The sequence below is a fragment of the Xenopus laevis genome, chromosome 5L (assembly GCF_017654675.1).
Source record: "Xenopus laevis strain J_2021 chromosome 5L, Xenopus_laevis_v10.1, whole genome shotgun sequence".
Classification (NCBI taxonomy): Eukaryota; Metazoa; Chordata; class Amphibia; order Anura; family Pipidae; genus Xenopus; species Xenopus laevis.
Window position 1 is genome coordinate 135,047,228 of NC_054379.1, and position 123,136 is coordinate 135,170,363.

The 123,136-nt window shown below is 39.7% G+C and overlaps 2 protein-coding genes across 9 annotated transcripts; both read right to left on the reverse strand.

Annotated features, from left to right (window-relative positions):
• Nucleotides 1–223: 223 nt before the first annotated feature.
• On the reverse strand, nt 224–77,217 carry farp2.L (FERM, ARH/RhoGEF and pleckstrin domain protein 2 L homeolog). The gene is made up of 29 exons (XM_041563795.1): nt 76,334–77,217; nt 70,717–70,924; nt 46,526–46,630; nt 37,201–37,243; nt 34,079–34,157; nt 33,905–34,002; nt 32,846–32,960; nt 30,557–30,704; nt 30,083–30,178; nt 29,614–29,777; nt 27,789–27,857; nt 23,570–23,627; nt 22,043–23,008; nt 16,511–16,628; nt 16,006–16,142; nt 14,791–14,874; nt 13,623–13,765; nt 13,190–13,265; nt 11,954–12,191; nt 10,882–11,012; nt 10,680–10,748; nt 9,551–9,640; nt 9,353–9,373; nt 8,987–9,063; nt 7,433–7,527; nt 5,918–6,027; nt 3,763–3,870; nt 2,247–2,398; nt 224–657 (listed from the first exon to the last, which is right to left on the reverse strand). Exons 1-29 carry the CDS (start codon nt 76,393–76,395, stop codon nt 576–578), a joined length of 3,942 nt encoding a protein of 1,313 aa, XP_041419729.1. The 5' UTR covers nt 76,396–77,217; the 3' UTR covers nt 224–575.
• An 8,885-nt stretch (nt 77,218–86,102) lies between these two features.
• On the reverse strand, nt 86,103–110,108 carry septin2.L (septin 2 L homeolog). 8 transcript variants are annotated; one of them, XM_018261729.2, is made up of 13 exons: nt 109,977–110,108; nt 101,150–101,180; nt 100,846–100,963; nt 97,956–98,042; nt 96,407–96,530; nt 96,113–96,247; nt 93,188–93,305; nt 92,111–92,212; nt 91,217–91,362; nt 89,997–90,083; nt 89,593–89,650; nt 89,230–89,315; nt 86,103–87,448 (listed from the first exon to the last, which is right to left on the reverse strand). In XM_018261729.2, the coding sequence occupies exons 2-12, from the start codon at nt 101,156–101,158 to the stop codon at nt 89,232–89,234; spliced, it is 1,068 nt and encodes a 355-aa protein (XP_018117218.1). In that variant the 5' UTR covers nt 101,159–101,180; nt 109,977–110,108; the 3' UTR covers nt 86,103–87,448; nt 89,230–89,231.
• Nucleotides 110,109–123,136: the final 13,028 nt, after the last annotated feature.

Sequence of the window (123,136 nt, forward strand, 5' to 3'; positions counted from 1 at the left end):
CGGCTTCTGGCAGATATTATTTGACTTGTGCTGTTTTGATAATTTACCTTAACTTCCCAACTGAAGCCTAAGCCACACTGAGCATGTGCACAGTCTTGGTCTTGCAAAGATTGTTAACAAAGTTACAAGATGGTGACGCCCTGTGGCCAACTTTGAAAGCATACATTATTTGTTTGATTCGGCTTGTGGTGCAGTAAAGTTTATGTTTAGTATACAAGATACAGATATTTTATTTTAGACTTTCCCCTTTAAGCACTAAAACAATTGGTGTTACTATTCCTTTAACAAAACACACAGTCAGTGTATTTCAATGAGAAGGAAAAGTCTCTCTGACACTCAGATTATGTTGGATGCAGAGTTCCTTCCAATATGCTTTTCCTATAATTTGTTTTGAGCAGTGCAACTACTTCCAACTTGTAGTGTGCAATCTGTCAGTCTGACAGCATCCTACCCAATCTGCATGTAGTTCAGCTCTAACACTTAGTTTAACTTCTTGTGTTCAGCCCAGTGGTTTCTGTACATTCACATGAACACGGAGCAGCACTAGAAAGAAAACAACATAGACGTGTTATTGGCTACACCGCACAGCTCCCGTCCTCAGTCAAATATCCTATCTTCCCCGGAGAACTGACCCCGCGTCTAATCACCTCCATCCACCTGAAAAGACAAAGAGAATTCCCATGTAACCTACAGTCAAATACACTCGCTTGTTGGAATGAGGAAGATGCACATTAGTCGTTATACTCGCACAAGCATATTATATGAATAGAATCAAAATACTTACATTTGGGTTCTATTTTCAAGTGTTATACATTTTCTTGTGATGTTGGTGCATAATTCACATGATTTATTTATTTTCAATTAAAAGGTAGAAAAAGCTGGGGGAGGGGGCATCAAGTTTTTAGGCATTGTCAGTAGGGATGCACTATTTTGGATTCTGCCGAACCCCCAAATCCAGAGCGAAAAATTCGACCGAATACCGAACTGAATCCAAAGGGGAAAATTTTTTTACTTCCTTGTTTTGTGACAAAAAGTAACGCAATTTCCCTTCCCGTCCCTACTTTGCATATGCAAATTATGGTTTGGCCGGGCAGAAGGATTCAGCCAAATCTGAATCCTGCAGAAAAAGACTGAATCCCTAATTGTCAGACAGTGATTCTAGTTGCCAACCTCCTACCATGGGTTTGTGTTCTATTTCATAAAGAAAATGCACCTGCTCAGGTACTTTTTTCTTGAGTATCCCAGGCATTTCTTGGGTGAGCACATGGATGGAAGAGACCGTCTTTGGAAATTTGTGTAATAGGCATGTGCCCAGGTTGAGTTGCTGCAGGGGAAGCATGTGATGCCAGAAGAGAATGGTCACAAGGAGCTCACAGGAGAAGGACTTTTAAAGAGGAGGAGTATGGGGCACAAGGTGACTAGAATCAGTAGAGCTTTCCAAACAGCTTGGCACTTCCCATTGACTCTACCTTTCATTCTCCTTTTAGTCCTGACTGGGATTCCAGTAGAAACCTATTTTAAAAAGTCAGCAGGACCATCCAACACTGAAACCATCGGCCATATGGGAAGAGCAGCGCAGTGGCTTAAATGTGGCAGAGAATACGCTCTCTGTAGCTGAAACTGCCAATGAAGATGGCCAGTGAGTCTCACTAACAGAAGAGATTATATAGAGATTATATACACACATACACACACACACGGAAACAAGGTATTTTCCAATATTATATTATATATTTAAAGGGGTGGTTCACCTTTAGTATGTTATAAAATGGCCAATTTTAAGCAACTTTTCACTTGGTCTTCATTTTTTCTTTTTTATAGTTTTTTGATTTATTTGCCTTCTTCTTCTGACTCTTTCCAACTTTTACAAAGGGGTCGCTGACCCCATCTAGAATCCAAATGCTCTGTAAGGCTATACTTCAGCTGTTATTGCTACTAGTTTTTTTACTCATCTTTATATTTAGGGACTCTCCTATTCATATTCCAATCTCTTACGATCATTTGGCCTTGTGCAAATATTACCAGCCAATTTAAATGACAATAAAAGGATTAATCACTGGGGGTGTCAATTTTTTAGAACCCCTCCCCCAGTGATAATTGCTAACGTTTGACCCTAGACTTTGCCTAAAAAGCGCACCCGCCTGGGGATACTATTTTACGGAGTAAAGCACTGCCATCTTGTCTCGTGTGTCAGAGACACGTGCAGCTGCTTCAGCAGGAGAGTAAGATGCGACTTTTCTACAAACCTTCTCCACGTATACTCGCTGTCTGTTCTGAAGAAGTACACGTGTGATTTGAAGTGGAGTTTGAATACGTTCTGGCAGCTGACAGGATCTGAGGTGGATGGGACGCTCACGGTGTATCCCAGGAGAGGCAGAGAGGCGAGAGGTGCATCCTCCTGTTAGTCCAATAGATACAGTATATTAGATATATATTAGCAGTTTCCCAGCTGGAAGGATATGAGCACAAAAGTATTCACATGATGTTCCAGCACAGGACGTGATTCAGCACAACATGGCGGCTCCCAACTCAGCCGTCCAACTCTGCACTTGGCACGCGGGTGATTGGGAGTCTGTATGAAGTGTATGTATGACAGGCAAAATTGCTTGGGAGGGTTCCCTCCTGGTTCCCTCCCCTATAATGGGCTTTTCATTTACTGTTTCTAAGCCAGTAGCTATACTAAAAATGGTCTTAATTTTAGGTCCATCGGTTTGAACTCCTCATGTGCATTCAAACAAGTTTGGGGTACATTAGCTAAATGTTCTATTTCTAGGGATGCTAATTGTACATGAATGAATTCTTGCTTCATTAATGCCTGTCCATTAAAAATACTGAGGGAATGAATGCATTAAAGGAGATCTAAACTCAAAAAAATACATTTCAAATTTATTTAAGGTACCAGTGCATTATACTCATTTAGATATAGAAGAATTGTGCTTAAAAAAGTAGTGTTTCAGGCTGATTTATTGAATATTTCTGCAAAAACCCCTAATAATCCCTCCCTTCTTTTCCACTTCCTGATCCCTAAATTCCCAGGCTGTGCAGGGGAGCCGGCGGCTCTCAGCTCACTTCACTGTAAAGACAGGAACCAATCAGCAGCTAGCAGGACCTGATAGGGAACTGAAGCCTGTCTGTACTTGTGTGACTGCAGGGCTGTGATTGGCTGTCCCCCTCCTACTGTGCTTCTGGCAAAGACTGTTAGGACACGCCCACCCCTCATTGAAACATAGACAGGGACCAGAGAATATCTATAGGGAGCTCCAACAAAGAGGTGATTTTTAAAGATAATATTAATTTTTTGCACCATGTAAAAGTAACACCATATATTACCTATAATTGCCTACAAAATTAGGGTTTTATCATTTATCCTATATGTCTCCTTTAATACTGTTAGGCAGGCTTCAGCTGAACAGGTTTTTATGAAGGTCCAGCGTGTCAGCGACCCTGTTGATGCATTTTCTGGGTTGAGTTCACTCTTGGGTTTGCAGATTCTCAGTTGAGCCAAAAGCCTGACATTAGCAGTCTAATAATTCAAATATCTGCTTAGAAAAGCACCCTGGGCAAGTTTACCTTAATTAATGTTTTGGCTTTAGATTGGTTCTTAAAATGGATAGAATTAATTTCATGCAGCCAAAAAGAAGTGTTGAGCCAAGGATACAGTATATGAAGATAATGGGCACAGGAAGGAATAGGTGCTTATTAAGCAGGATACCCCCACCTGCAATTCACTGCAAAATAACACACACTTTTTTTAAAATGTACCTGATGAGTTTTGTAGAAGAAAAGGCAAAAGTTGGTAAAGACCACCCACAGGCGCTGCCACCCATTGCTGTTCTTAAATTTGCGAAGAAGATAGCCGGAGAGCTGGTTCTGCAGACACACAAACCTCATTTTAATCTTTTAATATTCCCTCCCAAATAGCAATGCACAGAGATATATATATACCGGGAATAATGGACCCCCTATTGTAAAATATCAGGATATTACAAGTCACAATGGGGTTCCAGGACCATATAAACTTATTACTATTATAATACAATAAAATATAAAGTGTCAGTGAGTCACATGGAAACATGACATCACAAATGAATGGCTCTTGTGTATTTTATATTGAAACATGTAACCCCTGTTGTAAAACATAATGATATTCCAAGTCACTGAGAAGTTTCATGGCCATGTCATTGAACTCCAAGATGACTTCTAATATCCTTATATTTTACAACAGGAGCAGGGGGGTATTTATCATATAGGCACTCAAGGGCCAGTGCCTAGGTTAGCAGCATTAAAGGAGCAGTAACATCAAAAAATAAAAATGTTTTAAAGTAATAAAAATATAATGCAGTGTTGTCCTGCACCAGTAAAACTGCTGTGTTTGCTTCAGAAACACTACTATTGTTTATATAAATAAGCTGCTGTGTAGCAATGGGGGCAGCCATTCAAATGAGAAAAGGCTCAGTTTAGGGCAGAGACACGCTTCTATTTTGGGAGATTAGTCACCCAGCGACCAATCGATTCTTCTTCTAGGAAACTTCAGGCGACTTTAGAAAGCTGAAGAGATCCGAGTGCCATCCCGCCGGCGATTTACATTCTAACCAACAGGAAGGCAGTTCAGGGAGATTAGTCACCCGAAGAAGCGATTTGTCACTGGACGACTAATCTCCCGAAATAGCAGCGTGTCCCTTATACGGCAGATATCAGATAAGCTCTGTAGAACATAATGGTGTTATCTGTTATCCACTATTTAACCTGTGCCATATAGACTTTTTTTCAATTTCTGCCATTGCTACTCAGCAGCTTGTTTATATGAACTATAGTAGTGTTTCTGAAGCAAACACATCAGTTTTACCAGTGCAGGGTAACATGATATTAAAACATTTTAATTTTTTGGTGTTACTGTTCTTTTAAGGGGGCAGCCCTCGGATGCTTATATGGTAAGAACTTTTTTTGAAAAAGAAACACTTCCCCTGCTGCCAGATGCTTTCCTATCAAATCTGGAGTGGTAGGGGGTGGGGTAGGGTGGTCCCTCTAGCAACGCACCTCAAGAGTGATGTCACGCAGAGGGCGCTCACAGGTATTGACGCTATTGAACAGGAGATCACATTATTGTATTATAATACACAAAAGCCATGAATATCCTGTAAGTTATATCTTTATAAATGGTGCTTAGTGATGTCATCAGTTATAATTTGAGCTTAGTCGATCTGTCACATGACTCGCTGAAACGTGTGTATTATAATAAATACAACAAACGCTCCCACTCACTGCAATTCAACGTGATGTAGCTGGCAGGGTCCGAAAATGAGTTGGCTGGGCGCAGGAATCCCTTGGTGTCCCACACAGCACAGAATATGGAGGAAGAAGACAGAGTTACCTGGAACTCTGTCTTCTTCCTCCATATTGTAATAAAATACCCCCTGTTTCAAAATATGAGGATATTAGAAGTCAACTCAGAGTTCCATGACTCTGCCTTCAGCCTCGTGCTTTTATATAATCATGGAACTCCTCGGTAATTTATAACATCCTTATATTTGACAATAGGGGTACTTTATTCACTATATATACTGTATATGGATGGCTTATCAGATGAGAGCTATGTCACAAGATTGTATCTTGAAAATCAATTCGCCAATGAAGATGCAAATTTGTGACTCACACTCTACATAGAAAAATAGTCACAAGATAGTCTTGTCTTGGTCACTAGAGACTAGAGTCCGTTCTGTGTCTAAGGCTAAGGGGACCCTGGAATTGACAACAGCCTAAGGCAGATATATCCAGGGGTTCTATCTACACGCTGCTCATCACTGTATGAAATCAAATGTCACACATGAGACCCTCAATGGTCTAATCTGGAACATTTCTACATGTACAAGACAGACACTCTTTTGTATGACTGATAACCATGACTGCAGATTGTTACCTCCATCATAGTAAGGTGATCAGCGAGGGAGACACTCTGGTTCCGATACCAGCAAACGTGGCTCAGTGTGTTAGGATGATGGCTTTCTCCAGAGGATATGATAACTGGCTCTGTTGATAATATACACATATTAACACATTCAGCTTCCACTAAAGTCTGTACACAATACAATTTTACAGGGCAACCCTTCTGAAATAAAAACATAACATAAGTTGTATAAAGGTGATACCTTTATTGGCTAACTAATATAATCATAGCAAGCTTTCAGAACAGTTCCTTTTTCAAGCTGATTAAAAAAAAATAAAAGCTTGCTATGATTATATTAGTTAGCCAATAACCTTTATACCACTTTTGTTAGGTTGCCCTGTAACATTTTAACTGGCTAATACAGTACAGCAACTTTACCTGCACCCAATACTACATTCAACATTTGTTCCTAAACTTCCAGTCTTCATTCCTCAATCCTACAAGCTCCAATACTCTTCCTCTACTCTATCACTATACAACTCCATTCTCAATTCTCCACTCCTACAGCCCCAAAATCTATTTTCACTGCTGTTGCAGCGTCAATCTCTATTCCTACAGCAACATAAACCCTTCTTCACACACTTGCCATGCAGCTCCAATTTCAACTACTCACTCCTTCATCTCCAGTCTCTTTTTCTCCACTCCTACAGCTCCAACCCCATTTCTCCAGTCTCTTGCCATGCAGCTCCAATCTTAATTCTCCACCTACAGCCCCAAACTCCATTCTTAACTCCTAGAGCTTCAGTCTGTGTACTCTGATGTTATAGCTCCAAGCTCCATTCCTACAGTTCCAAACCCCCTTCTCACTGTCCATGCAGCTCTAATTCTCTACTCATTTGCCATTGCATCTCCAATCTCATTTCCATGGCTCTGCCATTTTCCAATCTAAAAGCTTCATCTGTGTTGCCTGCTAAAATGTCTATACTCCAATCTCTGGTCCTGGAACTATACACTAGCCTAGATACACGGTGCTATGTATTTCCTGGGCTGCTATCAGCTGAATTTGCAGAAATACATAGGCAACTAAATTGCATGTCAATGTGGGCACTTTTTGGGATGCTTAAATACATGACACCCTGCATCTGAAAGCGTGCCTTGAGCATCACCCTTGAAGTGATTAATTCTTGTATGTGACACTTTTTCAACATTTATTAATCATGTCATTGTGACCCAAGTGTTTGCTGTGTTAGTAGCACTAACTGTCATTTCTTTCTTTCTAAATGGCACCTTCCTCTGTTATAGTGACCAAACATTGGGCTATAACTGTAATATATATATATATATATATATATATATATATATATATATATATATATATATATATATATATATATATATATATATATATATATATACTGAAAGAAAAGGGAAAGATTATAATGTTGTTTATTATAGAAAGTGTTTTTGTCATTTAAGTCAATGCTAAGGACTGAAAAGATCCAGTGGTTTAGTAATGGATTGTTTAAAAGTAGAATTAGGAAGACTTACGCTGAAGGGATTGGGCAGAGAGTTCACTGTATCTGGGGGCACGGCTTATTGCAGCGTTCAGATCATCCAACCAGCGCCTCATATCCTGCTGTGAACTGCAAGTGAGAGACAATGGGCACAAAGAGAGTAAGAATGAGGCGAGAAGAAACATACAGAAGAAAAAAGGACAATTATAAAAGGGACATCAATATTAAAGAGATGGAAATTGATCCAAACCAACACATTTCATGCAAACAAGCTGACACTTAGGTTAGTTAAACAGTCACATAACAATATAGGCATGGATTTGCATGAGTTGTACATGTGATAAACTTTGTTACACAAGAGGCAAAGCATTAGAAAGTTCACCACAAAAGTGTGAATGATACAAAAAGAAAGACAAGATAAATGTGCAAAAAGGTCTCCACCTGCTGAACTGCACCTGTCAGTAATGAAATTTGGGGAAATGGTTTGTTCTGTTGGGGGAGTGGGTTACTGCAAAGGGGTGGCTTAAATTCATCTATGGAGAGCAAACCACCCAAGTCTGTTGACGCTTTGTATCCACCTGAATGGGAAACATATTATGGAGTATGTGTGTCAGTAACACTGGGATTTCCTCAGAAATACTGGCATGTATTCCCAAACACTCCCTGCTTCCCTAATAGCACTGTCTAGAGAGGGTTTAGAGAGGGTTACCCTTTATATATTTTGGGGTATGTACCAGCTTTTGTTGCAGGCAGATTTGCTCTTGGCTGTTCAGTGATAGTTGGACAATCCTGCTGCAACTCACTCTTCTGTTTTTGTAGAGACAGAAACAGGCTCTTTTGCAGCATTTCCCTACACTTGGCACCATTCATTCTTCCTTTGCTATAACAAGAGGCCAGGGACAATGCCTCTGAAAAGAACAATTCCAGAATAACATACAATGCAGTTACAGGGTTTTTGAGGTGTGAACATCATCACACACATTGCTTTGGACTTTGGCTAAAAAGCTCTGTCTCATCTGCGTCATTCTCATTCACAAGTGCATTTTCTTGGTTTCTTTGGAGAAATTGTTTTTTTTGTGCGCCCCCCCCCCCCCATACAGGCCAGTGGCATGCAGAGCCCTTGATATGGTTGACTGGTAGCTTATGCACTCTTTAGCTCCTTCAGAGTAATGGTTGGCTTCTCTCCTGAGGCTCCCTCTTGTTTGAAGCACAACCTGGGTGGTGCTTCCTTTTCCTGTTAACTGAACCAACCGTGCCCATTGGGGCATCCAAACACTTCCATTTTGGTACTCTTTCCTTGGTACTTTTTATGCATCAGTATTTCTTTCTCTGTCTTTTATTACTATTCACTGCAAACTAGGCCTTCTATGGAGGCTCAGTGACCTCACTTAACACTACTCTAGGTTAAAAATGGCGCCAAACATGTAACGCTTATATATTTGGTCCTGGGAAAGCCCCTGAAAACTTACACAGGCATTTGTAAAGATTATTTGTGGGTCTTTATATATGAAGCCATTTGTAGTTTAGGTTGTGTACCTTTAACTGGCCTTTGGAATCTCTATTGTCAAACTACAGTGGTTGGACTCACCTGGCTGCCACTCCTATAGTTGTCTGTGCTGAGTAGATAGTGAAGCAGTGAGGGACAGAACTGTAGCTATCCTCAGCCTGTGCACATGATTAGAAATGGATGGTGAAACAGACACTAACAATCGGGGTTCAGCAACAGTCACAAGGATAGGAAACCCACATGACACTAATATCCATAAGGGGAAGTACAACTATACTAGTGGTCCCTCTTTGCCTGGGCCCTAAGAAGCGATAACTCGTACTGCTCTATAAGCCACAGAGATCCAACACATACAGCAAATGGGTTTTTAGGATGACACACCATATATAGCAAGGTGGCTGCAACCAATCACACATGCTGCACATTAAGAATCCCAAATATACTCACAGGGGGATCCAAGACCATCAGCTGCAGGGGCAGTTAGAGAGACAGGGGGTGCACAAAGAAAAGACAAATGAAAGAAGAACACGTGTTAGTGACATTGGGAGGTGTCTGTCCATGTATACATTGCTGTGTGCCAAAGGGCAGAAGCATTTCTGCCCTTGGTGGTTTCCCAGCATGCATTACACTCTAGTTCCTACTTACCAGCATGCCATGCAATGGAAGGCGTCCATGCACCCGGAATTGATTGGTACAGCTCAGGCCCTTTCGAGTGTACAGCAGCATATCTGAAAACTGAACAGAAAGTATATGAGCAGCCTGTTCACACTGCATTCTAAATGATTCCACAAATTAGTAGGTATTGTTTGTAGTTAATCATTACCATACATTAAAAAAAAAGGTAACTATTTATACTGGGGAAGAAAATCCCCTAGTTAAAAAAACCCAACCCAAAAATTAGCCAACTGAATTCTCTAGCCAACTCAAGAACTCTAACTATATATAACAATGGGATGCATAACTCTGGGAAAGGGGCAAAGCAGAAGAGTTGCTCAAGCTGCCACCCCTAGAAACGATCGCTATGTGCCCAATTGGTTAATGCAGTTTTCTTTCTTTCTTTTTATATGTAAACTTGGAATTGTATACGGATATTATTCCATGTATATTGCACAATAACCGGATGAAGCTGATGTAACTACAAATGACAATGTGTAATTGCTAAACATTTGAACTCATTTTTCTTTATTCTTTTTGTTTATTATGGAAAAAAAATTTCAAAATCTCAATAAAAAGAAAGTTATAAAAAAAAGGTAACTATTACAGAACCAAGCATTACATAAAGCCAGTAAATGTGGATGAATTCTGGGAGCTGCACGACACAGGTTTCATATCCTTGAAATATGCAAGTTACAGAACACGAGAAGAACATTTCAACATTTTATGTGTAATTAGTTGTTGAATCCTAGACTCAGACTGCTCACTCAGTGGTAATTAGAGGGTTTCTCTCATGTATCTGCACTACATTTAGAACTACAGGTATGGGAGCTGTTATTCAGAATGCTTGGGACCTGGGGTTTGCCAGTTAATTGGATCTCCATACCATAAGTCTCCCTAAGAAATCATGTAAACATCAAATAAACCCAAAAGGATTGTTTTGCCTCCAGTAAGGACTGATTATATCTTAGTTGGGATCAAGTACTTGTAAGAAAAAGGAAATCATTTTAAAAAAAGGATAAAACAGAGTCTATAGGAGATGGCCTTGTTGTAATTTAAAGCTTTCTGTATAAAAGATCTTATACCTGTACTGGGGTTCTCCTGCCATGGCCATACCTACCAGGTAGAACATGCGCTGCTGCAGGCCACTCTTGGTCAGTTTGTACAGACAGCCCTCACGGATAAACTCCTGCAAGAAAAACAAAAACATTACAGAATTTTCCTGTCTCCAGCAGTATAGGAATATGTATAAGTAGAATCAGCAAGTGGACATCTAGTTTGGTTACAGCAATGCAAAGCTTTGTGTTGTTATATGCACACACCCGCCCTGGAGATGACAAGTGGTCTCCTCCCAGCAGATCCCTCTGCAACTGATCCAGTCTCTGCAGATTCTGTAGGTGTAACAGGCGGTGGCGTAGTCTGGAACTAACTGCACTGGCCTCAACCAATGCCCCTGCAAAATAAATAGTCATTTCAAGAGAAAAGCCCAGAGATCTTGGATGGTATTGAGAGACCTTTACCAGATCGAGAAAGCATTGGAACAACAATAGCAAGTACTGATTTCCAGTGCTATATGCCTGCAATCATCTACTCAAGTAGAGGAAAAAGTAACTGCCTAACCCTCACCTTCAGCTGCCTTTGCACCAGAGGTCCTCAATCTTTTTTACCCGTGAGCCATAGTTAAATGCAAAAAGAGTTGGGGAGCAACATAAGCATGAAAAAAAGTTCCTGAGGGTTTCAAATAAGGACTGTGGTTGGCTATTGTGTAGGCGCTTTGTGGACTGTCAGCCTACAGGAGACTCTGTTTGGCAGTACATATGGATTTTATTTAACCAAAACTTGCTTCCAAACCAGGAATTCAAAAATAAGCTCCTGTTTTGTTGCTCTGGTTGAGGATCCCTGCTCCACACCTTCATTAACACTTGAGTAAAATGGTGAAAATGATGTGCTTGTTTTATTTACCTCAATGAGCTGAAAATAATCATGTCTGGGTACTGAAATGTTACTGGGTGTGCTTTCGGATAGGACTTATAGGCATGTTCCCACATACAGAAAAAGTATGTCATTCAGCACTTTTTAATATAAATTATACGACCTATTTACCTAAATTACTGGGAATAAATATAGGGTGTGCCCTAATTTCCTAAGGCATGGGAACTGTAATAGAAAAAATGCATTGCCAATAGTGATGTTACTAATTGTTGCAAAGTTTCAAAGCTGGAACTACGGTTCTCTTTTCTCAGACACCTACATCCTAAACCTCTAACAATAGTTAAGGAGCATAAATAATTAAGGGCCCTTTCTCACCATTGCACCGCCCTCTAAAGCACAAAGTCATTCTGGTAACTATAGTGTAGATCAGAACCCTGATTCAATTCAATTCTAATGACTTACGCTGGCAGTTGTTGTAGTCATGGTGCGAAGGAGGGTAATGGCGGCAAAGTCTCTCTAGCAATTTCTCATACTGCAGTGGGCGCTGCAAGGGTTTTAGCAGGAGACAGCTGAGGGGTAAGTAACAGACCCTCTGCTGCTCAAACTCCTGCAGAAAAACGTCCACCTCCTGCTGCCCTGGGGATTTTCTCTGCAGTTCCAGGAACACATCTTCCAACTTGTGTAGGTGAGGCAGCAGAGCCTGAAAAGGAAAAAAAGAATTAGTACTGAAAAAGAGAAAATGAACTTTCATACATACAGAAGGATGCATAATGTGAACTAAGCATATCATCAGCATATTAGGGCCCCTTCTTGAAAAAGGTAGAATTGGATCAATGAAAACAAAAGAGGATAAATTGCCCAGATGTGAATAATGTATCATCTCTGTTAAGCGCTGTCAAATATGTCAACACTTTATATAAGTGAACTATAAAAATGGCTTATATTAACAGTGGACAGAAAATGACTAGCTAAACTGGCACCAATCACACAAGACACGGTACAACAATTATTAAAGATGGCTGATTGGCCCAGTAGGTAGGTTCTATTCCTGCATGAGCCCAATGTGACTATAGGTAAAAATCTCCCTGTGTCTGGGTCACAACTAATATATTGTACAACCTATAGGGGTACTCGTGAGAACTAAAGCTTAATTAAAGAAATAGCTAGAAATTGTGTACATTATCTTTTGGGCTTCTGTACCAGCCCAAGGCAACCACAGCCCTTTAGCAGTAAAGATCTGTGTCTCCAAAGATGCCCCAGTAGCTCCCCATCTTCTTTTCTGCTGATTCACTGCACATGCTCTGTGCTGCTGTCACTTACTAAGCTTAGGGAACCACTCACAATATACAGTACACATAGAATAGAAATGTCACAATATAAGGCTGATTAGTAATTAATACAGATAATTACTACATGACAGTACAGAAACCAGTGCAACTAGCATCAGAATTTAATAATCAGTCCTGTAACATCAGCTTATATTACAGGCCAACCTCATTTTCTGCTTGATAATTTGTGATACAAGACATGGCATTTTTAGCCATAATCATTTGTAGTGTTTATTTCTCCTTTAACCATACCATTACTAGTGCTATAAAATAAGTGGTAAAGAAGATAATTCTAGCAGGTATTACATGGTAACATATTGCATTCTGACTTTACACTCAGAAACAGACATAAAGGAATGAATAGTCTCACCCGTAGAGCTGTCATATTCCTTAGCACAAGGTCCCCAATGATCTGGGTATCCTTGGCATGTACAAATCTCCCCTCCCTGGCAAAATACAAGAGAGAAAAGAGAAATACATATCAAAAGCAAAAGTCAATTCATTTTAATGTATACAATGGTCAGTGTATAATAAGCCTAGTGATAAAAAATGGAGAGTAAGAAAGCAAGGGTTCTTTGGTGTGACCAGTGAATTGCAATGGAAAGCCTTTGTATAGCACCATAGTTCACCATTGTATCGGCTATTATCTCTGTGCAATACTATGGTGAACCAACAGCCCCTTGCACCGTTAGCATTATAAAGAATCAACAGGCACATAAAAAACACTAATTCTATTGGACTAATACAAATAGGAAAGGCTGAAAGGCTCTCTAAGTCTATTGGTTAGAATGCATTATGGTTACCAGAGAAGAACAACATCCTCAAGCTGCTGCAGAAAGTCCTTGTGAAACTGCTGCATGGGTGCCATGTTTGAAAACAGAGGTTTCATCAGCTGCTCAACTGGCCCCAGAAGAAGACCGCCTTTACTGAGAACTTTGTGCAGCCACTGCCAAGAAACAAAGTCAGGATTATGGGGCCCATTTACTTAGCTCGAGTGAAGGAATAGAATAAAAAAAAAACTTCAAATTTCAAATGGTTTTTTTGGCTACTTTGACCTTCGACTACGACTTCGACTCGAACGATTCGAAATAAAAATCATTGAATATTCGACCTTTCGATAGTCGAAGTACTGTCTCTTTAAAAAAAACTTTGACCCCCTACTTCGCCACCTAAAACCTACCGAACCTCAATGTTAGCCTATGTGGAAGGTCCCCATAGGCTTTCTAAGGTTTTTTTGGTCGTAGAAAAATCGTTCGATCGATTAATTAAAATCCTTCAATCGTTCGTTTCGAAGGATTTAATTTGTTCGATCGAACTCATTGCGGTAAATCTTTCGACTTCGATATTCCCAAGGGGCTGCATAAATTACGAGAAAACATTACATTCGGGAAATAAAAAACAAAGCATGTCTGTATGGGACCACAAAAAAATGGCATACATTTTGGGAAAACATATTCCAGGGACATAAAATTGCGGATGTACACTATGAAGGATTTTCTACATCCCTTATAATGCAGATAATTGTTTAACAGGCCCTATTGAGCAAGATGTAGATTTAACACTCAGAACACTTCCAATTGGTTCACATAAGGGCTTCATTATATGTTATATCCAGTGGTATAGGTTCAATGCTGTACAATAAAGTCTATACAATATTTGGAAAGGCTGGGGTCAATGGAATCCAGGGGTGTAAATAGATGTTACTGGGTCCCACAGCAAATTAATTTTAGGGGCCCCAATATATCAAGAGGTTGTTATGCTTTACCAATATATGTTGAAATTGCTCATTAATTAGGGCTTCATGGGGCCCCCTATACCTCCTGGAGGTCCCCTGCAGCCACAGGGTCTGCTTCCTCTGTAGCTACGCCCCTATGAAATCACTTGGATGGTTGTATCTATTTCCCAGGCTGCAGTACAACAGCCCTAGTGTAAACACCCTATATTTACATACCTGCCATTCTACAAACTTACCACACTAATAACCTCTATGTCCTTTAGATGAGATGTCTCGGTGCTTAAAATTTCCTTGGTAATGTAATATGCTTCATCCATTGGCTGAAGGACAACAGAAAATAGTCACCAGGTTACTTTTGCACCTCAGATAACAGAAACAGTAACAATAAATTTGTGCACCTGACAAACAATGGAAAGCATCCCTGGGATTTGTGTACTTTGTACACCAGAGAATGTTACTTGCAGACTTGTGCACCTCATATCATAAGGATGGCCACATGGTGATTTATGTACTTCATATTCCACTAATAATCACTAGGGTGACTACAAATCTCAGTAACCTATCCTCAACATTTTAAAAACTGCAACGTTGTCTAAGTTTGTTTTAATCAGTAGTCAAAAGCCTTGGGCTGGTGTTCTGAAATGAGAGTATTGCCCTGCACAGACCCAGTGTGTCCAACTGCAACACTGACTACCAGTCTAGTAAAATATTTCATGCACTGAAACCTTTAGGCAAAGAGCCCACACAGTGGATCATCCACTTTCTTCCACCAGCAAATTCACTGTAATGTGCTTCTTCCTATAGCGCTATATACAGGCACTTCATGCAGCACTGGGTTCTAGGTTTGATTCCCGCCAGGGCACAATCTGCATGGAGCTTTTATGCACTCCCTGTGTCTGAGTGACTTTTTTCCCACTTCAACATCTTCATTTGTTGTAGTTTGAGAAAAGAAAAATGATGGCTTCAGTGCAACCCCAGCTAGCGGTATGTGTTGATGTATTTACCCAACCATTGCTTATGAACCCTAAAACACAAATGGCAGCATAACTGTATAGGTATGATCTAGTTTTCCTCCATGTAGGTTTTCCACTTCTATGTTGAATTAGAGCAGTGATCCCCCAACCAGTGGCTTGTGAGCAACATGTTGCTCCCCGAAACCCTTGGAAGTTGCTCCCACTGGCCTCAAAGCAGGTGCTTATTTTTGAATTCCAGGCTTGGAGGCAAGTTTTGGTTGCATAAAAATCAGGTGCCCTGCCAAACAGAGTCTCTTGTAGGCTGACAATCCATACTGAGGCTACCAAATGGCTAATAACAGCACTTATATTGCACCACCCAGGAACATTCTTCATGCTTGTGTTGAACATAACTCTTTTTACATCTAAATGTTGCTCATGGGTAAAAAAAGGTTGGGGACCCCTGGCTTAGAGACTGTGAGCAGCATAGATTCTCACCTTTCTCTCGGTACAGTATTCTGCATCATAAGTTCTGGTACTACCAGTGTCACTAAGAGCTGGGCTCAACAGAGGTGAGCTACCAATTGGCATATTGGAATCAGGCAACCTCAGAGTGACAGGTGATAAGCGACGGCCTGAAGAAATAGAAAAAATATAAAAGAATTAGCATGTGCATGGGGACAGGACATTGCATGTTGCATATATTACATTTAATTATGTCAATGCATTTATAAATACTTTCCTTGGAGTAATCATGGAGGAAAGGTAGGTGTTAGTAATAAGTAAAAGCAGCCAGTAGAACAAATAGAAAGGAATATAACAAGAACTGGAAAGCCATAAATAAGCAATAGAGATCTTTCAGAAAACCTTAGATTCGGGGAAACAGAAATTCCCTAGAGAAAGCAGCAGAAGACGAGTCAGAATTGACAAAGAAAGGCAGAGAGAGTCTGAAAGCAGCAGCCATTGGTTGGTTAGATTGTTAGGGTTCCGGAGGCAGTCATACCGCATATGTAGAGGTGCATCCTCAGATGTCTGTTCCCCATGAAAATGTTTATTAACCAACAATGATGGATTCCTGGAGTATTCAGATAAAGAAACATATGTTCTTGCTCATTCCCCATTCAAAGGCATTGCATGTATGTGACAGATACCAACTGCTTCAATGTGTTTCACACTTTCACTTGTAGACTGTCCTCTTGTCATGCTGCTCCAGTATATATTCCAAGGTGTTCCGCAGATGCAGGCATTAGCACCCATGGGTGCAGATTTTCCAAAGACCTCAAGGTGCTCTGTATGCTTGTTGTCCTCACACAGTCAGGCTTTCTCAAATGTGCAGCTTACCAACACTTATAAAGAAGCCAAAGCTGAATGTTTAACATACGGCTTATTTTGAACCCAAAATAAGTCAGGTTTGGGTTAGAACGTATTGTGCTTCTATTGTAAGAAAACGTTCCATTTTAGGATCATGGAGACCAACCCTTAATAGCAAGGTCCTTGGGTCCTGAGCAATAGGTTGAGAATCCCATATTTGCAGTCTCAGGGGTAAGGTACAAAGCATAACTAATCTGTTATCAGGAATTTGTGATACTGGGAGATAAACAGCTTAATGCTATTAGCTCTATCAATAAACACTGGCAACGGGAAAGATGAAATGTGTCTATGCTGCTTTAGAATAGTGTTGCTAAAACCAATTTTAATATTCTTAGGTACAATAAACACAAGGCTGCTTTTGGCTTTGGCAGTAAAACGTTATTGAAGGTGTCATGGGGCCCTTTCATAGAAAAACAACTGTCCTCTATTGAAAAAGGTGAGGGTAGTCAAATAAATGGACAGTAATCTTGAATAATTAATTTCCTCACACAGGTCTTTTTAATCTATTTTTAAGATCCGTCTGTAAGAATCCTCTACTGGCAGTGGCCCTGTAACACCATTTCAACTGCACTAATGTTCTTCAGGTAGAATCCCCTCGCTTTCTGTGCTTTTCAATGAGTCCTTCAGTGAAGGATAAATGGCAACCACTTAACATGTGTGTGTGAAGCTCCATCATCCCCCTATGTATATGCCAATTTATTTCCTATGTGGCGGAGCTATGAAAATGGGCCACAATGAGTACGCAAAGGAATATTACATTAGAAAAACACACACAATCCTATTATGACATATAGTTTAAGGGAGAGTACATTTAAATGTGACTAATAGCACTCTATGTAGCCAGACACACAAGCAAAAACGGTCACATTCACTTGTGACCCTAGTGTGCTGGATATACCCATTGATGCACTATTTTTGGTCGTAACTTCCAGCTACTGATCCATTCACTTCATTTAGTGAACAGACAACCTAGAGAGCCAGTCCAAATACTAGTTATGTCTTAAGGGCACACCTGCCAATCCAACGTGAATAAAAGAACTGTCCTATAACTTTAATTATCCTACCCTGAAAGAAAATAACTGGCAGTTGGGATATGATATGACAGAGGGAAGTTGTTACCATTGTCCTTCTTTATTTCCAGTAAATCAACTATGAAAGTTGTTTATGCCTGAGAAATGCCATACTGCTTAACACATGAAATAAATGGAAGTAAATAACAACACCTGTCTCAGAACACTATGGCGCACTGATTCTTATTCGGACTGCTATAAAAATCAGCTTCTTCAGCTTGTACTTCGGGGTGGCGTTAAGGAATTCAGCCTGTCTCAGCATAAAGACAACCCCTCCATTAAAAGAAAAAAAAAAAAAGAAAAATAACGAAACGGCAAAACGGAAAAAAAGTGTAATAGAGGAGAGAATCAACACTCCTCGTTTTATTTCATATACAATCAGGAATAAACATTATGTCAATGTTATAAAACAAAAAGAATTGAAAACACTCCCTTTCCTGCAGAGATATTGGCACCAAAAAAAGTTACAGAATACAGGCCCAGTATGTAATTCCGCAATCAGGCTGATAATATTAACGGCATAAACGTGCAAGAACCAAAATACATTCCCCAAGGCACATAATATTTACTATATGTTAGTGGGGCATTTGAGACAATCAGGCACCCCAGTCAACATATTTTCTAGTGAAGCCAGCACCGTAACCTGGCACCATGCGACCCTGGGTGCTTTTGTTTTTACTATTCTACTATAGGTATGGGTTCTGTTATTCAGAATGCTCTGGACCTGGCTAATGGATATTTCCGTAATTTCAGTTCTTCATACCTTAAAGGCTACCAGAAAATCATGTTAAACATTAAATAAACCCAATAGTCTGGTTTTGCTTCCAATAAAGATTAATTAAATCACAGTTTGGACCAAGTATAAAGTACTGTTTATTATTACAAAGAAAAAGGAAATTTTTAAATATTTGGATTATTTGGCAATAACAGAGTCTATGGGAGATGGCCTTCCCGTAGTTCAGAGCTTTCTGGATAATGGGTTTCAGGATAACGGATCACACACCTGTACTGCACGGAGCTGTAACTAGGCTTTGCATCCTCAGTGTCAGTAGATATTAGGCAATCTGTAGCTCAGAAGCAGAAAGCATAAAATACAGCATGGAACTACCTGATGTACATAGTACTGGCAATTAGATCTGGACTGGCAATCTGTGGATTCTGGCAAATGCCAGAGGGGCTGCTGTAAGATGTCATAGACACACACTATTTAGTGGGCCTGTGGGGGTCTGTTTGGGCCTCCGTGTAATTGAAATGTCAGGGCCTATTTTCAGTCTCACTTTAGAAGCATCTCTATAGTGCCCTGAACTCCATAGTGGCCACAGACATGACCTAGTGCCTCAGAGAGTGGCTTATAAACAAACTGTGAGCAGTAGTCCTATATGAAGGTAGGCCCATGAGAGCGAACTAGCATCTAGCTGGATGGAGAAAAACAGACAGTGGAAGGCTGAGTGCAGCTGCCAGACCTGCAAAAAGCTTTACTGTTTTTACTGTAAGTAATTCTTCTATAGAGCTGTAACAACAAAGCATTCGTTTTGCATTCAATGATGCGTTTCATTCTACTCTACATTAGGCTAATGTATCTTTCCCAACCCCCCCGTCTAATTGTAATTCTGACGGTGCTTCAGTGCCATAAGTATTTGGCGGTGAAGTCTTCACAAGTCTGCATTTGGGTAATAAAGCAACACTATCATGGTATTTTCTTGATAGAAAACAGTCTCTGGAACTTGAGGAGACTTTATCTGCACAAAAGTCTTGATGGCCACTGTGTATTTTTACAGCCTACACTAATGTTACTATGTAATATAAGTAGCAGGAAAGGAGTTCCTTCTTGCAAACAGAAAACATAATTATAACTTATTTAAAATAAAAATAAGGGTATCCCTTTCTGAATAAAAACAACACTATGAGCATAAAACTCATAAAAGACAGTCATGCCCCCAGAGTATGGGACACCATTGGTACCCAACATACTGTTGTGCCACCAAATCCCAAATGATTTTGTTCTACTGAAGTTTTTTTGGAAAGTCCTGCCTGTCACTGGCTCTATCTAGCTCCACATCCACCTCTAGCCAGGAGGCTTTAGTTTCATGACATTTCATTATTAGAAGTATGTTAATTGTACTTTACATCTTTGAGGGACTTTAGGTGCACATGTGCAATAGTGTCTTTTCAATATCCTAATTTATTAAGGACATACAGGAGCACAAATGACAATCGTGTGTTTTGTTCTTGGGCTCTAGATCTGCATACAATCCTCAGCATGACCCGACAGGATAACAGGAGTTGTAGTCCAGAAATGGCTGGAAGGCCACATCTAAGCAGGGGTGATCCTGGCCCCTCCGCCGCCTGAGGCAGCAGCAGTTGCTGCTGCCCCCCCTCCCCCGAAAATTCGCTCTTAAAGTACCAGGAGCAGCATTTTTGCTGTCCCTGGTAACTAGTGGGGCGCTGCCGCCTGAGGCGACAGCCTCAACTTGCCTCATTGGCGAAGCACCCCTGCATCTAAGAAATCCCTAGACTGCACATTCTCTTACAGGAAAACCAGGTTACGATGTCAGTAAACTAAGCAATCACCTAATAAAAACCCAGATCGAAAAGGGATACTATTACTTGGAACTGAATGACTGATACACCAATGGTTTCCTATATCTTCAATTTTACTGGTGATATTAAGTTTAAAAGAAGCAGAAATTAAAGTCTTAGAATTTTTTGTGACCAAGAGGAAATCGGGAGAAAGAAATTAATGGATTGTGGCTGAGGTGATATTAGTGATATATAAAATAAAAGTAGGATTTATTAAGGTTTCACTTAATAGTAGTGTTTTGCAACTAATCTGATTATCAAAAAGTCTTTTGATAACTTTCTTTTCAAGCAGGATCATTCATTTCTTAACCCTGTATAAAAGGAAGAGCACGAGGGCACAAGCCACTGACTGCACAGAACATTCATTGTATTTGTATTTACAAGTGGGAGCTGGCATATTGTTGGGCTAACTCTGCATTGCCATAAATAGAACAGCACCATCTGTTGGTCACCACCAGTGGTGCTGTCAATGTGTGTAGCATCAGAAACAGAGCAGCGACCTATAAAGTAATATTGCAAATACTTGCTACTGGATACCATAAGCTATTTGTCATGCTTCACAACCTAAAGATGAATGGAAATAAGCTTGGTTTATGAAAAGGGCAGACACATAAAGGATTTTAAGAAGCAAAGCCAAGGCAATACTTTGCAAAGCAAGGGCAAGGGAGCCATTGAGAACTTAACATAATTTAGAACTGCAATTAAAAACAATAATAAAACATAAACTGAATGCAGGTAGTGTAAACACTGCTTTGTGCAGCAGCTCAAAGGCACCTGATACTTAACTACAGCCAGTTATCAATTCCAAGCAATGCCATGACAAAGTAAACAGATCCCCTATGTAAGCACTGAGAATTGCCTACAATGTTGGGAGATTGAAAGAATCAAGCATGTGTTAGGAATCAAGTTGGGGAAAAGGAAAGAAAGTTGGCAAATCTCTCACATGTCCTATTGGAGGATGCTGGGATATTAACTCACAACAGCTGAAGACTTGAGAGCAACAGACTGGTCTAAAGTGGAACATAAGTGCAGGATTAGTGATTTAGTTTTTGTGTAGTGGTACAGTGATGCAAGTGGAAGTCGTGATTGTGCAGGAAGCAGTATGTAATAGTAAAGTCTATGTGATTAAGGGTATACAGGCTACATTAGAAAATAATCAACAAAAAAAGGCAATTGTGCGGTGCAAGACAAGTAGGTAAGTGAAAGACCGTGAAGGCAAGCATTTGTATAGCAGTAATGATGTATAAATGAGGACATGTTCAGCCTGCCATATTGTGACACTGCTGCGCAAACAAGTTATGCTTCATGATTTACAAAGTACCATGTTGATGTACACAGTAAATTACACTGAAAGAAATCATCTCATTGTTGTACCGTTGTACAGCACCAATACAAATTTTCCACAAAAAGAGATTCCTGTGATTTTATGGAAAACTATTTAGTTAAGGTTTAATTTGTAGAATTCGTATTAGAACCTAAGTAAATGATATTTTGGAAAGCTCTTTTTCATTTTAGGGATCGGTTTCTCCCTTCTTATCTGGCACCCCAAGCTGGTTTAAATTGGCATGATAATTTATCAGAGGATTGCTGAAGAATAAGTTTATGTCAAGGGGTGGCTCCCCATCAGAGTCCCACGAGTCTTCGTTGGAGCTGCTGGAGTCCTCCGTTGTTGTTGGGGGGTAACTCAGCTGCTCCAGCTGGTCCAAGATGTCACCAAACTGGAATGCAGAGCTAGATTCAGATCTTACAGAGCAGGCTGGGAAGTTGATCATGGAACTAGCAGTGGAGTGGTTGGCAGAGCGGGAGAAAGGAGGCATCCCATTGAGATTGGAAAGAGAGCTGCTTTCAGAGCGATGGTGGAGCAATGAGCTGCTCTCTGAACGATGTTGAAGAAGGGAGCTGCTCTCTGAAGGGCTCAACAGACTTTGCATCAAACTAGCCTGAGCTTTCACTTGAAATAACTCACTAGCATCTGTGAGCCTTGAGTTGCCATTGAAGTCACTTTCATCTTCCTCCTTAAGGTAATACTCTTGTGGTGAATGGTCCTCATCAATAGATGGTAACATATCCCCACCATAATCATACAGCTCTGCCCCTCCACCAAAGGATATGTCAGCTGGATCATCATCTATGTATTCTTCTGTTGGGAGGAAAGGATCAGAGACTCCTGACACCCATAACCTAACATTCTCATTCTGAGGGTCATTATCTGTATCTCTGATTCCTTCTGAATCCTGCTCGCTACTCAAGGAAGGGATAGGGTGGGGGCTAAGACCTGGTAATGGTGAGTGCACTGGTAGTATGGAATCCTCTGCAGCTTTCCTGACAGGTTCTTCCTGCGTTCGAGATAACACAACATCATCATTTCTGGGCATGTTCTTCTGAGGTGATGGCACAGTTATGCTGGAAAATGAATGAAGGGGCTGGTTGGTTGGGAAAGATGACAGAGGCGTCTTCAAACTCTCAGTGAAAGTGAGGATCTGCAAGGAAATAAAAAAAAAAACCAAAGTGTAAGAAAGACTTGGAACACAAAGCCATGAATAGGAAATTGCATATGAGTGCGTGAAGCTGGAAAATATTCAGCACAAAGCAAAGTGCAATACAGCCATTGAGAAGCAGAACTAAGACACAGCACGGCTACAGTATAAGCTTGAAATGAGAACTTGTCTAAAGGAAAGCTTAGTTTTAAGCACCAAAATTCACAACAATGATTTAGAAAAGGGACATCCAACTTATGGACTACCCATTGTTGGGGAAGAAAGGGAGTAGGAAGCATCAACAAAGGGAGGACATGAAGCTGGACACCCCTGATTAGTTTAAACAGTAAATCATGAAAGGCCATAGAAAAAGCTTAGTCAGAGGTTGGTTAAACATGAGACACTAGAACCAAATTCAACAAGTTTGAGCCAGAAAATTAGCGAAGCAAATAGGAATGAGTCTAAGCACTACTGCACAAGCTCGACAGGATTAACTAAGCACAGAGACCCAAGCGAGAAGGGCAGCAAAGCGAGAGGCACCTAATGCTTTAAAGCTACACGCACCTGCTTTGGAGGGTCAGGGGTCGCAGTGCAAGGGGAAACTCTGGCTTTGCTGTGTCTCCTGTGGAACAAGACAGCAATGCAGTCAGGAGAGTCCCACTGACACACCGAAGCCCAGAATTAATCCAGCATTAGGTATTACATAGCACTTTTAGAAATACAAGCAGTGCTAAGGCAAGCTAACACAAATGAAATAATGCACAGCTCACAATGGGACTGATCTCACACTGCGGATCATGTCATTCTCATGCTGCAAACTGTTTACCCATCATATTATTGGGTGTAATCAGTGACTCTTAAAAATGCACTGATTAGATTAGGTAGACTGTAATACAGTTGCACACAGTATTGGAAAAGAGTCTGCGTGTGTCTCCAAGCCAATGAAGAAGGCAGCATTATTTCACAAATCCAGCTGAACAAGCAGTTCTTGACTGGGAGTCAGTCAGCCTGACCCCTAGTAACAGGGGCTACATTAAAGCGGCACTTTCAAGGTTTAGTGGCCTGCAAGAATGAAACATTCAGCTTAACTGAAATTAAACAAAAAGCTCAGGTCCATGGGCTATAATTAGTAAAGCACACACGATTAAAACAAATGCAGGGAGTGCATCACTATGTACTTTTAACAGAGAACACTGTATACTGTATGTAAAATATGATGTACAAGATCATTAAGGAAACCATAACACAAGGACTCATTTATTAAAGATATGCAAGACCTCCTCCAACTCTTATTCTTTGCCAAGAAACTCATTCTCCTCCACTGGAAGGACACTCAGGCCCCCCGGATCGGGGAGTGGAAGCAGCTTGTCAATTCTAATTTGCCACATATAAAGGCAGTATATATCTCTAGAAATTGTCCGACTAAATTTGATCTGATTTGGGGCACATGGATGGCGTTAGATAATTTGGTATATACTTGAGCTAGATAATGGTGATTAGTAGGTCCGAGGCTGGACTGATAGTCTAACTGTGATGTTTGAGGTTCTGGCGTGGGTTCTAAAGGGCTGATAGCAATGTCACCTTGCACTTGTTTCTCCTACCTCCTCTATACTACTGACTGACATCGACCATGAGTAATCCTACCTAGGTAATCAGTGGAAGCGTAAATATGGCAATTTTGTTTATGTATTTTCCTTTTATGTATGTAATTAAACTTTATTTTCTTGTTTGTTGGAAATAAATAAACAGAACTTGGAAGAAAGATATGCAAGACACTGGCGAAATTTCTGCATTGCTGTGTCTGTTTAAAATTCAAGGCAAATCTTTGTGCCTGATGCTAGAAGTGCAAATAACTGTCCACACAGCATGTATTTGGGTGCAAGTTGTACCCACTATGAAAAGGCCAGGATGTGGTCATCTATTCACATCCCCTTCAAATACATGTTGTTAACTATGTGCAATTGCAGAGGCCTATATGCACAACACGGTATGGAAATAACCCTGTATTAATAGGTTCTCCTGTAAGGTACACTGGGCATGGAGAGGTCCTACTGCAAAGTAGGGATTCACTGAATCCGAACGAATCCCTGAATCCTTAGTGAAAGATTCAGCCGAATACCGAATCCTAATTTAGACTGGGCATGGAGTGGTCCTACTGCAAAGTAAGGATGCACTGAATCCGGATGAATCCCAGAATCCTTCGTGAAAGATTCAGCCGAATACCGAATCCTAATTTACACTGGGCATGGAGTGGTCCTACTGCAAAGTAGGGATTCACTGAATCCGGATGAATCCCAGAATCCTTCGTGAAAGATTCAGCCGAATACCTAATCCTAATTTGCATATACATATGGTCTGGGAAAGGAAAAATATGTTTTACTTTCTTGTTTTGTGACGAAAAGTCACATGATTTCCCTTCCCACTCCTAATTTGCATATGCAAATTGTCATATGCAAATTAGGATTCGGTTCGGCCAGGCACAAGGATTCGACAGAATCTGAATCCTGCTGAAAAAGGCGGATTCCTGGATTCAGTGCATCCCTACGGCAAAGCTCAGACAGTGCAAAGTGCAATTTTGCAGCCATTATTGGACCTACCAAATGAGCTATACAACTAAAGGCTCTAAATAGGATATAAAAGTGTAAGTGCACTGCTTCATGTGGCCACAGAACACATACTTCAGAAAACAGAACATCTACTGTTTGGGACAGCGTTATGTATCCTATTGAAGTCATAGAAGACTTTAGCAGGGCAGCAATATTACAGCTCTGACTCATTTGTCTTAATAGAAATGTATAAATATCCAGAGTGTGTATATAAAAAGTGAGGGTATATTTCTTGTTTTTTTATTGATTTTTATTAACATACATGGGAAACCATATGAAATAGAATGTGTAGAAAGTCTATTACATTTACTTTTTCTTGTAATGTTCATCATACTGGCTCAAGTCGCTCTCCATAAGACTCCTTGATTATTTTTATAAGAAGGCGCTACCATCAGTTTCTCAGCTTTGCCCATTCTATCGATGACTGTTCATTCATGCTCATTTACAATTAACTGACAAAAGTACTGGATTTGATGGCTTAACAGCCTGGCAAAATGACTGTGTTGTGCTCACCATAATGGCATCAGATGATAAAATGCCATCTTGCTTGGAATGTTGCTCAGAAATGCTGACATCATCAAAAGGGGAGGATTTCAGGTTTTGTTTCCCAACTTTGAAGCCACAAAGTCAGGCAGCAAACTGCCCAAAATTGTGTTATGTGCCATACTCCTTAGTTTGCCTACACTTTTTCATCAACTGTCTATAAGCAACTTTCTTTATAGCCCCTCAATAACACTCCTGCTGTGATCGAATTCTCTTTAGAAGGAGCCAACAGCCAGGCCCAAGGTTGTATGGTTTGACATCAATGGGGTTCTGCTAGGTCACAGATAAAAATGTAAATATCCAGGCCTAGGTAAAGCAGGAACAGCACCTCCAGTTTTTAGCAGTGCAGTATCCCATACAATGTTTTAAGCACAGGAACCCTGCCCCATGGAGCTTACAATCTAATTCTAATCCATAAAACACAGAAAAATATTATAATTTTCTGTGGAAATCACTATAATCACCATCTCCAGCAAATAAGCAGCCATGGTTGATTTTACCTCCATGTTAAGACTCAGGTGCTCTTCTAGTAGGTTCCAGGAAGTCCACGTGTAATAACATCATAGAGGAAAGGTAATTAAAAAATGAAAAATACAAACGGAGGTATAACACTGGGTGCATAGGATAATCCAGCACCATTTGGTGCACGGAGGCAAGAAGGCTATTTCCATAGCCAATGAGATAAGCCAGATACTAATTAGTCATTAGCCATAGAGTGTTTGACATTATTACATATGTATAAACATTGTTGAATGGCATTTCAGTTTAGTTCTACCCATGAATGCGCCACTTTATTAACTATATCATGTTTAGCAAGTACAGCAATATGGAGAATTTGGGAACCAAACAAAGACAGTATTTTGTGCACAACACATAAAAAAAATGTGTATGTCATTGAGCAGAAATTAGACAGGTATAAAGAACAGCTATCAATGTAGCCAGGGATCAAGAGAAATAGGATTTAGCAGTAGTATAACTGAACTGACAGTAAATATATATATATATATGGTAATCATTTAAGCATTAAATAAATGTCTGGTTATGCTTCCAATAAGGATTAATTATATTTTAGTTTGATCAAGTACAAGGTACTGTTTAATTTTTATGGAGAAAAGAAATCATTTTTTAAAATTTGGATGATTTGCATTAAATGGAGTCTCTGATCTTTTTGGATAACGGGTTTCTTGATAACAAATCCCACACCTGTACAATGTACTGTTTTATTATTACAGAAAAAAAGAAAATTATTTTGAAAAATTTGGATTAAATGGCGGGCATCCCATAATTCCGAGCTTTCTGGATATTGGGATTGGGTTTCCGGATAATGGATCCCATACCTGTGTGATATATATATATATATAGATAGATAGATAGATAGATAGATAGAGAGAGAGAGAGAGAGAGAGAGAGAGAGAGAGAGAGAGAGAGAGAGAGAGAGAGAGAGAGAGAGAGAGAGAGAGATACACACACTTCTCTTAAGAGTATGTACAGCTCTTAAAAAAAATAAAATAAACATCTTTAAATACTATACTAGAATAACTGAAAACCTTGGAATGAAGCATACTGTCTGTGGAGCTGTTATGCATACTGTACATGAGAGTGTGTTATTATATTTATCACAGTGTAGAACTAACCTCTCATATGATGGTCTCTTTACACCCGTGTCTCGCATATAATCAATCAGCTGCTTCTGTGTTCGGCCGCTGGAAGGAAACACACTGTTCATGAAAATACTTACTGCACATATTTCGTAGTGATGCCCATGAATAGATGCTCTGCTTTCCCGGGCCGTATTTTTTCCCCAGATTGATTATTGTACAGAATTTTGAGATAACATTCCTTTTTTTTTCTACATGAACAAACATATGAAGAAGTGCTGCCATGTCATTTACTTTGATAACTTGTTTACAGTGAGATATAGCAAGAGTTTGGATTCTGGTTTGAGCCTGTGTGATTTTTATTAAAAAGGGGTGGGTCGACTTTAAAGGGATACTATCATGGAAAAAAAAATTTATTTTTTCAAAATGAATCAGTTAATAGTGCTGCTCCAGCAGAATTCTGCACTGAAATCCATTTCTCAAAAGAGCAAACAGATTTTTTATATTCAATTTTGAAATCTGACATGGGGCTAGACATATTGTCAATTTCCCAGCTGCCCCAAGTCATGTGACTTGTGCTCTGATAAACTTCAATCACTCTTTACTGCTGTACGGCAAATTGGAGTGATATCACCCCCCTCCCTCCCCCCCCCAGCAGCCAAACAAAAGAACAATGGGAAGGTAACCAGATAACAGCTCCCTAACACAAGATAACAGCTGCCTGGTAGATCTAAGAACAACACTCAATAGTAAAAACCCCATGTCCCACTGAGACACATTCAGTTACATTGAGAAGAAAAAACAGCAGCCTGCCAGAAAGCATTTCTCTCCTAAAGTGCAGGCACAAGTCACATGACCTGGGGCAGCTGGGAAATTGACAAAATGTCTAGCCCCATGTCAGATTTTAATATTGAATATAAAAAAATCTGTTTGCTCTTTTGAGAAATGGATTCCAGTGCAGAATTCTGCTGGAGTAGCACTATTAACTGATGCGTTTTGAAAAAAACATGTTTTCCGATGACAGGATCCCTTTAAGTTAACCTTTAGAATTGTCAGTTCTAAGCAACTTTTCATTTGGTCTTCATTGTTAATTTTTTTAAATAGTTTTTGAATTATTTGCCTTCTTCTGATTCTTTTCAACATTCAAATGGCTGCAGCTGGAAAAAAATGAGGGGGCTTTTAGTTTGTTCCACAAACACATTTAGGATAAAAAGCCAATAGGCATTACCTAAATTTAAAGTCCTGCTCAATGCAACATTGTAAATTACTAATATGTATCCACCTCTTAACAAGAAACCTGACAATTATATGACTTTATCATGACCTCACAAAGAAAATAATTCACCCCCCCCCCCCATGCTGCCTTTATGGGACATATTACAGACTTTGTTCTTATTCTGCTAGGGATTAAAAACCCAGAATACTATGAATAGGAATGTGGTTACATCTATTTAAAACTTGAGGTTAAAAACACATGGAAACAGTTTCAAATCCATTCATATGTAATAAATGCCTTCACTGTTTTTTTTATGTAGATCCAAGGCACAGTTCTTTCTGCTATGTGGCATTAGGAATATAGCATACTGCAAATTCTGTTTAACTGAAAGCAGAAATGTAGTCTTACTTTTTATATAATATTTACACCCTCTTCCAAATCCTCCTTAAATAGCAGGTACAATCCAAAAATGCAACTTAGGATAATGATTCTATTCATTAGCATTTAATGAAGCCATAATGCCTGGCTTCTGAAAGCTGCACCTTGAAAAACGGTGTGTGTTCCATCTATGCCCTCTGTCCCACCTCCCCTGGACTGCATGTTATGTGGATCTAAATTTTGCATGGCTAACTTCAGCTTTCCTACCTATATCGGAAAGAGGAACCCCGGCTTAACAGGACTGGTCTGGATTTCGGTTTGGGCTGATCTTGAAGGCGGAAGAAGCTGTGATACTCCACACAAATCTTCCAGAATCTCTTGCATGTGTCCCGACTCGGCAGCAGAAACTCAAGAGCATCTTGATATGGACCCTACAACGTGCAAGGAAACTCAAACAAGTTCAGCATTTAGCAGAATTCCATATACAATCAAGCCATGATAATTATTTAAAGGAGGGAGTATGATTAAAAGGGGAAGTAGTATTAAAGTCTTCCATTGGAGCATGCAGTAGAACTACATACTGTAAATCATACTAAAACCCCATAAAGCATTTTGATACCAAAGGAAAATGCCATTATATATATAGTCTTTCCCTTTTTATTATTAAATTTTTGAATGTCACCACAGTTGAACGGGAACTGTGGAGCGGACTGAGAAGAGCCTTCTTATTACTTACATGAACCTCTGGGTGCAGCTTTATTAGGAAGCGTCTCCTTTTGAAGCTCAGTTTTCGAATCTTTGACCAGTTGAAAGTGTTTATCTTTGTATTGCCCTGCAGGAGGGAAAGAGCAGAAGTGCAATTCATACAATAGAATCCTTTAGTTAAATGACAAATTGCCTAATGAGAAGGTAGGAAATATACTTTATATTTATAATGTACCAGTTGGGAAGAGAAAAGTGGCAAGGGCAACAGATATAAATCAGTGCAATCCACTACTCTCCAGAACCTGCTAAAGACAACTGCAAGCATGCCTTTGATAGTGTTGGGAGTTTATAACTCCTTTAAGAGTTGCAGCACAGCATGCTACATCTGTAAGCACAATAAAGCAGGGCATGGTGAGTTGTAGTAAATATGAACATCTTTCAGAGTACTGAGAAAGCTAATCTTGGTCTGAGATACCCAGAATCCATTGAGTTTGTAGTTATGTACCTGGAAAACCAGCACACCCATGTGTGACACAGACAGGTTAATTTTGGCACCTTCTCGGTCAGAAGCCAGATGAAAACGGGTCCCATACAGATCCAGCCTCCTAGCAATCTCAAGGATTTGAAAGTCTGCATCTCCAGGAGACATGCCACTGCAACAAGAAAGACCTTGTTTTCTATGTGTAGCAGGCAGAATAAGGATAATTGCACTGCACAGCAAGATGAGACCAGGATTCAGTACTTGATACATTCATAAAGGAAACAATAGACAACACAGAAACAACACATGTAAATACAAAAATCTATAAATGGTTAAATCTGTGCAATTAAAAGGGATGATTTTTATGATGTAGTTTTCATTTCTAAATTACACTGTTTACACCGCAAATGATTCACTCTACAATATAAAATTTAATTCCTGAACCAGCAAATGTATTTTTTCTAGTTTTAATATTAGTGTGTAGGCGCCATCTCAGGTCATTTTGACTGGCCATGTGCTTTCAGAAAGATTTCACTGGTCATGTGTTTTCAGAGACAGCACTTTAGGATGGAACCGCTTTCTGGCAGGCTGTTGTTTCTCCTACTCATTGTAACTGAATGTGTAGCAGTGGGACCTGGATTTTACTAATGAGTGCTGTTATATCTAACAGGCAGCTGTTATCTTGTGTTATGGAGCTGTTATCTGGTTATCTGGTAGAAAGAGGGAGGTGGTGATATCACTCCAACTTGCATTATAGCAGTAAAGAGTGACAGCAGGGAAACTGACAATATGTCTAGCCCCATGTCAGATTTCAAAATTAAATATAAAAAAATATGTCTACTCTTTTGAGAAACTGATTTCAGTGCAGAATTCTGCTGGAGCAGCACTATTAACTGATGCATTTTGGAAAAAAAAAAAACATTTTTTTTTGGGCATCTTGTAGCAATGAGAAAATGCTCAAAATTTGCCCTCTGTTGAGTGGCAATTCTAAAATGTATTACTGTCATTCTGTGAAGCCTTGATTCAACAGAGGCTGTATCTAATGTACTCAAGCACAAAGCTGACATACACTTAATAAACAAGTTAGGCAGCATTAACACTATGGCACTTGGTCATGGTGGTTAGCTTTCATAGGTAAGTAGAGAAAAGAAAAAAACTATTTTTGAGCATGACTATTCTGTCACACCCTTACACAGAAAAGAAAAGTAAAATTTCAGTGGGGCAGAAGGAATTCTGCTGAATTCACCTGAACACAGGTAATAACACAGTGAGTGCATTTGTGACAAAGGTTACCAGGTGGGGATTGGGGAGCTTTCCTAAGAAGGGCCATGTACACTTAGAGGCACATTTATGAAAGGTTGAATTTTAAATTCATGTGTGTTTTTAAAAACTCCCCCAAACTAACATAAATTCGACCAATCAAAATTTATTTAGAAAATAGAAGTTTTTAAACTTAAATGAATGGAATTGACCCGAAAACTCAAATCGAATTTGAATCAAATTCGATTCGGGTTTTTTCTCCGAAAAAAAACTCGAATGTCAGGAAGGCTGCAAACAAATTAAAATTGATCCCTGGACCTCTCCCATTGCCTTAAACATCAATTTGGCAAGTTTTAGGAGGCGAATAGTCGAATTGGCGTTCTTAAAGGACCAGAGTATGATAAATCTTGAAAATCTAATTTGAATTTTTTTAAAAAACTGGAATCTAATTTGAATAACTCCCTAGTCAAATTTGACATTTCTGACCATAAAAATATGGAAAAATTAGAATTTCTATTTTTCAGTTTGACACTTGATAAATTTGCCCCTAAAACATGTTTAGGATTCAAACATACTGAGGGTCATTTATCAACACTGGGCAAATTTGCCAATGGGCAGTAACCCATGGCAAACTGTCCAAGAAAACACTGGCACTCAAAGGCTAGCAAAAGCAGGGTTATACCCGTGCACGTTTGCAGAATAAATACGCAAGGGTATACCCCGCTTTTGTTAACCTTTAAGTGCCAGTGTTTTCTTGGACAGTTTGCTGAGGAGGGTGCCGATCCCTCCAACACCGTGCACCAGGCGCTGAACTGCCGAAGCCCAGGGTTTGCGAGCGGGCTACAACACATTGCAGTAACCCATGGCAACCAATCAGATTGCTGCATTCATTGTTCTACTTGCAGATGGTTTTAACAAGCTAATCACTGATTGGTTGCTATAGGTAACTACCCATGGGCAAATTTGCCCAGTGTTGATAAATGAGCCCCACTGTTGCTTGTGACAGCTGCATGCCATAGTTGAGAAATGGGGTTAGGTGGGGAAACCACTCACATGTGCTGCTGATGGTACTGCATTATCCGATCTTCTAGGCTGTGCTGGCGCTGCACATAGTAAATATCCTGCAAATGCTCTTGATCTACTTTCTGATCATAATCCCCGATCTCCGCTATGATAAAGGAAAAGTGATAAATGAAGGTAAATAGGAACTATTGGCTCTGAGATGCACACACTGGTTGCACTATGTATACTGAAATATACCTGGCAGGTTCATGCTTCTCTGCAATCATTAGGGTGATGGCAGTTGGGGAGATTTGTCACCCACAGTTAAAGTGATACTGACACTAAAAAACTACTTTTTAAAATATGAATGTACATTAAAATTTAACAATAGGTCATGCCGAGAAGTTTGTTTTTGTAAGAAATTGTTACTTGAAGTTCCTGAAACCTGACTGTTTTGCCAACCTGACTGTCCCATCTCAGCCAGTCAAAGTTTCTAATGCTAACGGACTCCTGCTGCACAAATATGGCAGCCCCCTCATATAGGTAATATAAAAACATTGGGCAAATACTTTATGGCAAAATTATAAGAAGCATGCAAAGTTTATTTTATGATAGAGGTAAAAAAAAAGGTTCAATTTCTGGTGTCAGTATCTCTTTAAATCTGTGCTACCGCAGGCCACAAGTCTCCTGAAAATGCTTTCCCACCGCCAATATGTAAATCAGAGCTGGAAAGAAATTACATGCTGCTTTTTTTTCCCTGTTGCTGTAAATTTCCTTGTGAGGCAACTACAGGCGACTTTGGAAACCAAAGCACCGTGTATGTTTTCCCACCAGCTAGTTACTTTTTTTGCCAGTGGGAAAGCATTTTCGGGAGATTTGTTGTCCACGGTAGCACAGGTTTAACTGCGGGGGACAAATCTCACCGTCTCCCTTAGGAAAGCATCAAGGAAGAACTTTGGCACAGTTATGGGTTTGGTGCAAGTTGAACATAAACAAGGCTATAAGATCTGTATGGAAACCAGTTAGAACAACCAATTTATTACTGGCATCTCACTTAATAAAACACATACACAGTGAACCACTCACAGCACTACACTGCTCATTACTTACACTGCAGGAGCAGGGAAATCAGCAGCGATGTTGTATTGTCCAAGCAGACCAGTTTCTCCTCCTCAAGATCCCTCTTGATCTGCAGAGCAAACAGGTACCTAAAAAAGAACAATATCATGTATATATTGGCCATTGCTGGTATCCAAACTAAATATAGACAAATCTAACTCTTACCTTGTATATTCCTCTTGCAGTTGACCAGGATCTGGAGGGAAAAACTTCACAGCCAGGCGCAGTTTAGAATTTTTTGGTTCTGCACAAATATAAATAAACATGAATTTAAATAACCACATTGAGAAGCCTACTAAATGAGTGCAATGAGCGTTGTACAGTAAGACCCCCACAATTAATCTCCTCTAGTACAGGCAACTAATCTTTCCCAAATTCTTTCCCAACGCCAATAAAGTGAATAGCTGGTGGGAGTCACTTCTGCTTTCCGAAGTCGCCTTGTGACTTGTCCAGGGTCACAAGAAGTTGCCACAGGTAATACAACCAGGGTCTACCACATCAAAGGCTGACTATTTAAAGGGGATCTGAACCCAAAAGTTGAATGGATGTAAGCTTACATATTTGCATTTGCAAACTTCTAATACCGAGCTTTTGGCACAAGTAAGAGTTAACAAACCAAGGGTTAATGGAATGCAGGACGTGGATATGCAGGGTGGCCCTTCAAAAAGTTAAGCCTGCTTTAGCAGTCTAAGGCTAAAACTGCTAACATCGCCACCAATTTATTTTTTGTTGGGGTTTAGAACCCCTTTAACCTCTAGGCCACTTAAAACACAACTCATATAACATAAAATCAGGGTCAAGTCACAGAAAGAAGGAGCAGGCACTAGAGAACAGGCTTATTAGAGGCTTATTATGAGGTAAGGACAGCTGATAGCACTAGCACAGGAAGAGAACTAGGAGATTTAGTAGAAGCAAAGCTGGACAATATTAGGATATGTATTAGGATTTTTGAAGAACTGCAAAATAGAAAGTGATGGTTTGGACAATGTACTGAATAAAAGACGCATGGTTTGGACAATGTACTGAATAAAAGACGCATGGTTTGGACAATGTACTGAATAAAAGACGCATGGTTTGGACAATGTACTGAATAAAAGACGCATGGTTTGGACAATGTACTGAAAGAAGACACATGCTTTTGGCAATAACAAAAGAAAAAAAGGAAACAAATGTTTAACTGCACAAAGTCAGCTGAATTTCCATCTGCTCCATCAGTGATAACAGGACAACACTGGGAAATGGAGATGTTCCAGCTGTCGAGACATCTCCTCCACACTTAATTAAAGAGCAGCCGGATTCAGCGAGGATTGGCAAAGGAAAGCTTGAGATCAGTACCCAAATATGAGAAGCTGAATCAGCAGGGGAAACATATATATTAAAAGGGACACAACAAGCGAAAGAGAGTCTTACTGGGCCTGAAATCACACATTGGCTTAAATGGAAAGGTGTCTGATCTTGCTGAGGGCATTGTCAGCTGAATCATGCTATCCATAAAAGAATTGTAACAGTAGTAGCGTGAAACCCACCTCAGTCTGATACCCCTATACTAAGCACAATTCATAACATAGTGGAATTTTCACCTGAAGACATGTCTAGTGGAAGATGATACCTTTACACAAGATGTTTGTTTGGGGTAAATCAGCCATCTCGTCAAATCGGCCATCTCCAGGAAGCAAAGTAGCTTGGTTGGTACTGTTAGGGTCAGGGCACACAGGCAGATTTAGCGAGATTAGTCGCCCGGTGACAAATCTCCTCTTCTTCGGGGCGACTAATCTCCCTGAACTGCCTTCCTCTGGCTATAATAAAAATCGCAGACGGGAAGGCACTCGGAGCGATTCATTTTCCGAAGTCGCCCGAAGTTTCCACCCCGAAGAAGAGGAGATTTGTCGGCGGGTAACTAATCTCCCTGAATCTGCCTGTGTGCCCTAACCCTTAGCAACTGCATGATAATTAAGTATTGGAAATAATAAACAGTACACATGGGGACAGGATGCTAATAACATTGAATATAATTGCTAAATTAGACTATCTTTCTGAACTTGTTCAGCCCTTTTCCTATCAGTTATGTACTGCAGGGGAAACATGCTGACCTACCTTACCAAAATATTGTATGCCATGGATTTCTGAGAAATCCATAAGAAATAGGCAAATTGAAATACTTGGGCTCAGATTTGAAAATGTCCCAATACTACACTGGGAATGCTGGTATACGTGTTACTGGGTTTTCATTTGCAAAGAACCACACACACAATGCATATATATATGACTGTATAAGAACTATATAACTGTGAGACACATGAAAAGATACATTTAAACTGGCAGAGGGCTCCTGTACCCCCATACTAGTACCATAGCCCTGTGCATAGAGTAGATCACTTCAAGCCTAAACCTTGGTCTTTAAATATTAACATCAGCCTTTTCAGAAAAATGTTGACATTGGCTATGATACCCATCATTATGGCTAGACTGGCACGGTAAGTAATTGAACCCTAATAATGAGTATCGCATAAGTACATGTATATAAAAAATACAACTGATGCAAGAGTCTGAAAAAAAGGAGCCTGGATAGAAAAGAAAAAGCAATATTTAAGTAAAGAGGTAAAAAATGAAGGTTGTGGAGGGAGGAAGCTTTGTACATTAGAGTAATATAGCAGCGAAGTACTGTGGAGCAGTATTCTACATAAACTGCATACACGATAAGTTAATATGATGCAAAAGAGAAATTGGAAAGATTTATTAAGGATTGAATTATATTTTCCACAAAAAAATTCAAGCTTTCAAGGTGATTTTTTTGGGACTAAAAACAATTTTTTTGGGTTAAAAAATTTATTTTTTTGAGTTTTTTCGACATACCTCGAAGGAAATAGCATGAATCTAAACCTCGAACCTGTCGGGGTCGTGTAGGAGTCAATGCCAGAGGTCCCTCAAACCATTTGAAGATGTAAATAGTCTTCATGACGTATGAGTTTTTTTCGGTGGGTTTTGCCTGAAAACTCAAATAATTCAAGCGATTTGAGTTTTTTGTACCTGAAAACTCCATTAATTTGAGTTTTTGGGTTGCTAACACTGAACTCACTGAATTAAGTATTTCGAACCTTCCTCATTGGAGCAGCGCCCCTGCATCTGAGATCTTGGGAAGGCTAGGGCCATACAAATCCCTTGGAGAATAACACTGGAACAGCACTGGCAGCCCTTTTACTAGTATAGTTCATACTAGTAGCGTGGGCCCTCAGCCACATTAATAGTGGCAATATTCTTTCTCTCAAAAAAAATGGTGAGTTACTTACTGCGCAGCTGCTTGTTAACAGATTTCAGAGGTTCCAACCAGACCTGAAAGAACAACAAGAATACCCAAGATTGGCAAAGTATTTGGACAGAAATAATATCATATTAATGATACATTGTATGGATCTTTGCTTTATACAGCCATATAGACATCTACACTTTTGATTGTTTGATGCAAATATGGAGATATGTATTTAACAGTGAAATAAAGGGTGAATAATAAATTAAAGAGGCAGTAAATCCCTTCTTCAATGTGTGTTCAATTAAAGGGGTTGTTTACTTTTAAATTAACTTTAAGTATGATGTAGAGAGTGATATTCTTCGACTATTTGCAATTGGTTTTCATTTTGTATTATTTGTGATTTTTGAGTTATTTAGCAGCTCTCCAATTTGCAATTTCAGCAGTCTGGTTGCTAGGGCCCAGATTACCATGCATTGATTTAAATAAAAGACAGGGATATGAATTGGAGAGGCCTGAATAGAAAGATGAGTAATAAAAAGAAGCAACAATAATACATTTGTTTTTGCTTTTGTTTTTCGATGGGGTCAGTGACCCCCTATTTGAAAGCTGGAAAGAGAAGAAGGCGGCAAATAATGCAAAAACTATAAAAACAGAAAAATGAAAATTAATTGAAAAATTAGCCATACTATAACATACTAAAAGTTAACTTACAGGTGAATCACCCCTTTAATAGGGCTTGGGCTGAACTTGTTTTTTGCCCAATGTTTTAATTAATCTTAATAATGAATATTGTTTTTTGTTAATCTTGAAGGACAAGAACTCAGATTAAATATACTATACAAACTGCCTGTTGCTTATTAGCTGCCAAATAACAAGGCCTAACAAAGGCTACAGCTGGGGAGATGAGTTTGTTTAAACGGAGGGCTTCTCAGTGGACTGGTAAATTGTATTCATCGGCGCATACAAATAATCAAGTTGGAATGGGACTTTCCTAAATAAAGCCCCCACCTGATGTAAAGAAGCTCCACGGAGCCAGGCAACTATCGTAAAAAGCATAAAACTAACGAAGTGCAGCTCTGTTTGTGTGCATTACCATAAATCGATAAATGTGATTTATTTGGAAATATGTTAACTCATCATCATAGCATTCAGCCTGAGGCCTGATCTTGTATCTTCAATCATGCCTATACACAGCAATACACAATTTATCACCCAGCAGGCTGCTTATGCCATTACTGTTCTACATAAAGGGCTTTACTGCTTTGGTAGCCCTGTCTTTATGGTTCTAGCAACATGCTTGTTATGCCATACAGGTATGGGACCTGTTATCCAGAATGTTCAGGACCTGGCGGTTTTCCCACATAAGTCATCTTTCCGTTATTTGGATCTTCATACTATATGTATTACTAATGTATAAACATTAAATAACATTCAATAAGGATTCATTAAATCTTAGTTTGGAACAAGTACAAGGTACTGTTTTATTATTATAGATAAAATGGAAATTATTTTTAAAAATCTGGATTATTTGGATAAAATGGAGTCTATAGGAGATGCCTATTCTGTAATTCAGAGCTTTCTGGATAACGGGTTTCCAGATAACTGATCCTATACCTGTGATTCAAGAACTATAAAATATAAAAAATCAGGGCCAGTTGAAACATTGTTTAGAATTAGCCATTCTATAATGTACTTAAAGGTGAATCAGCACTTTAAAACCTCGTGTGTTGGTTTACTATTGTTGTATTTAATGTTATTATAGTGTTTGTGACAAGCTAGGGGACACCAGTGGGAAATTTAGTCTTGTTTAAGGGTGCAGCTTACTGAAAGACTGGCTGGTGCATGTAGTTAAGAAATCAAGAGAGATTTATGAACATGTAGTTTGGATTAAGACAAGAGTTGCTTTGGCAGCTCACTTCCAATATTACCCAGAGAGGGGATGGCAAGCTACAACAGCGATCAGACAGGGTCGGACTGGGGAACCCGGGGCCCACCCCCCCTCCGATTGACCGTGACGCGCCCCCCTACTGTGATGCCGAGCGCACATGCATCCTACGAAAAACTTTTTTTTTGTAGATCGGGAGAGGGGACTGGCCGCTCACCGGGGTTTTTCCCGGTATCCCGCCGGGCCAGTCTGACACTGCGATAAGAGCTGTGTCATGGATAAATGGAGAGAACACCATACAATTAGATATTTGGCAAAAATAAGCGTTAGAGGTGCAAAAAACCAAGGTCACCCACATATAGAGTGGCCATATAATCAATATACCATACAATAGGTTATGCACTCTTAAAAATAAAATTCAATCATAAAATCAGGTGGTATCAAAAAATCTTTTACTGTTTAAAAACAATTTGGCAAACAAAAATTCACTTTATATAGCAATGATATAAATAGCAATAGTATACATACTACCCAAAGGTTTGTGTGAAGCAACAAGGAGAGGATATACTTGCCACAGATGAGAATAACCCCAGCGTTTCGGCACAAATGCCTTTGTCAAGGGGATTCTGATGTGCCACGAGATCGCCAAACGAATAAATACCCTATTCAATTAAGCGTCAATCAATTTCTTTCGCAAGCCACTCGAACTTCCGGGTCTGTGACGTCACAGGCGCCTGCGTCATTTCCGCGGATGACTCATCCAGCCAGGTTTTAGATTTAGATCTTATTAATAATGAATCCCTGATTTACAGCATGCGTTTGCCAGCTACTCTTGTTGCTCTTGTTTTCATAGGAAGAAATATAAAGCATGTATTGCTTTCTACATCAGTAACTAGCTGGTATAACTCATGTTGATGAGAAGCCTCATTTTCTAAAATACTGTATATTTTACTAAACGGATTTGAATATAGTAAACTAGAATACTTTTCCCATGAAACATACGTATACTGTATATGAAAAACATAGCAAACTCCGAAAAGGAAATACAGGTTGTCCAGGTGATATACTAAAATAAGAAACAAGAGTGGGAGACTTCCTTACACTGCTGTATTTGCCTCATCTATCCAACAAGTCCTTTCATAAATGCAGAAAGGGCTGCCAGGCCCAGCTTTCAATACATCACTGAGTGACCTTGGTGTAGATGTGTTTTCTGTTATTTTCAGGCACATCACACTGACATTGAGACAGTAGAAGAGAATAAATAGGCCTTTATGATAGCTGTTAAGAACTCTCTATAACCGAATGATATCCTACACACTCTTGCAGAGATTTGCTTTTAGTGTAACTGGGAGACTCGGGCAATACCAAGCACAGGCTCCAAGCAAGAAAAGAACTCCTAAAAGGGAAGGAATCACCATCATGATGTATTTAATTGTGCTGTGTGTGCAATGGGATCTATATTTCATCCTAACGAACAGTAAAAAGTAGGCAAATGGGACAGTAAAAAAAAGTACAAACAGAAAAGGAGCGTGACAACATGCATCATTGCACTTGTTTCTCAGAACTGCCCATTCACTTTATAACTTTGCCTTTAAAATAGCTATTTACAGCTTAAGCTATTCTAAGAAAGGGCCAGTGGTCTTTATTTTATATATTTGAGAGAATCTTACTTTTCCTAGTCATTCTAATCTACCTTTTTCCATCCAGCAACAGAAAATGCTGTTTGGTTGCAAAAATAAAAACAGTAGACATCCGATATATGACCACATGTATAGTAGAGTAGTCTGTTTGGGTTTGTGCCATTTGGTCAAATACAAAGAGAATCAGCCAGTGTTTGACCATGTTTAACCTATAAAAACTGTGGGCCCGCCTTAAGGTGTAGAAGAAAAGTAAATCACCGGCACAACTTGGGAAATGCTAGCAGGGAGATCCCCTTGCTAGCAAGGGCGTTTGGTGCATAACCCCTTTGTCAAGCATACCAGATATTGGTGCACATAGAATTTAAAAGTATACCAATTACACATAATTAGTGGGTGTGAAAGTAGACAGTGTAAAAATTGATTATATAAATAAAAATTCATATTAAATAGTCCGAGGAATAGTTAGGAAAGATTACCTTCTCCATACATGTTGGGTAAGATAGAAGCACAAGTATTTTGTGACTGTTAAATACTGACATATAGCACTTTCCATTTTCATTTTTTATCTTTTGAACCTTGATACTTTGACATCGATTTATGTATTTGTAAAATTTGTTACTTTATGATGTTTCTCTACATTCGGCACTACTAAAGGAAACAATGTATTTTTATTCTTTCACTGTTTTTACATTGCACAGGACACTTTAGCGCATTTTGTATTATTAAATACTTTTACTACTTAAATGAATTATTCACAAGGTCCGCCACTGGAATGATATATTCGGAAAGTAAATCCTTTATTTGCAATTACATTGCACGGGACACTGAATCGGTTTTACAATTTATATAAATTTTTCTTACATCAAATATTTCGACTCTCACTCGATGGACATATGGACTTTTTTGGTCTTTCCTCTTTGACTATTTAATATGAATTTTTATTGGCCTTTTTTTTGCACTGTTTATATAATCAATTTTTACACGGTCTACTTTTTAATTATGATCATGTGCTATCACGCCCACTTATGTGTAATTGGTAAACTTTTAAATGCTATGTGCACCAATATCCGGTATGCTTGACAAAGGGGTTACACCCCGAAACGTTGCATCCGCAATAAACGAGAAAGGGAGATCTCCCTGCTAGCATTTCCCAAGTTGTGCTGGTGATTTACTTTTCTGCTATACTGAATTTGAGGTTGCCAATTCCTCCATCATTGAGCACCGGAAATTCGGATTGATTGGACAGCCAGGGTGTGCGAAGGTAATTCCTTTTTTCCTGCTCTAAGATGGTCATATTCCTACAATGGGTGTATGATGGAAGATGAACGGACCATTATCTGCAAAATACTTGGATAATGGTCGGCTTGTCGATTGGCAAAGACAGAAAATTTTGAACATTGGCCAGGGTTTACTGCTGAATCATCAGATAGAGGTAGAATTTTATTTTTCTACCTGTATATCTGACAATTCAGCTCTTAAAGGGGTTGTTCACCTTCAACACTGTTTTCAGTTCAGTTGGTTTCAGACTTTTCCCAATTACTTTCTATTTTCTGTTTCTGACAGTTTTTCAAGTATTGAAGTTTCATTTTTCACTATTTTATGTCTTTCTGAAGCAAGTCTGGGAGGTGGGTCGCGACTCTATAACGGTTTTAAATTGATACATTTAGTTGATACATTTCTAATATTTCCCTTCTGAGCATAATCCCTGAATCCCTAAAGGCTGCTGTTATAATTGATATAATAGTTGCTCATATAAAATATATCAGTATATAATAATACCAGTTGTGCACCTGAATTACTGAGCTGCCAGACTGAAACACCAGACAGGAACATTAAACTTAAACGATGGAAAGCAATTAAAAAAAGTCTTTATTTCTTGGGAGAACAAATCAACTGAAAAATTGTTTTAACGCCTTTAACGTTTATCGGAATTGTTACGTATCTGTCACCTTTAGAAACACTACTACAGCTTATATAAATAAGCCCTTGTGTAGCCATTGGGACAGCCATTGAAGCTGAAATAGTGCAAACATTTACACAGCAGACAAGGTATGCAGAACACAATGGTTTTACGTCGTACACAAGGAGATAAACTAAATGACATTCATGGCTCTCTCTAGAATTACAGAATGAAAATCCCATAATAAAATGGGGCGACAGGATATTTACATAGTAAGTTAGGTTGAAAAATGACACACACCCATCAAGTTCAACTCTATTTTAACCTTCCTAACTGCTAGTTGATCCAGAGGAAGGCAAAAGCTCCATTTGAAGCCTCTCCAATTTACCTCAAATGGGGAAAAATTCCTTCCTGACTTTAAATGGCCTTCAAATCAGACCAGTCCCTGGATCAACTTGTACTATGAGCTATCTTCCATAACCCTGTATTCCCTCGCTTGCTAAAAAGCCCTCCAACCCCTTCTTAAAGCTATCTAATGTATCTTTTTTGCCAAGAGTTTATTTGTAGGTGCTGGATGAAGATACAAATGTAATATTAATAAAATGATATAAATATTTTGACTTTATAACATTAAAAGTTCATTTAAATACATTAAAATAAACAAGAATCAAGGAATAAAATACAATAAACTGTTTTGGTTGATGCTGCAATAATAAAATATTATATATGACTGCCAATTTTAATCATCTTCATAACAAAAACCTGGGTGTGTTTATTTTCCAATCTGTTCCAACATAACTGCAAGCCGACACACCCTTCTCAGTAATAAGCTCTTTTTTTTATCTTTTACCGAGGCACCTACAGAACACACTGAACAATAACTGCACTGTTACACACATTTTTTCTTTACTTTTCCATCAGGCCTTGAGCGGTTTTCCCAAATCTGCTGAGTTTGCACTGGAAGCTTACACGGGACCTTTCTAAGAACTACTTTTCCTGCTCTGCACTTATCTCAGCATTCCTCGTGAAGCACTATTTCACAGAGCAATTCAGCGGAGCAGACATGTCAAAATCCAACAAAATGGATTATTAACCAAGTTAAAAATGCTACAACTGAAAAGCTGTACTGCACGGTCCAAAGGGACATAATTTGTGAAGGTGGAAAATGCTTATGATTGTCTCTAAATTCTCTGGGGCAGATTCCCTAAAGGGCGAAGTGACTAACGCTATCAAAAATTCGCCAGCATGATGTCATTTCTTAACTATGCCGATTCCCTAACGGGCGCGGGCATCACTTCGCTAGCGAAGGAGATTGATGCTACCATTGCTTTGCACTCTAACACCAGGCAAATTTTCGGCAAACGGACGTAACTTAGTAAATTCAGTAAGATATGGATTTTACTGGACGTTACCTCTTGCGCCAGACTTGCCTTCGTCAGCTCAGACCAGGCGAAGTGCAATGGAGTGCATAGGACTTCCTCAATTTTTTATTGAAAAATGTTCTACGTCCCAAAAAACACTGGCGTCTTACTTTTTCAGGGTGATAGCCTGCAAAAGACCGGAACATTTTTTTGGGTAACCGGGTTCCCCCCTACATTTCCTAACATATGGAACCTAATCTATACACTGGGCTCATGTGTAGGGCATTATAACAACTTTATTTTATTTTATTAGATTCCCTGGGCTTGTGTAATGTAATGTATTTGCTGCAACATATAAGTCCATTCAACTTTCACTTCCCGCAGCATGCAAATTAGCCAACGTTAGCGCAACTTCACTTTGCTTGCCGAAGTAACGGTAGTGCAACTTCATCAGGGTTAGTCGCCCTGGACGTAACTTTGAATTTTAGGAAATTAGCGTTGTCCTGGTGAAGTGGGGGAAGCAGTTGCTAGGGAATTTGCGCCGCTTAGGGAAATTGCCCCTTTCTTGGTTATTGAACCAAACTACAACTATGAAATTGTATAGCCAATATATTGACAGACCAGAAGTAATGGTAAGACAACTTGCTGAAAGTGCCTATGGGAGCCCCGACACAGTGATGGTTAGGGAACCAAATACTATACTAATTGGTCAAACCACCAAACCATATTGCTCTGTGTATGGCCTTTATACTGACTGTGAGAAAGGCTTGTCCTATAGTCAGATGTAACTAGACTGAAGGCTTAATGCCAGATGTGCCTGGATTTTATTTTGATAGAAATAGATAAATATAAGTAACATAAGAAATCCTATTTAATATTACATAATTTATACAGCCAGATAAGCACAAATGCAATCTCTGTATTGACATATACTTCATGTGCATTAGCAGAGTTAGAAATGGGTTTTTGTAATAAATTACAATAGAACCCCCATTTTACATTTTTCAGGGGACCAGAAAAAAATGATGTAAAATCCAGGGAAATGTATTATGCATAATATATAGGTGGGACCATAAAACAACAATGTAAAATGAGGGAAAACTTAAAATCAGGGGATGTAAAATGGGGGTTCTACTGTATAATTAAGTACAGTTACCTAGAAATAAGACATTGCTTCCTTTAAAGGGGTTCTTCACCTTCGAAAACTTTTTCAACTCAATTGATGTCAGATAGTTCACCGGAAATAAAGAAGTTTTTTCAATTACGTCCTATTTTCTATTTGTGACAGTCAGGGCCAGATTTAAAAACGTATGTGTGTGTGTATATATATATATATATATATATATATATAAGTTCAGAAAGTACCTGCACTTTAACCCTCTCAATTCGTAGTGGGTGCTCGGTCAAACGGTATTATGCAACTTTTCAAAATGGACCAGCACTCCAGTTTGTTCAATCAAACGTGAATATTTATTTAAATAGTCACTCTCGTGTCCAACGTTTCGGCCCACATCTGGGCCTTTATCAAGGATAAAGGCCCAGATGTGGGCCGAAACGTTGGACACGAGAGTGACTATTTAAATAAATATTCACGTTTGATTGAACAAACTGGAGTGCTGGTCCATTTTGAAAAGTTATATATATATATATATATATATATATATATATATATATATATATACGGGTACATTACTTGTTACATTTCTTTACTTTTGGCCCCCTGAGCAGAATCATTAAAGGCAGCTGTTGATATAATAGTTGCTAATACTCCACAGACGCTGCTGAGAAATGTATCAACTAATGTTGCAAATTGTAACAGTTCAGAATCTGCAGCTGAATTACTGAGCTTCCAGACTGAAACACCAGCGACGGGAACATTCAACTTTAAACTTCCATTTTGGAAAAAGGTCAAAAGTAAAACACCAAAACAAGAAAAAAAGTCTATATTTCCAGTGAGCAATCTGAAAACAACTAAACAGGAAAAAAGTGCTTGGAAGGTGAACAACCTCTGTAAAGGACTTCAATGATACAGCATCACTACTGGCCATATAAAATGCAATGTTTTATCTGTTAAGGAATCTTCTGCCAATGCATTTATAAAAATACAAATATAGAGAAAAGGGTTGTTTTGTGCACACAGATCAAGTCACAATTTAATAACATGCTATAGCCAGGTTATATTTTAACTGCTCTAGGTCATAAATTGCTCACGAGATGGTAACATTCCTCTACATGTACATTTGTATGAAAAATAGATAAGACTTTTGAGCTGCTAATATTACGTGGAAGTGATTTATATTAATTTAATAAACGGTTTTTACACCGTGTTAGCCCGTTGAGAAAGTTATAGGGAAGATCTTTTGATATGGAGCATAACAAAAGTGGTGTAAAGGTGATACCTTTATTGGCTAACTAAGATGATAATCACAGCAAGCTTTCTCAAGCCAATAAAGGTATCACCTTTACACCACTTTTGTTATGCTTCATATTAAAAGCTCTTCCCAATAACTTTATTAATTTAATAGAAAGAGCAGGACAGGGTTAGAAGAAAGCTCAGAAACCAGTATGTTTGTACCTACCCACTGTGACTGCGTAGACTCAAACTCAATGCCAAAGTAGTCTGTCTCCACCACATTCAGATGAGTGAACAGCTGTCTCAGCAGGGCTTGTCCTGTGGTCTTGGGCTAAAAGCACATACAAATTCAAGTTTAAAAAAAGTGCAAACTGAAAATGGGCACATTCTCATCTTACCAATAATTTAAAATACAGGCGGTCTCCGGGTTACGTACGAGTTAGGGTCTGTAGGTTTGTTCTTAAAGGAGAACTAAACCATAAAAATGAATATGGCTAAAAATATTTTATATACTGAACGTATTGCTCTAGCCTAAAGTTTCAGCTTGTCAATAGCCGCAATGATCCAGGATTATAAACCTGTCACAGGGGGTCACCATCTTGGAAAGTGTCTGTGACACTCACATGCTCAGTGGGCTCTGAGCAGCTGTTGAGAAGCTAAGCTTAGTTGTCACAAATTAACAAACAGAAAATTAGGTTTACCTGTAATATATAAACGGATGCTACAGGGCAGATTATTATTCAGATGATAGTTGCACTGGTTTCTGTACTGCCATGTAGTAATTATCTGTATTAATTACTAATAAAAGTCAAACAAACCATAGTGTGTTAGTGTAATAGCCCCAGTCTGTAAACTAAAACTGTTTACTTCAGCTAAAAGTTTTATTGCAAGGTGAACATATAACATAATACTTTTGCTTCAATATATGGGCCAACTGGCTACTGACTTGGCCACCCTTCACAAAGACATGGCATACCAACAGGAGAATTCACCCTCATTTAAAACGTCCATCTTTATTATATTTATACTAAAAACATTGAATCACCAATACTAGGAGCCATCTGCTTAATGCATTTTGCAGCAACAGACCCTTCCTCAAAAACAGCTTAACACTCATAGGGGTATATTTATCAAAGAGTGAAGTTCACCACAGCCTGCTAGAGTGAATACAGCCACTCTCCATTCATTTCTATGGGATACCCTGTACTTGATCACAGCTAAGATACAATTATTCCTCACTAGAAGCAGAACAATCCTATTGGGTTTATTTAATGTTTAAAGGGGTTGTTCACCTTTAATTTAATTTTTTGTATGATGTAGAGAGGGATATTCTAAGAATATTTGCAATTGGTTTTAATTTTTATTATTATTTTTAGCTTTTTATTCAGCAGCCCTCCAGATTGCAATTCCAACAATATGGTTGCTATGGTCCAAATTACCCTACCAACCATGCATTGATTTGAATTAGAGACTGGAATATGAATAGGAGAGGGCCTGAATGGAAAGATTAGTAATAAAAAGTAGCGATAATAATACATTTGTAGCCTTTCAGTGCATTTGTTTTTTAGATGGGGGCCAGTGACCCCCATTTGAAAGCTGGAAAGAATCAGAAGGTGGCAAATAATTATAAAAATAAAAAATGAAGGCCAGTTAAAAAGTTGCTTAGAATTAGCCATTCGATAACATACTAAAAGTTAACTTAAAGGTAAACCACCACTTTAAATGATTTTTAGCAGACTTGGTATGAAGATCTAAGTTATAGAAAATCCTCTTTGTCATTAGTTATGGAAACGCCTATAATATAGCAAGAAAAGGTAAATGTAATGCTTTAATGCAACAGCAAGAAAAGGTATCTTGCCTAGTAATGGGTGAATTTCTCCCGTTTCGATTCGCAGAAACGATGAAAAATTTGTGAAGCGAGAATTCCGATGCACATTAAAGTCAATGGGCGCCTTTAATTGTCGCCTGCGTCAAAAAAAAATAAATGACGCCGGCAAAAATTCGCAGCAAATTCCCAAACTTATTCGGCAGTGGCAAAGACACAGAAATTTTCCGCAAATTTGCGCCTGGCGAATAAATTTGCCCATGACTAATCTTGCTGAATTCAAATGCATCTCGGGCTTTACTACTATAGACAAACACCTCCACCTCATCGATCTGCCCCATGCCTTTGTAACACAGCAAATGCTTTCTGTCTAGTAAAAGGTTTCAACCATCAATCCACTGCTTCCAGCTCACCCATCAACCAAAAACCTATGAGACACAAGTATTCTAAGCTGAGCTGTGGCCCCATGCTTGTTGCACAATAGCAAATGATTATTGATTTATACTGCACGGACATATTCTACAGTGCTTTATAGAGATTATACACCATTTATATCATTATAGTGGACCTGCCCCAGTGAAGGTTATAATCTATGGTCCCTATCACATGCACTATAGTCCCTTATATATATGAGCCACTTAACCTGCTTGTATGTTTGGGGTAAGACCAGAATACACAGAGAAAACCCATGAGAAAAACAAAAAACTATACTGGGAAATAATGTGCTGGCTGGAATTGAACTAAGGAGTTTGGTGCTACAAGGAAGTAATGATAACCATCACACCAACATGCTGGTTGCTTCCTTATTAAAAGCAGTTATATTACTCTGTCTGGCCCTATAGTAGAGGCCACATGTAAGACTCCTGATATGTCAAATGCTGTCCATCATAGCCTAACAGTGGTTAAATCATGTTGGTCATTTTTAAAAAGGCGATGGCTTCCTTCTGCCAGGGAGTTTTACACAGTAAAACATCTACATACTCAAACATATGCATAGTAAGTTTTGAGACTTTTGTGTGCAAGAATAGCCGTCTTCACATCTGGACACAATTCTCTCTGGAATTCAGAATATTCACATCACAAATGGAAATAACAGAATCAGCCCATTACAGGCCTAAAAAAAAAACCGACAACGTTAACTCTCTTACAACCACAAGGACATGATGCATTTCAATGACTTGCTTTGTGAACTGGTGGAGCTAAACTTCAATGGTTCATTGAGCCGTACATAATGCAAGAAGGGGTGCCTGCAAGGGATTTTCTCCACTTACTATCCTTAACTCTAATTCTTATATTAACTTTTTTAAATTGTTGCATGCAAACCAGAATTCAAGGTTCATATAAACATAATTACAGAATAACAGAATCCACAATTTGGTTTATCTCAGATACGTTACACTAAGCACTCCCAATCTAAACCAACTTTCTAAATTCTGCCCTAGGTGCTAATAGGTTCCATTTTGGCCCCACAGTCAACCTTATGGGAACATAAGCAAGGCAAGATAAAAGCAAAGCAAACCATTATTCCCTTTGAAGACACCAGTGAACACATAAAAAGCAACATTTTTTTCACTAAAAAGCTCTACACAACAAATGGTGTAACATCTTATAATACACAAAAGCCATGAATATCCTGTAAATGATATCCTTATAAACGGTGATTTCTGATGTCATCAGTTATAAACGGTGAGTTCTGATGTAATTTCTGTCACATGACTCATTAAAATTTGTGTATTATAATAAATAAAGTACCCCCAGTTGCAAAATATGAGGATATTAGAAGTTACCTCGGAGTTCCATGACCTGTATAAAAACACTCGGCCTTCGGCCTCGTGTTTTTATATGGTCATGAAACTCCGAGGTAACTTATAATATCCTTATATTTTACAAGAGGGGGTACTTTATTCACTATATAATAGGAAGGGGCAGACAGACTGTTGCTTTCCAGGAGGTATCTGTGATTTCCTGCACTTTAGCAGTCGGAATTTCTCCTAATGTGCCCTGAGATGAGCTCACTGGCTGGCTTTCAGCGATTCAGGATTTCTCAAACCACATTTTTTCTGATGTTGTCACTTCTTCACAGTTAGGAAATTATATCTAGGAAATATCAGATTCTGTTCTGGACAGAACAGGAGTCTTGGGTAAAAGCTTAAAGTGATACTGACACTAAAAATTTTCTTTGTAACCACAAAAGTTACCTATAGGTCATGTTGATCGTTTTTCACGGATAGTTCTGCCTTTGTAAGAAAATGCTACTTGAAGTTCCTAAACCTGACTGTTCGGCCAACCTGACCCTTCTTAACCTCATTAGAGTTTCTAATGCTAACGGACTACTGCTGCACAAATATGGCTGCCCCCTCATAGAGGAATAAGGTAGTAAGAAAGGTAATGTAAAAGCACCTGGCAAATACTTTTATCGCAAAATTATAAATAGCATTCAAAGACAATGTTATGATAATAAAAAGGTTACTTTCTGATGTCAGTATCGCTTTAAGGCTAGGTCAACATGAAGCCAAAATCAGCCTACTGAGACCTACAAGCCAATTTAAGGCTGTCAGTATCATCCTTATGGTCGGACTGAGCAGGCAGGACACCGGGAAAAAATCTGGTGGGCCCCCAGTGGCCCAGACCTCCTCCCGGGCTGACCCATAAAGAGAAGCTGTTGTGCCGTGCATCTTTCACTTGTGGATGTGTCATTCAGATGCTTGACGATGCTCTTGTCATTTGCACATGCATGGAGTTTGAAGGTCGGGAGGGAGCCCCGGAGACTGCCAGTAGGGCCCTTAATTTTGCAGCCCCGGTGGGCCCCAAAGGCTCTAGTCCGACCCTGATGCTCATTCTTCCTTTGCGTCCGGAAACCACTATATCAGCTCTGATACAACATATTTGGTGGATTTCAGAGCTTAATGCAAGGTCTCACGCTTCCTCTACGAAACTCACCAACTGTGTTTGCCTCATAGCCGACACAAAGAAGAAGGACGCGAAAGAAGAAGGAGGATACTGCTCATGGCAAGGGCTGAAATCGGCCTGTGAATTTCAGCAGGCTAATTTCAGCCCTAGTCTTAGGACTTAAAATGTCCTTATCATGGTACTCATACTTGCTGAATGCTGAAATGTGTAATAACCACTTCTACTTAGCTGGAATACTTGTTGCTGAGTCCCAAGCTGTTTCCAAAGGCAACATCAACACAAGAACTATTTATAATAACAAGGGGTTCCGAGGCTGAGCAGCCACACTTGAGCCTAACTTCAACCTACACAATGCCAAGTGTCAGCTGGTGTATATGTCACTCAATTGGATTCTGGAGCAGTTGAAAAGTGTGTTCAATTCACACTTTTCCACCTGGCAGTCTGATGGATAAGTCTGAGTTTGGTAGATGGTAGAAGAAGGATTACTTTTTTTTTTTTTGCAAATATAATTTTAAGCAACTTTCCCAAATACTTTAACTGAAATATTTAGTCGTTTTAATGTTAATTGTAATTGCTTTAAAAAAAAAATCTGTTTGTTTAAATTTCTGCACTACTGGTTCTGATGCCTGACATAAAGTAGCAGAAAAACACGGATTAAAAGATTTTGAGGAAAACTAACTTCTGCTACATTGTTTCAAGAGTCAGAAAACAAATACTGCTTTCAAATGCACTAACATTTACAAATATTTTTTAAATCAATGGAATTTATTAATTAATGTATATCAATGAAAAATTGGAAATTACATTTATTTCTCCTTATGTTTTTGGTTGAAGAATCCCTTTAACAGCATGCCGGGAGAGCCACTTCCATTCATATGGATAAATGCAAATGCACAGATGGGTTTTTGATGTATATTTGTATGGCTATACCAAGCATCTAGGTACAAGCATCTGGGTTAGTGCAGTTGCTTCTGCAATGCAGCCTTGAAAAATACAATGTACACTGGTGAGTATCGGGCAGGGCACATGCCAGAAGTTGTCAGCTTTATGATTTCCCCCGCAGGTAATATAAAAGTTGTTTTAGTGTAATTCAGTGTGGGTGTCTATGCTGCATTCCTAGACACTCACGTGATGAGCGAGGGCACATTAATGAAAATTCTTGCATCAAACTAACTGCCACTGTACAACAGAAATGCCCAAAGGCAGAATACACAAAGGTGCTATTGTGCACAATAATTTGTCAATAAACAAAATATTTCCCATATTTCTATTTACTTTTCAAATCTATTCCTGTCTCAAAGTGTCCATACAGGGTCCAATAAAAGCTGCCAACCTGACCCCTCCAATGGCCTACCCAAACAGTTCTATAGCAAAGCATTGGATATCTTGAATCCTGGCCCATGAGCTGTCAATGGTAATCAAAACAGGACATCTGCTTTACCCTAAAATTTAATACTAGCAGCAGCGTAACTACCGGGGAAGCAGGGGGTGCGATTGCACCAGGGTCCGTTCCCCCTGGGGCCCACCGAAAATCATAGGCGCAGCGCGCAAGGTAATAAAATTGTGTGTCTAGAGGGGGGGCGGGTTCACATCCTGCGCCGGGCCCGGACGGGCTTAGTTACGTTACTGAGTACTAGCCCTGATCATGCCTTTAAGCAGGTGATTTATTGGGTTCTTAAAGGAGAATTCAACCCGTAACTAAAAAAACCCTACCCCCCTACCCTACGTAGACCCCCCCTCCCTCCTCCCCCCCAGCCTAGCTACCCCCTGGGCAAATGCCTCTAACTTTTTACTTAACCCTCGGCGCAGATTCAGGCATCGCAGTTCACGGCAGCCATCTCCCTGGTCTCCGGTAAGCTGGTGAGACTGAGATCGGCGAAGTGGCGCATGCGCAGTTGGAGCAATTTACCTGTTTGCAACAACCGCACATGCGCCGAAATGGACAGAAATTCCCAAAGCACAGGAAGAAGACACAAAAACCAGAAGATGACTGCGGTGAACTGCGATCCCTGAATATGCACAGAGGGGTAAGTAAAAAGTTAGGGCCATTGCCCAGTGGGGCAGCTAGGCTGGAAGGGAGGGGGGCCTACGTAGGGTAGGGTTTTTTTTTTTTTTTAGAAAACATGTTTTTTTCAAAACGCATCATTTAATAGTGCTACTCCAGCAGACTTCTGCACTGAAATCCATTTCTCAAAAGAGCAAACAGAATTTTTTATATTCAATTTTGAAATCTGACATGGGGCTAGACATTTTGCCAATTTCCCAGCTGCCCCTGGTCATGTGACTTGTGCCTGCACTTTAGGAGAGAAATGCTTTCTGGCAGGCTGTTGTTTTTCCTTCTCAATGTAACTGAATGTGTCTCAGTGAGACATGGGTTTTTACTATTGAGTGTTGTTTTTAGATCTACCAGGCTGCTATCTGGTTACCTTCCTATTGTTCTTTTGTTTGGCTGCTGGGGGGGAAAGGGAGGGGGTGATATCACTCCAACTTGCAGTACAGCAGTAAAGAGTGATTGAAGTTTATTACAGCACATGACTTGGGGCAGATGGGAAATTGACAATATGTCTAGCCCCATGTCAGATTTCAAAATTGAATATAAAAAAAATCTGTTTGCTCTTTTGAGAAATGGATTTCAGTGCAGAATTCTGCTGGAGCAGCACTATTAACTGATTCATTTTGAAAATTTTTTTTTTACCCATGACAGTATCCCTCAAGCTTGAACTATTTTAAATCAAATTGCGACTTAATGCCATGAATATCGTTTTGCATATACAAAGCTAGTGGAGCTTTGGTCACATGTATTGCTTTCCCTAAAGCTTTAAAAGGGACCCGCCGCACAAAATTTCAATTTCTTAGCAACTTTCCGATATACATTAATTCCACATTTTCAATGGTTTCAAAGTTATTGTAATGTAATTGCTGCTGAAAACAGTGTTTGCCATTTCTATTCTCTGGGTCTGACTCTGCTTTCAACTGCACTACGCCTAGGCACATATAGTGGCAATGTTTACAGCAGATCTAGTAAGCTATAGCAACCAATACGCATTTTCTGGTTATTTGTCTGAAAGCATAGATCTGATTTGTTGATGGTTATAATTAACCACAGAGCAGCATCTAATTTAGGGTATTTAACAAATCTTCATTGTGTAAGGGCAGTAGGGCACCCTTGGTGTAAATATAATTATGTAAGTAGAGGTGAGATAAGGACATAGTGATAAATGTGCTTAATCTGCAGTTCGGTGAAGGGATTCAGCCCCCACCCATGACACAAAAAGCATATTCAGCAATAAAATGTACCAAAACTGTAGTGAAACCAGTGCAGGGGGAAGGAAGGGATCACTAGCAGTGGAAAATAAGGATATAGGAAAATTAAAGGGTGGATACTGTAGGAGATTTAAAATGGAAACAGATGTTATAATGAGCAATCACAGCTTTTGTAACCAATATTAGTCTTCTATGGTTTTCCTTTCATAGTGAAACAACAGGAAGCAATGGCTCATATATGTATTGGCTGTTAAAAGCACAAGAGTTGATAAATATTCCATTTAACCTAGGAAGAACAACCTGTTTGACAGCCGTCAGAATGCAGGAAAATATATAATCCGAGAATATTGAATTGAACCTGAATAGGGAAATAAGTAAATGTAAGAAAAGCTGCTAACATATTTTAAGTAATCATATCTGAACTAATCGCTTTACATGCAGAGTTGGGAAAGTCTATTAGGACCCATATTGCAAAGGAGTTGGTCAAGTTAAATAGAAATGCTCTATGGAAAAGGGCTCAGAAAACAAAATAATGCATAACATTTTTTAATTAGTTAACTTTTAGTATGAGACAATTTACAATTGGTTTTTATTTTTTTATTATTAATGGTTTTTGTGTTTGCACTTTCTGCAATCTGGTTGCTAGGGTCCAGTTTCCTAGAAACCATGCATTTATTTGAATAAGAAACTGGACTATGAATAAAGGAGGACCTAAATAGAAATATGAGTACAGATATAGGACCTGTTATCCAGAATGCTTTTTTTTATCTTCATACCTTGTGTCTACCAGAAAATCATGTAAACATTAAATAAACCCAATAGGCTGGTTTTGCTTCCAATAAGGATTAATTATATCTTAGTTGGGATCAAGTACAATGTACTGTTTTATTATTACAGAGAAAAAGGAAATCATTTTTAAAAATTTGGATTATTTGGATAAAATGGAGTCTATGGGAGATGGCCTTCCCGTAATTCCGAGCTTTCTGGATAACAGGTTTCCTGATAACAGATTCCATACTTGTTATAAAAAGTAGCAATAGCAATTAATTTGTAGCCATAAGGGAAGTGGCTGATGGGGAGATTTGTTGTCTATTTGGAAGCTGGAAAGAGCCAGAAGAAAGCAAAAAATAAAAGCTGCTTAAAGTTAACCTTTGTAGTAACATTAGTTACATTTAATCAGTAATTATTAAGGCTTTTAACATGGCTTAAAAAATCATACTGAAGTGGGACACTGGGTTTTTATTAGCTGCAAAATCACAGACCAACATCATTTTTTTAAGATGCTAAAAAACCTGGGTGATTAAAAACCAGTTAAGGAATTTATTCCTTTTTATAAAGGGAAAACCCAGGCACTATGGTAAAAGGATTTGTAGGCAGAGATAAGCAACAAGAGCAAATCTTGTTAGAGCAGCTTATCCCGTGTCCATCTGCTTGCCACTCACAGACAACCTGTACAGGAAGATGGGGGGACAGCTGCAATCTGTCATACACACCCAGGGAATGGGCGGAGTCTCCTGACTGAAATAACACTCCAGCCCAGAAGGTCTACAGTGTAAACATGAAGATTCTTATCTGCAGCTACAAATAATCCACTGTTTAGGTTACAGCAATATAGAAATAGCTTTCAACATTCTAGAAGGGGATGCTGGGAGCCTTAAGTTCAGCTGACACATGGGCACATGAGGCATAAAAACACAGAACTGCTGCTGCTTCTGTAAAAGGGAAACTATACCTCTAAGCATTGCAGGTCTCTATCAAATCATATCACATAAAACACTTTTAGGGTCGGGCACACGCTGCTATTTTGGGAGATTAGTCGCCCAGCAACAAATCGCTTCGTCTTCAGGTGACTATTCTCCCTGAACTGCCTTCCCGCCCGCTAGAATGTAAATCATCTGAGGGATGGCACTCGGAGCGCTTCGTTTGTCGCACGAAGTTGCCTCACAAGGAAACTTTGGTTGACTTCGGAAAGTCAAAGCGATCTGACTGCCATCCTGTCGGCAATTTACATTCTAGCCGGCGGGAAGGCAGTTCGTGGAGGTTTCGCCTGAAGAAGAAGCGATTTGTCGCCGGGCTACTAATCTCCCAATATAGTAGCGTGTGCCCTGACCCTTAAATAAATAAAGATTTTACAGGAAAAACTAATTTTGCTAATAGCATGTACCTACACACAAACCAAGGGCACTCATACATGCTAGGTTACATCAACCAATGAGGAGACACAACTTTCTTTTCCTTCCACACGTCTTTCTGTTAGAACCTGTATTTTTTCCCCATCACGAGTTCAGTGACTGACTCTTAGACATCATAAAATGGTGACTCAAGTGAATACATGTTAAGGGACAATTTGTACTGATATGTGATGGCAATTTGATAAGATTATTTAATAGGCCACGTATTAGGAGATACATGATCTGCTGGTTAAGTTTTCATTCAGAGAGTTCAGTTCTTCTTTAAAACGTATGTATGTTCAAAGCTGCACCCAAAGGTTAGTGCCACACTGGGGCTGAAATCAGGCTGCTGAAATACACAGGCCAAACATGAGCCCCTATGTGGGGATTAAGGTGGCCATACACAGGCAGATTTAAGATGCAGTTTCAGGTCCTGACCGATTCTGCATCTTATCTGCACATTTATGGGGCCTCTGACAGGCCTCCCTGATCCAAACCTGGCCCAAAACCGGCATGATCTCGATCGGAGAGGCTTGATTTTTCTGTTGGATCAAGGACCGCATTGATGCAGTTCTCACTCTAGCTTTTTTAGGGCCAAATGATTGCATTACCACAATATCGCCGACACCCAAGGTGGGCATGTTGGAGGGAAGATAAGCTGGCCATAGATGTTGAGATTTTTAAAAGATCAGATCCTGATCGTGAGACCACGATCTTCTCAGAACGATCGTACGAATTGACCATCAACTAAAAAGACCAATTTGCCAGGAAAACAAAGAGTAGCTGCCTGCTTGGCCCTGCAAACATAGATAGATTGTACTGGGACCGACAAAGACCTAACTGATCAATTTCCTGACAGATGTCGGCCGAAAAATCGTAAGATGTACAATCGTTAACCGCACGATAATTTCGAAGGATCAGTCGGGCTTCCCTAAAATCGGTCGTTCAGCACGAAGAATCGTCGCGTCTGTGGGGAGCTTAATACAGGTATGGGATCTGCTGACTGGAAAGCCATTACCCAGAAAGCTCCGAATTACAGGAAGAGTATCTCCCACAGGCTCCATCTTAAGTCAAGTCATTCAAGTTTTTAAAAATGAATTCTTTTTTCTCTGTAATATTAAAACAGTACTTGATCCCAACTATGACATAATAAATCCTTATTGGAGACAAAACAATATTTTTTTTTTGTTGTATGGAAACTACCGAAACCCCCTTATTCAGAAACCCCCAGGTCCTGAGCCTCCTAGATTAACAGGTCCCATACCTGTATTTTATTAAATATATTTTGATAAATAAACTATCATCATATGTTTTTATTTTATATCTGTCTATTATACATATAGGTGAATCTATAAAAGGTATTTTACAATGAGGGAAGTCTTCCAGTTCTGGGATGCACAGCACAGTGTAAGTGCCTGTTGGTTCAAATGCAAGGCAGTCTGTATAAGTCAGCTTACTAAATAACCTTGTATGTGCCAGTTAAAGGAACAGTAACACCAAAAAAATGTAAGTGTTTTAAAGTAATGAAAATATCATGTAGTGTTGCCCTGCACTGGTAAAACTGATCTGTTTGCTTCAGAAACACTACTATAGTTCATATAAACAAGCTGCTGTGGAGCAATGGCGGAAATTTTATAATGGCTATAATGCTGGCCATAAACGCAAAGATCCGATCGTACGAATCGAGGATTCGATAGATTTTCGCACCTTGTGTGGAGAGTCCCGTAATTTTTCGTCCGGCGGAGTTTGGTCGATCGGACAAGTTAGAAAATTTCTGTCGGCTGCCGATAATATCTCTGCATGCATTGCCGATCGTACGATTTTCAGTGGGAGACTGTCACTAGCTTTGTCGGACATAACTTTTGTACGATTGCTGTCAGGGGCAGAACATCGCTGATCTGTTCTTTTGTACTTTATTTGATCTGAATGGTAAGACTTTGATCTGAATGGTTAGTAGCAGGTTGGGAGATGGGGAAGTCCGATCGTACGTTGATTTGTGCGATCGGATCTTTGCGTCTGTGGCCAGCTTACAGCACAGGTTAACTAATGGATAAAAGATAACACCATTAGACAGACAGAGCTTATTTGCCATCTGCTGTGTAACCTGAGCCCTTTCTCCTTTGAATGGCTGCCCCCATTGCTACACAGCAACTTATTTATAAAAACAATAGTAGTGTTTCTGAAGCAAACACAGCAGTTGTACCAGTGCAGGGCAACACTGCATTATATTTTTATTACTTTAAAACACTTTTATTTTTTGATTTTACTGTTCCTTTAACCACCAAAGGAGACAAAAAATGTGAATACTGTTAGAACTCCTTACAAAAATGTTTTGCTGGCTAAAAATGCTCCTTAAAGGGAATGTCAACTCAAAATATATATAATTTTTACAAATGTAATTGTAAGCAAGTTTTTATCCACTAATATTTTTATATTGCTATTAAGTTCTTTGTATATGTATTGCTACTGAAAGCAGTATTTTTCTGTCCCTTTCTATTCTCTGCCCTGATGGCAGAGACAGTTGATACAATGTAAGACAAGGCAGCTGATAAACAAACCTGTCTTTGCTGGGCAACCAAGACCTTTGCAACATTATTTAAAATGTAGCAACCAGGAATTAGGCAAATACTGCTTTCTATAGCAATTGTTTTTACAAATAATTTTAGAATTAAAGGTATGGGACCTGTTATCCAGAATGTTTAGGACCTGGGGTCTTCCGGATAACAAATCTTTCTGTAATTTGGATCTTCATACTAGAAGATCCTTTAAACATTAAATAAACCCAATAGGCTGGTTTGGCTTCCAATAAGGATTAATGATATCTTAGTTTGGATCAAGTACAATGTCCTTTTTATTATTTAAAATTTGGATTATATAGATAAAACAGAGTCTACGGGAGACGGCCACTCTGTAATTCTGGATAACTGGTTTCCCGATAATGGATCCCATACCTATACTGAAAATGTTTAATAAATATGTATTGGAAAGCTGCTTAGAATGATGTTTCTTGTATTATGCAAATGTTTATATTTGAGTTTCCATGCCCTTTAGCGAACATACCAATGAGAGTATTTTATCAAAGAGGTCAACTGACTATACAAAGGCAAAACAAAAAACATAAAGAGATGCTCTCAATTTGTCCTATTTTACTGCAACTTTACAGCTGGGAAAATAACGGTATCCCAAGCAAGGCACCTTGTATTGTATTGGAGTGGTGCCCAGCTCCATTCCATTTCACTTTCCCATAGCTACTGTATATCAGAAGGCAAATGACAAAAACTTCTTCAGCTTCTTGCTTTACTCGCATCATCACAAAACATAATTTGACTCAGGAAATAGGAATAACAACGATCCACAAAATATGTAGCAAATCTTCATTTTTAGTTAATGTTTTTTTTCTCTGTGATAAGACAATGGCTCATAATAAGCAGTGTTCAGTAAAGAATTAGGGTTGTATTTCAATGCTGCTGCAGCTGCGAAAGTACAGCAATCTCAACATAATGACGTGCCATCACCAGAAGAATGGGTACCGAGGATGGAACTTCTACATTAGATGGAAATTTCATTGTTAGTATTGCTTTATTTTAATTGTAATGTCAGTTCTAGTTAAGGAAAACTTAAAAACAACTCAAAATCTTAATTTTCATTAAAAGTTACCTATAGGTCACATTGATCAGTTTTCACTGATACTTTTGTAATTACAGTAAATGTTACTTGAAGTTCTTAAACCTGACTGTTTTGCCAAACTGATTGTGCCTTTTCAGCCTTTCTAACGCTAATGGATTACTGTTGCATTTTAGAAAAGAAAAAGAAACCCCACCAATTGTTATGATTCTAAAATTGGCCAGAAATACTGCAACGTGTTTTATTACACTTGTTTACTGACAACAATTCATAGAGAATTGTAATAGAATTAATAAAGTGCTAGTGCTGCTATAAATTCATCCATAATTAGAAAAATTCATGGATTTAAGTAAAGTGCTGTGCAATAAATTAGAATATTAGACCCCAAAGAAAAAAATCAATTAAAAATATATATAGAAAAATGACCAACTTTAGGTAGTGGGTTAGCAATTGAAGTCACAATCCATAAATTTAGATTACAGAAAATAGAAAAAATAGATGGTGGAGTTGTCCCATAAACTAACTGCCTGATTTTTTCTAAAGCCTGGGACACCACAAAGATAAGGCAGGACAGGGTAACCGGGGCTGTGGCCTTGGTATTTTACTTGCCCTAAGTGTTATTAAGAGGCTAGGTATCCCTAAAAAGCCACAAACCGTCGGTCCCTTAGAAAGGAAGGAAGATTGTAAGAGGTTGTATAGAATAAAGAAGGATTAGACCCCGAGCTCTCTTGCCCCCACTTCCGTTGTAAAACCCAGCCCAAATATTTCCTATAGATCGATTTGGCATAAATTCAATTTGACCACAAGAGGATCACTAAAAACGCCGACGTACGTTTCGCTGAATAGCTTTGTCAAGGCGAGAATGGCGAGCATACCCGGTGTGCGTGTAGAAATAGACTTCCGCAATGCGCGTCACTGATCTTGCCTCTCGCGTGATTTGCGTCCGTGATCTCGCGACTCGCAAGATTACGCTTAACACGCATGCGCCGAAATTAGTTCAGTAGTTTATTACCGGTATACTTCATCTTAGTACACCCATTAGAGTCAAACAGCGCATTGGTGTACTCCTCATGAGGACTCCTGCGGGAGTAAAAAGATGGACTCTCTCAGCCATTATACTTGATTATGAATATGGGTTAAGGTTCCTAATATTAATTTAACCAATTAAAAACAGATTTATTTATTTATTTCAAACCATAAAAATAACTACTGAGTAGTATTCTGAGTTTAAAAACCGGTGAACCTGATTTATAAATTATATAAAAACCCATTGGGGGAGAAACAGTTTACACATATGTAAAAAAGGATCATGTGTATCACTATAATTAGATAAAAGCAGTATACAAAATATTTTCGTTCATTCCCTTTGGAGCAATGGTATCTAATTTAAATATCCAGTGGCTTTCTCGTCTTAGAAGCGCTTGCTCCAGATCACCTTTACGTACCCCTAAATTGATTTTCTCTATCACCCAAAATTTCAGTGCTGTTGGATCCCTATTATGATATTTTAAAAAATGATGGGCTACTGTGGATAATGTTTTATCCTTCTTAATTGCATTTTCTGCAGTTCTTATTGTGCTACAATGTTGTTGTAGTCTCTGTTTTACCATTTGAGATGTCATTCCGATGTATTTCTTGTGGCATGGGCATTCAATGCAATAAATCACACCTTGTGTCCGGCAATTTATGTAACCATTCACCCTGTGATGTTTGCCAAAACGGTCTTCAAAAGAATCCATTTTTAACATTTTGTTGCACATATTACAATTTCCACAGGGGAAACAGCCCCAATTTTTATGTTTTATTCTTGAGTCAGATATCTGAAAATGGCTTCTTGTAAGGATATCTTTTAAGTTTGGACTTCTCCTATAACATATAGAGGCTCTTTCCTGTAATGAGTTTTCCAGTGTTACATCCTCTAACAGTACGGGCCAGTGTTTGTTTAGGATTTCCTGAATTTGGGGGCTGTTAGTATTGTAAGTGGTAATGAATCTTACAATATTATTTTCCTTAGTTTTTGTTTTCACTTGCAGAAGTTCTGCTCTCTCAGTCCGTAGGGCTCTATTATAAGCCTTTTTGACTATTTTACCAGAATAACCTCTATTTTTTAGTCTCAATTTCAGGTCTTTGGCCTGTTCTTTAAACGAATCCATCGAAGAGCAATTCCTTTTGAGTCTCAGGAATTCGCCCGTAGGAACTGCTTTTTTTACTGGATGGTGATGGAAGCTAGAGTATGTTAGGAGGGAATTAGTTGCTGTAGATTTCCGATAGTTTTTGGTCGACAAATGTCCTTCTTTATCTATCTCAATCATTAGATCCAAGAATGAAATTGTATGGTCAGAGATATCCATGGTAAGTTTGATATTAAGGTGATTCTGGTTTAATTGGTTAATAAAGTCAACGGCTTCATTCCGTGTACCTTCCCAGATCACCAGGATATCGTCGATATATCTAATCCATTTACGGATTTTGGATTGATATAAGGACATTGTTTGACTCTGTACTATGGTCTGTTCCCAAAAGCCCAAAAAGAGATTCGCGTAGGAGGGAGCACATGACGTTCCCATGGCGGTTCCCTGTGTCTGTAGGTAAAACCTGCCATTAAATGTGAAATAGTTGTAACTTAACACAAATTTCATCATTTTACACAGGAAATCCACCATGTCATTTTTATCGCTCAGATAACCCATTAAAAAGAATCTCAGGGCTTCCAAACCCAAATCATGCTTAATGGATGTATATAATGACTCGACATCCAATGTAATAAGCAATGTAGTGTCACTCACTACCATACCTTCTATCTGAGATAGGACGTCTAAGGTATCCCTTGCATAAGATTCTAGACCTTCCACAATTGGGCGTATTCTTAAGTCTAGATACTGGCTCGCCTTTTCCGTAAGGTTGCCATTTCCAGATACTATAGGCCTCCCTGGGGGTTTCTGAAGATTCTTATGGACCTTAGGGAGTAAATAAAAAGTTGCTACTCTAGGGTTGTTTACAGTTAAAAATACTTTCTCTTTTTTAGAAATGAGATTGTCCTTTAAGGCTTCATTCAGCATAGTATTGTAAATCTCCAAGAAATTTTCAGTAGGATCTCCCAGGATTTCCTTATAACTTATCGAGGCCAATTGTTTATTTGCTTCCTCCAAATACATGTTATTGGGCCAAATGACAATATTTCCCCCTTTATCTGATGACTTGATCTGGACATCTTTCCATTGTTTCATGTCCCTAATAGCCTTCCACTCCTCTTTAGAGGTGTTGTTATTGTATATATGTGGATGTAAATTAATAATATCTTTGATTACCAGATTTAAAAAAATGGCCACATTAGGGCAGATATTTGACGCTGGGGTAAATTGTGATTTAATTTTAAGTTTCTTAATCCAATCATCAACTGGTTGACTTAGTATGGTCCCATCCGGTCTATCCTCTAATCTCTCATCAGAGTTTTCTAATAACAGATCTTCGAGATCTTGTAATGCTCTCACTTCCATTTCCGAAATATTTATATTTTCTCCACCCTCTTCTCTGTTAAAATATTTTTTTAACAGTAGCTTTCTCGCAAATAGATTAAGATCCTTGACTGTATCAAAGATGTCCAATTCAAAAGTGGGTGAGAAAGATAACCCTTTATTTAAAACTTCAATATGTGCTGTTGTGAGGGTATGACTGGAGAGATTAATAATGCTTAATAGTGATCACGGACGCAAATCACGCGAGAGGCAAGATCAGTGACGCGCATTGCGGAAGTCTATTTCTACACGCACACCGGGTATGCTCGCCATTCTCGCCTTGACAAAGCTATTCAGCGAAACGTACGTCGGCGTTTTTAGTGATCCTCTTGTGGTCAAATTGAATTTATGCCAAATCGATCTATAGGAAATATTTGGGCTGGGTTTTACAACGGAAGTGGGGGCAAGAGAGCTCGGGGTCTAATCCTTCTTTATTCTATACAACCTCTTACAATCTTCCTTCCTTTCTAAGGGACCGACGGTTTGTGGCTTTTTAGGGATACCTAGCCTCTTAATAACACTTAGGGCAAGTTAAATACCAAGGCCACAGCCCCGGTTACCCTGTCCTGCCTTATCTTTGTGGTGTCCCAGGCTTTAGAAAAAATCAGGCAGTTAGTTTATGGGACAACTCCACCATCTATTTTTTCTATTTTCTGTAATCTAAATTTATGGATTGTGACTTCAATTGCTAACCCACTACCTAAAGTTGGTCATTTTTCTATATATATTTTTAATTGATTTTTTTCTTTGGGGTCTAATATTCTAATTTATTGCACAGCACTTTACTTAAATCCATGAATTTTTCTAATTATGGATGAATTTATAGCAGCACTAGCACTTTATTAATTCTATTACAATTCTCTATGAATTGTTGTCAGTAAACAAGTGTAATAAAACACGTTGCAGTATTTCTGGCCAATTTTAGAATCATAACAATTGGTGGGGTTTCTTTTTCTTTTCTAAAATAATTTTTGTTTTTTCTGACATCCGTCAGACCTCAACTAATAGTTGTGAATTTAATTTCTTGGTATTTGAATAAAGGTTTCGTCTTTTAGGTTTACAATTCAGGATTACTGTTGCACAAATATGGCAGCCCCTTCATAGAGGAACATGGGGGATCAAATAGGTAATGTAAAAGCATTGGGCAAATAATTTTATGGCAAAATTATAAATAGCATTCACAGTCAATGTTATGATAGATAAAAAAATATATTGATTTCTGGTGTCAGTATTTCTTTAAGGATAATATATGTGTTATGAAATACAAGACATTATAAAAGTTATTTGGGTTGAGCTGCAGGCCAGAACTTTACTTGCTTGGATAAACCAGGAGTTCCAAGACTACACCCAATATTAACTAGGGAAGTTAGCGCAACATGGAAGAACCATTTCCTGTTCCTTAACACGGCAGTGGGCAACAACGGGTTAATCCCCTCCAGCCTCGCGATGGGACAGGAAATACTAAATAAAAACAGCTCCCGCCCCCTGGCCGCCATCTTTTTTTCTCCTGTCGTCACCCCCAATAGTCCAGACTGGGTACCTCTCCCCTTTCTGAAGTCCTGGGACCGGGGTTGGTTACCTCTTGTGTGTCTCCAGAGAAGCCTTGGCAGGTCTGGGCCATGTGTGCCAACAGCGCCGTAAGTCGCAAACGCCTCCCCAGGCAATGTGCGCGATAAGACGCTGACGTCAGCCTCCAAGATGGCGCTGGCGCTTTTGCGCAAACATGCGAACTCGGAAGTAGACGCGGAAGACGCCTGAGGCTTGGCGCTCAAGTTTAAAGGAAGCGCTTTTTCTCCCCTATGGCTGCGGAACTGGTAAGGAGTGTCTGGTGCCAATTGTGCTGTCAGGAGGGTACTGTTGTAAGTATGCCTTTCCCCTGACCATTGCTTAAGCCCATAGGGATCCTTCTGGGACAAGAATTAAATAGTGAAATTTTACAGGTGCTACTGGAGGATCCTTATTTTTGCAATGAGCTGCCGAAGGTCTCACTCGGGCTCAAGGGGGTGAGTGATGTTGGTTGAGAGGTGAACACAACAATAATCGGGGGAGGGGCCCTCAAACACTATTTGGATCACAGTAAACATTACTGATATGTATTTTTATTTTTATTTAGGAGTCCTCCTAGCAGAGAAGGGAGTAGAAGGAAGGTGGCCAGAACAGAGTGTAATCCTGCTCAAGCAATGCTTTGCCAGATAAGAGATTGTGTGGAAAATGTCTACGTGAAGCTTCTGGAGTTGACTCACCGCAAATGTCAGATATGATGGGTTGGATGAAAGAGACTATAAATCAATCTGTAGCTTCTATGATGACACAAGTCACTGAGAACGTACTGAAAGGTTTAGATCAAAGAGCAGCTTCCATTGCAGGCAGAAGCAGTTCAGGAGTAATTACCCCCTTGAACATAGGGGGGGTGGCTACTTCAGAGATATCTAGCGATACGGAAGGGGAAATTTCAGACAGAGACTCTGTACAGGAGGATGAGTCAGCCTTCAATACTGACATGGTTGAACCACTGATTAAAGCAGTAAGGAAAACCTTGGATCTGGAAGATCAGGAAAAATCTCCGGTAAAGCAAGATAAAATGTTTAAATCATCCTCAAAAAAGAACCACCTCTTCCCAGTGCACGAGGTAATCAAAACTTCCATCCAATCCGAATGGGATAACCCTGATCGGAAGCAAGTTGTTCCTAGGAAAATTAAGAAACTACTCCCCTTTGCAACAGATGTGGCTAAGGTGTGGGAGAACCCTCCTAAGGTGGATGCGGCAATCACCAGAGTGGCCAGGAGGACCACGCTACCAGTGGATGAGGGTGTTTCCCTTAGAGACACCATGGAGAGGCGACAGGATGGAGCCCTTAAGAGGGTTTACGTCGCCAATGGGGCAGCCTGTAAGTCGGCCATAGCAACAACTTCTGTAACAAGGGCTAACAAAATTTGGCTTCAAGAACTTGAAGACGCCATTAAAAGTGGTACAGATAGAGGAAAGTTGGTCGAGTTGCTACAAGATATAAAACTGGCCAACGAGTTTGCGGCCGAAGTCTCTCTAGAATCCATAAAATTGGCAGCTAAATCCATGAGTCTGTCTGTGGTGGCCAGGAGAGGGCTATGGTTAAGACAGTGGCATGCGGATGCCCAATCAAAACATAATTTATGCAGCCTTCCCTTCAAGGGGAACTTGTTGTTTGGTCCAGAACTAGACCAGATTATTTCCAAGGCGTCTGCCGGAAAATCCTCTTTTCTCCCGCAGGATCGCAGGGAAAAAAGAAATCCAGTTAGAAACATCAGAGGAAATTTCAAAGAAGTCAGACAATACAAGTCAGGCAAACCGTTCTCTAGGCCATGGAGACAAGGGCCTAACTATAGAAATCAGTCCTTTCAGTCCAAAGGGGCCAACACTAAGCCCGAGAAACCCAGAGCATGAAGGTGTGGGAGTCCCGTTGCATGTGGGAGGAAGATTAACATCATACAGTGCAATGTGGGCTCGAGTTTGTCCGAACAAGTGGATTATGGACGTGATAGCAGAAGGGTATGGAATAAATCTGCACGGGAATCTTCCCCATCAGTTTGTTTCTTCAGACAAACCAAGGTCGGCAAAGAAGTCCCTCACTTTAAAGTCCATCATCCAAAACTTACTGAAAGAAAAAGTGATATCAAAGGTGCCACAAGAGCAAAGATTTTCAGGAAATTACTCCCACCTTTTCCTCAGACAAAAGCAGAACGGAGAGTTCAGAGCAATCCTCAATCTCAAAACGCTGAACCAACGGTTGGATGTCCCATCCTTCAAGATGGAAACCCTGAGGTCTATCACCCAGTGTGTGGACCCAGACGACTGGCTGGTAAAGCTAGACATAAAGAATGCATATTGGCATATCTCAGTAAAAGAAGCTCACAGGAAATTCCTTCGTTTCAAAGTCTTAAACGATCATTTCCAATACAACGTAATTCCCTTTGGTTTGGCAACAGCCCCAAGGCTGTTTACAAAGATCATGGCACCCATCATAGCTCATCTAAGATTGCAAGGGATCCAGTTGTTTATTTACTTGGACGACATCCTCATCAAAGCAGCTTCGAAGGAGATTCTAGAGGACCATCGAACAAGGGTGTCCGATCTTCTCCAAAGTCTGGGATGGATATTGAACTGGGAGAAAAGCATCTCTTCCCCTGCCCAGCAGATGGAATTCTTGGGAGTAATAATAGACACAAGGAACTTCAATCTCTCCCTTCCAGTAAGGAGAATTCGGGACATCCAAGCATCCATAAGGACCTTCAGAGCCAGGCCAGTACATTCAGCAGTAAACTGCCAGAGATTACTGGGGAAGATCATTTCCACAGTGGACTGCGTGAAGTGGGCTCCCTATCATGTCAGAATCCTACAAAACAACTTCCTATCCAGATGGGATCACAATCACCTTCGGCCCCATCAACAGATTCATTTATCACCATCCACGATCCAGTCATTAAAATGGTGGACAAAAACAACGAATCTAGAACACCCAGTATCTTTGAGCCAACCGACTTGGATAGTGTTAACCACAGATGCAAGCAAATGGGGATGGGGAGCCCACATGCAAGGAGTCGAAACTCAGGGCAAATGGGCTCCAGTGGAAGTTGCAAGGTCTTCCAATTGGAAGGAGCTCAAGGCAATATGGCTAGGACTACTAACTTTCAGAAAACATTGTCGAAACAAGTCAATACTGATAAAATCGGACAACATGACCTCGGTCAGATACTTCAACAAGCAAGGAGGGACAAGATCAAAAAGCTTATTAGACTTGACCATGATTATATTCACATGGGCAGAGAAGAACTTGAAGGATTTGAAGGCAGAGTACATTCCGGGGCTGCAGAATGTACAAGCAGACAGGTTGAGCAGAACAATGTCCACACCCGGAGAATGGGAACTGCACCAATCGGCCTTCAACATGATATCTGCAAGATGGGGCCCATTTTGTCTCGATCTGATGGCATCGAGTGTGAACACGAAACTTCCAAAGTTTGTGTCATGGACAATGGAGCAGAATGCGTGGAAAGTGAACGCATTTTCGATGATATGGAGGTTTCGCAGAGCATACATCTTCCCTCCTTTCTCTCTGATCCCAAGGGTTCTGAGGAAGATAAAGGAGGATCATGCAGAAGTAGTCCTGGTGGCACCTTGGTGGCCAAAGAGATCTTGGTTCTCTCAAATCTGGATTCTATCCAGGGACTCCCCACTCAGTCTCCCTCCCTGGGAGGATCTAATGACACAGGGGGAAATAGTCCACCCACATCCAGACAGGTGGAACTTAACGGCTTGGCTCTTGAAAGGCTGAACCTCTTATCTGCAGGGCTCTCTGAAGCCTCCATAACTACCTTGATAGCAGCCAGAAAACCCAACACCCTGCAAAAATACTTCTCCACCTGGGAAAAGTTCATTGATTGGTGCAAGAAAGCAGGAATCAATCCTAGTGACATCTCGGAAGTTCAGGTGGTTGAATTTTTACAGAAGGGACTGGAACTGAAGCTCAGCCTTGCTACTCTCAGAGGCCAGGTCACTGCAATATCTCACTTTTCAAAAATCAACTGGTCTCAGCATACCCTGATTAAGAAATTCTTCCAGGGAGTAAAAAGACTGGTACCAGTCACTAGACCTCAAGTTCCTCCCTGGGATTTAAGTCTGGTTCTGAAGACACTTACCTCTGAGCCCTTCGAACCATTACAGAATATAATCGCTAAAGTTGCTCAACTTAAAAATATGTTTTCTATTGGCAATCACCTCCGCTAGGAGGGTCGGAGAACTGCAAGCCTTATCAATAAAGGAAGGAAAACTTACCTTTCTGCAGGATAAGGTAGTACTAAAAACTGCAGATAAATTTATCCCCAAGGTGGTCTCTCCATTCCATACCTCCCAGGACATTGTACTACCTACCTTCTTTCCTAAACCTGAATCGGAGGCGGAACAAACATGGCACAATCTGGATGTGGTGAGATGCCTGAAGACCTACCTAGAAAGAGTACAGAATATAAGAACTTCAGACTCCCTCTTGGTGATCCCGCAGGGAAAAAAGGCAGGAGCTCAGCCTTCTAAATCCACGATAGCAGGATGGATCAAGGAGTGTATCCAGATGGCCTATACTTTAAACTCCAACTCAGTACCCTCTTCCATTAAGGCACATTCAACCAGAGGCATGGCGGCATCATGGGCCTTCCATGCAGGGACCACTTCAGAAGAAATCTGCAGAGCAGCCGTCTGGTCATCTTTCCAGACATTTGTTAATCACTATAAATTTGATGTGTTTGCAAAAAAACCTTCCTCTTTTGCAACTTCAGTACTGAATTCAGCATTAAATATTTAGAAATCGCCCTCCCTCTTTATTGTTGTGTATTCTTTGGTACATCCCGTTGTTGCCCACTGCCGTGTTAAGGAACAGGAATAGGGAAAATCATATCATACTTACCGAGATTTTCCTTTCCTGGACTGTAACACGGCAGTGGGCATGGCTTCCCACCCTCATGGGGGAGACTCCAGAATCAAAGATGGCGGCCAGGGGGCGGGAGCTGTTTTTATTTAGTATTTCCTGTCCCATCGCGAGGCTGGAGGGGATTAACCCGTTGTTGCCCACTGCCGTGTTACAGTCCAGGAAAGGAAAATCTCGGTAAGTATGATATGATTTTCCCTAATCTCTAGGAAACAGTTTGCCTCTGAAAGTGTGCCGAAGCACTATAGAACTGAAGGCCATTTAACAAAATCTTCCCACAACTGATACTGTACTGTGAGCAAGTGCCAATGAACTTCAGACTCAGTTCATTTATGCTAAAAAGTACAAAGCTCAGGCAGACTTATGGAGGGTGTGGTGTGCTCTTGGCATGCATGATAGATGCAGTTTGCCAAGGAATTCATGAGTGTTGCTTGCACAAGTGCATAATAAGTGGCTGAAAACAGACCTAAGCACATTAAATCCAATCTCTGAAATCCATGTCCACCTTCATCTAATTGAATATTGCATCTCCAAAAAAGCTAGCCACTGTTTAAAGAGCTAATGTCAATAACAGTTTAACAAAGACCTGTCATATTTTGTCCTGATGTACAAGACAAGTTATTATAACATTTAGCAATCCCCTATAGTCTTACCCCTATTTCCAAAGGAAGGGTGCTACCGTCCAGCAGCAACACATTGGAGTAAGAGTCATGGTTTTGTGACTTTGGGCTTGTGGTTATAGCTGTACTTAGGTTCTGTCCAGGTTCCAAGGTGCTAATTCCAACATTCTTCTGCATGCCCAAACGAGTGCCCGGCATCTGTAGTATACGGTAAGTACCTTCAATCTCTCCCATTGTGGTCCTGCATGAAACAAAGGGTCATATGATGATCAAAAAAAAGGTGTGGATATAGAAAGAGACTGCAGACAGGATTATCTTTCATACGGTATCACAATTTTTCACTATGCAACAAAAATAAACAAGCCCTTGATTCAGTTAAAGGAAAGGGGACAGGATTTATTTAAATGAAGCGGTGCCCTTATTTTTAGCATGCAACAAGCTGTTTAGGCTAAAATAAGATACTGTCTGGACTCCACATGTTTTCAGTATGAGATGAGTTGCAAAAAGGCCCAGTAAAAATAAAGGGAACACTCCCAAGAATGCATACTTCATGCACAGCTACTTTAGTTATTAGTAAATAAGGGCATCTGCTCAGCAACCACCACAGACTGGAACTCTATTGTAAGGGGTGTGAAGGCTGCATAAAGATATTCTAAAATATGAACCAAAACATATAGCAATGACTTTCTCCAGCATAAGGTATTCTCTGACATATTCTGTAGCAAGGTGAGGGGAACTTAATTTACAGTACAAGGTTTTACCTTTTCAAGCTGCAGATCTATTTTGCTGATAAAAAACATCTAATGTCAATCTTCCGACCTACCACTAACAATTCAGAATAAATAACTCTGCCCTTGACAGCAATCGTATGTAAGTTATGTCTGACAAATTCTAGTGACAAGCTCCCATCGATAGTCAGATAAGCAATTATCCTTAGCCGACAGAAATCTTTTAACCTGTCCGATTGACTAAATGACCGGTCTCCATGGTATGAAAAATGTCTGAAAATTGTACAAACGAAGATTTGTATGACTCTATCTTTGTGTCTATGGCCAGCTTTGCATTTTCCATGAGCAATGTGGCAGTTACAAGGAGGGTACAGCATTGCAATCACCTCAATCACCACCAGGTAGGTTGCTGAACCAACGAAATAACCACTTATTTGGTGACCTGGCCGGTCAATCAGGTCTGCTAATGTATGATCAGCTTTTGAATCAACAAGTAAAAACTTAAAGATTGCTCCCACCTCTACAAAGTAGCTGATATTCGAAGAGGTAACCTCTACACTACCTGCCATAATAACAGTATGATAAGTCTATGGTGCAAAAATATCCACTGTATTTTAAAAGTTTCCAACTGAAATAAAAGTGTCAAATTGCTACTCAATGTAGGGCCTACCATCCAAAATATGGCAGATTGCTGTTCAAGAATGTAAGCACACAATGAAATGCCCTAAATTGGGGACGAGCAAGCAGAAACAGAACTAGATTATTTTTAAACAATGACATCACCCACAAAAAAAAATCAAGAGATCCTGGGCATTCTACAGGCCTTAAAAACCTCTTGGAGGACCTAATTCGTCCCTTCTGCCTGCAGGTGGAGATTTCTATTTTAGATAGTTAAACTATTTCACTCAATTTTCCTAACAGCATTCCCAGGATTTAAGAACTACAATATTTGCTGTAATGGGCTGGATAATCTGTTCATTAAATCTTTGCAGCGATTAAGAATAATTAGTGGATCAGCCATATTAGCTCTACAGCAGTGGTGCTTAGCAAACAGATTCCATGTGTTCCATAAAAAAAAAGTAATCTGCACATAAAGTGACATCAAAATACAAGATCCAAGATCACTAAACATGAATGAACTCACAGCCCTGCATAACTGAATGACAGATTATGAGCAGTTACTGTAATATACCTATTATGTTTTCCCATGTCTGTTCTAGTATGAGATTTATAAACTGAAATGCCTTAAATATAGCAATTTTTAAGTGGCCATTTATCCTGTGGCTCCTCTTCTCTTGCTTTTGGCCAACAGGAATTTGCCTTCAGGACAAAAAATCCTAGATTTTCCGGGAACATAGGATTACCTATCGAAATCAACTCACAATAAATGGTCGGACAGCATGCTTGAGATCGCCCAAACTGCCTGACCAAATCTGGGCATGTATTGTATGATCATATGTAATTTGTGTGACATTCAGGCATTAAACAGAATATGTCACTCGATTGTATGACAGTTGCCAGGGCTATGTCTTAGATAGATAATACTGTAATAGAATACTCAATAGGCATCTCAGGAGAGCAAGTTTTCAAAGTAGAAAATTTCTTAAACAAAACTAAAAATAAAGTAGAATCTAACAAACATTTTTATACATAAATTATGAGGTTTATTATGCGTAATGCTTGGGACCTGGGGGTTTAGGGATATCTGGTATTTTGGTAATTTGGAGCACCATGCGTTAAAGCTATTAAAAATAATATATACTTAAAAAAAAAGAAAAAAAGTAAGATTTTGACATCAGTATGGATCTTTGCAGCTTTATTATGTTCAAGTGCAGGGTTTAGTTTAAATATTACAGAGAGAAAGGAAACCTATACAAAATAAAGCATTGCTTGTTTTAAATGGATGCCTACGGAAAACTGGAACACCATATTTCAGAGCTCTGATTATGGCTTTCCAGATAATAGATCCCATACCTGTATGTAAGGACACTATGGATGGAACAGACAATACAAAGGCAGCAGATGAGATTGCCTAGTTTTAATTCTCAAAGGTAAAAGAGCTAATCAAAACGAGCCGTAATTATTCTACAATTAAAGTCAGAGTATATGTAATTATGATGTTGGTGAGACATGATGAGAGAGGATCCAACCTTGGTGATGATGGAGATGTTTGTTCCAAGAAAAGCAAAAGAGCTTAAATAATAGCGGTTTATTAACTAAATTATTTTTCTTTAGATCTTAAGTGAAACAGTTTGAACACAGCAGAATGTCTTGGGATTTGGATTTAATCACCTGCTTACAACCTGGCTAGCTGTATGGCAGAGTATGCTTCCCAGCATCAGAGCCTCTCCACCCCAGTCACAATATGCCCTCAATAAGATTTTAGGACTTTAAAAACTACTATACTACTACTACTACTATACTATTACACTGCTACTACACTACTATTATTCAAGAAGTTATATCAACATGTCAGTATCATTTGCAAACAAGGACCACACTATTCTTAATTTATAGGCCCAACATTTCTTACATGTTTTGACATTTTGCTAAGTACAAATTGCAGATATCAAATACACAGAGAATCCCTCAACCCAGCCTATAAAGTTGTGTGGTATTTAAAATTATCGTTGTTACTTTACACAGGGATTGAACCACCAACTACCTTCACTGCCTTGGGACCCCCCCCCCCCCCATCCCTTTCCAGGAGCCTAGCATTCTGTTTAATAGATTCTATAAATGTATTCTACCATCTGACTAAAAGTTGACCACTATTACCTGGACTTAGATACTGTATAACTCATAGACTAGGCTTTTTGTAGGCCTCTATTTTATACAGTCCCCTGTGCACCAAAAAAGATTAATTTAGGTTTTATCATCCCTCAGTGCTGTTAAATGTTCCAGACCCCAATTACTATTCCAATAATTCAAATGTAGTAAATGCCTACAGATGCCAAGCTGTGGGAGAGAAGGCTTTCTTGTGGCACATTGTCAAGAAATGTTTTGGCTTCAGACATTTTCCTTTAGAAGGCACAGTGACACCGAATGACACAGAGAGGCAATACAGAAAAGTATGGAAACAGTATGGGGTGAGTCACGTCTTAATTGATGCGCAGTTCCATAGGTAAAAGGGCGCAATTTAAATGGTGGAGGACTTAATGATTTCTAACAGGGACACGGTAATCAAAACATAATCTTTGGATTTGTGCCTGAAAACTATTTTTAATGTTTGGTTAATTTGGGGTAAAAGTAATAATGTACGTACATTCTAAAATAAATTGTTCACTTTAGCACTTGTATGAACAGGGTACAGACATGGGATCCCTTAACCAGAATCCCATTATCCAGTAAGTTCCAAATTACAGAAAGGCCATCTCCCATAGAGTCCATTTTTAGCAAATACTTAAATGTTTTAAAAATGGTTTCCTTTTTCACGGTAGTAATAATACAGTAATTAAGCTGCACAAATCCATATTGGTAGCAAGCAGAATCCTACTAGATTTATTTATTGTTAATTTATTTAATGGTTTCTACTGAAGGTATGGTGATCCAAATAACAGAACGACCCCTTATCAGGACCCAAACATTCTGAATAATCTGAATAAATCTCCCATGTAATATAGCACTTAAAGAAGTAAAGCCTAATTTAAGAAGTATGCTAGAAATGTTGTACATTATTTCTTGAGTTGTTGTGCCAGTCTTAGGCAACCACAGCCCTTTAGCATTAAAGATCTGTGTCTCTGAAGATGCCCCTGTAGCTCCCAATCTTCTTTTCTGCTGATTCGCTGCACATGCTCTGTGCTGCTATCAGTTACTGAGCTTCAAGACAAACTCAAAATATACAGTACACATAGAATACTGTCTGATTAGTAATTAATACAGATAATTACTACATGGCAGCTCAGGAACCAGTGCAACTAGCATCAGAATTAATCATCAGCCCTGTAGCATCAGCGTATATTACAGGCAAAGCTCATTTTCTGCTTGATAATTTGAAACTACCCCTAAGCTTAGCTTCTCAACAGCTGCTCAGAGCCCACTGTGAGTGTCGCAGACACTTTCCAAGATGGTGACCCCCTGTGACAAGTTTGAAGTCCTGGATCTTTGTTGTTATTAAGAAGCAGAAACGTTAGGCTCGTGCAATAAGTGCAGTATATAAAATATGGCATTTTTAGCCATATTAGTTTTTAGGGCTCTTTAATTCTCAAAAAAAAAATCACTTGTTTAGGGTACAAAGTAATCAATGTAAGTCAATGGGGGTGGCCCCAGATGAATGGCACTCCCCAGTTAATAAGTCATTCCTCCTAGCTGATCCTGCTGTTTGTAAATGGTGCCTTTAAAATGATGGCACTTTTTGCAATGTCTGAAAATACAGTGAGATTATGGCCTGAGAAAAAAAAAGTTTAATTCTTTTTTTTGGCACCCAAGTCAATAAACCAAAGTTCCCAGCAGCTTGAACCATGGATCATATCATGGGTACACTGGGTGCTGTAGCACAGCAACATTTGGGTGGAGCAACACTTTTATGGAAGGTTTATAACCTATTTTAGATATTATGTTTTTCCCACAGCTACCTCTATTGTAACCATACATTCTACTGTCTATTATTCTTAAATCCTTTTTGCCTTCTGGTTTGCCCAAATGTTGTATTTAATCTAAATAAAACTAGATTGCTGGTACTGAACCATACCTTTAGCAGCATAAAGTCATTGTTTACAATGGGAACTACCAGACTCAGTATAAATTGTCCTTTGCTTGAAAATTATCTAATGCACATTTAAAAAATCAACCCTCAACATTAAAATTAATTTGTCTGTAAATACATGTAATGTTGCTTCAATATAAAGCACACAAACATTAAAATAAATTGGACATCCTGTGGTTTATTTACTACTAACAGATGCTCCCAGAAGAATACATACATTCCATTTACATTACATTTCACTTGAGTGTTGCTACAGTGGAGGTCCTCCGTCACCATCATTTGTCTGGGTTTTTTCCATTCAATACTATTAGGAATAGTGGTAGGTGGACATAGGTATTAGGTCAGACAGTTTTCTATCAGACAGAAGTGTCGAAATCTCACGAAATCGCCTCTCTTTGCAATTAAAATTTGCTACAGGAGCCACGTTTGTTCTATTTTAACTCTACAAGTATTAAAAAGACTGCTTTTACTAGTCACCGTCCTAAGGTTTTAAGGTATCCAGGCTGGAGCCCTCATCTGTTACGTTGAGCCCCCTTAGGAGCCCAGTCCCACAGTTTGGGAGGAAGACCCTTGCTGCCTCTCTGCAAATTACAGGAAATAAAACATGATCAAAATTCAACAGCATTGCATTTCCCTCTCTAAAGAGAACAGAAATCACTGCCACTTTTCCAAAAGCCACTGCTATATCCTTATCCTAGAACATCGGGGGACTCCTGGTAAAAGAAGCATGCTAAGAAGGGCCATGAGACGCCTCCAGGTTCATTTGTGACTCACAAAGCAAGAGTCTCATGCTGTTGAATGGATCTTACAGACCCTGTGCAAATTCGATAAGGAGAAGCAGCCAAGTAAGCACTTGTGGTCCTGACTATTGTCTATAGTGTGATTATTCACAAACTCTGTAACTTCCTTCAGTGATTAATCCCTGCAGGAATGTCACCCACTGCGATCATAAAATTGTTCTGTTTCAATAAAGCGCCATGTTGTACCATTCACATAGAGTATATGTCTGTCAGGATTACCTTTGCCACTAAATTAAAGAATACTGCATGCATTGTTTGCAGCCGGCTTAAAAGGGTTGTTCACCTTTGAGTTAACTTTTGGTATGATGTAGAGAGTGATATTCTGAGACAATCTGCAATTGGCTTTCATTTTTTTTTATTATTTGTGGGCTTTTAGTTATTTAGCTTTTTATTCAGCAGCTCTCCAGTTGGCAAGTTCAGCAATCTGGTTGCTAGGGTCCAAATTACCCTAGCAATCATGCATTGATTTGAATAAGAGACTGGAATAGGAATAGGAAATGACCTGAATAGAAAGATAAATGATACAAAGTAGCAATAACAATACATTGATGGGTTTACACGGCATTTGTTTTTTTTTTAGATGGGTTCAGTGACCCCCCCCCCCATTTGAAAGTTTGAAATAGTCAGAAGAAAAAGGCAAATAATTAAAAAAACAATGAAGACCAATTGTAAACTTGCTTAGAATTGGCCATTCTATACCATACTAAAAGTTAACTTAAAGGGATACTGTCATGGGAAAAAATTATTTTTTTTCAAAAACACATCAGTTAATAGTGCTGCTCCAGCAGAAGTCTGCACTGAAATCCAATTCTCAAAAGAACAAAGATTTTTTTATATTTAATTTTGAAATCTAGACATGGGGCTAGACATATTGTCAGTTTCCCAGCTGCCCCAATCATGTGACTTGTGCTCTGATAAACATCAGTCACTCTTTACTGCTGTGCTGCAAGTTGGAGTGATATCACCCCCCAGCAGCATGACAACAACAGAACAATGTGAAGGTAACCAGATAGCAGCTCCCTAACACAAGATAACAGCTGCCTGGTAGATCTAAGAACAGCACTCAATAGTAAAATCCAGGTCCCACTGCGACACATTCAGTTACATTGAGTAGGAAAAACAACAGCCTGCCAGAAAGCAGTTCTATCCTAAAGTGCAGGGTCTTTCTGAAAGCACATGACCAGACAAAATGACCTGAGATGGCTGCCTACACACTAATATTACAACTAAAAAAATACACTTGTTGGTTTAGGAATGACATTCTATATTGTAGAGTGAATTATTTGCAGTGTAAACAGTGTAATTTAGAAATAAAAATGACACCATAAAAATCATGACAGAATTAGTGATGTGCGGGCCGGCCCAATACCCGTCAGGACCCAAGGGTCGGGCCGACCTCGCACTCCACTTTGCGGGTGGCGGGCCACCTTCAACTGCCAGCTTCCGGCTTTATAGCAACACACCTGCTCACCCTGCCACTATTGTGACGCGTCTATAAAAGGAAGCCGGTAGGTGAGGGGTAGAGAGAGGTCATCATTAATTATTTTTTATAGTTTTTAATTATTTGCCTTTTTCTTGACTCTTTACGGCTTTCAAATGGGGGTCACTGACCCAATTTAAAAAATGCTCTGTAAGGCTACAAATGTATTGTTATTGCAACTTTTTATTACTCTTTCTATTCAGCCCTCTCCTGTTCATGTTCCAGTCTCTTATTCAAATCACTGCATGGTTGTTAGGGTAATTTGAACCGTAGTAACCCAATTGTTGAAACTGCAAACTGGAGAGCTGCTAAATAAAAAGCTAAATAACTCAAAAAACACAAATAATAAAAAATGAAAACAAATTGCAAATTGTCTCAGAATATCACACGCTACACCCCTTTAAGGAAACGATTATTCTTTGCAACTTTAGCTGCAAGTTGCATCTTAGCATGGTACAAACCAACAATGTGTGTTATTTGCCACCCTAAGATCACCTAAAGGCTTAAGGCCTTATGCAAACATACAATTATGAGATTCTGGGTCACTCAAATAACATCCTGTCACTGATAAAAAGGCAACAATGTGATTTTAAGTTGAAAACCCACCCCAGGCAAGATATTATAAGTACCGTAAAGATACATGCAAATCACTGTGACTGTGAGCTTTTATTTAGAAGCTCTCCAGTTTGCAATTTTAGCAATCTGGTTGCTAGGCTTCACATTACCCTAGCAACCATGCACTGATTTCAGTGAGAGATTGGAATATGAATAGGAGAGTCCCTAAATAGAAAGATGAGTAAAAAAAAAAAAAAAAGGTAGCTACAACAAGAAGAAGGCAAATAAATCAAAAACATATAAACAAGAAAAAATGAAGACCAATTGTAAAGTTGCTTAAAATTGGCCATTCTATAACAAACTAAAAGTTCACTTAAAGGTGAACCACCCCTTTAAAAGGAGCAAAAAAAAAAAAAGGCAAATAACTGCAAAACCACATAAAATAAAAAAAATAAAATTGCTTACAGAAGAGTTGACGGAAGTGCATCTTGCCACTACCACTTGAATGAAACCACATGGATGCAGAAGTCTACGTGCTTGCTAAAGGGGTGGTTCACTTTTAGTATGTTACAGGATGGGCAATTCTAAGCAACTTTTCAATTGGTCTTCATTATTTATTTTTAAACATTTGCCTTTTTCTTCGTTTTCCGCTTTCAAATGGGGGGGGCACTGACCTCATCTAAAACACATGCTCTCTAAGGCTACAAACTAGTACTTTCTATTATTAATCTTTCTATTTAGGCCCTCTCCTATTCATATTTCAGTCGCTTATTCTAAATAAGTTATTTAGTCAGCACTCACCCACTTATTAACCTCTTAGTGATTCTGGCGGTGCACGTGTCCAGTGGCCCACTGTCCAGCCGATTTCACGAAATGTTCCAATATATGACACAGCTCCAGTCAGGAAAATAATTTAAAAAGCCTTTATTTGCACATGGCTTCAGGATCTACAACAGACATGACGTTTCGGGCTCACCTGTAGCCCTTTTTCAAATTTGAAAAAGGGCCACAGGTGAGCCCGAAACGTCATGTCTGTTGTAGATCCTGAAGCCATGTGCAAATAAAGGCTTTTTAAATTATTTTCCTGACTGGAGCTGTGTCATATATTGGAACAGTCGCTTATTCTAAACAATGCATGGTTGCTAGGGACCCTAGCAACCAGACTGCTGAATATCCCTGTCTACATCATACTAAACGTTAACTCAAAGGTGAACAACCCCTTTAATGTTATATGGGAAAAATGCAAACAAATAAACAACTGTCATCAAGAGAATTTATTTTTCCCCGCAAAATCAGATATCTTTAACAATCTTTTCTCTAAGGCAGGAATTCTTATTGTTTTCCCAGGGACTTAAATTAAGTCTAAGGAGTCTAAATTCAAGACCTAAAAAAAACAAAAAACTGGTTTAGAATTAACGATGCATCTTATTTTAACAACTGCTTATTGTAGCACTGTGTCCCAGTTTCGGGTCTGAAAATACAGGTCAAGAATCAACATGTTAACGCTGTGGTGACTTCTATTTCTCATGAACCTGATGAAGGGCATTAGCCCCAAACCGCTGGCTACTATAAATACATTTTGGCACCAGGCTGGTCTTTTATCTCTTGCTCAAATCTGATGTCATAAAACTGTAATTTACAGTATTTGCATTTCCACCCGGTTCCCTGTGTCAGGACTATCAATACACTTTTCAGTGCATTTCACACTGGGCAATCATATCCATTAAACAGTAACGTCTGCAATAGGAGCAAAGTCTTTTTAAACAGGAAAAGAGTAAACGTGGAACGTGAAATAACCTTGATTCATATGGTTTTGCATACAATCATGTGCTTTGTCCCATGCAGTTGCACAGACACTACTCCATGATACTTCACTTCACATAAATAGTACCAAACTTAAAAGTGAAAACGATGTTCCTTCTTAGCAGGTGACCCATATTCTGGCCAAACAGTCTGGGAAAGGACCCCCAAAAGAATAACGATCTGCAAAGACACTCAATACTCAAATATACTGAAAGCCAAATCAATTCAATTCACCACAAGCTGTATTTAAAATCAGGCACAACTCACTTAAATATTTGATTTGTAGGGAGCCAGGTATTTCACTGAACTCAGAGTTGTAACTACAGAGGAAGCGGACCCTGCGGCTGCAGGGAGCCCAGAAGGTATATGGGGCTCCATGAGGCCCATATAAAGAGCAATTTCAACATAAATTATAAAACAGCACAACCTCTGGATATGTTGGGGGCCCTAAAATTAATTTTCTGTGGAGTTCAATGACATCTAATTACTCCACTGATTGTACTGTAATAAAGTGAGCCAGTTATTTGAGGGACTTTTCATTGTACAAGTATTTGCTTCTACAAGGAGCAAATTTTCTTCATCAAGTCATCTCCAAGCCAGCTCTGTGTAAGGCAATAATGGGATTTAAAGGAGAAGGAAAGGCTTGCAGCACTTGGGTGTGATTGTAGTTACTTACCTGAAACCCCAGACCGGTGCTCCTATCAGCAGAAAACTGCACCGGCTCAGGGTTATACAAGTGAGCACCGCGGAGCTATCCACCTCCGTCTTCTTCTTCGGTCTTCAAATTTCCCTTTTTAGTTAGGGTAGGACTACACGGATGTTTTTGGCGCGATCCGACGCGCTGTGACAAAACGCCGGCAACAAATCGCATGGACGGAAAATAAGGTAAGAGATAGAAATGTCGAATGAAGCCGCAGCGGTGATCCAACTAGACACGACTGTCAGACGCAGTGTGCAGCATCTGCATCCGACGCGACATCAACGCTGCAACTTCATCCGACAATGCATTCACTTACCTTATTTCCGTCACATGCGTGTCGGATCGCAACGCAAACTTCCGTGTAGTCCTACCCTTAAAGGTCGGCTTTTCATTCTACTGCGCATGTGCAGCTGCCAGAAGAAGGAGGAGGATGCAAGAAGATCGCTCCGTGGTGCTCACTGGTATAACCCCGGACCAGGGTTTCAGGTAAGTAACTACAATCACTAAAGGGTGCCTAACATTTGGCACCCCCAAGTACTGCAAGGCTTTCCTACTCCTTTAAAGGGGTGGTTCACCTTTAAGTTAACTCTTAGTATGTTTAAGAAAGGCTATGTCTAAGAAACTTTCCAAATAGTATTCATTTATTTTTAATATTTTTTTTTTATTTATCTGCCTTCTTTCTCTGACTGTTTCCAGCTTTCAAATGGGGGTCACTGACCCCCTTTAAAAAACAAATGCTCCGTAAGGCTACACATTTATTGTTATTGCTACTTTGTATTACTCATCTTTCTATTCAGGCCTCTCCTATTCATCTTCCAGTCTCTCATTCAAATCAATGCATGGTTGCTAGGGTAATGTGGACCCTAGCAACCAGATTGCTGAAATTGCAAACTGGAGAGCTGCTGAATAAAGAACTACTGAAAATAAAAAATGAAAGCCAATTGCAAATTGTCTCAGAATATCACTCTCTGCATCATACTAAAAGTTCAATTAAAGGTGGACAGCCCATTTAATGCAGTGCTCTTCTTGTTCCGTGCATAGTACAAGCCACATAACACACTGTCCCTGCCAGAGGAATGAGATTTAACCTAAGACTTCCTTAAACCCCTCAGCAGCCGACTTCTGCCGGGATTAGCCGAGCCTTCACTCTACCGCTAAAACAATATCACGCAGCCACCATAATATGAGTACTTGGATAAAATCGCTACGGGCAAGGGTTAATAGCAAAGCCACGCCTCCTACCTGAGCTCTCTGCCGGTCACCCGTTCCCACACCTTTCTCTTCCGAAGCTCCAAGCGACACTAACCGTTGCACTCAGGATTGGCCACTTCTGTGGCAAAGGGTGGGGACAACAAGTGGGCGTGACGCTTTCCGTATAAATAAGGGGCGGCTCCTCCGCCCTAGCAGCTGAGCAAATGCCCAGCGCTCCCTTGAGACGTAGGCGTTTCCGTGGAATGAATGATCGGCGGAAGAGATAGACTTCGGACACGCCGATGATTTTAGGGCGTGGCAGCAAAAAGTAGTTTAGAGTTCAGCGACACGCCCCCCTCTGGTAAAACTTTTCTCAGCGGGTTTCTGGCCGGGAATGTGGCTGCGCTGCGATTGGTTAGAAGTGCGGTGGAAGAAGGTTGTTATTGGTGAATAGGCTGTAACCTTGGCAGCCATCTTTGATTTAGGCAATGTCCCTAATTACGTGGGCTTTCTAAACTAAAACTTTGTATCTGGTGGGCAATTTGCAGAGACAGGGGCGCCAGTATTTCGATGTCTCACCCCTTATTTTATTTTGGAAACGTCTTACACTTAAACTGAATATACTAGAAACTGAGACTGGTGAGGAGAAGAGGGCCAGTCCAGATAATTAGTGTGGTGGCAGCTGACGTCCAGTCACACTGGCAATGGTTAGAAGCCCATACACTGATAGGCTGAGGCCTGTGCACAACTGCTGGATCTTACAACCTCGTCTGGACTGGGTCTGGGACTCACAATAGGCCCTGGCTGGCATTCCAACTACACAGAGACCCAAACAGCCCACTAAATAGTGACTGGAGACCCACACACATTAAAGGGATTGATCACCTTTAGGGTCAGGGCACACAGGCAGATTTCGACAAATCTCTAAGGGGCGAATAATCTCCCCAAACTAAATAAATCCCATAAATATAATCCTGGTGTGGGCCAATAAAAGGCCTTCACAGTACTTCACTATTTGCGGCCTTTTGTCTAATAGGCATAACTAGGGTTGCCACCTTTATGTCTGGCTGAGACCGGGTGGGGGCGTGTCTGTGATGTCAGTGGGCGGTGCTATGACATCATAGACAATCAAGGAAAACCGGGCAGGAAGTATAGACCCGGGCAGCCCCTTAAAATACCGGGCTGTCCGGGTCAAAACCGGACAAGTGGCAACCCTAGGCATAACCCCCGAAGAAGACTCCTGTCCTCATACATCGTTACGAGCGCCATTTACTACAATTGAATATCAGTAGATCCAATTTGGTAAAGCGGGTCACATAAGACGTTAATACACTATTGGCATATTCTTCTTTTCCTAGGCATGCAAGGAGCATTAAAAGCCATCGCTAACTATTACTTATAATCTCCCCGAACTGCCTTCCTGCCTGCTAAAATGCAAATCACCAGCGGGATGGAACTCGGAGTAATTCATTTTCCGAAGCGCCCAAAGTTTCCTTGTGAGAAAACTATTTTCCTTCTTCAGACACTTTTCAGCTTTCAAATTGGCCCCCATCGAAAAGCAAATGCTCTATAAGGCTACACATTTATTGTTTTAGCCACTTTTATTTACTCATCTTTCTATTCCGACCCTCTTCTAGTAATATTCCAGTCTCTTTTTTAAATCAGTGCATAGTTGCTAGGATAATTTGGACCCTAGCAACCAGATGGCTGAAGTTGCAAACTGGACAGCCTCTGAATAAAAAGCTAAATAACTTAATAATAACAAATAATACAAAATGAAAACTAATTGCAAATTATCTCAAAATATCACTGTCTACATCATACTCCAAGCTGACGTAAAGGTGATCAACCCCTTTAATGCTGTGACTTTTGTACATTAGACACTGGCAATAACTTTGTAGTCAGTCAGACTGGCAATAGCCAGAATCCTTGAACAGTCTTGTGATTAGGACTCTAATTTTTATTTTGCAAATCTTATTTGTTTATAAGACCCCTGTTTCTTATAAATCAATGCGCTTGGTAACTTGTTGGCACTATATAAATGTTGATGCACATCCACAATACGTTTGGCAATTGGCAGTGTTTTTACATTTGCACCATTGAGACCAGCAATAACAGGAGACTGGTGATAAATAGAAGTTCATGCTCAGTTATGAATGTACCTAAAGTGCCAACACAGTTTTGAAATAGCTTGTAGCCCATGCAGAGTTGCGGAAATCTGCAATAACTGGAGGCCTGTGCACTAGTGATGAGGGGATGCCCATACGCATGTTTTGGTAAATGCCAGACACACGTACTATCACACTGGCAATACATTTTACCCCAGGCCTGCTCCCTTTGCGGGGGAAAAAATGCCCCAGGCCAGTAGGGAAATGAAATGAAAAGTAGCAGCATGCTACCATCTTACTTACTTTTATCCCAATTATCTCTAGCATAGAGCAAAACCTGAACATTTTAATCTGCTGCACTTTACCAGTCAAGCAGTGGTGTAACTATAGATGAACCAGCCCAGGCTACCAATCATTAAAGAGCTGCTTCTCGCTTACCCGCGAGGAAGGAGAAGCAATTCGGGGCAGGGCATGGGCGGAGTCAGGGCAGGATGTGTCATGCCATCCAAAATCTGAAGCTGTAGCCAAATGCATTTAGATGGAATGCAAACAATTGCTCAGCTGTTACAAAAAAAAAAAAAATCCGTAAAACTCCTTGTGGTAGCAGTTGCTCACCAGCAATCATAAGTATCCCAGTTGGATACGGATACTGCAAGATATTCTGCCTAACCCTGCAAAACAGTTTTTTATCATACTTGGACTTTGCTTATGCCTTATACCACTTGACTAGCTCTATATACTAGATAGAGGGATACATAATTAACAGTACTGCCTGATTTATTTTAACTTGTGTCCATTTAGTACAGGAGGTAAAATTAGGATTCACATTCGGTTCGGCCTGGCAGAAGGATTCGGCTGAATGCTCTGTAAGGGTGGTGCCAGACAAGGTTACTGGGGGATATAAGTCGTCCAGCGACAAATCGACGCTTCGGGCGACTAATCTCCCCTAAATGCCTTCCCCCCGGCTAGAATGTAAATGGACAGCGGGATGGCTACTCGTGAGGCAATTTCGGGCAGGGTGCCGTCTACATTCTAGCCAGCGGGAAGGCATTTAGGAGAGATTAGTCGCCCGAAGAAGAGGCGATTTGTCCCCAAGTGACTAATCTCCCCCAGTAGCCTCACCTGCCACCACCCTAAGGCTACAAATGTATTGTTATTGCTACTTTTTATTACTCATCTTTCTAATCAGGCCTCTCCTATTCATATTCCAGTCTCTTATTCAAATCAACACATGGTTGCAAGTGTAATTAGTACCCTAGTGACCAGAGTGCCGAAATTGCAAACTGGAGAGCTGCTGAATAAAAAGCAGAAATACTCAAAAACTGCAAATAATAAAACATTAAAACCAATTGCAATTATGTCAAGCGTTTATTATCAAATTTACATTCAAATTGAAAATGTGATTCCTTTTCAGCCTAATTTCCTGTTGGTTAATTGAGAATTTTATTATACAATTGCCATTACAAAAGAAAAGTGCACAATTACAAACTACAACAATTTCTATTTTAAAGGCACTGCATTGAAATGAGATTTTTTATATCAAAGAATACACACGGATATATATACTCCTGGCAGCAGGATAAAAAAAGATACACGCTTATCAAAATGTAAAAAAAAAAGTTCTAGTAAAAAAACAGCATTAGCCCTCAAATACTCAAAATCTTATATATGAAATAGAAAAGAATGAGAGAACATCTCTAACCAAATTCCCCCCATGATTTACTGTAGAATATGTTTGGCCCCTGGGCCAACAAACAACTTGTGGAGGAGTGTGATGTGGGTTTCCAGCCTTTCTGTTCAGTATCATACATTTACAAGGTCTACAGAAGGCCTACAGAATTGTCCCCTATAGCTCCATATTTATCTTTGTTGACTAAGGTCTACAGAGGGCCTACAGAATTGTCCCCTATAGCTCCATATTTATCTTGGTTGACTAAGGTCTACAGAAGGCCTACAGAATTGCCCCCTATAGCTCCATATTTATCTTGGTTGACTATTTTTGATGCTGTTGATTCTCTCCATTCACTTGGCTGCTTTAGGGCGCTGATCAGTGAGATTCAAACTTAATCAACTCAATCTGGGTTTGCCCAGTACAGTAAGGATATGGAACAAGAGTAGAGGTTATTCTTCAATGCCACAAGGCATCCCCAAAAAATTAGGACAGCACTGTGTATAACGTAAAAAAAAAATTCTAGCATAAAACCTTGCAGGCTTCAGTTGCCTTGCAGGACATATACCATTTTTATATATTTCCAACAGAATTGGAACAATAGAATCTCGGTAAGTAAAGGGTAGTAGGGGGTTAAGGCTAGAAGTGCAGAAAGAGGACATTTTTCTGTTTAAAAGATGCAACAGGTAAGCAGATAATAGTATAGTCTATATCTACTGCTCAGCATACATGCCTGGCATCTGGATATAAAGCTGCATTATATTTTTATAGGTTGTGTTTAGAAAATGTGGAACATGTAACAGACAAAACAGACAGCGTAACAGCAAGTGGCATGTGAAAGATCCAAGCTCTGTGTAACTCATGTAAATAGAAAAAGCCCTGTGAAAAATAACTGGATATCAAGACAGTCAATTCACAAAATGTCAGTATGTATAAACCAGAATAAAGCACTTTGTGTACAGTACAGCAGGCCACAGGTGAATCCTTGTTAGCCCAATGCTTTGGCTCTTAATACTGATTGAAGACCTGCATAAACAAAAACATAAAAACATTAAGGGCCACTGTATCTTAAATGTGTCCTGCTAAATTGTTATTGGAAGCAGAAAGAAAGCTATACTTTAAAGTGAATTATACTCCATGCTAAAGGGGTTGTTCACCTTTGAGAACTTTAAGTATGATATAAAGAGTGATATTCTGAGACAATTTACAATTGGTTTTAATTTTTTACTATGGGTGTTTTTTTAAGTTATTTAGCAGCTTTCCAGCTATAGTTACGCAACTGCTTGACTGGTAAAGTGCAGCAGAGTAATAACCCAATTTGGTTGCTAGGGTCCAAATTACACTAGGAACCATGTATTGATTTGAATAAGAGACTGGAATATGAATATGAGTAATAAGGAGTAATAAAAAGTAACAATAACACTACATTTGTAGCCTTACAGAGCATTTGTTTTTAGATGGGGTCAGTGACCCCTATTTGAAAGCTGGAAAGAGTCAGAATAAGAAGGTAAATAATTAAAAAAAAAAAAAACAATGAAGACCAATTGTAAAGCTGCTCAGAATTGACCTTTCTACAACATACTAAATGTTAACTTGAATGTGAACCACCCATTTTAATCAACAACTTGCCTCCACAGACCTTTTTACAGATCAATGCTGGAGCTATTTTGACCGACAACTCGGTAGTTGATGTTACGTTCGGGAGGGGTGGCCCTATGTCCCAGTAGGTTGGCACATTGTATACATTTGTCCTAAGCCTGTCAACCTTTATCCCACCCTCCATTCATAATTTCAGATACTGACTCGGGCAGACAGTGGATAAAAGCTGTGTCAGATATCAACCTAAGTCCATAAATGGGGTCTCTGGGGACGCAGCCACATAGTTTATTCAAGGAAAAGAAATACAATTCCTGAAAATGTAAAAAAAAAAAATAAAAAAAAATGACAATTTCTTTAAAAATAATTATTCATTCAACTGGATATTTAATTAGTTGAATAAAAAAAAATAATATGTTGCTCAATCCTTATAAATAGGTTTGACTCGCAAAGGCTTAGGTAGCTCTACTTCCTTTCTATCTCTACTTTTGTTCCTTCACCCTACCTGTTTTGTTGTAACCTTTAAAGCATTCAATAAAAACGCTAAAAAAAAAAAATTAGTTATGGTTCGGTATTTGGCCGAATCTTTCATGAAGGATTCGGGGATTCAGCCGTATCACAAATAGTGGATTCGGTGCATCCATATCAGACAGTGTTAAAAGTGCATTTTTAGATTTACATTTAGCATGGTGTAATATTCTGAGATGATTTGCAAATGGTCTTCATTTTTTATTTTCTGCTATTTTTCCCCCCCTTTTTTTTTCAGTAGCTCTCAAGCTTAGAATTGCAGCAGCTATCTGGTTGCTAGGTTCCAATTTACCCTGTCAACCAGGCAGCATCATGAATAAGAATATAAATAGTAGAGGTACTGAATAGAAAGATAAGTAATAAAACGTAACAATAACGATTGAATTGTAGCCTCACAAAGCAAGTGTTTTTTGACTGCTGGAATCAGGGATCCCCCCATTTCAAAGTTGTAAAGGGGCATAAGAAAAAGGCAAATAATTCATAACTATTTTTTAAAAAAAAGACAATTTGAAAGATTGCAAATAGGATATTCTATAACACACTGAAAGTTAACTTAAAAGTGAACTACCCCTTTAACGTTAAAAAAAATATTTCCTATTGTTTTAGTTTTGTGTATCTCAATTTTTACACAGTAGTACAGAATATGCTGATGCTTTATAAATATATGTAATAATTCTTCTCACCATTACAAGTGCTGTGCATCTCCACTTTGACCTTGGATCTGCATTTGCGCCTGCATCCTCGTAATCATTTCCTGCATGCGACGCAGCTGCAATACACAAATAAAAATTAAACATAACAAAAACACTGAGAATGTTACACTCTTCTGTGGCCAAATATTCAGTTTCTTAGGACAGGCAAACAGCTATGGTAGGGATATCAAATCTGCATTTTCCTGTAAAACTATAGCCTACAGCATTCCCAAAATATTGCCTGGGAATTCAGCAATAGATGGAATGGTGCATGCTGAAGATCAACATACAGTTTGAAAAAGGTGGCAATTAAAGGAATGTGGAAATAGATAAAACTCAGTGTTTTATAGTTACCTCTGCTTCCTTCTCCTGGAGTATCTGGTCCTTAGTCACTTCCACATGTTCTACCTTGCTGCTGAAAGGTTGAAAACAGATTGGAAAACTATTAGAATTTTTATAATAAAAAATGCACAATCCATAACACGTTTTAGCAGTGTCTGCCTGAAGATGAGATATGTAATTACTTTAGATTTTTCATTGGAAAGCAGGATGGTGAATAAGGATGTTTTGACCACTGCTGTGTGCTGTCAGAACACTGCTGAAGTCTTAATGTCATGTCATGTCAAGATACTATGGGTCATAAAAACTTGGCACTGGGACCACAGTTTTGCAGTCTTACATTTAAAAAGCTTAGCAAAAATGGCTGTTGCAAATCAAACATGTTTAAGAAATATTCACAGAAAATCTCTGCACTGTACCTGGTAACGCCTTTCTTTAGACGTTCTGAGCGGAAGTTTTCATAGTGCAGATCCTGGGTTACCTCCTGCAGGTCCTGCATGTGTGTGCTAGAAGATGAGGGTATAAGCACATTGCTCAAGACAATAACAAAACCATGGCACAAAACACTTTTAGTACAATTGATTGTGAAAAACTGCAAACATGCAGTAAAAACGGAATAATGTCACAAACAGCAAAACATCATCACTGTAACTGTTTTCATACAAACCACTTATATGGCAACCACTAATGTAAAACTCATGGCAACCCCAAGCATGAAACCCATTGCATTTAAGAGATACTTACACCTGAAATTAAACCATTTTTACATCTATTATACTATTGACTTTGTTTTCTACTTATAAATTTTTCTCAAAAAGTATTTGCTCAAAGCTTTAACATTACCCATCTGACTCCCCGTGCTGGTCTATGAGGGGGCTGACATATTTCTGCAGCAGGAGTCCGTTAGCATTAGAAACTTTAACTGACAGGCTGAGATGGGACAGTCAGGTTGGCAAAACAGCCAGGTTTAGGAACATCAACTAAATATTTTTTACAAAAACAAAACTCTCAGAAAAAAAAACGATCAACATGACCTATAGGTAACTTTTAATGTACATTCATATTTTAAAAAGTAGTTTTTTAGTGTCAGTATCACTTTAATATTTGCAACTGTCACCTTGTAAAATGTCAGCATGGCAAACATGAAAACTGCAGCCAATGTTTCTGTCACTGCAGTACACAGATGGACTTGTCCATTTCCAGAAAAAAATTATCGATGTTTTGGAGCAATCCATTCATCCCAGCCTTGCCAAGGAAATAGTTTGCATGCCAACAGGCTCTGCGCCTGAAACTGCAATAGAAACTGTTGCTATGCCGTAGGAATTGACAGTGTGACTCAGACATGCTCTGGGCTGCTGTAAGTTACCTGCTCTTATGGACCAACTTACAATATAAATTCAGACTTGCATTATACAGAAACAAGTGCATTCAGATTTGGAATTGATAAATAATCAGAGCTACTATAACAGAGGATAGATTGATGATTTCATAAACCTTAGCTTCTCAGCAGCTGCCCAGAGCACACTGACAATGTGCAATTGTATTTTTTATGTGTTATAGAACAGTTTGTATTGCTATATTGTGATTTCCTAAAGCATCTCATGCACAAAGAGTATATAATCACAGAAAAAGCACTTACATCAGCATGGTCCTCAATTTCAGGAAGTCATTGTGTTCTGTGTTTTCCACTTCCACCACACCCCACGGGTACAATCGGCCTCTCACCTTTTTACCCTTAGCTTCAATGAGTTGGTTGGAACCAACAACTGTAAAAGGGATGCTGGCCTAAAAGAAATATTAAAATCTGTTCAGTTATAGACAAGGCAGGAGCCGAATTAACCTGAAGCCGCTGGCTGTCAAAACATGTAGCCCGTCCCCCTTCACCACACAATGTTATTACCTCTTTTTCAGTTCCAACTACTATAAAATGGAAGCGGAAACTGTAATATGTATGTTACGTTAAAGGCATGCTACGTGGAAGATTTGGACTACTTCGTTACGTTAAAGGCATGGTACAACAACGTACTTGTCAGTGTAGCTACACCAAGGAGTGGATTCGCTATTCTCTGTCTGCATACAAAACACAGGTGGAGGAAAGCAGGTCATACATATTATGTACCCTTGGATTTATAGACTTTGTGTTCTCCTCCTGAAACAGTCAGTGGGTTGTTACGTAGAAAATGGGCGGCAGCAAAAGATAACCAAGAAAATTGAGAGGCCATAATAGACTTTTAAATAGATATCAGGAAAAGTCTATGCACACGAAGGATTGACAGTGTAGAAATTGCAAAACTGTTTTCTACAATGTTCTTAACAAAGCTATTTTTTTTCCACTGATCTCACTGTAGTGTAATATAAATGCAATTTGCAATGTAACAGTGACATATTTCTTTAGGCACATCACAACATTCTATTTAATATGTTAATACAATCATTTGTGTTTTTTTTGTGTAAAACGAATAAAGCATGCATACATATATGGCCAGTGTCTTATTATTTTAAGATATAAGCGTCAACCAACATATCCACATACCTTTAAGAGTCTTGTTTGCTCCTTAAAGTCCTCGTCTTCATCTGACTCTGCATCTGGCAGCTGGTAGATTTTGATTCCATGTTCTTCTATTTCATCCAATACCTGAAAACACAGACTGCCTTTCACATCACCACCTTCATTTTGCACGGAAGCTTTTAGTTACACAGTCTAGGTCAAGGGCGATCTGATTCTTCACAAACATTTCCTATCAATGGACGATGTACTTTTCAAATATTAAGTGTTTTTTTTTTAAAAAAAAAGAAATATTGCTAAAACTAAATTTGTTAAAACCAGGGTCTTAACTACAGAGCTAGCAGACCTTGTGGCTGCAGGGGGGCCCAGAAGGCATAGGGGACCTCATGAGACCCTAATTAATGAGCAATTTCAACATATATTGGTAAACAAGGACAACCTTTGGATATCTTGGAGTTCCTAAAATAATTTTACATTGGGGCCCAGTAAAATCCACTTACACCACTGGTTATAACAGAGAAGGATTTTGATCACATGCACACATCAAAGCAGCATACATGCCTAGCATAATGGGCTATGCAGTACAGGTATGGGATCTGTTATCCGGACACCCATTACCCATAGACTACATTTTAAACAAATAATTCAAGTTTTAAAAAAAATATTTCCTTATTCTCAGTAATATTAAAATTTTAGGTTAGATTGTACTTTATCCCAACTAAGATATAATTAATCCTTATTCAAGGCAAAACAGTCTTTGTGGGTTTTTTTAATGCTTAAATTATTTTTTCGCAGATTTAAGTTATGGAGATACAAATTATGGAAAAGCGCCTTATACGGAAAACGCCAGGTCCCAAGCATTCTGGATAACAGGTCCTAAACCTGTATATAACCATTAGCTAAAGTGGTAGTATAGCCCCTTGTTCCAGATGAGAGAACAGAGTTTGTGGTAAACATGCTTTTTTTTTTTTTTTTTTTAAGTACACAACTCCTCCACCGTTGTTGTGACTGTTTTGTTAGCAGGGGTTTTATCTGTGCACTAGTAAATAAATGCCCCTTAAAAGGAAGGGTATTCGCCAACATCTGGATCTGTGTGCTCCTTACCCTTCGCTTTAGCCTCTCACGTTCCCGCAATGTCAAAGTATCCGCTTTGGCAATGACTGGGACAATGTTGACCTTATTGTGCAAAGCCTTCATAAACTCCACATCAAGAGGCTTCAGGCTGAAAAAAAAGTAATTATATTATACAAATGAAAGCATCTTTTGCAAATGTAAAAATTAGTAACCTGGTTTTGAAATGCCAAAATAATGTGTATGAATGTTTATTTTAATTTTAGGGATGCAACGAAACAACTATTTTGGATTCTGCCAAACCCCAATCGAAAGATTCGGCTGAATACCGAACTGAATCCTAATTTGCACATGCAAATTAGGATTCTGATTCGGTTTGGCCGCGCAGAAGGATTGGCCGAATCCTGCTGAAAATGGGCGAATCCTGAACTGAATCCTGGATTCGGTGCATCCCTATTTTATTTATATAGCTCTACATGAAAACACATCACTGTACAGCAGAACAATACATTAAAAGAACAGGGGGTCATTGCAATAATAAATACAAATAAAAACTATACAATGTCGCTGCTAGTCTATTAACCCAAAGAAATTCAAAAGTAAGTGAGTCGTTTTGCATGAGGTTTTCCATTCTTTCCTATAGCTGTGGTGTCAATTTTGGTATGGGGTTTCTTGTCAAAAAAGCTATGACAATTTCTACAACAAATAAAGACAAGATGGAGTTATATAATATAAGTTGCAACGTTTGCTACGTTAGCAACCATCTCATTGGTTGCTCTAGGTTACCCCACCTGGGCAAACATTGTGACTTTTATTACATATGGGGTTATGAAGCCTCATTTACAAAGGGTTGATATAAAATAAAAATCTCAACTTAAACTGAAAATAATATTTCAACTCTCACTTCATCAATGCAGGGTTGCATGAGTTAATTTCATGAGATATTATCTGAGACAAGGATTATATTTTCAGCTAAAACCTACATTGTTTTACATTCTTTTGCAAGTTACATTATATATATATATATATATATATATATATATATATATATATATATATATATATATATATATATATATATATATATATATATATATATATAAATATATAAATGTGAAAGGGCTGCGGCACACACTTACTGGAGTAAAGGCCCAGGTGCTTGTCAGAAAATTTTTTTTGTATATGCATGTAGAAAGCTGACGCACACTGGGACTTCTCAAAAATGAATCATTTTATTGGATCGACGTTTCGGTCCTCACATGGACCTTTATCAAGATGATATGTATATATATATATATATATATATATATATATATATGTGTGTGTGTGTGTGTTTTTTTGAGACAAACTTTTTTTAAAAGGTAATTTTCAGTTAATTAACTGTCTTACAAAAATGCTAAAGAGACATTTTACACTTATTCACATTCTAGGGTTAGAGAGAAACTGGGTCTTGTGCACTGATAATAGGCCATTACATTACATGTTACGTTTATGTACTGCAACTGAAAAAGGTCTGAAATTAAGTTTTGTGAAAACAATTGCAAAGCAGAGAGATAATACACATTTGATAATGTATTGGACGCACGGGTGTCTGCAGAATATTTTCTGTGGGGGGGCAAAGTTATCAATCACAAACAACCTGTTTATTTAAACTAAGCCTGTATACAATAACTAGATGCCAAGTTTGTATGAAATCAATTTATTGGCAAAACCCATAAAGTCACTCCCAAATTACATAATTGTATAACTAGGGGGGGACGGGACTGTTTAAGCAGTATAAATCATGAGAATGTGCTGCACTATACATAACACAATATGTAAAACCTATTTGAAGAACATTTGACCAGAAGCAGTCACAAGCGATCCAAGCAGGGACTAATAAAGGCCAAACACTCACTATATGGGTTATATGAGCCAGGGAAGAGCCAGAATATTAAGACATTATGTGAAGTGAGAGAGTGGTTAACATACACTGCTGAGGTGCTGGAGGATAATTCAGTGCACCCAGTGTGCCAAGAACATTTTGTGGGTGATGTTTATGGGGGTCCCCTGCAACGTAATTGCGCATGCGTAATTTGGAAAACAAATTGCCACGTGTGCTTTAGCGCAGGCGACTTTTTATTATAGTGGACGGGAAGACACGCAAAGGCAGTTCGGGGAGATTGTCGCCCAGGCAACTAAATCTCCCCGAATCTGCTTGTGTGGACTGACCCTAAACTGTTATAAATTGATGCATTAATTAATACATTTCTTATCTTTATCCCCGCTGAGCCAAATCCCTGGGTTTAATTAAAGACAGCTGTTATAATTGATGCAATAGTTGTTAATACTCCACATATGCTGCCGACAAATGTACCAACCAATAGAGCAAATAATAACAGTTCAGAATCTGCACCTGGATTACTGAGCTGTCGGAAGAACATTAAACTTTATTTTGTATTCATTTTGGAAATTAATACAAAACTGAAAGCAACTGAAAAAAAAGTCTATTTCTGGTGCACAATCTGAAGACAACTAGGGATGCACTGAATCTAGGATTCTCCCCGTTTCAGCAGGATTCGGCCGAATCCTTGTGTCTGGCCGAACCGAATCCTAATTTGCAAATGTAAATTAGGGGTGGGGAGGGAAATCACGTGACTTTTCATCACAAACAAGGACGTGAAAAAATGCACACTTTTTCCTTTCCTGCCCCTAATTTGCATATGCAAATTAGGATTCTGATTCAGTTCGGTATCCCAAATAGTGGATTCAGTGCATCTGGACAACTGAACTAAAAAGTGTTTTGTAGGTGAACAACCCCTTTAACATTTTATTTGAGAAGCACAAGAGCATATTTATGTAATACATTAAGAAAAGTAAAATCAGAATTGCACATGTCTATAATTTATCCCTTGAGACACATTTTGTGAATATACCCCATTGTTATGCACAGGATGAATATGTAAGAGCTTTACATACCCATGTCCAAAAGGAGAGATGAAGTAAAAACAACAATGGACTCTATTGTCCACAATGTGCCTTCTATTTAAGCCACTTTCATCATGTAGGTAACGCTCAAACTGGTTGTCCACATAAGAGATGATCGGTTTAAAACTGCATGAAAAAAAACAAGATATTAGATATATGGTACAGGTACCTGTACATAGTACTTTGGTGTGTTCACCCATAGCCCATGGTCCCTGAGTTGCTACAGTTTGAATAATAAAGGCCATTCCACCACAATTCTAACAATTTTCAAATGGCGACACTCACCAATCCACACAGTTCATGGCATCTCCATAGCCTGGAGTGTCAACCACAGTGAGACGCAGCTTCACACCCCTTTCTTCTATTTCTACAGTGGAAGCTTCAATGTCCACTGTCCGTTCAATTTTATCTAAAAAGAAAAAAAAGATTCAGGAAGGGAATTTAGGGTGCGATATACAGCAGTTAAATATGATCAAAAGTACAATTTAATTTCAAGAAACCCCTTAGTAAGAGAGTATCATTCATCCAAACATGGATGAAGCAACTCACTCAGTGGTGCAGAAAAGTGTTCCCTGTGTTTAAAACACACAACACTGAACAAATAAATGATTACTGATTCAAAGAATGTGTATTTTTCCAATAACACAAAAATAAAGGGCTTCAATCATATTGTATTATTTCTTTTCACGCTATCGGAAAAAACAGGTCCAAATGCCTCATCATAGGTACATAATGGGTGATGCAAAGGTGTTGTGTGAATTCAGTATGTTCTCTTAATAGTTAGACGAACATTTCGAAATCATTGGCACCAGTCCCTTACTACATTAAGAGTTTGTAATTTTAATTTTTCAAATGTTTATCTGCTGGGATCACCCAGCGAAAAACACTGGTTATTAGTTAGATCTGTAGGCCCCACTCCACCAGTGGCTTTTAAAGATCTGGTTTGCTCTTTAAAATCAACAGAGCATCTGGTACCCAATCAATTCTCATCTCACACGTAAGTAGAATGATTGTTTCCTGTTGGGCCCTAAGAGGAACAGCATAGAAAAGTAGGCTTCAGTAGAGGGACATTGTCTTTAACCCATATGTATGAGATTAAAGGAAATAAACATCCATGAAGATAAGTTATGTCTCAATGAATTAATAAATAGTGACTCATACAGGTATGGCACCTGTTATCCAGAATGCTTGGGACCTGGGGTTTGCCGGGGGCCTGTAATTCGGATTTTCATACCTTCAGTCTATTAGATAATCATGTAAACATTAAATAAACCCAATAAACTGGTTTAACTTCCAGTAAGGATTGATTATTTCTTAGTTTGGATCAAGTACAAAGTACTGTTTTAGGGTAGGACTACATGAACAATTCCGGTGCAATCGGACAAAACGCATGCGACTTGTCGCATGCAACAAAAATAAGGCAAGTAATAGAATTGTTGCATTGCGTCGCAGCATTGATCCGACGCAACACGACTGTTGGATGCAGATGCTGCACGATGAGTCTGCATCCGACAGTCGTGTCGAATCAACGCCATGCGCAGCGCGTCGGATCGCGCCAGAATCGTTCATGTAGTCCTACCCTTCCTATTACATAGAAAAAGCACTTTTTTTTTTTTTAGAAATTTGGATTGTTTGGATAAAATGGAGACCATGGGAGGCGGCCTTTCTGTAATCCAGAGCTTTCTAACAGATCCCATACCTGTATTTTTAAGCCTTTACCTGATAAAGCTCAGATTGGTGAGCATTGTGCCAAATCTAAAGTATCAAAATGTAACAAGGCTTTAGATCTACATTAAGCTTAAGCGTAATATGGCTGCAGAACAAAAACAATTACCTGCTGCTCCAGGAACTACCCTCTCAGGATACAGATCTGTCAAGAAGAGGCTGTTGATCAGAGTTGATTTTCCCAGCCCTGACTCTCCTGCAAGAACAAAAATAGTTAACTGTGAATATTTGGAACTTTCAGTTCTACTCTGCAGCAGGAAGTGTAGGATGAGAATGAAGTACTAGCCAAGCAAGTTTAAAAAGAATCTGAAATAGTGGAACAGAAGTCAAAACATAGCTGAAGCTGTCATATTTTTAGAAGATTCTAAAAGTGGAGACCAGGTTTCTCTACCAGTGTCAGTTGCATCAACCAACCAACACCTTGCTCAGAAAGCAAAGAGCATTTAGTGTTGATAGCCTTAATATTAGGGATGCACCAAATCCAGAAACCTTCATGAAGGATTTGGCCAAATTGAAAACGAATTTGCAAAGTTAAGGAAGGGTCAAAAAGTATTGATATTAAGCACTCTGTTCAGCCAGGAACTTGGATGTGGCTGAATTTGACTCCTGTTGAAAAAGGACAGATCCCAAACCGGATCCTAGATTTGGTGCATCCTTACTAGATATCTCTTACATATATTGTGCTTAGAGAAAAGACAACAGTCAGCTCTGCCCATCAAGAATTTAAAAAAATTAAACTTGCAAAACATTGCCATTGTAGCACCAGCTCCTGTATCTCCCACTCTGTATCCTACTTCTATATGTGCCACTGGGTTTAAGACAGGGAACCTTCTACAGAAGTACTTCTGCAGAGGTACAATGCTCTATATTATAGGCTCCTTTATAAACAACATAGAGCTATGGATTTTCTTTTTATTTTACTGAACATATAGAGCTGGGGTGGCTAATATTAACTGATAATTAGAAAACATGCTAATGCCAAAAGACCACTAACATTTTACCTTTTTGCTCTTGAGCCAATGCAATGTTACTTTGGATTATTGTTCTAATGAAAGAAAAACAGTTGCCTAAACTTCCAAAAAGCAGTATTTCTTTTTTTTAATATCTATATGTAGTTTGTGTTGAAGAAAAGCAGTCCCACGGGATACTACTATAACAAAGATCCAAAAAATATTAGTCACTGGCAGCTCCAATCCAGACCAAGGGGTAAAAAAACAAGAAAAAATATGAAGAGACTTTGTCCTGGAATGGGAGAACACTTTTTTATTATTATTATTATTATTATTTATGATGCTATGACCACCATACTTCTGTAGCTGGGGGTCAACCATATACAGAAATGAGAACAACACATGCCAGTATGCTATAAAAATGACATTAAAAAAAAATGTAAAGTGTAATGTGAGAAAATATTTTAGGGTCATATGTCATATGAAACAAAGACAGAGCTTTTTGGCCAAAGCTCAAACCAATTTGTTGTTCAAGACTAACACTAGTGTAACTACAGCTAACCAGGCCCCCCTGCAAAAAAAAAAATCTTCAGGGTGCATGGGTTAGCTGCGCGCATGCACACAGATTTCTCCTCCCCTCCAGCCCCTGTCCGAAAGCATCGGCTCCAACCCCATTAGCAGGGAGATTTCACTTCAGCAAACCTTGCAGTCCAGGCCCCCCTGATCACTGGGTTTGCTGTATTTTAGTTAAACCACTGCCTCAAAAAAAAAAAAAAAAACAATGTTCCTACAGTGAAGTATAGTGGTGGTGATCCTGCTATGGGGCTGCTGATCATCAGCTGGTATTCAGGATCTTATTTAAAAAGGGGAACTATCGTAAAATGAAAATGTAATATAAGCTTCATCATACTGAAGTAAGAAACTTTCTAAATAAAATACTCTGCATTGTTTCTGAAATAATCAAGTTTATATTCACTATTCCTCTCTCAGCATCTGTTTCTCTTCATTCTGTCTTCCTGCAGCAGTTGGGTGTTAGATGAATGATCCAATATACCTTATAGGAGGGCTCCTAGCAGATATATTAGAGCAGGGATCCCCAACCTTTTTCACCCGTGAGCAACATTCAGAAGAAAAAGGAGTTGGGGAGCAACACTAGCAAGAAAAATGTTCTTGGGGTGCCAAATAAGTGCTGTGATTGGCCATTTGGTAGCCCCTATGTGGATTGTAAACCTACATTGAGACTCTGTTTGGCAGTAAACCTGGTTTTTATGCAACCAAAACTTGCCTCCAAGCCTGGAATTCAAAAATAAGCAGCTGCTTTGAGGCCACTGGGAGCAACATCGTGTTGCTGACGAGCTACTGGTTGGGGATCACTGTATTAGAGCTTACTCAAATAACTGATTCCAGTACAAACAAAATCAAAGTAACTGCCTTTTGCACAAATTCTGCATGTAGAGAGACAGGATTTCTGGTGATTTTAATAGAGTGAGCGCTACTACATCTTATAGGCAAAATTAGCTCCCCTATAAGATATATTGGATCATTAATCGGACAACCAACTGCTGCATGAAGGCAGAATGAGGAGAAAACAGATAGTGAGAGAAATAGTCAAGATAAACTTGATTATTTAAGAAACAATGTAGAATATGTAATTGATTGTATATAGAAAGTTTCTTATTTCCATATGTTGGAGCCAATATTGAATTTTCATTTTCGCGATAGGTCCCCTTTAAACAGAAGGAAAGGATGGAGCTAAAAACAGAAAAATACTGCAAGATAGCCTGTGTGGAAAAAACACCAACTTAGGTTAAAAGTCGTCTTTCAGCTGGATAATGGTCACAACCACAAGTCCATTACAGTCCTAAGATTTTATTCTAACAAATCAGTATCATAGGAAGTTTGAACAAAAATATCACTGAGAAGAACATTTCAATGTAGGCATATTATTCAACAAAATGAGAAAACTGTACAGTAGTCTCAGTTCTTTTGCAAAGCATTGTGTATAGTCATACATTTGGAGCAGGAATGCATAATTAAGATCGTACTTACCCACAACCATTAGAGTGAACTCAAAGCCTTTCCTTACAGACTTGCGGTGAACTTGATTTGGAAGGTTGGCAAATCCAACATACCCTGGTGTCTCAGGATTGGTAAACTGAGCCTGTTGCTGAAAATGTAAAAAAAAAATAAAAAAATGCCAAAACCAAAAAACGTTATTTGTAGTAAAACCATGCACTAGCTTTGTTTTCATTCGACTCTTTTAAATCTCACATATAAAGCGCAAAAGGTTTTTAATATATAAAATACATGTGTGTTTGTGATTAAATACAGAGGCAGTGAAATAACGTTGTACCTTTGACATCTTCAAGCTTTATAAAATGTACCTGTTAAAAAAAAAAAAGGAAAATAAATCAATAAATAGCACAGTATTTTCAGAGGAAGAATGTGTAGATTAGTTCACTTCCTGGTATATAACACAACGCAAGCTGCCCACATCCTGCTTTGTATTTATGTCTTTGTGGGCCTGCATCCTCGGGTTGGGCTGGTTCAGGTTACAAAACAGAGCTACAAGTATGGTTTCCACACTTTGGTAATTAATTTATTGCTGGACCTACCCCCTTTACCCCCCCTGGTCTCTGACCTTTAACCTGTGGCCCTCCCCCCTTTGCAATCAAACAGCTGTAGGTTCAGGCAACAGAGGAACACAGAATTTGGGATCAAGCAGTTTTATATTGGCAACAGTTATACATTCTTCGGATTCCTATCATGACTGCTCTTTAAAGGGAAAGGGTTAGGAAAAGGACTGTTAGGCATTGCCAATACTTAAGATGTTCCAAGCACTCGTAACGTACATGGCAGTAAAGGTGGCCATACACAGGATGATAAAAGCTGCTTACAGACCATGTTGGCAGCATATGGGCTTGCCCAACAGATATCTGGCAGCAGGCCCGGACTGGCAATCTGAAGGTTCTGGTAAATGCCAGAGGGGCTGCTATAAGGTGCCATAGAAAGTCACTATTTAGTGGGCTGGTTGGGCCTCTGTGTACTTGAAATGCCAGGGCACGTTTTAATTCTCAGTCCAGGCCTGTCTGGAAGAAAATCTACCAGATGTAGAAGATCACTCAAATGTAAAACCGCATAATTTAAAAAGCATGCAAGGAATGCATTGGCTCATAGATGCAGTCCTCTCCAGCCTGCTTGTCTTGCATTTCTAAGGCATGCAATAAGGTTTCCCAGAGAAGATCATTCTTTGGCCTAGATGGGCCAAACGGTAAAAAAGAGCAGCACTCAGAAAGTAAACCATGCACTAGCCACTGTTCCTGTTTATAAGTGGTGCTGCGCAATAAACACCAGACACTGCTATACTCACAAACTGCCCCAGATCATAATAAGGAGGTCCTGTTAGAGAATGGTGAAGCAGATGGAAGATCCTTCTGTCACTACGCAGTGGAGCAGAATGCTGACAGAGCAGAGACCCTGATATGTAAGTAAGGTTCACACAGACTGACAGGAAGGAAGTGGAGCACATAATGTGGGATCACTCAGACACAACACTGCTTCCTGCACAGGCAGCCACAGACTTACACACAGCAGCTCATCTGCAACAGGCAGCTTCATTTCTAAACCTCGCATGTCATACCCTAAAGGCCCCCATACACGGGCCGATAAAAGCTGCTGACAGACCAAGTTGGCAGCTTATTGGCCCGTGTAGAGCCCCCCCTACGGGCTTTCTCGATCAATATCTGTCAGAAATTGGGCAGATGCTGATTGGACCAGCTAGAAAATCCCGTCGGATCGTGGACGCATCTTTTCTTTGATGCGGTCCCACGATCCGCTAGCCCGTTTAGCCTCAGTTGTGATCCGATCGTTGGGCCCTAGCGCTTTGATTTCCGAAGTTGTCTCACAAGGAAACTTCGGGTGACTTCGGAAAGCCGAAGCGATTCGTTTTCCCATTCATCCGGCGATTCGTAAGGCATTTGGCGTAATTAGTCGCCGGCAGTAGAGAAGATTTGTTGCTGGGCGACTGACTAATCTCCCCATCTGCCACCATCCTTATTTGTGCTGGAGCAAGCAACCCACAGAGCTTACTGAATTTTAACTCCCAGCAGCCCTGTGAGCCCTTGGAGGTTGCAGTTAAAGATCATGAAAGCTATAGGATGCTTATACTAATCAGGAAGCGAGCAATGCTAAATAAAGCCACAGAGATTAGTGATGCGCGTGTCAAGTTTTCCTTGTCTCGCACCTGATCACTCCATCCCCTCTATTTCTATACCCATGCCCGCACCGCAGAGACGTCATGAAATAGGCGGGGCAAGTGCGAGTCTATACATTTAAAGGCCAGATGCCAACACTTGTTAGGTTGCAGGAGGGAAGAGCAGAAGTGAGCGCTCAACCCGACCTAAAGATTTTTTTGCAGTGGCCAGCCTACATATCACCAATATAGATGTTATAGCAGCACAGTGACTTGGTAGCACCGCATTTAAGTTATTTTACGGACGTGCTCTAGGTGATTTTAATGCACTGCAATGGAAGGTATTTTTTGAGAATTGTATTTACTTGGATGACAAAATGCCTTGAATGTCCCATAGCTCAAATCTATTGGCTGAGGTCTGAATGCTTAATCCAATGAGGACCTTGGCATTGAAAATCTGAGGTTTTTGCAAACTGTGATCATGTAGGCCCCATACACAGACCTAGAAACAGTCTGCTTACCCTCTCAAGAGGGCAAAATCGCCAGTTAAAATCTGTCAGCATGGAAGGCCTGTGAGGATTTTCATATCAGATTAGAGCGTCTGCTCCAGATACACCAACGGAGATTAAGGATATGTCAAGGTTTTAAAGGGCCAGTTCAACTTGAAACTAATTTTATTATTTTGTACTAATCGTTATTTAAGGAATTTACTTGAAGTTGCCTTTATTGTTAAACAACTTTACATTTTGCAGCATGAGACAGGACTGTGTGAAATACCCCTTTTGTAAGCGAGCGCTGTCAGAGCAAATAATACATTGCAATGCTATAGTATAAACTGTGCCTTCGGGCCCTGACATTAACTAAGCAGGAAGAAAGGAAAAGTTCATGGCAGAAAAATGAAATAGTGCGTGGGATTTCCTACAGGGTAAAGATCTCACAATCTTCAACATGTGGGGGATTATGTCTCCAACCAGCCCTAGTGCTGGGAATCATATTTCCTAACAGATGGAATGCCACAAGTGTGACATGCAGTCGGACAAAAGAAACACTAAACAGTGATCGACCAGAAAATACGTCAATTAATATTAGGGATGCACCAAATCCACTATTTTGGATTCGGCCAAACCCCCGAATCATTCGCAAAAGATTCAGCCGAATACCGAACCAAATCCGAACCCTAATTTTCATATGCAAAAATTTTGACCGAATCCTACTGAAAAAGGCTGAATCCTGTCCGAATCCTGGATTCAGTGCATCCCTAATTAACATAGCAACTACATGGAAAAATTCACCTTTTTATTCCGCATTCAAAATGCTACCTTACAGGACAAAAATCCCAGCAACCAGAAAGCATATTTATTCTGAGGTTGTATTGTTATTACTAATCTTTATGTTTAGACCATCCGCTATTCATTTCAATCAAAGAACTGGAACCCTTGAGTAAAGCTGACCATACACAGACCAGTACAGGTATGGGACCAGTTATCCCAAATGCACGGGATCTGGGGTTTTCTGGATAATGGATTTTTCTGTAATTTGGCCCTTCATCCCATCAAGTCTACTAGAAATCCATGAACATATTAAATAAATCCAATAATGATTAATTATATCTTAGTTTAGATCAAATACAAGGTACAGTTTTGTTATTACAGAGAAATAGGAAATCATTTTTAAAAATTTGGATTATTTGGATAAAACGAAGTGTGTAATTCAAAGCCTTCTGGATAATTAGCTTCCACATAACAGATCCCATTCCCGTAATATGGTTTTGTGTTTGGTGGCCCACAGATCCTGACCGATATCCATGTACTATGGTTATTGTTCGATTTGGATACATCAAATGCCAACTCACCATGTCGGCCAGTGTGTGGTGCATCGGCAGATAAGGAAGTGAAAAAAAGATATTTGTACAAATGTATGAAACAAATGAAAGGTGGCCATGACCTGTGTGGACCCTTGTATGCTCCCATCTATTTGGCCCATGGGCTGATTAGTCAGAAAGTGTACCCAATCGATCCATTGCTGAACAACTGCAACAACAGCAAGAAGATCAAACTGCATGTGGTCCTTTGGTATGATCTCTGTTATATCCGATTGCCCTGTGTATGTCTGCCTTAAAATGGCACTCACAACTGGAAAACAGTTTACATTTTACATTAAAAAGCTAGAGAGCTAGGCCTGGATTTGTGGCAAGGCCTGGGGCCGGAAAAAGTTCAGGTGGCGTTATGCCATCCAGCCGCATTATTGGAGCACTGAGCAACCACAGCTTCCCAAAGGGGGGTGATGCGTGCGCAGGTAGGCAGGAGCTAGGACCTGGCGGATTAGGGGCACAGATGAGGAAGATCAGGGCTTGTAAAGAGCAAAAGGCTCAATGATCCAAGAAAATCTGAAGCTAAATAGAAATAAAGACCAACTGGAAATGTTCAAGTCTAGAGGAACTAAGGAAAGATGTCTATATCAGTATAACAAGGAGATGTGTGCAGGAGTTTATTGATTAAAAATGCATTAAGAGCTGGTAAAATGGACAAGTAATCTTCATTTTAGCTAAATATTGCAAACGTAAACTGCATATTAACACACTGATGCTAAAGCAGCCGGAACAGCACTAGTTACTGAAGCCTTAGTTGGTAAACCCATAGTAAACCAGGTTCCTCACTGAAGTGACAATTTCACTGCAGACAAACCAGTTTTATGCACAAAGCTGCAGTGGCTTGTCTTACTGGCACACAATGAGTGTGGTTACCAAGTTACACAATGAGAGATAAGAGCCTGGTTAGTAAGTACTATCTGCTATGTCAGAAGTTCATTCAAGATAAGCAAGGCCTTTCTTTTAAGCAGCAATGAAAACCTGGTGTTCCACTGGAAAAAAACATTTTTCAAGGTCATGAAAAGCAGTCACTAAGGAACAAATTTGTCTGCCTAAAAGAGGCAGCATAACCTGCAGCATACCCCCTTGTTTAACATGAGTGCAATAAATAGTGCTTGTGCTCTAAACACACTTTAGGCCTGTTGTTCAATCACAAACAAATCTATGGTTTTTCTTGAAATAAACAGAACAACCAGGTATATTGAAGCTACAGTTTAGTCTTCACAAAGTAGGTTATTAGATTAAAGAGGTTGTTCGTCTTTGAGATAACTTTTTAGTATGATGTAGAGACTGATATTCTGAGACCATTTGCAATTGGTTTTAATTTTTTATTATTCATGGTTTGAGTTATTTAGCTTTTTATTCAGCAGCTCTACAGTTTGCAATTTCCGCAATCTGGTTGCTAGGGCCAATGATCCCCAACCAGTAGCTTGTGAGCAACATATTGCTCCCCAACCCCTTGGATGTTGTTCCCAGTGGCCTCAAAGCAGGTGCTTATATTTCAATTCAAGGCAAGTTTTGGTTGCATAAAAACCAGATGTACTGCCAAACATAGACTCAGTGAAGGTTGACAATCCACATAGGGGCTACTAAATGGCAAATCACAGCTCTTATTTGGCACCCCAGGAACATGTTTCATGCTAGTGTTGCTCCCCAACTCCTTTTACTTCTGAATGTTGCTCAGGGGTTCAAAAGGTTGGGGATCCCTGATTTAGAAAAAAGACTGGAAAAAGAAGTGGCAATAACAATACATGTGTAGCTTTACAGAGCAGTTGTTTTTAGATGGGGTCGGTGACTCCCATTTGAAAACTGGAAAGAGTCAGAAGAAGGCAAATATTTCAAAAACTAAAATATAAATAATGAACACCAGAAGGAAAGTTGAGTAGAATTGGCTGTCCTATAACATACGAAATGTTAACGTAAAGATAAACCACCCCTACCCTTGTCAATACACAAGACCAACCATGAAATGTTTCCCAATATAACTTAAAAAAAATTGATTTTTCATGATTAAAACAATAGGCACAAAGAAAATTCAACACAGCCTTATTTATTGCACTAATGTTGAACAAGGAGTATTGTTACCACTTTAATAGCCTACTACTGTATTGTAACATTCCATTGCAGCAGTGTTACATATACACGGCATTACATTGCACACTATGCCAGTTTACACATAGGAGACCAACTATTAGGAGTGAAAGGTGATGACGATGTCCAAGCCCTGATTCCTGTGGGATACAATAGGTACTGAGAATGTGATCAGGCATGAAACCAGCGATTAATAAGCACAAAATGTCACCTAAGTATAGTGACTAAACTGGAACCCCTGTCCATTTTATCCTGTAACAAGTATTATTTTTAAAGCACCGTTCTTAATTAAACCCAATCAATCTACCCACATACCCCAACTTCTGCATGTGGGATTGTGCACTGTCCCCCTTTTTTTTTTTTTTTTTTTTAAAGGAACAGTTACACCAAAAAAGCATTTTAAAGTAATAAAAATATAAAGGTATGGTTTCTCTGCACAGGTAAAACTGGTATTTGTTTCAAAGACTATTATAGTTTATATAATGAAGAGCACTGCGTATCTTGTTTGCGCTATATAAATAAATGATATAATCAAGCGGCTGTGCAGCCATTTAGTCTGAACAGGGATAAAAGTTACAGGCAGATAGATTCTACAGAGCTTTTCAGGTTATCTACTATGTAACCTGTGTGTTTTCTTCATTTTCATACTGAATGGCTGTCCCATATATAAACTATAGCAGTCTTTCTGAAGCAAACACATCAGTTTTACCAATGCAGAGCAACAGAATATTATATTTTCATTACTTTGATACTTTTATTTTTTGGTTTAATTTGTGTCCGTTAACATGGGGCAGCCTGTCATACAGAGAAAAAAAGATGAGGGGGACAAATACCCCACTTATCTTCATTGCCCTAAAACTAGCGCTAAGTTGCTCTGGCACTGGTGCAAAGTTCCAGCTACGTCAGTGTATTTTTCCCCAGTGCTTTGACCCATCAGGCTATGTATAGATTGAGTCATTTTAAAGCATTCTCCACCCAAAAACTGCATACCGTGCAAAATGAAAGAAAATACAGTTCCAAGCATCTTTACAATAATTCAAAACCACCAATGGGTTTTAGGGATGCACCGAATCCAGGATTAGGTTTGGGATTCTGCCTTTTTCAGCAGGATTCAGATTTGGCCGAATCCTTCTGCCCGGCCGAACCCGCAAATTAGGGACGGGGAGGGAAATCGCGTGACTTTTTGTCACAAAACTAGGAAGTAAAACATGTTTTTCCCCTTGCCACCCCTAATTTGCATATGCAAATTAGGATTTGGTTCGGTATTCGGCAGAATCTTTTGCAAAGGATTTGGGGCTTTGGCCGAATCCAAAATAGTGGATTCGGTGCATCCCTAATGGGTTTATAAATATAATTGCTATTGAATGCTGGCCCAGACTGACTATCTGTGGGTTCTGGGAAAAGCCAGAGCGACTACTGTAAGTTGCCATAAACAGTCACTATTTATTGGGCTAGCGGGTGCTGTTAAGTGCCTCTGTGTTAGTGACGTGCGGGTCGAGTTTTTCCTGACCTGCACCCGCTCGAAGCCAAACCTCCCTCCACCTGCCTGCTGGCTTCCTTTTATAGTCCCGCACATGATGTCACAAAAGGGGCAGGGCGAGCAGGCACGCGGCTATAAAGCCAGCAGTTGAAAGTGGTGGAGCGGGGAGAGCAGGAGAAGAGCTTGACCCACACCCGCTTACTTTTATAGACCCGCACTACCCTGCCGATGACATCACAAAAGGGGCAGGGCGAGCAGGCACGCGGCTATAAAGCCGGCAGTTGAAGGCGGTGGAGCAGGAGAAGAGCTTGACCCGCACACCTTTTATAGACCTGCACTACCCCAACGATGACATCACAAAAGGGGCAGGGCTAGCAGGTATGTGGCTATAAAGCTGGAAGCTGAAGGTGGCGGGCGGGGAGAGCAGGAGAAGAGTGCAAACCACAAAGGAGAACGAGGTAGTGATGTGTGGGCCGGCCTGATACCCGCTGGTTTACCCACAGGTCAGGCGGGTTCAGGCCAGCCCGCACATCACTAGTCTGTGTACCTGAAATGTCAGGGCCTATTTTGAATCTCAGTCCAGACCTGATTGAAAGCCGTCTTTATTTTATTCTGTTTTGTTCTCTAGTTCTTGCTGCAAATCAGTTCTCACACAGGTATGTTAATCAGCTGGCCTCTGCTTTACGGTTTCAGGAGCCACAACTAGCACTGGAGAGAATATAGTGAATAAAGTACCCCCTCTTGTAAAATATAAGGATATTATAAGTTACCGAGGAGTTTCATGACCATATAAAAACACGAGGCCGAAGGGCGAGTGTTTTTATACAGGTCATGGAACTCCGAGGTAACTTCTAATATCCTCATATTTTGCAACTGGGGGTACTTTATTTATTATAATACACAAATTTCAATGAGTCATGTGACTGAAATGACATCAGAACTCACCGTTTATAACTCATGACATCAGAACTCACCGTTTATAAGGATATAATTTACAGGATATTCATGGCTTTTGTGTATTATAGAATGATATTGCTTTATTGGCCATTACAATTACACATCAAAGATAAAACCACTGAAAAATGTGTAAAGTTGCAATAATCAGTGCTGGGGAGAAGGAGCCTCAATAAGGTCTGAGAGCCAATGGAAATGCACACAAACAGCTATAAATGCCCAAAAATCTCTCTGACGGTAATGGTATGTGGAATCACCCTCCCTATATGCTTTGCTCATTCTCTCCCTTCATTCGACTCTATGGAATGCCCAAAGCCCCCCCTCCCTGCTCAGAGACGCCAGGGCCTAGACTTCCAAGCTGAGCGACGCGCACATTCTCTCAACGCAAAACACAGCGCTACAGAATGCGTCAAACTGCTGATTAGGTGATAAAAGCAGCCGCATCCCTCACAACGACGCGGAGAGATCTAAAGCTGGAGGAACGCACCTCTGAATGGACATGCCGGTATATTCATGCGCGGTGCTCCGGTTATAATAAGCAAGTGTGCACGCGTAATTACAGCCAACACGCCCAACAGCACAGACCCATTTCTTACCTCCCGGTTTCCGTACAGAACCGCTGTTCGCAAGCCGCAACCTGTAGCAAAGGCGCCCGAATGCCAGCGGTGCTACAGCGCAGCCAATCAGCGGAAGCCGAACGTCCAGCCACGTCGATTAACCAATCAGTGCTTGGCAAGGTCTAAGTGAGCCAATCAGTAAGGGTTCATAACTATGCTGAAGGCATGCCCCATGTTAAAGGGGAACTGTCGCGAAAATGAAAATTTAATATAAGCTTCCTCATACTAAAGTAGTAAACTTTCTAAATACGATCAATTAAAAATTCTACATTGTTTATGAAACAATCAAGTTTATATTAACTATTCCTCTCTCAGCATCTGTTTCTCTTCATTCCGTCTTCATTCAGCAGTTGGGTGTCAGATGAATGATCCACTATATCACTATATCACTATATTGATTGTATTTAAAAAGTTTCTTATTTCAGTATGCTGAAGCTTATATTCAATTTTCATTTTTGTGAAAGTTCCCTTTTAAGCCCTACTCAGAGTTTAGGGTTGGCGCTGCTGAGAATGTAATGAAATGCTTTTTCTAGTAATGGGACAAGATATGGATGCCATGCATATGTTTGTAAAGTTACATTCTTTGCTAGCACATAATTAAGCAGGTATACCCTCTGTTGTGTAGACTTTACTTTTCCATACATCTAAAGTTACATACGTTTGCTAAAATACATATTTATTTTTAACAAGATTACAGGGGTGGTTGACCTTTAAGTTAACTTTTAGTTTATTATAGATATTCTAAACAACTTTTCAATTGGTCTTATTTTTTTTATATTACATTTTTATCTTTTTTTCTGACACTTTCCAGCTTTCAAATGGGATCCCTGGCCTCATCTAAAAAAAAACAATGCACAGCAAGGCTTTTTGTTATTGTTCATTTTTCTATTCAGACCCTCTCCTATTCATATTTCAGTCTCTTGTTCAAATTAATGCATGGTTGCTAGGCTAATTTGGACCCTAACAACCAGAATTCTGAAACAGAAAACTGGAGAGCTGCTAAATAAAAAGCTAAATAATTCAAAAACAACAAATAATAAAACATTAAAACCAATTGCAAGTTGACTCTGAATATTGCTCTCTACATCATGCTAAAAGGTGAACAACCGTTTAATATGTAAGAGAGCCGCCTCATCAGGCAGTTTTAATAGATGGGCAATCAGATATTTGTCTGGTATAACTTTTGATTAAAGCTTCCCTAGAAATGGCAGACCACTCATTTTATTCATTTGGAGGAGCTTAGCAACGTAACCCCTTAATTTCTCAATTCCTAAATAAAGGGTTGATTGCTTGTTTTTTTTAAAACTCTGCCTAACTGACATATCCCTCCTCCTTTTCTATTTACTCTGTCCCTCTGAAACAAAGTATAGCCACCAGTGGCGTAACTAGTGTGCCGGCCCCCCAGCAAAAAAATCTTCAGAAGGGCCTGGCACAAATTCGCAATCCAATCCCCATACTCCCGCCCACTCCCGACCCTGTACAGACTGGCATCCCCCTTCCCCGCCGCAAGTAAGAGAGAGCGACTGGGGAGGGGGGTGTTTTCTTTTTAGCTATAGAGGACCCCCTGCGACTGCAAGGTCTGTTTCCTCTATAGTTACGCCACTGAGTTTGTAAAAACAACATGTGGTCCTCCCTGTCCTTAACAGTACCCCCAACCAAATCTCCTTCCCCATTTTCCCTTCCTATGTCCACTACCCTATCTTCCACAGAATCCTTTACTGCACCCTCTCCCCACAAACGCCTAGTTTAAATCTCCTCCAACCCTCTAGCCATCTTCTCCCTCAAAGCAGCTGCACCATCATCATTGAGGTGCAGCCCATCCCTTGCAAAAAGCCTGTAGCCAATTGAGAAAGCCCAGTTCTCCAAAAACCGAAAACCCTCTTCCATACGACAATCTCTCACCCCATCAGCCTAGAGGCTCCTAAGCCCGAAATCTGGTGCTGCCTAAGCTCACGCTGTCTTCTTAACATTGCTCGTGGCACAGGTAAGATCTCTAAGAAAATTACCTTGGAAGTCCTCACCCTCAATTTTTCACCCAGTTTTTTTCAAAAATCATCACCCCTCCTCAAACTTTGTCATTGGTACCTATATGTACCAAGATCACTGGGTTGTTTTGGGTTTTTTTTTGTTTTGTTTTATAATGCACTTGTATTAGGTGCTAAATGAGATGCTTATTTGCTGTAAATTTCGCCATTACTTGTATGCCATAACATAAATTTGATTTACCGAAGTCCATTAAATGGGCCTTGTATACTCGGATGGGCTAATCACAGCTAAAAACTTCATAGACCAATGATTATCTTTTCATCCCTTGTGGCCGATTTGCAGTTACTGCTTAGTGACCTAGATGTATCACTGCAGCCAAAAGAGAGACTGCAGGCACAACTCTACTCTATATACAGTATGTGGAGCCAGCCTAACCTAGAGACACAAAATTGAAGCCTGCCATGGATTTACACATAGAGTCCTCGTTGTGTTTGTCTGTAGTTACATACATTCATTGTGGATGATGATATCCACTAGAAGAAATAGAGATGGGATTTAACTCTGTTGCTGTCAGTATTGTCAGTAGGGATCCACCGAATCCAGAATTCTGTTCGGTATTCAGCCAGGATTTGGCCTTTTTCGCCAAGATTCAGAATCGGCCTTATCCTTGTACCTGGCCAAATCAAATCTGAATCCAAATTTGCATATGCCAGATCAGCCAAATCTTTCATGAAGGATTTGGGGATTCGGCCATATCCCAAATAGTGGATTCATTGCATCCCTAATTGTCGGGCAATATTGAAAAACTGGCAGTCTCCTTCTAGACACACTAGACACATGCCTAGGCATTCAAAGCTTAGTGGTCCTGACCTATACATAATCAACCTTGGTCAGAGTGCAAGTGGAGGTCTAGTCTGGATAGCAGGGTTGGACTGGGCCGGCGTGACATCAGAAAAAAACCTGGTGGGCCCCAGCTCTTTTGGAGCGATGACCCAGACCTGCTCCCTGCACTTCCTCCTTACCTACCCAACCCCGGTCCCTCGGAAAAAGACACGCACAGCCGCAGGGGGAGGGGTGTCTGTGGCAGATAGGACTTTGCAGCTGGGGGGATGGTTTGGGGGCCCCCCAGTCCGACACTGCTGGATAGGTATCAGTGTCGGGCCAGGCCTGCTGGGCGCCCTATAAAACCGAGCTGGTCGCGTTGCCTCCAACCCCCTGACATACGAATAGGCACTCATTTGCGGACGAGCGCAATGAGAACAGATGTGTACAGTCTCTGATTACCCGGGTACAGCGAAGCACGGTGAGGAGAGTTGAGACCGGGACTGGACTAGGGGTAGGTGGCAAAGAAGGTACGTGCCTGACGTAGGGTTAAATATATAGGAAGGCTGGTATTTTTTTCCAGAAAAGGTAGCAACCCTTGCCTGACCCCCCCCCCAGCATTGCGCCCTAGGCACGTGCCTTTTCTAGCTAACCCTAGTTTGAGCCCTGATAGGTATTGACATTTTTCAAGTCACATTAAAGAGGTTTGTTTTCAAAAATATTATTAATAGTACACCACAAATAATAATATTTTTTTAGTTGTATTTTATATTGAGTTTCTACAGTTCTATGTTATGTTTCAAAAATAAATTTGTTTTAAAGGGGAAATCCGGCTTCCAAACCAAAATTTGTTAAAGAGCCCTACAAAACACAGAACCCCTTAATATATGTAATGTTGAAATTTGTTTCTTCAAAAAGTATGAATAAATACAATTTTTAAATGCTGAAATCCAGCTGCAAACATTTTTTCTGCATCATTTGAAGTCCTGTAAGGGGAGGAAGGACTGAAACTTTACAGTTTACAGACAGAATGCATTGTACTGTCATGTGCCTTTCATTAATGATATCTCGTGTGCAGGGAATTGTGGGATTTGGAGGATGGTGGCTAAAGGCAGGCTGAGCAAAGTTGACTACTGTTAGACTTTTTTCCTCAAAGTAGTCAGCCAGATCAGCAGGAGAACAGGGTGCTAGGCTTAGGTAACTATTCCAAACCATTTTATTACATTAAAAAGCATAAAAAGGCTGCATATTTTTTAACTGATGTATATTGCAAAGTTGCTTGAAATTATCTTTACTTTTCAAAAAGCTTAAGTTGTGTTTGGGTGGAGTTCCTCTTTCATTTTCTGCCTTCTCAGGATTCCCAGTAGCAACTCAGTTGCAGAATTTATAAATTGTTACAATATAACACATTGGCAGTTAATATTTGTCGCCAGCATTTGAGTAATGCCAGCAACTAATGCTTATAAGGGAATCTAAAGCAAAAATAAATTAACATAAAATAGCTCTGGATGCTCTTGAAAGTCCTTTTGCAATTCACATTGATTTTCTGTATATAAGATGAGCTATAAGCAGGCTTTTGGCTAAGCAGCTGTACAGAAGATTCCACTCTTCACAGATCTCTTCTTGTCTCCTTTAAATTTAAAGCTATGCTGACAGCCGAAGGGAAGCAGCTGACTTGAGGAAAGAAACTCACTGTGTCCGTTCCATGTCTGTTTTTCACTATTAGGGTCTGCAGAAATCTGTGCTGAGCTTCAGGAAGTTGCTGCTTTCCTAATGCTATCTATTTTGAGACTTAAAGAATTCTCAAAGAGATGCCAACAAATTATGACCTTGTTCTGAAGAATGTCCTTTTTTCTGTTCTTCCTCCTTGTCATGTTAGACAAGCTATTTTAAAGTACATAAGTTGGTTAGACCAAGGATTCTCTGAATTGTTGATCGCTCAGTTAATTTAAATAAAATGTCAGCTTTTCATACAATGAAATTCCCTACTTCTTCAGATATGCTATTACCATTTCAATGCTTCTTGCTTTTATCTGCATTTTGTTCTGCTACCATTTTGTTCTGCACTCGAGTCTGCTGTTGCCCACTCTCACACCCTTATTTTCCTTCTCTGGCCCTTTGCTCCTGCTCATTAGATTGTGGTTAAAGGAACAGTAACACCAAAAAATGTTTTGAAGAAATGAAAATATAATTTACAGTTGCCCTGCCCTTGTACAGCTAGTGTGTTTGCTTCAGATACCCCAGTTGCTTTGTAGCCATGGGGACAGCATTTCAAAGCTGAAAAGGCACAGGGTACAACTCGGATAACAGATAAGCTCTGTAGTATACTATGGCATTCTTCAGAAAGTATCTGTTATCAACTTTGTATCCTTTGCTTGGATAGCTGCCCTCATAGCTACACAGCAGCTTGTTTATATAAACTATATTTGTGTTTATATAGCAAACACACCAGTTTTACCAACGGAGGGCAATAGTACATTATATTGTCATTCCTTTAAACCACTTTAATTTTTTTGGTGTTACTGTTCCTTTAAGTGAGAGTACAGATATTGGGGTAGATTTATCAAAGTGAAGTTAGAGATTTTCACAGTCCGCAGAGTGAAATACTGCCTCTCTTCATTCATTTCTGTGGGATTTTTAAAGGCATATTTATCAAATGGTGAACTTTCACTATCACCCTTTGATATTTACGCCTTTAAAAATCCCGTAGAAATGAATGGAGAGGCAGTATTTCACTCTGCGGACTGCGGAGATCTCTAACTTCACTCTTTGATAAATCTACCCCAAAGCTTGAAGCCCAACACAATTATACATGTGTTGGGTAATATGCTTTTTTCAAGGCCTGTTTGGAGTATGAGAACAGCAATTAACAGGGGGTGTTCACCTTCCAAACACTTTTTTCATTTTAGTTTTTTTCATTTAGAACAGTTTAGTGTCATTGCCTCCCCCCAAACTGCTTCAGAAAGACATAAGAAGGTTAAAAATGAATTTTTTAATGATTTTTCTTTTGAAAAATTGATTTCAATGCAGAATTCTGCTGGAGCAGCACTATTAACTGATGCATTTGAAAAAAAACATGTTTTCCCATGACAGTATCCCTTTAAATGTTTGGGAGAAAGGAGGTCCCTGTCCCTTAGAGTTTACAATCTAAGTGTGTACATTTATAATTCTTTATTGTAGTGTGCCTCCCCACCTGCGCTGTTAGAGACAGGATCCATAAAGGTCCAAGAAGTTCTTGTGCCGATATACTGTTTCAAAAAAATCTATGGAGGGGCCAAGCGCAAACAGTCCTCTTCCCCTGGCCCTCCTCCTGACCAGCTCGCACCGCACCTCTCTGGTCGGCACTACAACACTAATTTAAAGGTAAAAGATGGGTTGGGGAGACCCCACCACTCAGGGCCCCCTGTTTCCCGCCCCCCCCTGTGGCTGCGAGGTCTGCTGTATAGGGGGTAGTTATGCCAGTGACCCTCAGTATTATTTAGGGTAAAGCTCCCCATAGACGCGACGATTTTTCTTGCCGAACGACAGATTTTAGCGAAGTCCGACCAATCCTTTGAAATTATCGTGCGGTTAGTGGGATTCGAACGATCGAACATCTTACGGTTTTTGGCCGACATCTGTCAGGAAATTGGTCGGCCAGGTCAAAAAATCTTTGTCAGTCCCAGTGCAATCTATCTATGTTTGCAGGGCCAAGCAGGCAGCTCCCCTTTGTTTTCCTGGCAAATTGGTCTTTTTAGTTGATGGTCAATTCGTACGATCGTACGATCGTTCCGAGAACATCGTGGTCTCACGATGAGGATCGGATCTTTTAAAAATCTCAACATCTATGGCCATCTTTAGTGTTGGCAGAACACTTCACACATCCATTCATGCAACTCTCATATATAACACCTGTTTCTATGAGTTGCAAGATACCTTGGTAATCCTATCACAGTAACTACAAAGCAATCGCAACCTCTGAGAGTTTCAGATGTCACCTCTCTGAATAGTTACTATTGCCATTGTTATTGGATTAGTGGAAGAGTTTATATGCCGAGGACTTCCCATACCGGGAAATGAAGAAGCTGCTTGGATGAGTAGTGAAACATCTTCAATGATTACTCAGCAAGTCCAGTTGTTTTAGAATTACCTATACTAGATGTTGGCACTGGGACTTGTTTTGTATAGAAACTGAAGCTTTCATTGTAATTCACCACTAGAGGGCAGGAACACAACTTGTGTTACGGAAATGTTTGTGAGATCTGAGCAAATAAATGCCATTGTTTTTTAGGGTCAAAATGCACGAATACTGCTAATTTACATTATTATCCAAGGGGCAGTAACACAAGAATGTGAAGCTGCACAAATAGCTCTGATTCTTATTTGCTTACTATGGCTGGATTGGGTATAGAACATTCAGATTTGGCATATGCCCTTGATCTTTCCCTGATTCTATGGGTTTTGGTAGTTGGTGACGTTGTAAAGGTGGCCATAGACATAATAATTACGATCTTTCCTGCGACCATTGGTTGCAAGAAAGATTGTTTGTTTTCAATACAGACATTTAGAGCTGAATCATCAGATATACAGGTAGAAATAATAGAATTCTACCTGTATCTGATGATTCAGCAGTAAACAGTGACCGATGTTGGGGCGCCTATCAAAATTTTCCGACCTGCCCGATCAACGATATCCAAGTCTTCTGCAGCAGCTCCTGCCATACACGCATTGAATATCAGATGAAACTTCGGTTCGTACAATAATGTGTGTGTAGTCGTGAGCAAATCTGTCCCTTTGTCTAAAAATTAGAATCAAATTTTTTGTTTACATGCACCAATTTTTCTTGCTCCAAATGCTTTTAAGTAAATGGGAGTTTTTTCTTGTGGCAACTTTTTTTTTGTCTCTGCTACTGTTTTGTCCAAATACATTAAAGTCATTGGGTGTTATTTCTTATGGCGACTTTTTTTGTCTCAGTGACATTTTTGTGGTGGCAAATTTTTCCAGTGTGTAATAAAAGCTGAGTAAAAGGGGATATTCCCCGACTGCATTAATCAGCGTGTGTGCGGATCCGTTTCTTATACACATTGGTTGCTAAGGGACCCGGCCGGGTCAACGGAAGGAACGCACCACCAACTGCAGGATTGGTGAACTACAGTAGGAGAATTACATTGAAATTTTTCCAGGGCAAATTTTTGCCGCAGTTTCACAAAAAAAATTGCAGATATCAGAATGCATAATTTCGCTGCAAACCCATGGCTGGTGAAAAAATTCGCTCATCACTATCTGTGTGTCTATGGCCTCCTTAAAAGTGGATGGGGATGCTAATCCAGACAAATACATTGGACTCCCTATTCCCCCCTATTTGTGTTCAGCAGGGTCTGGGTAGTATGTAATGAATGAAAGCAAGTTGCTAATTTTAGTGACTGCAGTTTGAATGGACAACAATCACAAAGAAGCTTTCTTAAGATGTGAATATGTTGGTAAACTCCATTCATTTGTTGAGGGTTCCAAAGAAGTGGATTTTTAGCTAATTTGGCCACCAACACGGTTGGCCAAATTGTGATGATACATTTGTGTGGACCAACGATCATATCATAGTAGGTCCTAGAGAGACTGATCAGGAGAGGTCAACAATGTGGTCCTCACACAATGACATTTTTAAACCTAAAATATATCTGCCTAAATTGTATCCAGATATGGACAGTACCTCTTGTGGGACCCATACACAGGCTGATAACCTGCCGGGTATCAACACTTGTCTGTAACATGCTTATCTAAGGCATAATATAAGGCTGGCCATAGACTCAAAGATCCGCTCGTTTGGCGACATCGCCAAACGAGCGGATCTTTCCCGGATATGCCACTAACAGCATGGCTATATCGGGGGTAATTCAAACGTTTGGCCGTATGGCCGAACAATCGAATTATGATGCGCAAAGGGGCTCCGACAGGTTAGTCGGTTAAAAATCAAACCTTCCCGATCAATATCGTTGCCAGATATCGATCGGGAAGACCCGTTGGAAGCCCCCATACACGGACAGATAAGCTGTCAAATTGGTCCAAACAACCGATATCGGCAGCTTTATCTGCCCGTGTATGGCCACCTTAAGGCATAAAATACAGTAAACCAAATTCAATGGTGTTCAAGAATGCAAATGAAAGTTGAAATTTTACTTTCCGTAATTTCCCTTTCCTTTTAGTCCAAACAGCAGCACACACTGAGATTTCCTCCCTCCCCCTAATTAGGACAGTAGGACCAATAGTCAAGCTTTAGAAGCCATAAGAACCCTCCCCTTCCCCCCTTCCATCGTGTTTTTGCAAGTAATACAACAACACCGAATGCAGAATTGATTTAATAGGGTGGGTATACTTGTACTGCTGTTTGGACTAAAAGGAAAGGGAAATTACAGTATGTAAAATTTCAACTTTCCTTAACGTCCAACAGCAGCACACACTGAGACACAACAAGTAACAAGAAAAAAAGGGAGGGATTAGGTTCCAGATTCTTTCACCATTGATTGAAGAATAGATCTCCCAAAGGCCGCATCCTGGGAAGCGTTGATGTCCAGTCTGTAATGACTAGCAAAAGTATGTGGACTTGCCCACGAGGCTGCTCTGCAGATCTGATCCACCGGTACTAGGAACTTTTCTGCCCAAGATACTGCTGTCGCTCTAGTAGAGTGTGCTTTTACAAATATTGGTGGAAATTTGTTATCAGCAATATAGCATGTCTGTATAGTGTCTTTTATCCATCTGGCTAAATTCAACCTTGAAACCCCTTGTCCTTTGTTCTTCCCAAAGGAAATGAAGAGCTTCTCAGATTTTCTGAACGACTCCGTTCGAGTTTTTGGTTGAGGAAAAAACTGAGGAGGACAGATCTCCTGATTAATATTATCCCAAGAAGCCACCTTGGGTCTTAAAAAAGGCACCGTCCTAAGAATCAATTGTTCTTGAAAAAATCTTATATAAGGCTCTCTAACTGATAGTGCCTGAAGGTCACTTACTCTCTTTGCAGAGGTGATGGCCGTTAGAAACAGTGATTTAAAGGAAAGATGTTTAATATTTGTACGCTCCATGGGTTCAAAAGGGGCATCACAGAGTTTTTCTAATACAATATTCAAATCCCACTGTGGACAAGGCTCCAGAACAGGTCTTAATTTGAAGGATGCTCTTATAAATCTTCTAATAAGAGGTTCTTCAGCAAACCTTATCCCCAGAAAAGCTGAAATTGCCGATATGTGTACTTTCAGTGTATTAGGTCTTAGAGTCTTATCCAAGCCATTCTGAAGAAAATCTAAAACGTTGTTTACAGAGACTGAAGACAATTCAACATTTTCCAAGCTACACCAGTTCCTGAAGACCTTTATAATTCTGGAGTAAACTCTGGAGGTGGATTATTTTCTTGCACTAATTAAAGTACTGATTACTTTCTCTGAAAGACCCCGATTTTTTAATAGGGACCTATCAACCTCCAGGCTGTGAGATTCAGGCGTTGAGGGTCTGTGTGAAACACCCCCTTCTGGAACAATAGACACTTGTTGCAGGGAAGGAGCCAATACTCCCCCCGACTCATCTTCATTAGGAGTGAAAACCAGCTCCTTCTCGGCCAGAACGGTATTATCGCAATCACTGAAGTCTGGTCTATGCGTATCTTCCTTAGAACCCTCCCTATGAGAGGAATAGGAGGAAAGACATACGTCAGACTGAAGTCCCACTTGATGGACAGCGAATCCAGGATTCAAGGCTGATCCTTCTTGTAGAGGGAGCAGAACCTGGGCAGCTTGGAATTCTCTCTTGTCGCCATCAGGTCTACCACTGGTTTCCCCCATCTTCTGATAATTCTCTGAAAAATCCTATGATTCAGAGACCATTCTCCTGGATCCAACACAACTCTGCTCAAGTGGTTTGCTAGTTTGTTGTCCTGACCTCGAATATGTACTGCCATCAGAGATGTTCTTCTGCCCACTGAAGAATATTCATGGTCTCCTTCAGGAGTACCCTGGATCTTGTGCCTCTTTGTCTGTTTAAGTAAGTCACTACCACCGTATTGTCGGACTGAACCTGGCCTATTAGATGCTTCTGAAAATACTTTAGAGCGAGAAAAACTGCCTTCAACTCCCTGAAGTTTGATGAAAGGGACTTTTCTATAGGCCCCCAAAATCCTTGGGCAGATAGGCCTCCCATATGAGCGCCCCAACCACTGAGAGAAGCGTCTGTTGTCACGACAATCCACTCTGGCTCCTCTATATTTTTCCCCTCTGTGAGTCTTCCTTCTTTCAGCCACCAGCGTAGTGACTTTTTTGTTTCTGCAGATACGAAGAACTTTTTGTCCAGTGTCTCTGTCCGATCTGGAGAGCAGTTCCTGCTGTAGCGGCCTCATATGCAGTTTTGCCCATTGTACCGATTCTATAGAGGCTGACATGAGGCCCAAAATTTTATCCTCTGACGAAGAGATATCGCCCCAGAATTCTCCAGAGCTATAATCTGGTTTTGAAGGGACAACACTCTCCTCATCTTGACTGTATCCAGTCCGTTCCCCAGAAACTGTTTCTGTCTGGATGGGAAGATTTTTCTTTGTGGACTATCCAACCAAGTTTTCCCAGAATCTCCAGGGTTCTCTGAATCTGTCTTTCTAGAAGAGAGGCGGAGACTGCTTTCAATAACCAATTGTCCAGATAAGGGACTGTGTATTCCTTCTCTTCTTAGCACTGCTACCATAGCTACCACCACCTTGGTGAAGACTCGTGGTGCAGAAGTTATTCCAAAAGGCAGTGCCTTGAACTGGAAATTATATATCTTCTTCTGAATAACAACTGCTATCCTCAGAAATTTCCTGTGATGATGAAAGATTGGTAGATGTAAATAGGCATCCTTTAAATCTATTGTCGCCAGATAATCTCCTTTTTCAAGAATCTGAATAATGCTTTTTCCTTATAAATCGATTCACCATTCTCAAATCGATTATCATGCGAAATGTTCCATTTGGCTTTTGGACCAAAAAAACGGTGGAGTAGGTTCCCTGGCCCTTTTCGCAATCTGGAACTTCTTCTAAGACCTTCATCTGAAGATAATTCCGGATTGATTCTTCTAAGAACAGTTGCCTTAGAACAGTTGCCTTTGAAGAGAAGAACCCTCTGGGGTGGTTAAAAATCGAGGAGGTGATTCTTGAGAAAACTCTATTCTGTAGCCCTCTCTTATTAGTTGTAGAACCCAGGAATCTGTCACAATTTTTTCCCACTGAGGGTAGAATAGCGAAAGCCTTCCCCCACCTCCAAACTTCTGGCGTCAGAATTCTTTCTGTCTGCCAAACTGAGGTTTTCCTCTTCCTCTAGAGGTTCTTGTAGATCCTTGACCTCGAAAGGGATGTTTTCTCTTTTTCGTAGAATCTATCCTGCCTTTTCCTTGGCTGAGATCTCTTGTCTACAAAAAAGGATCCTCTCCAGTTCCTTTGTCTGTCTTGTGGAAGTGATTTCCCTTTGTCATCTGATAGCTTTTCCATTAATGAATCAAGCTTGGATCAAAATAATTGACATGGTTCAAAATCCATGTTACAAAGATTCATTTTTGAAGTTGAATCCGCTCTCCATGGCTTTAACCAAATTGCCCTTCTAGCTGTAGTAGAGAGTGCTAAATTCTTTGAAGCAAGCTTTAGTGATTCAATGGAAGAGTCACAGAGAAACTCAGATGCCAGTTTCACTGTCTTTAGACTTTTCACCAAATCCTCCCTCGGGATCTTGTTCTGAATATCTTCCGCCAACTGAACTAACCAGTTTCTCAAAGCCCTTGACACCTCTGAGGCCGCAATCAATAGTTTACACTGAGCAGCAGAAGCCATATAAATTCTCTTTAAGGATGTCTCTGCTTTCCTGTCCATCACATCCTTTAGGCCTGAACCACCTTCCACCGGAATTGTGGTTCTCTTTGAAAGTCGGCCCACAGCCATATACACTTTGGGAGGATCCTCACATTTTTTGGACTCTTCTTGATATAGGAAAAAGAGTTTTAAAGCGTTTGTTAATTGTTGGTGGCCTGTCTGGATTTTTCCACTCAAACTCAATCAGATCTTTGATCACTGGGTGTAATGGAAAAGCTCTAGGTATCTTCCTTGACCATCCTTTCTCCTGTTCTGGTTCAGAACTCTTCCCCTCCTGATCTTCCATTGCACCTTTAACTGCTTTTATCAATTTTAATATTGATTCAGATTGGAATACTGCCATGTCTACTTCATCCTCTGGTGAAGAATTCACCTCATCAATAACAGTGTAATCCTGTTCATCCACAGATATAGGAGACTTGTCAGCAGGATTAATCAGGTTCTGAGATAAAGAACTCCTGATTTCTGAGAAAGACTG

Excerpts from the sequence above, each read along its gene's own strand:
- farp2.L (XM_041563795.1), bottom strand. The coding sequence starts at position 76,395 with ATGATGGTGACGGAGGACCTCCACTGTAGCAACACTCAAGTGAAATGT. Across the intron at positions 70,925-76,333 it reads AAATGTAATGTAAATGGAAT|GACCACAATGGGAGAGATTG; the intron begins GTATGTATTCTT and ends TGTTTCATGCAG. Across the intron at positions 10,749-10,881 it reads ACTTGTCATCTCCAGGGCGG|GAGTTTATCCGTGAGGGCTG; the intron begins GTGTGTGCATAT and ends TTTTTCTTGCAG.
- septin2.L (XM_018261725.2), bottom strand. Across the intron at positions 98,043-100,845 it reads GTTCACTCTAATGGTTGTGG|GAGAGTCAGGGCTGGGAAAA; the intron begins GTAAGTACGATC and ends TTGTTCTTGCAG. Across the intron at positions 89,654-89,996 it reads CTAAAGAAAGGCGTTACCAG|CAGCAAGGTAGAACATGTGG; the intron begins GTACAGTGCAGA and ends TCAACCTTTCAG.